General features: G+C 37.4%; 1 protein-coding gene and 2 long non-coding RNA genes across 3 annotated transcripts; 1 reads left to right on the top strand and 2 right to left on the bottom strand.

The window, feature by feature from the left end:
- Positions 1-26,314: 26,314 nt before the first annotated feature.
- LOC139128754 (uncharacterized) lies at positions 26,315-104,553 on the bottom strand. Its single transcript, XR_011551394.1, has 4 exons — positions 102,206-104,553; positions 100,935-101,626; positions 38,733-38,950; positions 26,315-26,325 (listed from the first exon to the last, which is right to left on the bottom strand). It is a non-coding gene; the product is annotated as an uncharacterized lncRNA (long non-coding RNA).
- Positions 42,089-45,562, top strand: LOC139128761 (uncharacterized). Its single transcript, XR_011551399.1, has 3 exons — positions 42,089-42,407; positions 44,406-44,479; positions 44,885-45,562. It is a non-coding gene; the product is annotated as an uncharacterized lncRNA (long non-coding RNA).
- A 4,162-nt stretch (positions 104,554-108,715) lies between the features above and the next one.
- On the bottom strand, positions 108,716-134,265 carry LOC139128753 (E3 ubiquitin-protein ligase TRIM56-like). The gene is made up of 3 exons (XM_070694481.1): positions 134,174-134,265; positions 113,124-114,221; positions 108,716-108,805 (listed from the first exon to the last, which is right to left on the bottom strand). Exons 2-3 carry the CDS (start codon positions 114,207-114,209, stop codon positions 108,716-108,718), a joined length of 1,176 nt encoding a protein of 391 aa, XP_070550582.1. The 5' UTR covers positions 114,210-114,221; positions 134,174-134,265.
- Between the last annotated feature and the right edge of the window lie 9,914 nt (positions 134,266-144,179).

Genomic DNA, 144,179 nt, shown 5'->3' with positions numbered 1-144,179 from the left:
AAGTTGGTACATGTACATTGACTTACGTCATACATATACATGTTGATTTTTTAAACAGTAAGATCAAATACGCTGCATGGCGGTGATTTTGTTACAATTTTCAAATGTACAGAGCCATAACTCAGACATATTTCCACCAGTATCATTCAAAGTTGGTACAAGGACATTGACCTATTTCATTATTGACATTGACCGTATGCTCGTCAATTTCTTCACGTCATGTAGCAGTAACATGTCAATCAGGGTTAGCGGTAGGATTTTCAAGTTAGTAGCCACACTTACTCGGTGTGGCTAATTTGGTCCTCATTTTATTAGCCACACGCAACTTTCATTAGCCACACATACTAAATGCTGGTAGAAATATGCTTCAGTCTTCAAGTTTTTGATGTAATACATTCATAAATGCATACACACATATATATATATATATATATATATATATATATATATATATATATATATATATATATATATATATATATATATATATATATATATATATACGAGATACATGAGACTATACATTTCTTTTTTCACTGCAAAGGCTACACGGACAGTAGACATGATCTTTAAGTAAACTAAACATTTGTAAAAACACATTCAGAGACACACAAGACCTTATGAACATTTTTCAAGAACAATCAAATCATCATTATGTGATTTGGGAAAATTGTTTGAACTCAGACCAAAATAAAAATTAAAAAGAGTAAAATATTGATGAACATGTTACATCCTCATCTTTATATACTCTTTTGTTGTTGATTTTGCGAAACCTATATTGTACTTTATGATCAAGATCCCCAATTGGGATAGGATTTCAATAAAGGCTTACTTCACTTTACTTTACATGCCTACCCTACTTAAACCCCGATAAAGAAAGGTGATGCGCGTATAATAGATGATTACAGTTAGTAAAATTACTTTTCCGATCAGAAAAACTATTAAAAAGGTGTTACAACAATGAGACATTGAAGTTTCCGCGACAGCATCGTTAGGAAAATGGCACGTTTTGCCAGTACCTTCATGAATCTGTGTCCCTCCGTACCCCCGGTACCTAAATAGAATAGTCCCACTCCGCACATCCGCCATTGTTATTCTCACTCAAGGCCACGATGCGACGTTGGTTTTCCTTCTCTAAATATGCAATTTCATTTGTTTTACGCTATTATCCTTTCATCAGTGAAGAGTTTTTACCGGTGACTATTACAACTTTCACTGGTCTGTCATTGTTTTCACAAGATGTAGACCGTTTGATATTGCAATGTCGACTTGCTTTTTTGTGCAGTCAATGCACATGCCATGCCAGTTAGTTTACGTTTCACACTATGCTGTTGATCGACAGCATACACGACGTCTTTGTTTCACGTTTACTTTTTTCAAGTTATGATTAATGTGGAAATGTCGCTGATCTAGGGATTGTGTAATCAATTTGATTTGATACTGCGATATGAAATACTGTGTCAATAAAGCTCGGAATCGTCACTGAGTTTTGCTGCTTTTGGCTATGGTTGTCTATCTTAGTATCAACGTGATCGGAATGCCAGTTCATGGAGATCGAGATCGCGAGAATGTAATTGTAACTGTTTTCTGTATTTTGTCTTCCTTTACAATTTCCAGTAAGTGCTTTAACTAAAGAGTTTTTTATGTTGTCTTATATCAGTGGAAAAGCATTAAGATTTGGACAGTTTAGTTTTATCAATTTCGACTATAGAAATCAGCTGTCGCCACGCTTTTGAGACGTGGCGATTGCCGATGAGTTTTTGTTCGCCACAAACGAGTTTTAGTCGCATTTTGCGACTGTGGCGACCTCTACCGCGAACCCTGGTCAATTATTGAAGTTTCGTAAGAAGGCTGATATGTCAAGAAATACGTACTGCATCAAATTCATGAAACTTTACACAGATGTTAACTGATCTTAAACTCACATTGCTTTAACATTGAAAAAGATATTTATCAGTGTCATTTTAATTAATTTGTAATTGCATAAGTAATGAACTTTTATAATTAGAGTGATATAGCCATAAATTAATACAATGTCAAATTTGATGAAACTTGATACAGATGTTGATCTCATAGTGTTGTAAATACTACATCAAATTTATGAAATATGGTACCAGTGATAATCTGTTAAGTGTTAGAATTGTATGCAAAATGTTTTGCAACATCATTTTATGAACTTTAGAAAGTTTAGGATGGTGGCCTACATTGGTTTTATGTTTCATCACCATGGAATTCATTCTTGGCCATTGAGCGCCATCTGTATCAAAGTATTTTTATCACAGACCTAATTAATGAAGAGGACTCTATCCTCTCTGAGGACATGTAATCAAAGTATCCATTAACAAGTGGGGACTGTGTCATCAATGATGACTTGTTTTCTTTTCCTTTGTCGTTTTTTACACAACTTTTGGCAGTCTCTTGATAAACACAATATTGCAGAAAAAAAGTTTTGAGTTTTAATACTCTATATGAACAAGTCATTGACAATGACACAGTCCCCCTTGCTGTGGTCTCGCTGTCGCTCGTAACGTTCGTAAATTACGAACAAAAATGAAAATTTACGAAAAAAAATACATGCCCGATCGGCCATTTACGAACAATTTTGTTATTTTTGAAGCCTGATTTTCGGTCAAGATTATAAATTCCGGGGAAATACTGTCATATCTCGTCTTTCAAAAACTACTCTGCCCCTATCATCGGCGCATCGACAATGGTATTAGCTTTGGACTTTGACCTGTGCTAACATGAGCATGCGTGAAAAGGTTTCAAGATCCCTGGGTCGTGTACTCAGATACTGGTGTGCTATGCATTCCGGTAGTTTCGAGATACCCAAACACTCACATGCTGTCAACTTTCCGAATGAACGCGGGTGAAGCGGATCGAGGGAAGCGGGCAGTTACAAATGCTTCAGATAGATAGTATCCTCAGCTGGGTAAGAAAGTTGGGCATAAATACGGCACCTGATATGAAAAAATTGGAAACAATGAAACCGCCGAGAAGAGATCAAGACAGTCAGCCAGAAAGACAGTCGAACTGCTGTCCGGACCGCGCATGGTTGAATGATGTACCGTACCGCAAAGTGTTTGTCTGTGCATGGAGGTGGAAACGAGCCGGAAATCTTAGCCGGAAATCTTAGTTTTCATAGATTTGTCATTTGACGATCTGCAGATTGAATTTTTTTCAGTGAACTTGCCAATTTTAATAGGTTTCCTTCAAAATATTTTACAAGAAACTGTCTCAGCAAATGTTATGAATACTGATAGTTTTCTTTGATGATCCAAAGACAATGCTGTGCACAGTCCCAAGACGAAAACGTTTATCCAGACAAAAAATAAATGACGATCATCTGCAGCGTTTTAAAAGTATAACTGTCTCTAAGAAAACATTAGCAGGATCACCAGTCTCAGTTTGCGTACTTAAATTTGCTGTTATAATGAGACAAAATTTGTGCGAAACCACAGACTGCAAAATGTTCTGATCAGTGGTTGTTTTACAAGAATTTTAGAGATGAACATGGCATAATGACTGCAGCTACAGAGGCACCACCTAATACCTATGGATGACATGCATACTTTCAAAGTAACAGAGCTTTCCAAATATCAAAAAACAGGGCAGATATTTTCTAGCATCTAAAACTTGTGCAAACACTGATAATATTAATGACCACTTCATATACTAATATATATATATAATCATAAAGCACAAGACTACACACACAAAGGGAGTTATGATTTGTGTCACAATATACTTGAAAATGTTATGTTGTTTAATAAAGATTGATTAATTGAATAACATTCATGGGCCGGCTGACCAAAATGACACACTTTATTGAAACAAGGAAGAAATTTCAATGTTACAAGCAATCATGACTCATGATGTACTGTGTTATTAATGGATCTTTTGAAAATATGTATCAAAATATGAGTGTTCATTGTCAAAAAAAACTAAAAACGAATTTTTCACTTTCCTTGTCTATAATGAAATCATTCATCATTTCTATACCCTTAACATCATTTATTGAGTACCAGAAGTGCTTGTTGGAAATGGGCAGGCTCAGCATTACATAATTTGTGCTTACTAATTTTTTTGAACCAAATTCGTAAATTTACTAACAATTTTGAAAGGCCAGGGAGAGCACAGCCTTGTAATTGGGAATTTGTCACTGGAAGTGACTAAAAATTGAAGTCGATATGATTTGCATGAAATAAGGATTTGCAAGTACCAAAGCCCTGTCTGTGAATGATGCCCATATAGGATTGGATTGTTGACAAGTAGTGGCATAGGGTTATGTCCTTTTACAAAGTTAGACAGAATTAGGTATGTCATGCCCTGGGTTTTTAAATGTCAAAATTCAACTTATATGCAAGAAACTGGTCAAGCATGTCTGAGTAATGGCTCTTGACATAAAAGGTCAGAACATCAGATGTGAGCTGTTACAGCTCTGGTATATCAACATCTGTACCATGTTTCAACTTTGAGTGGGTATTTCTTGACATCATCAAATATGCAAATTAGCTATTAATTGACATGATCCTGCCAAATGCCTGCCAAAAGTTAAGCTCTGGTATGTACATCTGCAAGAAGTTTCATTAAATTTGAGTCAGTATATATTGAAATATTAGCAGAATTATGAAAATCCATAATTTATGCAAATTAGCAATTAATTGACCAAATAGCTGTGTGTGACCAACATGTGTACAAAGTTTCATAAAACTTGGTGCAGTCCCTTAAGAAAAAGAGCTTTTTCAAAAATCACTAATTATGCAAATCAGAGCTCATTATGCAAGCCACACCCAAAAAAATGGACATGCATATATGTATGCCATAGTGTATTATCCTTGTACCAAGTTTGAAAGAAATTGGCTCAGACATGTCCCACATATCATCGTGGACGGATGGACGGAACCCAAACCATAAGTCTGGGGGACTAATAAAATGCATTACATGCATTCTATGCATACAAATGATTACCTGATAAAGCATGGTTCACTCTTATAAATGTTAAACATAAAGACGTCATAGAGGACTGCTGAGACTCAGCAGATACCATTATATATTAGTGCACAGGATATAGGACAAAACTGAACTGTTGTGAATTCATCCTTTATTATGACAGAAACATATATTTCATTGACTTAAGCTCAATAACCATTTTGACATTTAGTCACACCATATTATTAACAGGAATTTTATTAGAAACCAGCAGCTGGAGAAATTGTATGGCTTAGGTAAGGTCATTTCTACGGATGAAAAATCTCAAACTGGCAAATAAATAAATAGCGGATCAAGAAAAATATTGTCTCTGGCTCTTTGGTTGACAAACTTATATCATATACATAAATGTGAAATTTGCACAAGACACAATAAAATTGTAGATTTGCCATTCCTGCATATTCATTGATCTGCAATATCATGCACACTGACAACTGTTTTTTCACAGCTACAAAATGAGTTGTCATTGTTTCATTGTTTGAAACACTGATCATGCAAAAGTGTCATTAAAATATCAGTGTTGTAAATGTCATTTTCAAACAGTTTCACCTTGTGCAAAAGAAATTCAAACACCTCTCAGATATATATTGCACAATTGCACACATCAATTTCTCAAAATTTTCTATACGAGCCCTCATGCTCTCCCCTTTCGACCAGGATTGTCCTATGTCATTTTCCTAAGTTTTTAAACATATGAAAAAACAAATTGAAACACCTCTCAGATTGAACCAGACTGCACCATTGTACACATCAATTTCTCAATATTTTCAGCGCAAGACAGGGGACATGTCCCCTCTGACACTCCCCCTCAGTCTCTCTCCTACTTTCAAATTCTCTCCTGTCAGATATCCGATTGAAAACCCTACCAATATCATATGATATATGATACCATCCAAATTAAACAATACTATATGGTTGGATACCGGTTATGGTGTGAGCTTTTATCTACACTGTATATTTTGTTGTGACTTTGAATTCGGCTGAGGGCATTACTCGAAATTTTGGAGTATATCAATGAAATTCCTCCACCATGGCAGCACCACCCTCTCCCTGCCATAAATTATGACGACTCCCCAGGGCCTACCACGAATATACAGCGAAGTTGGAATATGAGCACAATCTACGCGTAGCTGCTCTGGACTTCGGACTAAAATGGAAATAGGTATGTTAGTGTTACCTGGATGTTACCTGGACACAGGACGGACAGAGAGTTAGTCAACCCGGATACAGCTGCCAAAAATTACAAGGGCAAGGCACGTACTTCAACGTAGTCCGATTTGGCTCTTGAACGATTTGATATTGAAACAGCAACCAATTACGCTTGCATTGCATTTCAGATACATTTCCAATATTTCCGATATTTCGACGTGTTGTGGGGTAAGACCACCGCGCCAATGGCCGCTAGCTGTGTCGTATACCGTCACCGGAGGAAACGGAGGCTGCGCTGAACTTGTGGATGGATGGTGCACAAGATGGTAGTCATGAGCATGCGCGTAAAATCCGATATGTCGGCTTGTGCATCATGTGCATAGGGCAGTTTACTAGTCTGTCATAACTGATATACCCTTGCTGGTGGGTTCGTTGTTGACTTTGTCAAAGTTAATCAGCCGAAAATCTGGTGACAGCGTCCTTCAGATTAATAACTTTCACCATATCAATAGAGAAAAACCGATTTTCTCGAGAGTCTATGCTTACACTTCCTTGCTTGCTTTGGCGCATTAGGCAATCAAACGCAGGAGATTATTATAATAATAATATTTTTATTGCTTGCTTGTAAATATAGGATTTACATCACATTTGTGGCAATAAAAGTGTGATACAAAAATAAGTTCAAATTTTCTTCATTAAAGATAAAGTATTACAGTATAATAATAGTAGCTAATAATAAATATAACTAGGTATTTTTTTGTTTATATAGTAAAAATATCATCTGCAAGTTGTTCATTAAAAGATAACTCTTGTTTTGTTAGTAGAGAAATAAGCTGATTTTCAGTATCGTCGTTTGGGAAATTGATTTATTATAGCACAGGGAACTCTGACTGAATAATAGTAAACAAGACGTAAATAAAAATTGGAAAAACATAGAAAAAACGGTCAAAAACAAAAAAACAACAAGTGAGAAAAAACAAACAAGTAAACAAGGAAACAAACGATGAGGACATGCCAATAGCAAGATGAATCTAGTCTGTTCCGTTGAAGTCTCACAGTTGATCCGTCAGTCGTTTGTTTATTCGCTTGTTTACTTATTTTTTTTGTTTACTTATTTGTTTTTGTTTATTCTGCCTATTTTTTCTTGACCGTTTTTAGTCTCATAATTGATCCGTCAGTCGTGTTTAGATTAGATTATACTTTATTGTCCTTTAGCGGAAATTTCCTTTCGCTTCACCTACATATATACAATAAGACACACAAATAGAATCACATAGAAAACACAATAAAGCTTACAAACGTAAACGTTAAAATTGATACAGACTTATAAAAATAAAGACATCATGTTATGTGTAATCTAAAATGGGTGGAAGCTTACAAATTACAGACTGGAATTTAGTATGCTTATTGCACTTGGTATGAAAGATTTCTTTAAAATATTCTTGCGAGTTATGGGCACTCGATAGCGTCTCCCTGAAGGCAACAGATCACACTCTGTTGCTTGTTTGTTTGGTTTGGTTTACTTTATTGTTTTTTTTTCTTTTTTTCTTTTTCATTTTATTTGTTTACTGTTATTCAGTCAGAGTTTCCTGTGATAATAGAAGCAACACAGTGACAAAACTTCGCATAAGATTGTCAACAGACAATACACGACACAGTGAACTGAGGAGAAATGAATCTTTGCAAAACTAGTGCTAAATAACATAAGACCGAAACACCAAAAGATTGGTAGTGTACATCTTTATTGGCAAGAAATTACAAAGTCATAGCAACAAAAGTCCTGTGCAGAGATCAAGACACCCCTATCCCAATCCTCAACCGTGGGGACAGGTAAACTGCCCCTATGGCTGATGTCCAGTAATGTCAACTGAGGAACGTTATCAATACTGTAAACTGACACCTATTACAGAATATTTATATTATTGTTCTAAAAACGATTATTTTCAGCCATTAGAAATTATTTTGAATTTCCAATATTTACCAAGTGTAATATAATTTATAGCCCTTTAATTTATGGACTTATTTTTATTTAGTGTCACTCAAACAATTGTTTAGATTTCGTCTGCATTTCAATAACCCCGTCTATGAGGATCTGAAAGTCCATTTATTCAGGAAGGAAGTTATGGCCCTTTCATGTGAAAATGCGATCGACGATGATAGTGTCCCACACTGTTACAAAGGCCAAGAGGCGCTGATCGATATCTGTATGATTAATGAATTTTTACGGTCTGGAGGAGGCAATCAGAGGGGTCACTTAAATTTCGGAATCGAAAAAGGAGGGTCGCCTTATTTTTAGAAACATTTAGGGGGAGGGGTCACTGTATTTTTTTAAAAAAAAAAACAGTTGAACATAAATGGTTTTCTCTAACGTGATTCATGGCAAGCCCATGTCTCAGTATCAGACACGTGGCCACACTACTCACCAAAAATTATTGCGCTGTGTAAAGGCAATCTGAATCTTTTAAAATGTATTGACAGATAGGCTTGCTTTAAATGTGCATGTATTTCAAAGTCATGTTATGACTCGTCAGATAATAGATCAGACAGACAGTGTGTAAAAGGTAAACCTGTCCTATCAACCATTTCAATATATTCAGATTGTTTTTTTATTTCACATCACAACTACGTAAATTATTTCTTTTCGATGCAAGTTTATTTTATTGCACACACGAAAGAAGTGTGCATAGTTATAACTTCTACACAGCCTTTAAAATACCAAAAACAAAATAAATAAATAAATAGGGCCTTGCCCGTGATACATGTTTAAACAATAACAAGGTTTCTCTGTCATCCTTTTAAATAACTAGAATATTAAGTATAACTATATAACTTTTTGTAAATAAAACTCTGTGTAAAAATGAAGTAATTGTAACAATACAATAAATATTTACCTGAAAATGAAACATGCCTTTGGTGATTTTTCTTGAGTTGTATCATATGGGACAGATCAAACGGCGGCATACAGGTAAATGGGGCTACAAAGGGTTTTCTTGAGTTTGTCAGTTGTATTAAGACCTGTATGACTTTTGTCAAAGATAAAAACGACTATAGAATATCATTTATATATAAAATAAAAAAGTTGCATTCATATGCATGATACACTCAAGGAACCTTAAAACGCTGTGTACTTTTAACCCGTTTGCCTTGCCTGTCACCAGCTGTGCATTGAGTCCTACGTTACATGTAAGATCTAAAGTGATAGAACGTCTTTTATCTTTGTATTTGTTCTTATTCTCATACATTTTTACTAAACATATTGTACTTCGCAAGTTTCAAATTCTAGCTACAAGTGCACATTTGTTCGCAGCAAAAAATGGGAACAAGAAAACAAAAAATTCCATGAACAGCATCATCAAATTATATAAGTAAAAGTCTCGTTCGTGTGACGAGGAGTCATAAGCGCCTTCTATCAGATACTATGGCTGTAACTGTTGTTTTATGAAAAGTTCGGCTCTGAGGCTCTCGGGCTGCCGCAGCGTCCGAGACGGCAAAGTCCCTTCAGTGTTAAAAATATAGTTGCCACATTCGGATATTAGTCGGCTGTTTTCCGAAATTATGCATCTCACGAGTGTTGGATACTTTGTATTTCATCTTTATTTATATGTAACTATTTTTGAGTATTTCATCGATAATTGCATATTCCTTCAAACCAGGTAACTTTTGAAGGTCAGAGTAGCGTTGCTGACATTCCGTGGTTATTCTCAAACGAAGTAAAATACAATTATGATGAGTATGTGTACCTTGTTAATTACAATTTACATGAATGTGCAACTTAAATACGATTTGTCTTCTTTACGGGCTGTGAAATACTTGGAAACTTAAAACCTAAATTGCGCTTTCTTATATTCATAACACGAGCTTACTTATTTTATACTCATCGGTGAGCTTCAATTATTAAGGCTAGCGCTGTAAGCTTTCTTTCACACCGGTCATTGTTCTTTAAATACTTGTGTTGCGAGAAGGGTGTAGTTGAAAGCTAACAATTACTTTATATTGAAATATATGAAAGGGGCTCCTCACCTTAGTATCCAAAAGTTTGTGTTGCATTGGTGTTTGTTTCGTTTCGGATGTGTGTGACATAGGATCCCCACATTATTATCCAATTGTTTGTGTCATAATAGTGTTTGTTTCGTCTTTGGATATGTGTAGGGAAGTTTATTACAAACAATGTTAAAAGTTTGTTTAAGAGTTTATTACTTTTCATGTTGAGTTTTCAGACATTGTCCGCATACAATCTAATGTACCTTTGTTGTCATATCTTAACATTTACGTGTTACGAATAGTTTCAAATCATCATGTTCACCTTTCAAAGCTTTCTTTTTAACACGCGCCACTATTTAAATTGAATACATTTTGATCGAATTTCATCTTCCGTTTACTCATGTCATACGACTACAGTTTTATCAGGGTCTAACTGACACGACTATCTTCTCACATTCTTCTTCGGTCGATTTTTCGCATTCGCTGAAAAATAAACGGAAGACAACAAAGGTCGAGTTGGTAGCTTGTGCAGTGGAAAATGTTAATGTAGGTAGAATTACACAAATACATTTTCCAATGCTGATTCATATTTGAGTAAAGCGAACAAAAACCTCAGAAAAAGTTCTGCTGAATTAAAGTTACTCATCCTGAAATCGTTATGAACGTATACATATCTAGGGATGCAAGTTTCAGGGCGTACCCTCAAAAACCATAAATAAATTATTTAATAAAAAAAAACATGTCATGAAAGGACAGGATACCATGAAATCTGTATACTCGAAACGTGCATTCGTGATCAAATTAGTGCAGCAATTACATCCTGAGCAAATGCAAAAAGCTCGAAGGAGTGACCTGTAACCTCCACAAATGTAATAATCTCCACAAATGTAATATCAACCACAATTGTAATAAAATCAACCACAAATGTAATAAAATAGTCAACCATTAATGTAACAACCGCAACCATAAATGTAATAAACAAATTAACCATAAATGTAATAAAAGTGTGGAGAAATGAAAGGCGTACTCGACCAATTTCTTCAATCTTCAAACGATCTTTATTAATAACCTTATAACAAAACCTTTTGTAATAAAAGTCAACCATAAATGTAATAAACTTAACTTGCATATGTGATCATTTGTTTACCAATGCCCTGAGTAAATAATAACTTTAATAAGACTAGTGTAATGTTATTGCATACTTTCCTGAAACTAGGTTTCCTTTCCGAAACAAAGAATAGAGAATACTTTGAGAACGCTATCAGAAAACGGCGAGGTACTGATCAAACCGTTAGATAATGGAAGTGGAACAGCAGTTCTAGACACTGATAATTACATATAAGGAAGCGTCAAAATAACTCGTCAACCAGTGATACCACACAAAGTTTATGACAGATGACTCAGAACAAATAACAGAGAAATATAAAACCTTATAACAGAAACTTACGACACAAAACATGTTGACGAGAACATATTTCAATCTAGTAAAAAACAATACGAACACTACCTTGAACATAGCAGAACAAAATTAGACATCCTGGCATCCCTAGTGAAGGAACAAACTTCAAGTGGGACAACATAGGAATACAGACAATCTATCGATTATTCCACACAATTTATCCACTGAAGACGAATTTGAGGCGATTGATTAAGAAAGTACGGCAATTTTCGAAAAAAACGGCGTTAAAGGATCGTAGTGTTATACAGTCTCTCCACTCTGGAGTAGAGACTGCACTGACGTTCAGATTACAGCGGTGACTAGCCATGGCCAATCAGTTCTGTACACAAAATAGGGAAACGTAAAATACACTTTCAAATATACAAAACACACTAAACGCAAACAATTAGAAATGAATAATGTGTGGAGTTGCTTTCCTTATTACATAGATCAATATTTAAGGGCTATTTCCTCAATTGCAACGACAAAATAGATTTATTACATTTATGGTTGATAAGTATTACATTTATGTGTGGTTTTTTTATTACATTTATGGTTACCATTTATTACATTTGTGGTTGGTGTTTTTATTACATTTATGGTCGATTTTTGTTACATTTATGGCGCGATATTACATTTATGGGTGCATTTTATTACGATTGCAGTTGATATTACATTTGTGGAGATTATTACATTTGTGGAGGTTACATGTGTATCCTTTGCTGCTTTGCGAGCACTCCAAGTTTGACTGCTCGGCACTATCACGACAACGGCCTCAACTCAACATTAGGATCTTGTATGTTTGGATAAAGTTTGCTTCCGTTTGCACGCTCTTTCCTCGACATCTGTCCCTGCCATCAAAACTCATTCAGTAACGGTGTAAGGTTGAGAAGACTCTACAGCATGAAGATGGAATCAGCCGAGGCGGAAATTAGGAGGCTGAAAATAAGCGGATATGCGCATAATATATGTTAGACGGCCGTGAAAAATGGGTTTCCTATCCTATAAACTGGATTGACGATGGATACTTATTTGCTTATCTTCGTGATTGATGATCAGAGTAATGCGTAGATTTTAAATTGGAAGTTAATTATCAGTGCATAGTATTTACGGTGACTCTGGTTGTTCGATCGTGGTATACCAGAAAAACTTTATTCGACATACTCATCACCTACAGGTACAAAGGCACTCATGGGTCATGCAAGTTCGATCGACCATGAACACCGTAAAATGGATATCATCGATCTAAATACTTCTAGAATACTTCTTTTTAATGGACACAATATGTTTTACAATATTAGTTTGGCTAATTTTTCAATTCAAGTACTTCATTGTACATCTCTGTGTACAGAACTTTGCCCTTAGATTCATCAAGTATTCACCAAAATCTTCTCACAATGTCGAGAGAAAATTTACAACAATTTGAAATTTAAATGAGTTTAATATGTAGACAATAATATTTAAACGCTCGAAAATGAACCGTCCAAGTGTCTTTTAGCTATGTAACGTATCCCTTAAGTTATGGGAACATGTAAACCTTTCAGTGAAGTAGATGAGTTCGATCAGTGACAATTTTCTGTGCTTTCCTTTTAATGCCTTACTTTTTTTCATTCAAAAAACTATAGCTATATGTATAAAAACTATGCTAATTTATCATTATTGCTGTACCGTATCTCCAATGGTCACATTTGTTGTAAGCGGCCATAATTGTAGCCCCGAGGCCGCGAGCTGGCTTTTTCCAGGCAATGGGCTCAAATGTGGATCTTCGAGAAAGTCTAAGACCCAAAAGGGCATATTCCTTGAATCAGAATTCGGATTAATCGAACTCATGAGCAAAATTTATAGTTATAAAGTTTGAAAGTGCTTAAACATTAAGCAAAATCAATTTTATACATGCGTTCGAAAGCTTTAAATATCTAGAAATCAAATTGAACACAAAGTGACAGACACATCTTAAACGAGCCTGCTTAAACACCTCTACGCACCTTTATAACAGACGTGGATCAAACTTGTCAGTAAAATTAGAAAGCAGGCGCTTGGTTTTGTATTTGCACAATTACGATATCAAAGCTATGGTGTGATAGTCAGTCATTATGACAGTCAATCACAAATGCAAGCAGAATTTCTCCTTGTCTGATTGTCGGATCATTACATTAATTACAAACCCTATTCGACCGCAAGGTTTTAATGTAAAATTTTACTTATTAGTTCAGTAATGTGCCGATTTGAGAGACTATGGATAGAACGACAGACATCACATCTCAAATAGATGGTCATAGTGATTAGTGTGGAGATACAATTTCTAACAGTACACTTTTTGAAACGAACTAAATAATTCCGTCCGCATTTTATTTATTGTGCTCCTCAATATACATAACTGCTGTTGCGATAGGGATCACTAAATGAAGATGAAGTGAGTCAAATCGTCTCGACCGCCCGGGGAACCGTTATGATAATAATATAGTACTGTTATTTTTTATTGCTCAATAGCACACTGAGGGGATGCAGTGACGTAATGAAATTACGAAGCTCAAAGTTACGTAGAAGTTGTATGTGCTGCTGTTAGACGGAGAAAGTAAAGTTAGAGTAAAGATGTGAATGAACTTCTCTATTTCAATCAAATCACCAAAACTAGAGTCACACGAACTTACGGAAGAAAGAAGAATTTCACGTTGGGCGCTGTATGTTGGAATTCATCTTCATCTGAGAATTTACAATACTTCCAAAGCTTTTCATTTGCAGGTGTTTTGGAATAGATGACCTTCTACCTAATTCTATTTTTATAATAAGATGTGATCAGAAATTCTACATGGAAGTTTTGTCAGCCATTTGAAAGAGTTAAAAGAGAGTGACAGTTTTGGTATCTAACAGATAATTTTCAAATTCAAAATCAGTGTTAAATAGTCCATATGTTCTGAGCTTATTCTTCTGTATTTTACAAGACTGTTTATACACTGTTTAAGATATTTCTTACATAGATTATCACGAACAGAAGTGACACTGCATTAGTTCAACATGCTATTTATTTAATCAGACCAATATGAATTAAACCGTGATTACATGTATGATTACGTTAGTAAAAATAGTCTATGCCAATTTTATGTGCCATACAAGAATTACTTGCATGGGAAATACTAGATTTACTACTTCTTCCAAGTCAGTTTCAGGTTGCATGTATTGCTCTGTATGGTAAACAAAGGATGAGGTAGGGGCAACATAATGGATGGATGAAGTTAACATGGATGAAATGCATTAAAATGATATTTTTGGAAAATTTAGACACTGCCCTTTTAGAAGTAGTTCTTCTAAAATGTAGAATGTGTGTGAACTTCTCATTTCATTCTTAAAACTGCAGCTCAGAAAACTTTCAGATTTTACAAGAAGTTACTCTGAAAGACATAACTTGGATTTGTTCAAACAACGAGGAAATTGCACATTATGCTGATTTTTGAAACTACCGGTAGTCTTCTCGGTTTTGAGAAAACATCCGATTTTATGATAGTGCTGGTCTTAAAGCTTTCAAAATTGATATGCAGCCACTTGGCTTTAATTAAATTAGCATAACATTTGCATAAGTAAATTTTATTAAGTTCTTGCCCATATTTTGCTCACTTTGACTCATTCAGTAAATTCAAATGATAATGCAATTTTCATCGAAAAGTTGGGAACTACACGCTCAATTGTGTCAAAACAGTTTCCCCTAATTGGTCTTACATCTTGGTAATGCTATACGTAACTTCTAAGGGATGACGTTATGAAGATATCACAATTCACACAATATTTGCACAAGCAGTTTTTTTGAGAATTTATTTTGTTCATTTCCTTCAAAAATCTTCTCTCAAACTGTTAGCAATCATATTTGGTTTATACTGCCTTAAAGGGATGATCTCATTCAGTTTTGCTGACATGAAAACAATTTTAAATGCACATTTTCTCAATTTTGGTCAAAAAACTCTTTTGTATGATGGATTTTGCATTTGATATTTCTACTCAGGAATACTCTTGATATTAAATGCAACGAATCAACATCAGTCATTTTTTTTGCTTATTTTCACATGACTTACCATTCCCTTTAATAAAGCAATTATTAGTATCTTGGACTACTTTTTGTCTATTGAGTCCTTGGGATATCTCCAAATTTGTTTGACTGAATGTTTGTCATTATATGATTCGTTTGGGTTGCTTTGCAGCAATTCTATTTTTCAGAGAAAGTTACAAGAAGGGGGTATGACAGCTACTTACGTCACTTGTTTCAGGTATGTGGGGGATCAGAAATCGACAGTCTGCGCCCCCAATCTGCGCTAGCGCATTTCAATCTGCGCTATTGATCTGCGCTCCCATTCTGCGCTATCAATCTGCGCTCCCATTCTGCGCTCTCGATCCATGAATGTTTTGATTTTAGTCATTACGGTGGCATTTGTGACACTGCCGCGATATAGCTGCCCGCTAGATAATAAAACATGGCATGGTTCAGTGTTGAAATAGATTTGTATTTTTGTACACCATACCGACACTTGTACTCCATACGGACTGTCAGGAAGAATGGTTGTAAGATCGAATGCAATTCCGAATCAAGTGCGACATACAGTTATAGTCTCATGGATCCTTAGGGCTATGAAGAAGACATTCGATGAATTTTCTTTCTCATATAAAAAGGTTGAGAAATGATCAAGTACATGTAGTAAAAGGGAGTGGCAGGGCTTGCTACCTGCCACTGCAGCAACCTTGCGACATTGATTGAAGAAGTTTGTAGGATGGCCTACGGAAGCGCAAGTGGATACAAACTTTTGGTTTGGGTTACCGGCACTATTTAAACCTTTTTTTACGATTTCTCTGTCGATATTGAGCATTTCTGTTCATGTTCAGAGAAACGTTTGAGCCTGACAATTCTGACGTTAACCTGTTCGCAATGTCCGTGATGATGATTGACAAGTCTACGTCAATTGATGTCAAGCTAGCTGAATACACGCGTGTGCGGCCGGTGACCTGTAGATGACGTGACACAATGGCTATCTGGCTATGTACTGATCAGGAAGGTAGGTTGGGAGTAAACTTGCCAAAGTAATTCACAGTAATTGTGCACAAAATAGCGAAAATCGTAAAGGGAAATGTAAGTCATGTCTTTCTGTTTCACATAACGCAATACAATGCCTGGCCTGTCACTATAAATATTGTTTCTCTGACTGAGTGCTGACGTGGTGAGTTTGACTCCGATTGAAGATTTCATGAATTTCTCAAATAAAGATGACATCACTGATCTGAGAGAGTGATGTCGAAGAAACTGATACTATTACGGTGACGATTAGGTAAGTTGATGCCATAACACATCGCAGAAGACAAGTAAAAACAATGATATATTTTCTCAAGATGTTTTCGATTTTTCAAGATTTGCACTTGATAACAGGAAGGCGATTTACATGTAGTCCTATCATGCAAGACGTGAATGCCTGTGAACTTGGAACGCTCTGATTTCTACCAGTCATTTCATCTTCAGTGGTTGGTTCGAACTGTAAATTGTGTTTTCAATCGTCCACAAGGACGACCCACGACTAAAACTGCATAACTTTTGTGGAACTTTCAATGCTGCTCCCTTGTTTTCATGTATATGATCGTAGATGGCATTGATCAACAAATTATGACATCCGTTCTATAGCTTTTATATCATGCGAGGAGGTCAGAAACGACAATGTACTCCCTTGTCACCGCGTCAACCTGTCCTGATATAATCAAGGCAAGGTGGTGTCACGTCTGATAATAAATTACGTACTATAATTCCATAGACACACGCTCTTATGTACTCCTTCTCTTTCGATTGTTGAAACCATGTTAATACGGAACGATTGAACTAACAAGCACAAAAATTGCGATTGAAGTTCCGCTCATGTAAACAATGGTCAGTCCGTAAATCTTTCTCTGGTCACAATCCCTCACGAGCATGTCCCTGTAATTTCTCAATAATTTCACAAGCTGAGCATCTCTATCAGCTCATTTTCAACCCAACTATCACTATTTCAGTAGCTAAACCAATAAAATAGTTAATTTGAGTGGTGAAAACTAAATAGATTCGTTCGAGATTACTGCAAACTTTTCCACAGATGTGAAGACAAAATATCCAACTCTAGCCAAAACATGACTCTGCGTTTTGGGCGGTTGCAATCGCAGTCTTTTTACCAATATTAGCTACAACTTTATAGCAAGGAAAACGGTTGTGCGACAGGGCACGTTCAATTCGAAAATAGAGAGCAACTTGAAGGCAAACTTGATCGAAACATGGAGATTTAAAAAGATCTCCTTTGACTAAGTTATGATTGGAAAAATCTCGCTGTAGTGTAGCGAAGCCCCTTCAGACAGGTTCCTGCGTAAAATATTACATATAAATGGACAATATGTGGAACTCGCGGTAGAGAAAGTCATGACCACTGTACTGTCAACAGTGCGCACGACGTAACGAGTCAATCTTACAAGGACGCTGTGTAATTTGTCTTCGCTACCGCTAGTAGAGGCCCAGTAAAATGTTTTACACCCTTGGTGTTTAGCTTTTAATTTTCAAATTGAGCCCGTTTGCGAAGTGAAACGTACATACAAGAAAACAGCTGGTATAGTCTTTGTCAAGAAGGATTTTATAAAAGAGAGATTCGTACATTCGTACATCTGATCCCCTTTTTCAACAATACTAGCAATGGAGCAAGAGAGTCAGTTACTACATGTATTAGAAACCCGATGGGAAAATCGGTCAACAGCCCAGACGTCGCATGGTCACCATGGAAACCGGCGGTTCTATTCAGAACAGAACGTACAGCAGGCAATGTTTCACCATCTCCACAAAATGGAATCATTTACGTAATGCTTATCTTTGACCCCCAAAACCTCGAATAGCTAAATTGTACCAACCACGAAACTAGTTCAGTCACGTGAATATGTATATTTCGATACATATATGAATCCTTTCACAGCGCAACGCATCAAAAATAAAGGTCGCGGTTCTTGTTCAAGGACGTCACGAGAAGACTACGTCGACTAACGTCTATCCCAACATTTTTTGACGTTCTTTATTTGGCTACGAGGTATCCCTCATGGTAATTTAGAACTGTCGTATCTCGTCATGTTTCCTGGTCAAACAAAGCCGCATATGCAGCAGTATATGCTTTAATCCATCGAAACCTGGAATCATATCTTACAAGACACGACATTATGATCAATGGTATAGACAGTAGACACTAGGATACATCGACATTGCACTTTTATGTGATATCGGATATTTTCAGGAAATTAGGATTGTTTAGTCAGATATGAGGAGAGGGGAAATCTCCAATATATCGGATATTTACCCATGATTTGACAAGTCTTTAGTATTGTCTAGTATTGTAAATAAAATCAGACTGACGACGTCGGGCTGAACCAGATCAATGAGGTGGTGAAATCTTCGGTAGCACCTACATTGGATATACTTACCTGCGTTTTGACAAGTCTTGTATCACCCAGGTAAAGCATATGACAAATGTGACTTTTCGTACAGTGCTTGTATCAAAGTTAGAGTTAGACTGACAACGCCGGGTTGAGCCAGATCTATTCATGGGTGAAATCTCTGATATTTATCGGATAGAATTACCAGCGATTTGACAAGTGTAGTCTCGGTATTAGAGTCCAAACATCGCCGATAAAAATCGGATAATCGACGATTACGCAGACCCAGCGTGCCCACATACAGGGTACCTCGTTGTGGTGACGTCTAGTATTGACATGGGACTCAACATATATTCCAAGTCTGTTATCTATAACAGAAATATATATCTATCTATAATATGGGACGTCAAACTTCGATAGTGGACAGTAAATAACCAATATTTAAAAATTGTGCAAAGTCGCTACTTCATGTGGAAATACTCGATCGGTTAGGTTGTGCAGTTGACTTTCCCGATACTTTGGTGACTTATTAGTCATTTTTTGAACTAGATTTTCAACATAATGACACGTCAACGATGACATTTAATTTAGTTTTTTGTTCCACAATGACAATTCTAGCTTTTCAGTGACCACAGTTTAGTCCCGCAGTGTTCTACCATTCTGAACACAGTTCATGCGTACGTCCGTGCGAAGATATTTTTGAAAACAGACACGACAGTCAAATTCGGTCTTCGCGTGTCTCAGCAAGATGTTGTGCCGATTCGGCAAACTCGGAAACTGTTCAGCCCGATCTTTTTTGAATGAGGTAAAGCAGATTTTAGTAAGAAAAAGAAGTTAGCCAGTGAAAACACTTGCATTCACCAATGCACTTTGGGGACATTAGGTTGACCTACTGTGCGGACACATAAGCTTATAACGCAACAAACCATCTACAACTAAGTTAACTACAGACAGTTTGAGCAAAGTCGTTCGCCGGGGAAAAAGTAATGGACAAAAATAGAAGTTTTCAAAACAATAATGTAATATGTTGTCCCTTTTACCTTGGATATTCTTTGAATTCTAATCACTACATGATCTGTACCCTGAGAGTTCGAGAGCGCGGAATGGGAGCGCAGATTGATAGCGCAGAATGGGGGCGCAGATTGATAGTGCAAAATGGGAGCGCAGATTGATAGCGCAGATTGAAATGCGCTAGCGCAGATTGGGGGCGCAGACTGTCGATTTCTGACCTCTCACATAGCTCCTGCTTTGGAATAATATCCTGCAAATTGTTGACCTTACTAGCTCATGCGGCGGGCCACTATGGGGCTCACTGATATCCCATTACATCACTGCATGATGGTAAGAATTAAATTCTTGACAGTAAAGTCACCAACATTGCAATCCAACAATGCTTGTAGGTGTGTCATGCTTGTCACAGCACAGCATTAATAATTTTTACTTTGATCTTGATTTGAAATCGATAAATTTACTAAGTTACTACGACAACTTTAAAATTTGAGCTAAAATAATAAAAACCCATTAATATATAGGATGCAACCATCATGACTTGTCTGTCAAGAGTCACCAGGTTAGCGTGACGTATGGTGGTTTCCAGGCTCAGCAAGCTGCTGTATGAGCCTGAATGTGAACCTAGAGCATGCATAAACTTATTCCTTACCAAATAATGGGGTTTTTGCTTTGCTGCACAGTTGTCCCTACTGTACGTGTAGCAAACCAGGCCATCAATGCCTCCTATGATGAAGAAGAGTATCCTAAACCAAATATTTTTATCAAATAAAAATACTATGAACATTGAACTGTCATTTTCAATCGAAATTGCATTGCCAATCTTACTCTGTGGGAGCTTATAGACCCAGCCCTATTGTGTAACCCATTTGTATTTATGAGCGAGTGCTGGAATGCTGAACTTACTAAAAGATAAGAGTTTTATGTCAATCACTTTGAATATACATGGTAGCAGAGAAAATATTTCATAAATCTGAGATAACTGCATGGCATTCTTACTATCATCTTACAAGATTAAGGTCATGGGATCAGATGCTCAGATGAAACAAGAGACACAAACACCATTTCAAAGTACACCTTAAATATTTCTATTTGGAAACAGCATCAATGTTGTTCTTTCATATTGAAAGTCAAAATTTATTTTCACTTGCCCGACATTTCTGAAATTGATAATAAAGTTCAGATGAATTTATCATCATTTGTCCTCTACACGAATCTTGTAATTACAATCTATTGTAGAGTCTGTTTAATTTTCAGGTAGGTGGAAATTTCATCACAATGAAATGAGGTCACACACCAGTGGAACATTAAAGTCATTTATTCACCAAATCATTGACACAGCTTGAAAAAAGTTGAAGAAAAACCTCTCGTAATCTAACCTCTATGAGATGTCAAATCTATGAAGCGATATTCCATTTACATATATCTTGATACAAGAAACAAGATCTTTAAATATCAGTATACGGTAGATTCCTTACAGATTCCTTACAGTGCCTACTTATGCTATTTTACTGCATTTTGCTGACTAATGAATTTCTATTAATCCAAATCAAAAGGTTCCTTTATGTTTCAATGGCAAAAAAGTAGACACACCATTTGCATTTCTATACCTAACTACTGTTTATTGTACATACACAGTTGACACACGGAATGCACTAATTAACATAACACTAACAGAGGTGGATTTCATCAAAGTTCCATACTACCTGTTTCTACTGTGACATTGAATGATTCAAAACTAGAGTAATGCAATTGCATATGATGAAATGATAAGCCTGAATATATGGAAAAACACACTAAAATAACCACTCATTTTTACAGCATGCTATCAAAACATCTTAGCTCATAGCTTGATTCATTCATTATTGCGCATGAATTTCCAAAAATAAGAAGTTAAAATATAGGTGTAAATCATTATGATTTGTACAACACTATGGAATAAAAATACATTTGCAGGCAACAGCACATTTATAAAAGTAGCACTTCATACAGTATAGAGACATCAAATCGAATTTTCAGGTAGAATGCGTCTTGGGCATAGACTCTCAATATTTTACAATTCTTTCTTGGTCTACCACATCTTGGAGCTCAGTTGAAAGCTCTTGGAATAAAGAAAATTTTCACCATGTTAGTTTTTTTAAGAGCAAAATTTTTACTTTTCTCCATAGAGCTAACATGTGTGTACTGAAGCATTCAATGTTTCCATAGGCACTCTTTGAAATACAAACTTGCAATGTTGAAGAAATATTCATGTTCATTATACAAATAAAACTAGAATGTACCTTTCAGAACAAATATTTGGATTCCTCAATTTTTACCGTACTTTGCTGATATGTTGCTCATGTAAACTTATTTTGAAGCTTGTGGAGTATATAAAATTTAACATGGTCACAGCTGATTTTTTTTTTATTTTGGAAGCAAAAGGTTTCACGTCTCTGTGTAAATTCTCAATATCAAGGTACTCAATACCTTGATGGTATTTCAAGCTGGTTTGCCCTGCCACATAATATAATGCAAAGTCTGATACCAATAATTGCTCTATAAAAGCTATGGTACTATTCTGTCAAATTAGTGAATCTGGGGATAAAATATTTCACACTACTGTGCACTTTATAGAAGTATTACACACTTTTGATGTATTTTTGTTCAATATAGTTTTCATGAATTGTATACCGGTACATGTACATATCACTAATGTACACTTACTCGTTATAGGCATTTAGAAGGCATACAGGCCTACATTTCTCCATATGCCGTACAAATATAACGAACGGGGATTGAAATGGAAGAAAATCTTGAAGAGAGCTGAATTCAACTTTGAACATAGTCAAAGCATATTGTTCACTGATTATTCCCAGTTGTGATCATATTACATGCCTTTGAGAACATTCAACAAGCTTCATACAAAAATTAATGTTACTTTCATGAAGTAGAATATCTTCTGTCCAGCCTAATTTCATTGCATATACATGTAGGTTTGCCTTAGATGTGGCTAAATTATGGTAGTTAGTCCAATTCATTTTAATTCACTGAAGGTGAAGCTTACGTACATCAATACTTGGAATAGGGCAATGATCAAGTTTCAAGTGTTTTTTTATAAATTTGTGCCTAACTACCCATCTCCATATCTTGCTTATACTTAAGTTTACATGTTTATTGCTCTATTCAACACGCGATCTATGGCGCGTAATCAAGGCCAATATTCTAACTCCCCATTTTCAACTATACAAAGCGACATTCAACATTCAAACTCCCCATTTTCAACTATACAAAGCGACATTCAACATTCAAACTCCCCATTTTCAACTATACAACTCGACATTCAACATTCAAACTCCCCATTTTCAACTATACAAAGCGACATTCAACATTCAAACTCCCCATTTTCAACTATACAAAGCGACATTCAACATTCAAACTCCCCATTTTCAACTATACAAAGCGACATTCAACATTCAAACTCCCCATTTTCAACTATACAAAGCGACATTCAACATTCAAACTCCCCATTTTCAACTATCGAAGTCATAGGTCCCCCTAGACCACTAGCCAGCGAACACAAGCCAAAATTAGCATACATATAGTCAAATACGACTTTAAAAAATCGTCGGTGTCATTTTACATGAAACTACTTATCACTTTGTTAGGGAGTCCCAAACATATGGTGACCTCGCAGTTAATTTTGGACGACACCGAGTTCGTTCGTGACCACGTCAGTGGTAGTTTGTCTAGGCTGCTACTTGACCTTGACCAGCCCGACAGACGGGGAGATGTGTCACGTAGGTGTGAGAGTCTTGTTAGACTTTTGTCACAGTTTAGTGGCATTGGAATGTGTAGTGAGCGTATTGTCCAGCTAGTGCAAGCCGCTCAACGTGAAATACATGATGTTGAACATAGTGGTCAAGGTGTAATAAAGGAAAAGTGGCTTCACACATCAGCCATCTCGTCTTGTATGTGCTTTGGTGTGTTTAGTGTTAGCTCTGCATTGCACTGGGCTGTGTGTTACCGGCGTTATACGGCCTCCCACTACATGTGGTGGGAGGCCGTATAACGCCGGTAACACACAGCCCTGCCTAGCCCTGCGTACGATGCTGTGTGTTCCGCTACAGCTAATCGCCACGCTCACCAGGCGATTAGCTGTAGCGGAACACACAGCATCGTACGCAGGGCTAAGCCCTGCCATGCAGAGCTAGTTTAGTGTTTGAGTTGTGTTTTGGCTGTAATAGTGTGGAAATTAACAAGCGAGTTTTTAATTTTAAAATAAGCCATGGCGAGCCACGCATGCATGCTCTTGATTAGACGACATGATAGCGACCGAATTAGGCCTAAGTGATGGCGGAGGTCGGCGGTAAATCTTGATAGCATCACAAGTGTTTCCGGTCCATATTTTTGGACCCTCTAGAACATCACATAGGAATAACTCTAAAACTCCGAAACGTCATGTGACGTATCTATGACGCGTTCTGACGTAGTATAGCCCAGAAGGAAAAACGTGGGTAACTACAATGAAGCAAGTTAAGGATGCCTAGGGAGAATGCGAATCCTAAATGTTGAGTTCGAGAGTTGAAAATGTGGAGTTCGAAAGTTGAAAATGGGGAATAGCAATCCCAAATGTTGAGTTCGATAGTTGAATGTTGAGTTGTAAGCTTATAGTTGAAAATGGGGAGTTTGAATGTTGAATGTCGAGTTGTATAGTTGAAAATGGGGAGTTTGAATGTTGAATGTCGCTTTGTATAGTTGAAAATGGGAGTTTGAATGTTGAATGTCGCTTTGTATAGTTGAAAATGGGGAGTTTGAATGTTGAATGTCGCTTTGTATAGTTGAAAATGGGGAGTTTGAATGTTGAATGTCGCTTTGTATAGTTGAAAATGGGGAGTTTGAATGTTGAATGTCGCTTTGTATAGTTGAAAATGGGGAGTTAGAATATTGGCCTTGATTACGCGCCATAAGCCATTTCTATCAAACATCTAATTATACCTTGATGTCAGTCTGTCTGGAATTCACCAAAGTCATGTTCAGAACACACACTGTAAAGTTATAGCACAAGATTAATATTTTTTTATACATGACAGTTTTGTTGGAGGGGTGTTTGATGTAATTGATAAATTTTACAAATAGTGCAGAATCATAAAGCCATTCCCTTTTCTTCTTTCAGTCAAAGTTGTTCTCTTTTGACCTTAATTATGCAATGAATTTGTAAAGTACAACTTATATATAATGATGACAAGAGAATAACTGCTTGGTTAACATTTCATCACAACTCCAGCAGCCAAATTTCCCTCAAGAGATATACCTTCCTCAGATAGCTGAACATGCAAAATATTGAAATTATTCAAAACTGTGTTGTTAAATGTATTGGTTAAGGTATGGACTATATTTGAAGGGAGATGAAAATAAGTTTTCTTATGAAATTTTCATAAACACACAACATATTACATTAAATGCTTAAAAGATTATCATCAAATGCTCAAAATAAAATTACCTAAAATGATCATTATCTAATGAAATATGTAATATTGAGTATTTCAAAAATGAAAGGCAAATGGTCATTGAAAAAAGTACTTTTTTACTTAACTTGATAATAATTCTTCTTTTGGCGGTCACCCATTCTATTACAATTTGGTCATGTACACTGATACACGCCAACGAGGGACCGGGATAAATAGAATCTCACTGCATTTCAGCCAATGGTTTCTGAGATTTTTTACACAACTAATAGAAATGAAAATACAATTCACCAAAATGCAAAATTGCGGATGTCGCTACATAAATGAACAAATTCATTTAAAGTATTAAAATAACAACCTAATATGTCTGAGATGTTCATGTCCATATTTTGATGCTGAAATATTCATTTGAGCAAATTCTCATCTTCACCATATCACACACAGACAATAAAACCATGATCCCTTGGGCAGGCCAAAAATTGTAATCATGCCCTTGCTATCATGTCTTGTTGATTTATTAAATTAACCAAACTCTGCTTTGTCCAATACTTTGCCTAAAAAGAAGTAACAAACAGAGTGTATACTTGATATTGGGGCTTAGTATAAAGCAAATATGAAACAAGTAAACTACAATCTGTATTTGCAGAAATTATGTGCAATATACCAGCAGTGGCAGGCTATATCTTTCAGCCGTGTTATACTTTATTTAGCTCATGTGAGCGACTCTCAACAAATCGCAATACCACTGAAACAAGTAGGAAGCTTCTTTTTCCCTATAATAAACATCTGGTAATATCATTTCAAATGCAGACTTCTGTCCTCTTCTTTCAGAAGTCATTATTTCACTCCTTTATCAGCCAATTCTTCTTTGACTCTCTTTAGGTAATTAGGATCTGGTAACCATAACTGCAATAGAAAATATTCTTTTAAGTCAAGGATTATTCACCTAAAGATAATCTTAAACTAAATGGCATTACTTGAATGTGGTCTGACAAAATACCCTACAACATTATCAAGAGTGCACACATGTATGATATCCTAAAATGACCTTAGTTTAACCAACTTATCACATACCAAAATTAATACCTGCATTCTTTACAGTTGCTGAACCTAGGAACAACTTATTACAACACATAACTGAAGTACATGAAGATATATAGTTCATTTAAAGAAACACAGCAAAATCTCTTGAATGGAAACCAATTGTGTAAATATTACTTGGGAAATGCAAGGTATATTGTCATGTTGCTCATGACTTACAGGAAGGGTGATGTTTTAGTAGTACACTGATATCAGTTTGTAAGCACACCCCGCTACACATGATATGGAGTCAAGCAAAGCAATTGCACAAATAAAGGGAATTAAACTAGCAGTGATAACCTGACTACAGATAAGCGCAATGTCAAAAACTAAGAAAGTTAACTAAATAAAGTACTACATCAAAACTAAGTAAACAAAAACAACTCAAAGATTGGGCGAGGGGTCTCCGCCAGTCTGCTTCCGGGGCAAAGGTTTGGGTTGCAAACTTGGGTTTGCAGACCTTTTGAAAGCCGAAAGTGAAAGTGGTTCCACCAGGCCAGTGGTGACCACCTTCTTGAGTGGGGGTGCATATAATGGACAGCCCACAGAGGGGAAGCAGACTGATGGAGCCAAGGAGGAGATGGGGTTAGTGGAGGGATAGCATGGCAGACGGTCTGAAGGCCTAGAATAAATGAACCTGGACAAGGGGCCTGAAAGAGGGCTGGTGAGGTTAAGTACCATGTGCAAGAAAGATGGGCAGCTAGATGACGCTTCCAAGACGTCTACATCAGCACTGCGTAAGTTGCTTGCGTGGCGGATTGTCTGAATGGCCTAGAATAAATGAACCTGGACAAGGGGCCTGAAACAAGGCTGGTGAGGTCAAGTGCCGTGTGCAAGAAAGATGGGCAGCTAGATAACGCATACCAAGACGTCTACGTCAGCATTGCATAAGTGGCTTCAGGACAGCTGTGTTCTGCAAGGCGGTCTAGCTCTGTGGACTTACAAACTAGATTTGTGTTATCACACAAATCTTTATTATTATTAGATTAACTTATCAAAATCTGGAATGAGCTTTAAAAGCTCTATTCCTGGTTCCAAAATAAAGGAACAACATCGCTCTTTTTTAGCTTTTTTCATGAATGTTTTTTTATATGAAAAGTATTTTGTGTGCAGTTTGACTTCTTGAAACATGCTGAAATACTGGTCAACTGTATACATTCTAAACTCTGCTTGCAGCAAGACATGATTAAACAGTCAGTTAAACATTTTACAGTCTGTCCCAAAAAATCAAGTTCAATTACAACTCTCACCATGCATTGCTGAACATACACTGTTACAGAAAGTTTGGACCTCATGTATAAGCTTTGTAATAAAATCCTATTTGGCAATGCATTTCATATTAGGGCTAAAAATTCATTTTTTCCCTTGGTAGTCCAAGTGGGCTACTGTGTTTTAAAGCTGGTAGCTCAGAGGTAAAGACTGGTAGCCCTTAGCCATTTTTCCATGTTTTTGTTTCCGTCTTTGCTACTATACTTTAAACATAGGGCCAAAGTCCCTGAAGCTACTATAGACATGGATACAAAATTAAGTATTTACTAACTGTATGAAATTATCTCACTAAGGTCATCCTAGGGACATGTAAACCAAATATTAAAGCTGTCTGACCAGCGGTTTTGAAAAAACAAGCGACTCAACAGTTGACAGAGCTCTGCTGTGTTATGTAGAGAATAACCTTTTGTGACACATGTATTGATGAAGAAGGTGGATATCTTTGATAGCTCATTTCAGGATGGCCTGACCAAAAATGGAAAAAAATTCCGTAAAAATACAGATTTGCATATTTCATCCGACTATATTAGTCTATAATAGCAAATAAACGAGAGTTAATTACATTCTAATTAAAGTAAACAAGACTTGCTTAAATCAAGATTTACGTCATAAAAAAACAGCATATCTGTCAGGTTTTAAAGAATCTTGAGCTGGTTATCTTTTAATATCAGTATTTTCATCCTATTAACCAAGCACATTTTAACTTTCAAATTAACATTGTAAGTAAGTTCTGTTGAATAAGTTGAGACTGTACGTGCTCAGAGAAAGCACACTGAAGAGACAAATGTTTGAAACTTAAGAAGTTCAAGGTCATCAAAAGCATTATAAGGAATCATGTTACACTTTCATTGCACTGTTTACACAGATTGCATAATTGCTATAAATAGCACATGAGGAATCTTACAGCCCAGCTTTACCATAAAAACCCTATCACTTTGACCACTCTTTTGATTGACCACTCTATTTTTTTCCTCAAAAAGTAATCTTATTTTATCCTTACCAAGTCAACCATAAATGGAAATTAGAACTTTCTCTATCTCTATTTATTTGACCACCCTATCATGACAAACTATTATGAGCAATTTCTTTTAGATAACATAAATGGTGGTTCAGAATATATCAAAGTTGGGATTCAGGAAAGTTGCCTTTACATGTTTTAATCCTCAATTCACTATGAACTGTCAAAAAAAGTTGAACTTTCTGATAATTCCACACTAAAATTATTTTGGCTTTGATGATTTCCAAATTAATTCAATTATTTAAAATCATATTAATTATTTTTTTCTGGGTGAATTGATAGGGTTTATACAGTACAAGAATTACATATAATGTAAGTCAACTTTGACCAAAAATGACAAAAAAATTCCTTAAAAATACACGTTTGCATATTTCATCACAATTTGAACAAATCTAAGTTGGGTTATCCCTAGGGACCTGTATACCAAATAACAAAGCTGTCTGACCAGCGGTTATGAAGAAGAAGATTTTTAACCAAAAACACCTTTTTGGCATTAATTTGCCAATTTTCAACAATATCAAAAATATTAAAAAAAACAGTTTCTCAAAATCATATTTTCATCTACACAACAAATATCAAATCAGTAAGTACTGCGGTTCTCAAGATATTTGAGTGGACGGACGCCTCACAAATGGACATACATACATACATACATACATACATACATACATACATACAGACTGACGACGGACGCCGGACGGATACCCATCCCAATAGCTTCTATAGACTATAGTCTATAGTAGCTAAAAACATATATCCCTATATACCAAAAATCAGACCTCTAGCTCTATTGGCTCGCTCAAAATTAGATATGCGCATAATTAATGAGGTACAATATGTGGCGTCATAAGGTGTCCCATCATACCATACATGAAGGCTGTAGCACTTGTGGTTACTGAGTTATGGACAAATATGTATATTTGAGGTCAAAGGTCACCGAGGTCACGTGACATTTTGTCAAAAAAATTGTATTGCTAAGTTATCCCTATATACCAAAATCAGACCTCTAGCTCTATTGGCTCGCTCAAAATTAGATATGTGCATAATTAATGAGGTACAATATGTGGCGTCATAAGCTGCCCATCATACCATACATGAAGGCTGTAGCACTTGTGGTTACTGAGTTATGGACAAATATGTATATTTGAGGTCAAAGGTCACCGAGGTCATGTGACATTTTGTCAAAAAAATTGTTTTGCTAAGTTATCCCTATATACCAAAAATCAGACCTCTAGCTCTATTGGCTCGCTCAAAATTAGATATGTGCATAATTAATGAGGTACAATATGTGGCGTCATAAGGTGTCCCATCATACCATGCATGAAGGCTGTAGCACTTGTGGTTCCTGAGTTATGGACAAATATGTATATTTGAGGTCAAAGGTCACCGAGGTCACGTGACATTTTGTCAAAAAAATTGTTTTGCTAAGTTATCCCTATATACCAAAAATCAGACCTCTATAGTCCAGTCAATCTACGAGATTTTGGCACCTAACCCACCACAAATTGCAACAGAATTTTTTTCTTCAGAATGCATTTCAGAGAGGTACCCAGAACAACATATTAAAAGTTTACTCGAATCCACTTTGGGGAAATATGTCTAATTGCATAAATCAAATATGGCTGCCAGCCATTCGACAAATAACATAATTGGTCATATATCACATGTTAAACAAGCTAGTATGTCAGTGATTTCAAAGTTTGACACTTGTTATTTGGCTCGAGGAATCATTTTGGAGTATAATGTTTTATGTAGGAACTTCATTAATTTGCATAATTCCAATATGGCGGCCACATTCTCATCTTGACAAATACATTTTCGGTCATATACCACGTATTAAAGTGCTATTTCAGTGATTTTAAAGTTAAAAGTATATTTCTTTGGCATGAACAAACGATTTCTGAGATGCAATGATTTGCATAGGCACTTTGTTAATTTGCATTAATCCAATATGGCGGCCAATATACCTACAAGAGACATTTTCTGTACAAGCTATTATCGAGATTTTAAAGTTAAAAGTATATTTCTTTGGCATGGACAAAGGATTTTGAGATGCAATGATTAGCGTAGGCACTTTGGTAATTTGCATTAAACCAATAAGGTGACTAACATACCACGTATTAAACAATCTATTTCAGCCATTTGTAAGTTTTCTTGAACATGAAGAAACACCTTTGACGGTTTATTGTTTTTAAAATTGGTTAGGTTCGCATCTTAGCTTAGCAAGCAGTCGTAAGTTGCATGATATAGAAGTTTTAGTGTATGCAAATGTATGCAAATCACCCGATTTTCTGTTTCCTTTTATTCCAATTTCAAGAGTAACAAAGAATTTAACTCTAGTCTTGCTGGGTCAAATTTTCTTAAATTTTCACATTATGTTTTTTTAATGCTATATAAAAAAATAGCTACTTTGTTTTGCAATGAAATTCTTACACTTTGAATAAGAGCCATATTTATTTTGCTAAGCATGATTTTAAGCACATTTTTAGTGTCCGTTTTTCAGCCCATGCCATTTTAGAATGAGGATAGATAATGAAAAATAAAACTGTCGTTTTTTTTCTACATATAATGTCATATACTCTTGTTTCAAGTGAAATATTACATTTCAGAAAATAGTTACAATGGCTTTCCTTGTCATCCTAGATGAGAAATATTGCTTTGAAAAAAAAGTGTGTCGGCAACGTGCAGCTCCATCTTAAGTCCTTGAACATTTTTTTTAAAAAGTGGAAAATATACTATAACTTTACTTATAATAACGGTCCATTTAAAAATAAAAGTTTATTTTAATATGTGTCTGTGATACCTGAATGTTGTTTAAAACACTCCATAAATATCTTGTATTTGGAAAAGAATGTCAAAGCGAATTTGATAGACTTACATATATCTTTCTTTCATGAATATGACTTTGTTTGTGTACCGTCTATTTACTGTCTGTTCTGTTCTGTGCTGTTTTGTGTCTATGTAGACACAACTATTGTCTTACGAATTCTGACCTAATGTCATTGGATTATGGATTGGTATGATTGCGATTATTTATATGACCTACGAACGGATTAAAATACGTATATGTTGATATGCGTTTACTATTGAGATGTAAGAAAGTCATGCATTTTAATTATTTTGTGATTTTTTTTTATAAGACAACCGTTAATGATTATTAGTCGTCTAATAATAATCTCTTTCTGAATATAACATTAGATTCATCTGTGTACGGCATTATTTCTGATTTTTATAGGTGTTTTATACTTTACAGTGTCAAAACATGCAATCTTCAATGTTGTTTACTGTTTTAAAAAAGTCATGTACAGAATATTTAGTTTTTAATGTTTGTTTACTGTTTTAAAAAAGTCATGTACAGAATATTTAGTTTTTAATTTAGCCTGAAGCCCCTTCTTATGGACGAGTGCATCTTAGGTACATCCCCTAGATGATAGGCAAGAAGTCATCACATATAACAGCAAAAATACAATAAACACAACAAAGTTAATAAAACAGCAGAAACAAAAAAGAATAATGTGACCAAATAACAAATGCCTCAATACACACAAATTACCAGAAATGAACTGTAAATGCTCACGTGTTTCATTATATATTGAAGTTATGTGTAAATTTGAACCTTTGCCACACGTTTGCAACTTCATTGAAAGTATTATGATCAACATAATGAACAATATTCACCACAGGTTAACTCTATAGGTCATTAAGTATTCAAATACGCAATTAGCTGAAATAGAAATAATTAATTTCTTTGACTGCTGTCACTGTATCACCTCTTTATATAGCAAGTGTAATTGCCTCTTGTCAAGTCCTTCAAACTAAATATTCCAAACTTTGAAAGCTCATTAGATATGCAAACTATAAATTAGCTGACATGAAAACTTAAGTGCGAAATGACTTCCAATATTGGTATAACCTGGTATAATCATCAATGTACATAGCATGTTATGCCAACTTTGATCAAATAAATCCAAGTATATATCCCTAATTAGGAAAGCTCATTAAATACACAAATTAGGAATTGGCTGAAGCAAAAATGCTTAATGCCTTTCAATAATGTTAGCCTACATAATGGTATCTTTAATGTACATAGCAAGTTTCATCAATTTTGGTCATGTAAATTCAAATATATATCCCTAATTTCAAAAATTCATTAAATATGCCAATTAGGAGCTGCATGAAGTAAAAATGCTTAATGACTTTCAATAACGTCGTATCATAGTATCTTTAATGTACATAGCAAGTGTCGTCAACTTTGGTCCAGTCAATACAGATAAATATCCCTGATTATGAAAATTCATTAAATATGCAAATAAGGAATAGGCTAAAGTTCAAATGCTTAATGATTTTCAATAATGTTTTTTCATAGTATCTTTAATGTACATGGCCAGTTTCGTCAACTTTGGTCTCGTCAATTCAGATAAATACCCCTAATTAGGAAAGTTCATAAAATATGGAAATTAGGAATTGGCTGAAGTAAAAATGCTTAATGACATTTAATAATGTTCTATCATTGTATCTTTAATGTACATAGCAAGTTTCATCAATTTTGGTTATGTAAATTCAAATATATATCCTTCATTTCAAAAGGTCATTAAATATGCAAATTACGATTTGGATGAAGTAAAAATGCTTAATGACTTTCAATAATGTTAAATCATAGTATCTTCAATATGGATACCAAGTTTCGTCAATTTTGATTGAGTAAATTCAGATATATACCCCTAATTAGGAAATTTCATTAAATATGCAAATTAGTAATTATCTTTCATGTCACCCCTTTAATAACTTTCACAGCTAATATATCTTTATGTGATCAACATTTGTAGCAAATCTCATCAAATTGTGTGCAGTCGTTCTCAATATATATCCGTTTTTCTAAAATCATTAATTATGCAAATGAGCAAAAAGTAAGCAAGCCACATCCACCAAAAACTAATCAGTTCTTGCCATTTGCAAACTGAATCTATGTACCAGATTTGATTCTGATCTGATGAGCCGGTTTTGAGATATTGAGCAGACAGACAGACAGACAGACAGACAGACAGACAGACAGACAGACAGACAGACAGACAGACATCGCTGCGACATATGCTCACGTGTGTCAAATGTGAGCAAAATACGTAGCGCTGTTGCAAACAAAGTCAGACTCTTAAATACCTGATCAACGCCCAAACTCACAAAAATTGAAAACTGCATGCTTAGCAAAGGCTTTAAATTAATTAAAACAACCATCAGCCCAACAGAATCCAATCTGTTACACAATACCAACATGTGCATCTGGAAAAATGACACTTTGAAAGTTGACACAAGATGTACTTGTTTGTCTTGTGTAATAGATGGATTATGTTTTTCGATTAATTGTAAGCCTTAAAAAAGTTTGCTAAAGCATGCAGTTTGTAGTTTTTGTTAGTTTCTGTGTTCATAAAGTTTTTTATGAATCTGACATTGTTCGTAATAGTGCTAAGTTTGAATTTGAGTGTACTATGTCATTTTTTATTTTGGTCATATCATTTTTTCGTTTTTTTAGCTTTGTTGTGTTTATTGTATTAATTTCTGTAATATGTGATGACTTCTGGCCTATCATCTAAGGGCTCTTATAAAGATGCACCCATCCATAAGAAGGGGGTTCAGTCTAAATTAAAAACTAAAGATTTTGCACACGTCTTTTTTTAACAGTAAACATTACAGATTACATGTTTTGACACTGTACAGTGTTAAATACCCATACAAATTACAAGTGTTTAAACACCCATACAAATTACAAAAATGCAATCCGACACAGATGAACCCAATGTTATATTCAGAAAGAGAATATATTATTCAGAAGACTAACAATCATTAAGAGTCGTCATATATACAAAAATCAAAATTTGAAAAACAAATGTCCAAGGACTTACAGTTCCTTCTTGATAGATTCCTAGTGCTAAAAACTATACCAAACCCTTATTCATGTTAAAAGCTATTAAGCAGTGTGGCATTAATATGGCAGCCATATTTAATTCTGCAAATCATCAAAGGGCCTTTGTAAAAACTGAACCGCAAAAATGCTCTCTCATACCCAAGAAAAATATTAAAACTTAAAATCACTGAAATAGCTTGTTTAATGCGTGGTATATGACCGACAATGTCCTTTGTAGGAATGTTGGCCACCATATTGGATTTATGCAAATTAACAAAGTGCCAATGCAAATCATTGCATCTCGAAAATCATTTGTCCATGCCAAAGAATATACTTTTAACTTAAAAAAATCACTGAAATAGCTTGTTTAATACGTGGTATATGACCGAAAATGTCTTTTGTAAGAATGTTGGCCGCCATATTGGAATTATGCAAATTAATGAAGTGCCTATATAAACATTATACCTCCAAAATGATTCCCCGAGCCAAATAACTAGTGTCAGACTTTGAAATCACTGAAATAGCTTGTTTAACATGTGATATATGACCAATTATGTTATTTTGTCGGATGGCTGGCAGCCATATTTGATTTATGCAAATTAGACATATTTCCCCAAGGTGGATTCGAGTAAACTTTTAATATGTTGTTCTGGGTACCTCTCTGAAATGCATTCTGAAGAAAAAAATTCTGTTGCAATTTGTGGTGGGTCTAACCCTATTTTGACTAGACTACTAGCTCTATTTGCTCGCTCAAAATTAGATATGTGCATAATTAATGAGGTACAATATGTGGCGTCATAAGCTGTCCCATCATACCATATATGAAGGGTGGTAGCACTTGTGGTTACTGAGTTATGGACAAATATGTATATTTGAGATCAAAGGTCATCAAGGTCACATGACATTTTGTCAAAATATCCGAGATATCTGCGTGAACGGATGGACTCACGGATGGACGAACAGACAGGCATGACCCAATCTATAAGCTCACTGGACTTCATCCGTGGGGACTAAAAATTGTGTCACTGCATCCTTTTTGCAATATGAATACGATGAGAAACTAAATTTTTATTTTTCGTGGCCTTATACATGGGAGTCTATGGAGATCTGCCTTATACATGGGAGTCTATGGACGTGTAAACTAAAAATATGCAAATTTCACCACGATTTGCCCAAATTTGGGAAAGGTCACTCCTATGCACTTCCATACCAAGTTTCAAATCAATCGGACTTGTGGTTTCAGAGCAGGAGATTTTTTGACCAAAAATGGGAGAAAATTACAAAAAAATTCATGAAAAATAGCAAGTCCAAGATACTGACCCAAGATGTGCACAATCATTTCATGTCAGCCCAAAGTACTTACATGCTAATTTTTCATGTAATCTGCTCAGTGGTTATTGAGTTTTTTCAATTTTGACTGTTTTACATTTTTTCACTTAATTTGCATATTTTGGCAATGACAACTTCATTTGAACAAAATCTCATCTACAGCCCATCATCCATGTACACACCAAATATCAAGATGAAATGTACAGCGGTTTTGGAGTTTTTGATGTTGACGGACAGACATACAGACATACAGACATACAGACATTTCCCTAACCTATAAGAATAGCTTCCATTGCCATATATACATATGGCTATGGGAGCTAAAAATTGCAGATATCATCGTGATTTCAAAAGATCACATTTAGTCCATCTATACCTGTATACCAAATTTGAAAGCTGTTAGACCAGTACTTTTGAGAAACACATTTTTGACCCAAAATGGAAAAAATTGCCCCGAAAATTCAAAATTGAAGATTTCATCATAATTTCAATAAATATCATTTAGTTCATCTACAGAAACCTGTATACAAAATTTCAAAGCTATCAGATGAGTAATTTTGGAAATACACATTTTTTGACCAAAATTGGCAAAAATTGCCCCAAAAATACTAAATTACAGATTTCGTCAGAAATTCAATATATATTACTTAGCTCATCTGTAGAAACCTGTAAACCAAATTTCAAAGCTATCAGACCAGCAAGTTTTTGAGAAACACATTTTTTGACCAAAATGTAAAAAATTGCCCAAAAGTTACAAAATCGCAGATTTCATCATAATTTCCATAAATATAATTTATTTTATCTGTAGGAAGCTGCACACCAAATTTCAGCGCTTTCAGATGAGTAGTTTTGGAAATACATATTTTTTGACCAAAAATGGCAAAAATTGCCCCAAAAATATAGAATTACAGATTTCATCAGAAATTCAATATATATTACTTAGCTCATCTGTAGAAACCTGTATACCACATTTCAAAGCTATCAGACCAGTACTTTTTGAGAAACACATTTTTTTGACCAAAATAGAAAAAATGCCCAAAAATTACAAAATTGCAGATTTCATCATAATTTCAATAAATAGTATTAAGGTGATCTGTAGAAACCTGTATACCAAATTGCAAAGCTATCAGATGAGTAGTTTTGGAAATACACACTTTTTGACCAAAAATGGCAAAAATTGCCCCAAAAATACAAAATTGCAGATTTCATCATAATTTCAATAAATATCATTTAGTTGATCTGTAGGAACCTTTATACCAAATTCCAAAGCTATCAGACCAGTACTTTTGGAAAAATACATTTTTTGACCAAAAATGGCAAAAATTTCCTTAAAAATGCAAATTTGCACATTTCTGCACAATTTGAACAAATCTGAAATAGATCATCCCTATGTACCAAATATCAAAGCTATCAGATGAGTAGTTTTGACGGAGAAGACATTTAAAGATTTTTTTACCAAAAATGACAAAAATTGCCTTTAAAAATACAAATATGCAAATTTCACCACGATTTGAAGAAATTGACAGAAGTCACCCTAAGTAAATTGCATATCAAATTTCAAAGCAATCGGACAAGCGCCAAAAACACCAAAAATGCCCAAAAATACAAATATGCAAATTTCACCACAATTTGAACAAACTTAAGTGAGGTTACCCCAAGTGAACTGCATATTAAATTTCAAAGCAATTGGACTTGTGGTTTCAGAGGAGTAGGCAATTGTTGACGGACGACGACGGAAAATCAACCTATTTGTTAAGCTCCGTGTCGCTGACACCGGAGCTAAAAATGCATTAAAGTCACGCTGGAGACACTGAATGATGATTTCAATTGTGTCAGTGACTATCCTACTTCAAGGCCATATATTTTTCAGTTTCACCAATATAGTGCCCAATTTATCTCAGGTAACACGCTACACTCATGGGCGGAACACTCCCATTGGCCAGGAATGTGAGAAAATAGTTTACCAGAAAAATTTTGAAGTTCTTGATTTTAAGTGAAGCAATGAGATTCCAGTAGACCAAGTACACAAATAGGCATTTCTGTTTCAATGCTCAGTGTGCTGTGTCAACATTGGGAGCTACATTGATTCTCACATGGCCGGGCATAGACGGTAAACTGTTTCATTTTCAAGATGATGATAAATATTTGCTTCATATAGTTTCTAATTCTGTAATTTTTTAAAAATTAATTGTTTTAACAACGACTCAGTGTTTTTCCCTCAGCATGTAAGTAGTAATGGAAAATATAAAATCTGACGGAAAATATATCAAATCTGACATATGTTTGATTGTCTGAATAAAGCAGTAACCACCTTGGCCACTGAGTGTGGACTTGGTTGTCCTGAGACGTCAACTAACTTCGGAAGTCTGTGGATGCTGAGCTACTGAGAATTTGAGCCCAGATATATATAAGGATAGCAGTTTTCCCTTACATAGTGGCAATATTTATTTGCCAAGGGAAAGCAAGCTGTTTAGAGGTCAAAATTGAAATCATTTGTTTGCATTCAGCAAAGGGGTAATTTTCAACACTTTTCCTGTTACGTATCATCATGAATTTTTACACATAATAACTTAAAAATTCAAGTATTCCATGTTTTCTTGATATCACCAGTAGGTAAAAAATAAGAGCAACTTTGTTCCTTTAATAATGTGTTTGAATGAATGGTATCATGATGTGAATTAGCTGAAAATAAGTAAATATTCAAAGTATAACCCTTACTTGAGTGCTCCACCAGTCATGAATGTCTTGTGATGGATATCATTCCAAGTTACAGTGTTCGATGCAGAGGTTGTCCTGGAGTCTCCAATTGTGAAAGTTAGTCGACGATCAAAGGCAATCTTCAAAAGCCTTAGTACTTCTCGACCTTCAACATTGTCAGGTAGATATGCAGTGCGACTTGTACCTGTGTATGGTCTCCCTGGGTTTGGATGTTCCTTCTGAGGCGAAGCAGACAATAGATAATTATGTATGTTGATGCTTTTTAGCCATGAGGCTGAGATAAAGGTTTTGCCATGCTTTGAATATTAAACTTGAATGAGGCACCCAAAGGATAAACAAGGGACCTAGCGGCCGATATAGCTCCGCTGTGTTTAGGTAGAGAATAACTATTTTGACACATGTTGCAGTGTTCTCCCTGAATAAGGTAACAGGGGCATGGCGCCCTCTTGTAAATTCCGAGCGCCCCCTTGCCAGAAATGAAAAAGATTCATTTTTTTGAAAAATAAAACAATAAAATGTATGGCGGAAAAAAAGTTGACAGTGATTTACAAGCAAGCAATGAACGTCGATCCTGCAGGCTGCAAACGTAATTCTCATCGATCGTGCAAATCTCGCGAGTTTGTGATGTCATCCCAGATCATAAGCCCATGTGCAACTCATTGATGGCAGCCATATTTGCATGGCACAGGCCGTAACGTTAGCCATGGTCCCTCCATAGGGACCAAGCATTAGGTAACCGACTTCGCTGAGTAAACATGCCTAGGAGCTTGAGGGTACCCAAGGACAGCAGAGTACTCCTAAGTTTTTATAGGAGGCTAGAATTTCGCTTGTGTATTCCTTCCCAAAGCAAAACGAACTATTTTAAGGCTCGGTCCGACGTGTACGTGTATCAGGCGAGAACATGTTATGGTGATAATTTCGACATCGATGAATAAATGTATGTCTGCCGCTATGTTTTCGTTTTTTAACAAGCGACCTAGCGACGATATAGCTCAGCTGTGTTTATATAGAGAATAACTATTTTTGACACATGTTGATGAAGAAGGTCGAAAATCTTTGATAGCTCAATGCAGTGGCCAGAAAAAAGTGGCTAAAATAGCTGCAAAAATACACAATTGAAGATTTCATCATACTTTGAATATATCACATCGGATCATCCCTAAGAACATGTCAACCAAAGCTATCTGATGAGTAGTTTTTGAGAATAAAATTTTTCTGACCAAAAATGGCAACAATTGCCCCCCCAAAAATGCAGATTTCATCATAATTTCAAAAGATCAAATTTAGTTCATCTATAGAAACCTGTATACCAAATTTCAAAGCTGTTAGACCAGTACTTTTGAGAAATATATGTTTTGACCAAAAATGGCTAAAATTGCCCAAAAATTCAAAATTGCAGATTTCATCATAATTTCAATAAATATCATTTGGTTCATCTATAGAAACCTGTATGCCAATTTCAAAGCTATCAGATGAGTACTTTTGAGAAACACATTTTTTGACCAAAAATGGCTAAAGTTGCCCCAAAATACAAAATTACAGATTTCATCAGAAATTCAATATATATTACTTAGCTCATCCGTAGGAACCTGTATACCAAATTTCAAAGCTTTCAGACCAATACTTTTTGAGAAACACATTTTTGACCAAAAATGGCAAAAATTGCCCAAAATTACAAAATTGCAGATTTCATCATAATTTCAATAAATATCATTAAGGTGATCTGTAGGAACCTGTATACAAATTGCAAAGCTATCAGATGAGTTTTGAATATACACATTTTTTGACCAAAAATGGCAAAAGTTGCCCAAAAAATACAAAATTACAGATTTCATCAGAAATTCAATATATATTACTTAGCTCATCTGTAGAAACCTGTATACCAGGTTTCAAAACTATCTGATCAGGACGTTTAGAGAAATACATTTTTTGACTAAAAATGGCAAAAATTGCCTTAAAAATGCAAAATTGCAGATTTCATCATAATTTCAACAAATATCATTTAATTCATCTGTAGGAACCTGTACACCAAATTTCGAAGCTATCAGATGAGTAGTTTTGGAAATACACATTTTTTGACCAAAAATGGCAAAAATTGACCCAAACATATAAAATTACAGATTTCATCAAAATTCAATACAATTAGTTAGTTCATCGATAGAAACCTGTATACCAAATTTCAAAGCTATCAAACCAGTATTTTTTGAGAAACACATTTTTTGACCAAAAATGCTTAAAATAGCGCCAATGGCACTTGATCACAACTGGCACATTGTGAAACTACTCATAATTAATGAGGTACAATATGTGGCGTCATGCGGTGTCCCATCATACCATATATGAAGGGTGCAGCACTTGTGGTTACTGAGGTATGGACAAATATGTATATTTCAGGTCAAATGTCACTGAGGTCATGTAACATTTTGTCAAAAAATTGAATTGCTAAAGTCATCCCTATATACCAAAAATCAGACCTAGCTCTATTGGCTCGCTCAAAATTAGATATGCACATAATTAATGAGGTACAATATGTGGCGTCATAAGGTGTCCCATCATACCATATATGAAGGGTGTAGCACTTGTGGTTACTGAGTTATGGACAAATATGTATATTTGAGGTCAAAGGTCACCGAGGTCACGGGAGATTTTGTCAAAATATTTGATATATCTGCGTGAACGGAGGGACATGACCCAATCTATAAGGCCCTGGACTTCATCCATGGGGACTAAAAACTGTGTCACTGAATCCTTTTTGCAATATGAATATGATGAGAAACTAAATTTTTATTTTACTTGGCCTTATACATGGGATTCTATAGACAGCTGACTTATACATGGTAGTCTATGGTGGTGTAAACTAAAAAGTCCTCGACGTGCATCTGTATCAGGTAGGGTACTATCCTTGTGTAAAGTTTGAAAGAAATTGAACCAGGCATGTCTGAGATATCTGCGTGAACTGACAGACGGATGCACACGGACGCAGGCACGCACACACGGACATGACCAAACCTATAAGTCCCCCCGGACGGTGTCCGTGGGGACTAATTAGACAGACCACGAAGTCAAATGAGCAACATACAGCTGAAAGACTATTTTTCACATTGCATTTTACGCCCATTTTTTGCTCACGTGTGAACACGTGAGCATATGTCGCAGCGATGTCTGTCTGTCTGTCTGTCTGTGTGTCTGTGTGTCTGTGTGTCTGTCTGTCTGTCTGTTGGTCCATTTTCTCAAAAACGGCGTGAACGTATTTCAGTCAAATTTGGTAGACATCTTCAGAATTCAAATGGCTAGAACTGAAAAGGTTTTGGTGGGCGTGGCTTGGATATTAATGAAGTTATGAAAGTTTTAATTTTTCTGTTACGCCGCGTATGACAAGTGAAAACAATCGACTGTTTGAGGGTGCTGTGAAATGTGCTTGTCCAGGTTGGCTACAGCTGGATACATTTTACCCACAAACCCTAGCGGCATAAAGCCAGTCTTACTGCACTTACTGTACTTGTACATTTCGTCTCCCCGCCATCGTCGCGTAAATCAAGTTATACCGTCGTATCATAACGAGCACATAGTTCTTCGCTTGTCTCCACAGCCTTTCTGTGCTGTGAGTACGCTTATCCGGCTTTTTGCTGTACAAATTCTGAAGCGTGATTTTGATGGACTGTCGGTGTGGTGTCGGTAAGTAATTCAAAGTAATTTGTGTGTGATGTGTTGATTCTATGTCGTGATTTGATGTATGCACCTTTGTTCGATACCACGATTTGACTTGGACGCTTTGAGTTTACGGTTGAGAAAGTGAATAGTACGGTACATGCATCAAAAGAATCGAGAAGGAGCGCGACTGTGACTCGATCGCGACTGGGAGCTGTAGTTCCGAACTTGACTTTTTCATGGCATAGATTTGTACGGTCGGCTCTTGCCCTGCGTACCCTGCTGTGTGTTTCGGGCGTTACACGGCCCCCGCCACTATCATCTACATCATCACATCTTTCATCTAGTCTAATGAGGTCTTCCAAATCCTTTGTATTCATTTAGACCCATATTTTTGAGCAACGGCTTTTGAGATTTTCTGGCGCACGTTTGTTGGCTCATTATAAAGTGAGTCTTGGGGTCGACTGTTCAGAGATGACAGCTGTAGTTGCTTCATTGTAAGAAGGCAGACAAGGCCCTCTGTCACAAACCTTAAAAAGTCTGTAGCATGATTGAAAGAATCCATTACTTTACGCTTCACTGTTCTGTGATTAAATGTTTTCTTGGCGTGCGCCAATGTCAGCTACGCTGGCTCCTCTGTAGAATTCATCCATTAGATGTGGTGGGGCCGTGTAACACCTGAAACACACAGCACGGTACGCAGAGCTAGCTAGGTCGGGTAGATTTCTGTGTACGCTGCACTGTCTCCAAAACCCACGTGGGTCCGGCCCGACAGCGTATCCCTTAGCGTACACGAGAGGTCCTGCACGAAGAATAACAACTTGACTGGTGTCAATGTTATTACTATTTCATAAAAATAGTCCACGTAAAGATTGTTTTGTGACAATCGACGAGAGTCATAGGCTGGTTAGGCTAATTTTGTCGTGGCACCTAATTTGTCGTGGCAAAGCCATAGATTAGGGTTAGGGATTTTAGATTGGGCAATAGTTTTCGTTCTCGTAGATGTCGCGGGGACATGGATATTCTAGGTACACTGGTAGCAATGATGAATAGTTACTATTATTGTTTGTGTATAGGGTCTGTTGTGGTGCTCCGAAAGGGTTTCAGGTAATATTTTCATGATATCGTCATAATAATATGTCTGATCATTTACATACTTTTTTAGTTTCCTATAATGTGGGACAAGCTACTGAATTTCGATGGTTGGTACTCAGTGGCAAAGACTGTGCTTGGAAAATGCGTTACCATCAAAAGCGAATAAGAATGTAAAATGCCCCCAAAAATCTTCCAGACCCCCCCCCCCCAGGATATCAAATGGTCCACCCATAGGTGGGAAGGCTTGTATAATGAAAAAATGACATTTATTCATCATATTCATAACTTCCAGACAAATATTGCTTGCAAGATCCTGTGAGTAGGCCACCACTGTAATTGTTGATAGATCAATAAAGCCTGTCGGCTGGTAGGAACTGATCAATTAGTGTGTGTGTGTAGTGTGGAGATTTCCTGACTTTCCATCCTGTAAATTTTGACAATTTTCTAAAGTACAGCTTGTAAAAATTACACAAGTTTAGTAATATGCAGATTAATTTTAGTGCCCTTTCTTATCCAGCTTTGAGTGTTCAATGAATCATTATGAGGACAAAATGGTAATGTGATGAAATGTCACAGGACAAAGTGATGATAAACCATGAATTCATTTATTATTCATGAAAAGTATACTCTATGAGTGAACTAATGAGGTTTAAATGGGTCCTAAAAGATAAACTTAATTGATGAGATTTACATCCGTGTGTTGCCCTTATATTTCATTAAAACAAAATGACATGTCATACACACATCAAAAACATTAAGATAGCTATTTGAAGAGATTGTTGGACATTGAAGTTGTGTGAGAAATGTTAACAGAGCTTTCGATAATGTTGTATCACTGTTCTAGTAAATGATATGGCACTTCATGGAGTCAACAAAATTTATGACAGTGGTCATTTTAATCCTTGGTGTTATGTTTTTTTTCATTTGCAGAAGTGGTCTATTGATGATTACATCACCACAGGGCATTCATTAGGACATTCCAATTAAATCCACATATTTTTTGTGTGAGTTCATTCACTTTTGCCATTCTTTGTTAGTCCATGCAGCTTTTCATTGTGTGTGCATTCAGGCATCTAGGTAGATATTTCAGACATGCCCAAACCGATTTCAATTTGTTCTTTGATACTATCAATGCCATCAGGCAGCCATTATGTTATATTTTGTGGCCATTCACAAGATATGTCTGACATACCTGGACCAATGTCATGCAAACTTGCCTTTGTAGGAATGGTGTCGTGTCATCAATGATGAACTTGTTGGTCAATAATTTCCATGAAAAAAATGGAATAAGTTCTTTACATGTTGTAAAACATCAAATTCATCTTTTTTGCCAATTTTTTTCACTGGTACAAATATGTATATTTAACAGGATGCAATGGATGTCTACTTTGAGTTTTGTTTCTTAACAGATTATACCAGGAGGCCATATACGTGGTGACATTCACTCGCCCATAGGAGGCACAGCAATAACTTGCCCACAGGAGGCGCAATAATAACTTGCCCATAGCAAGGGCGCAATAATAACTTGCCCATAGGAGGCGCAATAATCATTTGCCCATAGGAGGCGCAAACAATAACTTGCCCAAAGGGGTACAACACAATCACTTGCCTATAAGAGGCACAGACTGCCCAGTTGAGGCACAGTTGCCCATAGACGGTACAGACTGCCTGTAGAGGCGCGTTCAAGATCACAAATTGATAGTCAACAAGCATTGGTTACAACATTGCTGATAGTACTTTGAGCAAACACTGTTGTGGTTAATTTCGCATTTAGATCACAACTGATTTGACATTGATAATATTCAGTATTAACTTGCAGAAGAAAAAAAATAAGGCAGTAAAGTTTTGTCTTTGTCTTCCTCAGTGTACATTGTGAAATTATACCGTGAATATTTAACAGCACACAAGTTAGTGCTCTATCATTTACTTCCTGATAGGAAACAAGAGTATTGTTTACAGGCAGATTATTTGCAATCAAATAGAATTACTTCAGCGTACTGAATATATAAGGAAGACTGACATTTCTCTACAATTTCTGAAAATTGGCATTCATTTACTTCATAATAAACAAGAACAGTCATACCACATTCTATCATTGTCTACTTATTACTGACAACCCTTTTAACTGCTTTTTTCTGTCTAGGTCCAGCTTCCCCAATAAAGTTGGACCTAAATTTGTAGTGAAAGGGTTCAACGTCTAAACTGCACAATATTGACAAGCAATAACACATTCATAGTCTACAATCTCAACAAACACAATCATTCTTTCATCAATACTTCAACTTTTAAGGTTTCACTTTTCATAGCATCAGAAGAAATCAAGGAAGCAATAAGCAACATCAGTCAAATTATTAATTTTTCTTCGTATACAAGTGCTTGAATTGACTGTAAGAACTTATTATAATATTAAGCACACCCATAACACAACGTTACTATAAAAGTACAATGAGAGTAAAAAAACTGAGCATAAAAGCAAAAAATGAAAGAAGTAAATTGTACATGCAACGAAAAAGACAGTTGCAGACTCCTCACAGATGTTACACAAAGGTTAATGTCGAAGGTGATGGTAATTGCTTGTTCCGTGCTATAAGTCTAGGACTCTATGGAACACAAGATCATCATCATGCAATAAGAGTACATACTGTTGACTATGTAATTGAACATTGGGACAGATATGAGGATCCAATTAAAGGTGAATATGAAAGATGGCATATTGTCTCTCAAGATGACTATAGGCAGTATATGTCCAGATCTGAACCAGGTAATGCAACTTATGGAGGGGACATTGAAATAAATGCTGCAGCGCTTGCATATAACATTAATATTGCAGTTCATCTTGACACTTTAAGTGAACCATTAGAGACTGTTGGTAATTCTTCTGTAAGTATACATCTTTTGTATCATGCAATCCGTGTTGAAGGAGAAATTGATAGTGGTCACTATGACTTTCTGCAAAGCACAGAGCAAAATTTGTCACAAGCAATAAATGTAAACAGTTTTGGACCAGTACAAACAGAGAAATCTTCTATGCCGCAAAATGAACATTGTGTAAATTATAGAGAAATAGAGAAACAGAGAGACATGATTGCCAAGAGAGAAAAGAGAGAACAAATAGAGTTTAGGCAAAGCGAAAAGCAAAGAGATTTAACAGCCAAGCAAAATAAACGAGCTGATCCAGCATACAGGCAAACTAAAAGGCAAAGAGATATGAATGCTAAGAAAATTATGAGACTGATGAGCTGTACAGACAAACTGAAAGGCAAAGAGATGTCAATGCTAAGAAAACTAAGAGAGCTGATGATGTGTATAAACAAACTGAAAACAAGAGAAACAGGACATCAATGAAATTGAGACGGTGTGATGATGAGTACAGACAAACTGAAAGACAAAGGAATGTAATTGCTAAGAAAACAAAGAGAAGTGATGATGTATATAAACAAACTGAAAACAAGAGAAACAGGACATCAATGAAATTGAGACGGTGTGATGATGAGTACAGACAAACTGAAAGACAAAGGAATGTAATTGCTAAGAAAACAAAGAGAAGTGATGATGTATATAAACAAACTGAAAACAAGAGAAACAGGACATCAATGAAATTGAGACGGTGTGATGATGAGTACAGACAAACTGAAAGACAAAGGAATGTAATTGCTAAGAAAACAAAGAGAAGTGATGATGTATATAAACAAACTGAAAACAACAGAAATAGGGAGTCGAAGAAATTAAGACGGTGTGATGATGAGTACAGACAAAATGAAAGGGAAAGAAATGCTAATGCTAAAAAGACAAAGAGAACTGACCAGGTCTTCAGGGAAAGCGAAAAGATCAGAGATGCCAATATTAAAAGTATTAAAAGAACTGATAAATCATATAGAGAGAGAGAGCAAATGAGAGATAGATTAAACAAACTAAACAACAGAAGATGTAGTGCTGCCAAATCTATTGAAGAGCTGATACAAATTTTTCACGGTGCAGTTCAGAATGGCCCAAATTTTGTATGTGTGTGCTGCCAACAGCTGTGGTACAGAGAAAGTGTTTTGAACTACAATAATGTTAAAGAAAAGTTAAACACCTTTGCATCATCTCAGGCTACAGATAATGATATGGCACCATTATGTAAAACTTGTTATTCATATTTAAAAGAGTCAAAGTTGCCTCCTTGTTCTGTGGCCAATAACATGTCATTTCCATTAATTCCCCCGAGTTACAGTTACATCCACTAGAAGAAAGACTTGTTGCCTTACGCATTCCATTCATGCAAATAAGAGAATTGCCAAGAGGTAGACAAGTTAGTCTCAGAGGTAACATAGTCAATGTTATAGCTGATGTATCAACTACTGTCTCTACATTACCTAGAACTTTAAATGAATCGCAGACAATACCTGTCAAATTTAAAAGAAAGATTAGCTATAGTCATGCCTATCAGGTAGAGAATGTCAGACCAGTGAAAGTCTTACAAGCAGCTAATTGGTTAGTTAAAAATAGCCCCTTATATAAAGCAGAACTGATTACAATATCTACAGATTGGGTTGTTTGCAGAAAGGATGAAAACCACAATTGGCAGGAATTTTGTGAGGAAAATGACGATCATGATTATTCTCACATGTCTGACAAACAAACATGTAAACAAGATGACAGTAATGATCATGATGATCATGATGATGATGATAATTGGACTGAAGAAATAAAATTGGAAGATCATCCTGCTGGCACACTGGATACAATGCTATCACCTTTATATGATCAACACACAGACTCTGATGGCGCAGTTTGTTATGCACCAGGCGAGAACAATAAACCACTAGGAATATTTCAAGACAAATATTCTGAGGAGCTCTCATTTCCAACAATATATTGTGGTCAACCCAGACAAAAGAAACGCATAGTCCCTGTATTATATAGTACATTGTGTAAATGGGAACTTCGACACAAAGATAGGAGAGTTGCAAAGTCGATGCCTAACATTTCTTTAAACTAAAAAAATTACAAATCAAGCAGATTAAAGACAAGGCAACATTATGTTTGCGAAAATGTAATCTGAAGGGCCGCAAATTAACAGCTGGTGAGCTTCAATCACCACAAAATGTTGATAAAATTGTTCGACTTGATGAGGGATTCAGAGTGTTGAAGACACTTAGAGGTTCACCACCATACTGGGAGAGTGCAAAGAAGATATATTTGCCATGATACGTCAACTTGGTATTCCAACATTTTTCATGTCATTTTCATCAGCAGAATCTAAATGGATACATCTATTGAAAATTCTTGGAAGGACAGTTCACAACAAGGAATACACAGATGACGATGTATTGAACATGTCTTGGAATACAAAATCTGATTTGATAAAATCTGACCCTGTTACGTGTGCTCGACACTTTGACTATTCATTTCAACGATTTATGCATGATTTCCTAATGAGCTCACATCATCCAATTGGTGAAATACACGATTACTTTTACAGAGTGGAATTCCAACAAAGAGGATCACCACATATACACATGCTTGTATGGATTAAAGATGCACCACAATATGGTGAAAATAGTGATGATGACATCACACAATTCATAGATCAGTATATTACATGTTCAAATGATACCAGTAATGAATCCTTCGCTGAATTGATAAATTATCAAATGCACAGACATGCAAAAACCTGTAAGAAAAAAGGCCAATGTGTTTGCAGATTTGGATTTCCTGTGCCACCTATGCCAAGAACAATGATATTGCAGCCATTGCCAATGGATACTGATGAAAGCACAGAACAGATCCTTCAAAGCACTATGAAAATATCAAGACTGTTGTTACTGATTTACAATTTGGAGAAACTCTTTCTTTTTCTGAATTCTTAAATAAACTACAACTTGATGAACAAACCTATATTAATGCAATACAGTCATCTCTAACATCAGACAAAATATTCCTCAAGAGGTCACCAAATGAAATAAGAATTAACAGCTACAATGAAACCCTACTCAAAGCTTGGAGAGCAAACATGGACATTCAATTCATTCTTGATCCATATGCATGTGCCATGTACATCGCATCTTACATTAGTAAAGCTCAACGTGGAATGAGTAATTTGCTCAGTAGGGCTGTGGAAGAAGCAAGGGAAGGATGTCATGATATCAGAGAAAGTGTCAGGCATATAGGAAACAAATTCCTTAATCATGTTGAAGTTAGTGCTCAAGAAGCTGTTTACCTTGTTATGCAAATGAGACTAAGAAGAGCTTCACGCGGCTTCACATTTATTAACACATCACCCCCTGATGATAGAGTTATCCTATTGAAACCTCTTGATGACATACAAAACATGCGTCCAAATGCTACTGACATAGAAAGTGATAGCATCTTGAAAAATATGAGAGGCGCCCAAAAGCCCTTGAGAAATTGTGCTTGGCAGACTTGGCAGCATGGTACAGTTTTCAAAAGTTAAAAGATAACCCGCAAGATCATTATCAAGATAATGATGACTTCTACAAAACTGATGAAGAGGATGATGATGATGAAAACAACACAATATATCAGATACGTGGCCTTGTGTATAAAAAACGCACCAAAAGTAAAGTTATCAGATATGTTCGTTTCCATAGGGAAAAAGACAAAGAAAATCATTACAGAGAGTTAATAATGTTGTTTTATCCTTGGCGAAATGAAAATGAACTCCTTGCAGGGTGCAAAACATACTATGATCGTTACATGCAAGTGAAATTTGAAGTAGATTCTAAAGAAAAGGAGTACAATAAAAATGCTCAGGAATTAGATCAAGCTATTGAAGCAGTACAAAACACAGCCATTGATATGTTTGATAATGTTGCTCCAAATACACAACATCAGGAACATCAAGACATTTAGAAGGATCAAGGCCAAGTGACACATTGAGTATGTTTGCACCATGTGATGAGAGTCATTCTAAATATGACATTGGACAGGACATTGGCATCAGTACAAATAATCCCATTATTGAAGATCTTCAACAACCACGAATGGCTGATAATGAATTATATCCACTTTTACAGAAACTCAACAAGAACAAAAGAAATATTCTATCACATAGTACATTGGATGAAAACAAGGACAGAGCCGTTAAATATTTTGTAACAGGTGGCGCTGGTGTAGGGAAATCTCTTGTTCTCAAATCATTGTATCAAGTACTTTTAAAATATCTTTCAAATCTTCCTGGTGAAAATCCTGACAACATACACTTATTACTAGTTGCACCTACTGGAAAAGCTGCTTACAACATTAAGGGTACTACAATTCATTCAGCTTTTCAAATTCCTGCATCCCAAGGTTTTCATTATAGACCACTGACATCAGAAAGACTTAATACTCTACAAGCAAAATACAGGAACTTAAAAGTCATATTCATAGATGAAATCTCCATGGTTGGTAATGGTATGTTAAATTATATCAATCTCAGACTACAACAGATAATGGCCAACAAAAAAATCTTTGGTGGTGTCAGCGTTGTTAGCTTTGGCGACTTATATCAATTAAAACCTGTCTTTGATGGTTGGATATTTAACGACCTTCAACATGATTATGGGCCATTGGCTGTCAACATCTGGAAAGACCTGTTCAAAATGTTTGAATTAACAGATATTATGAGGCAAAAGGATGACCAGAATTTTGCTAAATTACTCAACCGTATACGTGAGGGAAAGCATACATCTCATGACATAAAAGTTCTGCAAACTCGAATAGTCAGTGTTGATAAAAAACTTCATCTCTTGATGAGTCGACAGTACATCTTTATTGCGAGAACAGACTTGTTGATGACCACAATGCAATAGCATATGACAGACTTACAGGAATAAAAACATGTATACCTGCTACTGATACAGTCATTGGCGATGTCTCTGAGATCATAAAACACAAAACATTAGGTATTGTTGTCATGCTTCCTGCTCAAAAAACAATGGGTTAGTTTCTAAATTATCAATTGGAACAAATCAGCGTATTGAGCTTTGCATTAATCTGTCTGTAAATGATGGATTGATAAATGGTACTCCAGGAGTAATCAAATACATCGATGGACCTGATTTGCATCATGTTACTATTCTATGGATTTATTTGATGACGATTGTGTTGGCAAAAACCTGCGACGTGAAAACGGCATTTAATACATGACAAAGTATCTCACAGATGGACGCCAGTTTTACAGATATCACGGCAATTTAGAGTGGGAAGACACAAAAATGCAGAAGTTGTGAGAAAACAATTTCCACTCAGACCAGCTAGTGCCAAAACAATACATCGTTGTCAAGGTGATACACTTAACAATGTGGTTGTGGACTTCAGTACAGCAAACAAGAGAAATCAGTGTCATGTACACTATGTTGCTTTAAGCAGAGTGACTAAACTTACAGGTCTCAACATAACCACATTACAAGAAAATCAAATATCAGTTAGCACTGATGTTACACAAGAGATGCAACGCATGAGAACCCATTCCATGCTACAACTCTGTTTCACATTACCATATATTATATCGAACAGATTCATTATTACTTATCAAATGTGAGATCTCTTCATTGCCATTTTCAAGATGTTGCTAGTGATTTCAGCTTAACTTCAGCTGATGTACTAATTTGCAGTGAATCAAGACTACAAACCGGCGATCACAATGATGACTTCAAAATAGCAGACTTCAACCTTTCAGACAGGATGATAAAACCGTCAAAACAACACCAGACCATATCATGGTATGGTTATGTACAGCAAAGAAAACACTCTTGAAGCTACCCCACAGACACTGCATTGTTTTAATACAGATTTCTTAATTGCAATACACAAAACAACATTTGGTTTAGTTCAAATTGTTGGTGTTTACAATCCACCATCATCACCTACATCAAACTTACAACATGCTCTTCTTCAGCTCATCCATACACTTGAGTACAATCTACCAACCGTAATCATTGGTGATTTCAATGTTGACTTACAAAAGCAAACACAATCTACAAGACAACTATCTGAACTTATGACAAAGCACTTCAACTACACACAAGTTATTGAGGAGTCAACAACAGACTATGGATCATGCCTTGATCACATTTACACTAACATCCATTGCATGCAAAGTGGTGTACTTGAGTCATACTATAGTGACCACAAACCAATTTGGATTGCATTGTAAAATAGAATTAAATCAAAAACTGCGGTCATACTAATTACTGCCCGTGACTACCCGTAGCTGCCTGAGAACTGCCCGAGGAAAAGTGGGACAAACAGGTCAGTTTATTTCATGCCCAGCCAACCCAAAATATCATTGATTTGACGTTAACCTGATGTTTCTCCAGCCGTTTTGAAACACTGAAGACACCGGGCTTCGAGGACGTCGCCAGCTTGACATTGAGTTCATACCATTCAGTCCGAGAGATGGTACAATAATCTCGCCAAACGCTCACAGTTTGACAGCTTACCACCCCTTGCACTGAATGGTATGATCTCACAATCAACTGTAAAGAAAAAAAATTGAAAGATTTCTGCAGTGATGTCAATTACACTTAACGATTACTCAGCAAGGGCACTTTGCAAGACCAGTACTGGTTAGCCACTTTCATACAGAGGAATTTCTCCTTACTACTCTTACACAAAAACACTCCATTATTTCTCCGTACTACTCATACTAACTCTCTATTGCTATTTAAACTATGTCCTTCTCAATGGCTCATTTTAATCTATTTTCTTGAAAGATTTATCAAAAATAGCCATGTTGTTTATCTTTTACTTGAGTTCTTAAAAATAAAAATGGTTTTCTGAAAGAATGCGTATATGGCTTTTCATTACTTTATGGTGATATCACTTTGGCCTATACAGTGTGAAGCACTGTACCAATCAATTGCACTGTTATGTAAATGCTGATACAATGCCAGAAGCCAAAGACATTCAGCATTTTTTCCACCGAATTCATATTTGTAAATAAAAGGCCGTTGTCATTGGTCTGACATGATAATGTCCATGATCTTGATCATCACAGCTTAAAAAACTTTAAAACTATTGGCAAAAGTTTAAATTTACAGACAAATGCAATATCTATGAAAACACGTGAGCATTTTCAGTTCATGTCTGGTTATGAGAAAAGGGACATGTATATGTATATGGAGAAAACAGCAGAAGACATATTTGTAAATGTTTGTTAAGTGACAATCATATATGCATCTCTTCAAATTTTGTGGTTATAAGGTATAACAGTAGTGTAAGAATAATGAGGTTAGAATAAGTTAGTAAAGCTAAGTTGACAGTAATTAAGATTACAAAATTATACACTAAGCTGAGGAAATCTGAATGAAATAATGTTGAAAAGTAGCAAAGTCATGGTCATCTTTTGTCTAATACCTTGTGTAAGTTCATGAACTTTACATAAATCTTGCTATAGATTTGTTGCTAATGGGCAATAACTGTGTTTCAGATCATTTGAGAGCAATCCATCCATGACAGGTTTAGGGACTGGTCAGTTTCTTCAGCCGGGGGGGGGGGGGGCCGGTGGATTCATGGGGGGGGTCACCCTGTTTTTGACTTTGGTGATGGGGGGGGTCACCATGTTTTTGAAATACCCAATAGGGGGGGTCAGTGTGTTTTTGAATTTTGACACAGGCTCATCATTGCCTAAAATGCTAGTGTCAGCCACAAATTTCATCATTCAGTTGTTTTTTCGGCGCGCCCTTCGGGCGCGTAACTTTAATAATCAGTCATATTTTCAGCACGCCCAACTTTAACATATCAAGCATACATACATCAGAGATATCTGTATGTTCAATATTTTTCAGCGTGCTCTTCAAGCTCATCACTTTAATATATCAGACATTTTTCAGCATGCCCTTCAGGTGCATGACTTTATATACAAGGCATATATATCAGAGATATCAGGATGTTTCATATTTTTCAGCGCGCCCTTCGGGCGCCATACTTTAATAAAATAGCGTCAATGATGACACTGTGCTCCTCAGTGCATTTAGCGGTAGGGATACAAGGAGAGAGGTTTGGGGAATGTTGCTGAGAAAGATGCAAAGAAAGGGTTGAAATGTGAAACTGTAATAAAACCTATTGGTTTTTTAGGAGTGAGCGTCCAGCTTGGTAAACATGCCATCTTGTACATGAAGGTAAAAAACATACGGTAATTTTCACATGTCCACCAAACTTGGAATTTGCATAGATGTACATAGATCATCCAAATTGATTTATCTGCAAGATTTTGTATGTTCCTTGCTACAAAATTCTGACCCTATTGAATTATAACAGGAAAACATGCACGCATGATTGGACAGTGTGGACTGTGTATTGGATGCACTACATCCGCCGTGATGATGGATTGCCAGACGACCACACTGCATCAAAGAACTGTAGTTTAAAACGAAAATATAATTCTAAACAAGTCATTGACAATGACAAAGTAATAGGAGTATTAGTCTTGATGGGGCAGGGAAATGTGGTCATTAAGAAGTATCACTGGATTGATATGTTGAGATCTATGGGCACATAGGTCTATGTCGTTGTTCCCAATTTGAAACACATGAGGCATGTCTAAGTTATTGTTCTAAATTGGGAAAAAAGATCAGACCTGTAGCTGTATTGGCCAGCCAAGAAATACATATGCGCATAATAAATGAGGTACAAGATGTGACATCTTAAGGTCTAATATCCTATCAAAATTGAAGGGTATAGAACTTACTGAGATATGCATATATATATATGTATAATCAAGGTCAAAGGTCATTGAGGTCACGTGACATTTTGAAAAAAAAATGTATTGCTAATAAATCCCTATATGCCAAAAATCAGACCTCTACCTCTATTCGCTTGCCCAGAATTAGATATGTGCATAATAAATGAGGTAAAGCGTGTGTTGTCATAAGGTCTCCCATCCTACTAAATATAAAGGACATAGCACTTGTGGGACTTATTTATTGACATAAACGTATATTTTAGGTAAATAATCAAGTTCACATGACATTTTGTCAAAACATTTCTATCCTATAGTTATCCCTATATACGAAAAAATCAGACATCCAGCTTTATTGGCTTGCTCAGAATTAGATATGCACATAATTAATGAGGTACAGTATGTGGCGTCATAATGTCTCCCATCATACCAGATATGAAGGGTGTGGTACTTGTGGTTACTGAGTTATGGACAAATATGAATATTTGAGGTCAAAGGTCATTGAGGTCACGTGACATGTTGTCAAAAAAAATGTATTGCTAAGTTATCCCTATATACCAAAAATCAGACTCTAGCTCTATTGGCTCGCTCAAAATAGATATGTGCATAATTAATGAGGTATAATATGTGGCGTCATCCATCATACCATATATGAAGGGTGTAGCACTTGTGGTTACTGAGTTATGGACAAATATGCATATTGAGGTCAAAGGTCACCAATGTCACGTGACATTTGTCAAAATGTCTGAGATATCTGTGTGAAAGGATGGACGAACGGATGGACGAACGGACACAATGACCCAGACACCATGACCCAATCTATAAGCCCCTGGACTTCATCCGTGGGGACTAAAAACTGTGTCACTGCATCCTTTTTGCACTAGAATACGATGAGAAACTAAATTTTTATTTTTCTTGGCCTTATACATGGGCGTCTATGGAGAACTGCCTTTCCATGGGAGTCTATGGAGGACTGCCTTATAACTGGGAGTCTATGGAGAACTGCCTTATACATGGGAGTCTATGGAGGTGTAAACTAAAAAGTCCTCCAAGTCTAACACGGCCAAATTTGATCGCATTGTGAAACAAATTGACGTGCATCTGTATGGGGTAGGGTACTATCCTTGTGCAAAGTTTGAAAGAAACTGACCAGGGCATGTCTCAGTCTGATGTCTGCGTGAACGGACGGACGGACGTAGGTACGCACGCACGCACGGACAGACGGACATGATCCGATCTATAAGTCCCCCCAGACTTCGTCCGTGGGGACTGACAAACTTTCTTCGTGTCATTGATGCCTTGATTTCTTTGGATATTGACTGGACACATTTATTAAAGACGTCACTTTAGCTTGTCAATGACAGTGAAATGATTTTTTGCAGAAACTTGATCGGTCCAGCCAAGTACACATGCTTACTCATAACAGCTGGACTGCGATGATCACAACATTGTTTTGTGATATCCGATACAAAATTAAAATAATTTTATTAATATGTCGCATTGACTATAAAGTTGCAAATGTTTCCTTGGGTGTTGAAACATGTTAGCATAGTGTACGTGTTACAAATCAACACACCAAACAGCAATGTTCATGTAAGAACAACCTGCTTGATTTCCATGGACTTTCTGGTCCGCCCATCTCACTGTTATGTCTGTTTCCCCTCTAGCTTCCGAAAATTCTTGGTAAATTTACAAATTCAGTCTCAAAAGTTTTAGCCCAGATATATTTTCATTTGATATTTTGATATCATCAAGAAATGTCTGGTGATATTCACTTCTAGATCATTAAACTGGTGGAATCTACAATAATATTAAAATCATTCAGAATCACATAATTTCTTGTTTAAGTTATAGCAGTTTGAAAGTAGGCCGAATGGGAGTCAATCAAGCTGAATGCCATTTAAATTGGAAGGCAGCAAAATGCCATTTAAATTGGAAGGCAGCAAAATTACCTTTCACCTATTGGACCACCCTAGGTAGTTTCTTGTGAACCATAATTGCGTAATTAGGGGGTCTTCATGCCTGACATCACATGATGAGATGACCTAGACTTGACCTTTCAGATAACCTCAGTTTTTCTCCTTTTCCTTTGTATTATGACTCCATTTGTGAAAGTCTCCTTTGAAATAATGGTTTTTACTATCAAACTGAGTAGTTGCAGGCCAAATTTTGATACAGCAAAGTAGGTAACACTTTTGATAGACTCAAGGACGACCCAGGACTCACAGAGGCAAAGCAGGCCTCAGTGTATTCATGGACGTTACGTTCATGATGTATTGTAGTATCGAACAGCAACAGTGTTTGTTTTACGTACCAGGGAATTTGTAACTTTGTAGAAAGGAGAGTAAAGTGTTTCAATACATTGCAACTTTGTAGGAAGGAGGGTAAACTGTTTCAACATCTCACAACATTTTATTGTTAGGTGTAGTTCACACACAGCATCGTACGCAGGGCTAGCGAGAGAGTTGCCGACATCGACGGTTATTTACGAGAAGTGAATAAAAGACTGGCATTTTTGGAAGCGATCGAGTAGCTGAGGTAGCCTGGGATACGACTTGGGCCCAAGAATGCTGAATTTCGGCAGTAATTTGGCTTTTTACGTCAAGTCCCAAAATGGATTTGAAGTCACCGACCCTACGTACGCTACGGGTCTTTGCAGGGCTGTGGTGAACGGGGCGATTAGCTGTAGCCACAGTCCCTCTATAGAGGGACTGTGTTGTAGCGGAACACACAGCATCGTACGCAGGGCTAGTACAACATGTGATCATGGAGGTAGTAGGAGACTGAGGTTTCTTTAGAAAGCACGGTCGCGCCGATGAAATGGGAAGCTGAAATTTTCGCTCGTAATTTTGCAAACGAAATCGTAAATCCACTCAAAACTTCGTATTTTTTTTTACATATTTGAAACCCATGAGGAACGTAATTCATTCTCCCCTGCAAAGTAAAAAGGAGATCGAAACAACATGCATGTCAGACAAAGACCAAACGCACGCAAGATGTCCATCCACATCCACCAATCTCGTAATTTACACAGACAGAACAAAAACAATTGATCGAGCATGGACGTTCTAACGTAAATGCATCATTGTCTATCGCATTTTCATGTAAGCCAATACACTCACACGTACGCTCTAAGTTCAATTATAATGTCAATCCAACACGATACTATTTTCGCTGATAGTGAGTGTGCAGCGTGAATGGTATGCTGCAGTCGTTAGATAACACTGATCACGTGGTGTGACAAAATAGTTTTACGGAAGTTGTTGATGGAAGTGACGTCAACTTTGCTTCTCCCAACTCTATAAGCTTCCTCAGTTACGTAACTTCGTCGCTAATAAATCAGAGATATCTTGATTTTTGCAAAGTGAAAGTGTACATTATGAAATCTGCATTTCATATGAAAAGGATGACAAATTCCTGATACTTTTCTGTTCTCTCCATGAGAATTCAGTATGAGAAAGCAACATGCACAAATATTTCAAAATATATATTTGATACAGTGACTTATTTTAGAGAGAGAAAAATGACAAGATATCTTTCCTTCTCATTGATGCAATTATTTTCCTTTGTGTCACAGGTTTTCTGTAGAAAGATGCTTTCAATGTTACAAGAAAAGGTCCTCTCAGACACTGTACACATCAGAATTGGCTAAAAAAGCTCTCTATGGCTCCTCAGGAGATTTAATTGGATGGTTGGCAAGTCTTAACACCCATCAAAGTTTTTGAATCACTGCTTTTTCCTCTTTGATATTAATGATTGACATCCATTTCTGTACAACAGTTCAGGACATCTGGTTAAGCATAGAAAGTGTGAAATACATTCACAGCTCATTCAAAATACAGCTCATTCAAAATGTACTGTATTCAAACTTTAAGATTGACACTTTGAAATTCCTATCTTACAACTGACATGTTAACAATTTCATTAAAACATAGAATGACTATTTAAAATATAAATATATATGTAAAATATAAAATATATATATATATATATATATATATATATATATATATATATATATATATATATATATATATATATATATATATATATATATATAAAATTTATGTCCACCTTTTGTTTTACCTATGCCGCGCGCCGGGGGGGGGGGGTCACCCTGTTTTCGAAATTTGGAATAGGGGGGGTCACCCTGTTTTCAAAATTTGGAATAGGGGGGGTCAGCCACTTTTTGATGTCGGCAAAAAATAATCCACCGCCCCCCCCCCCCCCCCAGGCCGAAGAAACTGACCAGTCCCTTAATTGTAATATACTTCTTTTTAAAAGGAGGAAACTTCTCAAATAATTTTTTCCCTGTAATTTCCTGTGAGAACACATGGACATGCGTAGGACTCTATGCTGGTGCTACCTTGATAACTAACCTACAACTTGTCATGGCATTGTCTAACCTGTTCACCCCAATTTCCTGTAGACAGGTCCACACTCACCATTGATAACAATGGGTTTGGGCCATACCATGGTAGTGAAAGACTGTAACATGTGAGGTCGTGGATACTTAATCTCAGGAATGTCAAAGTCTGTATATTGACTCAAGGATGTTTACATAACAAATGCTTAGGGTCATCTCAAAAGTGAGAATCTAAACTATGAAATATGTTTTTTTTTATTGCTTTTGATACCCAAAGAAAGAGCATAGAAATCTCTTATACTTTGAATCAGCCATCCTGCATATTTCTAACATTCATCAAAACCTCATTTCTGTTCCACAACTCATAAAACAGTCCACAATGCAGGATTGGTGTACATTCTAAAACTACATATATGAAAGACCCCTAAAATCAATTAGTTAAAAAGGGGGGTTAGAAATTTCCCAAAACTATATAACCTCCGCTCCGTTTGGCTCCATTTTTCGGAATCGGAACCTTGGAACCAGTCTATGTATCGGAACCAAATATCAACGCAGTCTGTTCAGCAGTTTTTGACTTTTGTCGTTTACAGAAATGGACGACATCAAACACCGGTTGAAACCACCTCTATATCACAACTTCCAGTTGTGATAAAAATTGCCCCAAAATTACAAAATTGCAGATTTCATCATAATTTCAATAAATATCATTTAGTTAATCTGAAGGTACCTATATTCCAAATTTCAAAGTTATCAGATGAGTAGTTTTGGAAATACACATTTTTGACCAAAAATGGCAAAATTGCCCCAAAAATACAAAATTACAGATTTCATCAGAATACATATTACTTAGTTCATCGATAGAAACCTGTATACCAAATTTTAAAACTATCAGACCAGTACTTTTTGAGAAATATATTTTTGACCAAAAATTGGCAAAAATTGCCTTAAAAATGCAAATTTGCTATTTCTGCACAATTTGAACAAATCTGAAATAGATCATCCCTAGGGACATATGTACCAAATATCAAAGCTATCTGACCGGTAGTTTTGAAGAAGAAGATTTTTAAAGATTTTTTTACCAAAAATGACAAAAATTGCCTTAAAAATACAAATATGTAAATTTCACCACAATTTGAACAAATCTGACTGAAATCACCCTAAGCAAACTGCATATCAAATTTCAAAGCAATCCACCAGCGATTTTAGAGAAAATATTTTTTTACCAAAACACCAAAAAATGCCCCAAAAATACAAATATGCAAATTTCACCACGATTTGGACAAACTGAAGTGAGGTCACCTCAAGTGAACTGCATATAAAATTTTACAGCAATTGGACTTGCGGTTTCAGAGAAGAAGGCAATTGTTGACGGATGACGACGACGACGACGGAAAATCAACCTATTTGATAAGCTCCGCGTCGCTGACAGCGGAGCTAAAAATATCAAATATCAAGGCTACTATACATGCAGCTCATGGAAAAGATTTCTCTAGTTTTTTCTCAGTGAAAAATTTAAAAAGAAGAAATCTTAATATTTGCACATATGATATAGTTTCATCCTAATTTGAACAAATCTGATTGTAGCCATCGAGGATCTGTATACAAAATATCTGTGGGGATAACATCATTAGTATTGGTATATGTGAGGAGAAGAAATCTGTCAGAACTATAGACTCACATTCATGCAAGATGTAAAGACATAACAGTGGGTACACATATTTTCAATATATCTCACAGAATGTACATACAACAGAAATGCACAGAGGTATATCCAATGAAAAAGATCCAATAACTACCTTTATATATTCTTAGGTATAGCAAATGGAAGCAAAAAAGTTGTAAAAATAGTGAAAAAATGCAATTACACTAATTTTATGATATTTTAAAACAAGCAACCTAGTGGTCGTTATAGCTCTGCCATGATATTTAAGATAATTAAGATAGTTTAGTGAGCCTGGTTAGTCAATTAAGGGAATACTGATGAACATGGGACATACTGTATGGATGGGAAGTCCAACCTATGACCATCAGGATACATCAATGCTGGCTTTGACCACTGGTTAAGTGTTTGAGTACAAACATTAAACCACCGCTCAACTGTCCAGACAAACATTTTGTTTAAAACTAGTAAAATTTCTAAAAAAACAACAAGTATGCATGTGCAGTGTTGCAGCCAGGAATTTCAAATAGGGGACACGGTGTCCCACTACCGTTTATTTTTGGGGACATTCTGCACATTTTGGGGATAACAGGCGTCAGTTGTCAATCAAATTTTGCATTATTTTATAGCAAATTAGCTTCACAAAACAAATTCAAGCTACTGGGACACCTCACTAATATGCTTAAATTTCAGGCAATTGTAGCAGTATACCATATCCCCTTCGAATCAAGCTCAGTCAGACTACAAGCAAGTTCAGCTGCAGCGTTTTAAGAAGATTTAATTACTGTGCTGAAAGTACGTAAATATAAGCTTCAAAATAATCATGCAAAGCAGAAGAGGTCATTGTCCATAACAGATATTACTTGCAGGCTACACAAACTGGACACAGTGGATATGATATGAGCTATATAGTAATCAACACACATGAGGTTTACCTAAGGTACTTGAATACAGATTTTCAAGAAAATCTAACCAACGGTAATTGAGATCTTCACAAGTTTACACATTCGCTTCTCATTAGCATATTTTAAGTAATGGTAACTTTATTGAACAAATACCAATTTACAGTTGAGCATGCATCTCACCACCAAATACACTGGTGAATATGCAGAAATTCTTAAGCTTTTGCAATTGAACCATGCAGGGACTTCAAGAATATCATAAAACATAGGGCCAAAGTCCTGAAGCTACAATAGACATGGATACTGACTGTATGAAATTATCTCACTAAGGTAATCCTGGGGACCTGTAAACCAAATATTAAAGCTGTCTGACTAGCAGTTTTGAAAAACAAGCTACCCAACAGTTGACAGAGCTCTGCTGTGTTATGTAGAGAATAACTTTTAGTGACACATGTATTGATGAAGAAGGTGAATATCTTTGATAGCTCATTACAGGATGGCCTGACCAAATATCAAAGGCATCAGACAAGTACTTTTTTACAAACACATTTTTTGACAATGGACCGTTTTTGTAATTCAATTTGAAATGGTCGACTTGGAAATGTCCTGTGAGGAAGCGGGGTGAATAGGTAGAAAAGTCTAACTCTCCCCGCACGAAAGGACTCGGTTCGTTTTAAATACCAACGAAGACAACGAACCGGGCATAATCAACGCTCTTGAGGGTCTGGCCTGTCAGCGAGTCAAGAGCTTTAATAGTAGACGGGGTGGTTTTAGCACCCAGTACTTGATTCTTAGCCAAGAAACCCGGTCTAGTACGCAAGATTGCTTCCGTCTTGGTAATAGTCAACAACCCATCTGTGGCACCAAAAGCATGAATTTCGCTCCTGCGACTGCAAGATACTAATGCTACAAGAAAAACAGTTTTAAGGTTAAGTGCCTTTAAACTGATAGATTCCAATGGTTCAAATGGCAGCCGCTGTAGGCCACTCAGAACCAAAGATAAACTCCATTGAGGGACCAAACGCCGCGAAGGGGGTCTCTCAATTTTAAAATTCTTGAGCATTGCAGTCAAGGCTGTATTGTGACTAAAATCCGTGCCCCAGACACTTCTGATTGTCGCTGCGATGGAAGTGCGAGAAAAAAAAGGCAAGGTGCTCGGGGAGAATTCTTTGTCATTAGTAATCAAAGTGAGACTTGAGTGGACACCGTGGGTCATCAGTATGTATTAGGGAGATGGTGCAGTGGCAAAGAATGTGAAATTTTCAGAAGAGTTACTTTCAGAATGTGCTTAGGAATACAATTCAGAATAACATTCAGACACTCACTATGTGAGATAATATTCTGTATAGAAGTAACAAGTCATTGACATTGACATAGTCCCCACTTGTAATAGGAGTATTAGTCTTGATGGGGCAGGGAAATGAGGTCATTAAGAAGTATCACTGGAGTGTATATGTTCAGATCTATGGACACATAGGTCGATGTCATTTTTCCCATTTTGAAACAAGAGGCATGTCTAAGTTATGGTTCTAAATCGGGAAAAAAGATCAGACCTCTAGCTGTATTGGCCAGCCAAGAAATACATATGTGCATAATAAATGAGGTACAAGATGTGACATCTTAAGGTCTACTATCCTATCAAAATTGAAGCGTGTAAAGAACTTGTGGTTACTGAGTTATGCATATATATGCATATTCAAGGTCAAAGGTCATCAAGGTCACGTGACATTTTGAAAAAAAAAACCATTGTATTGCTAATTAATCCATATATGCCAAAATTCAGACCTCTAGCTCTATTGGCTTGCCCACAATTATATATGGGCATAATTAACGAGGTAAAGCATGTGTTGTCATAAGGTCTCCCATCCTACTAAATATAAAGGACATAGCACTTGTGGTTACTTATTTATTGACATAATCGTGTATTTTACGTAAAAGGTTATCGAGGTCACATGACATTTTGTCAAAAATTTCTATCCTATAGTCTGTCCCTATATACTAAAAATCATACATTTACCTCTATTGGCTTGCTCAAAATTAGATATGCACATAATAATGAGGTACAATATGTGGCGTCATAAGGTGTCCCATCATACCAAATATGAAGGGTGTAGCACTTGTGGTTCCTGAGTTATGGACAAATATGTATATTTGAGGTCAAAGGTCATTGAGGTCACGTGACATTTTTTCAAAAAAATTGTATTGCTAAGTTATCCCTACATACCAAAAATCAGACCTCTAGCTCTATTAGCTCGCTCAAAATTAGATATGTGCATAATTAATGAGGTACAATATGTGGCGTCATAAGGTGTCCCATCATACCAAATATGAAGAGTGTAGCACTTGTGGTTACTGAGTTATGGACAAATATGTATATTTGAGGTCAAAGGTCACCGAGGTCACGTGACATTTTGTCGAAATAATTGTATTGCTAAGTTATCCCTATATACCAAAAATCAGACCTCTAGCTCTATTGGCTCGCTCAAAATTAGATATAGGCATAATTAATGAGGTACAATATGTGGCGTCATAAGGTGTCCCATCATACCAAATATGAAGGGTGTAGCACTTGTGGTTACTGAGTTATGGACAAATATGTATATTTGAGGTCAAAGGTCACCGAGGTCACGTGACATTTTGTCAAAAAAATTGTATTGCTAAGTTATCCCTATATACCAAAAATCAGACCTCTAGCTCTATTGGCTCGCTAAAAATTAGATATGTGCATAATTAATGAGGTACCATATGTGGCGTCATAAGGTGTCCCATCATACCAAATATGAAGGGTGTAGCACTTGTGGTTACTGAGTTTTGGACAAATATGTATATTTGAGGTCAAAGGTCACCGAGGTCACGTGACATTTTGTCAAAATAATTGTATTGCTAAGTTATCCCTATATACCAAAAATCAGACCTCTAGCTCTATTGGCTCGCTCAAAATTAGATATGTGCATAATTAATGAGGTACAATATGTGGCGTCATAAGGTGTCCCATCATACCAAATATGAAGGGTGTAGCATTAGTGATTACTGAGTTATGGACAAATATGTATATTTGAGGTCAAAGGTCACCAAGGTCACATGACATTTTGTCAAAAAAATTGTATTGCTAAGTTATCCATATATACCAAAAATCAGACCTCTAGCTCTATTGGCTTGCTCAAAATTAGATATGCACATAATTAATGAGGTACAATATGTGGCATCATAGGGTGTCCCATCATACCATATATGAAAGGTTTAGCACTTGTGGTTACCGAGTTATGGACAAATATGTATATTTGAGGTCAAAGGTCACGTGACATTTTGTCAAAGCGTCTGAGATATCTGCGTGAACGGATGGACTCACATGGATGGACTGACGGACTGACATGACCCAATCTATGAGCCCCCTGGACTTTATCTGTGGGGACTAAAAACTGTGTCACTGCATCCTTTTTGCAATATGAATACGATGCAGAAACTAAATTTTATTTTTCTTGGCCTTCTTATACATGGGAGTCTATGGACTGCCTTATACATGGGAGTCTATGGACTGCCTTATACATGGGAGTCTATGGACTGCCTTATACATGGGAGTCTATGGACTGCCTTATACATGGGAGTCTATGGACTGCCTTATACATGGGAGTCTATGGACTTCCTTATACATGGGAGTCTATGGACTGCCTTATACATGGGAGTCTAAGGACTGCCTTAAACATGGGAGTCTATGGATTGCCTTATACATGGGAGTCTATGGATTGCCTTATACATGGGAGTCTATGGACTTCCTTATACATGGGAGTCTATGGACTGCCTTATACATGGGAGTCTATGGACTGCCTTAAACATGGGAGTCTATGGATTGCCTTATACATGGGAGTCTATGGATTGCCTTATACATGGGAGTCTATGGATTGCCTTATACATGGGAGTCTATGGATTGCCTTATACAGGGGAGTCTATGGAGGCGAAAACTAAAAAGTCTCTAACACGGCCAAATTTGATCACATTGTGAAACAAATCAACGTGCATCTGTATGAGGTAGAGTACTATTCTTTTACCAAGTTTGAACGAAATCGCTCCAGGCGTCTCTGAGATATCTGCGTGAACGAAAAAAGTCATAAAATATGCAAATGAGCAATTAATTAATAAGCCACACCCACCAAAATCTAATCAGATCTAAGTCTCATCATGATAATACCAAATACCAAATTGCATGACATTGGACCTAAGGGTTCTTAAGTTATGAGTGGAACAAAATCTGTCTACAGACGGACGGACAGACGGACGGACAGACGGACAGACGGACGGACGGACGGACGGACGGACAGACGGACACACACACAGACATTGTGGCGACATAGGACACCTTTGGTGCTTCGCACCACGGTGTCCAAAAATAGAAAGAATTCAGCTAATTGGCTAACAGAGACTTTGAGCGGATCAACATGTTTATCACACCAATCACAGAATTTTGACCACTTGTCCTCGTAAGTTGCCAAGGTGCTGGCTCTCTGAGGTCTAGCGATGGTGGCGGCAGCTGCTCGAGAAAATCCGCTCGCAACGAGGGATTGCTCGACAACTTGAATGCGTGAAGTTTGAACACGCCTGGGTCGGGATGAACCAGTTGTGGACCCTGGAATAGTAGGTCCTCGCGGAGGGGTAGCTCCAGAGGGCGCTCTACTAACAGATCCAGCAGCATCGGATACCATGACCGTTTGGGCCATGCTGGTGCTACTAGTATCACGGTGGTTACCTCGTCTGCTATTTTCCGTAGAACTAGTGGCAAGAGAGGCAATGGAGGGAACACGTACAGGAGAAGGTTCCTCCATGACATTGACAGTGCGTCGACCGCCAAGGCTCTGTGGTCCGGGACCGGCGACACAAACAGAGGTAGTTTGCGGTTCTTGAACGTCGCAAACAAGTCTGCCATGGGTGTTCCCCAAATTGCGAAAATCCTGTTGGCAATTTCTCTGGGAATTTCCCATTCCGTGGAATCACTTTCGATCTCGAGATAGGGCGTCGGCAATGTGATTCCGCTTTGCCGGGCAGGTGACGAGCCCGAAGGCGGATGTTGTGTTCCTTGCACCACATGAATAAGTCCCATGCCAGGTAACACAGTGTTGGGGATCTGGTCCCTCCCATTTTGTTTATGTAGGCAACCACTGTAGCATTGTCTGTATTGACCAGGACATGCTGGTTGGTTACTGACAGCTGAAAGCGTTTGAGCGCCAGGAACACCGCTTGGAGTTCTAGCCAATTGATGTGGGGCTCCCGTTGGTTATCCGACCAACTGCCCGATGCTGTCAGTTCGTCCAGGTGCGCTCCCAACCGGTGGTGGAGGCGTCCGTGAACAAAAACTGAGTGGGCGGTGGTACCCGCAGGGAACGCCCTTCAGCAAATTCTCTGTGTCCAGCCACCATTCTAGGTGGGCACGGAGAGCTGGTCTCACGCGAATAACTGAGTAATCGGCTGTCGAGTGGGGCGCCAAAGTGCCAACAAATACAGTTGGATCGGTCGAAGGCGCCCCCAGGGGATGATTGCAAGCATAGAGACCATCATGCCGATAGCTTCCAGCAGGAGCTTGACCGGGATAGATGGACGTGGCAGGATAGAGTTGATAACAGCTAACAGTCTGTCCACTCGTTCCTGGGTTGGGCAAACAATCCCTGAGTGAGTAATGAGCCTCATCCCAATAAACGCCATGTCGCGGGAAGGGGTGAGAGTTGACTTCTCGACACTCGGAATGAACCCGAGGCGGAGGAGAACTGACCAGACCAGGGTGAGATGTGTTTCGAGTACGTCTCTTCGCTGATGGGGTATAACCAATCGTTGAGATACGGATGTGTTCTGACGGATTGGCGGTGGATGAAACCTATTAGCTCCAGCACTACTCTGGTAACACGCGAGGTGCTGATGCTAGGCCGAAGGGAGAACTATGTACTTGTAAACAATCCCGTTTATTGAGAACAATAGGTACTTTCGAAAGTCCTTGTGAATTGCGATATGAAAGTACGCGTCTTTGAGGTCTATGGAGACCATCCAATCGCCGGGCTGTACCGCGGCTAGAATGGACTGAGTGGTTTCCATGGAGAACGATTCTACTTGCAGAAACCGATTTAGTGGTCTTAGGTTGAGAATCGGCCGCCACCCCCCCCCCCCCCCCCGTCTTTTTTGGGACGAGGAAGAAATGGTTGTAAAACCCCGGGCCGTCTACAGAGGGGTTTACAATTCGCACCGCGTTTTTTGACATCAGCCCTTGCACTGCTTCGGCCATTGCCGACGAGTATGGGCTTGTCTGGCGGGCGAAACACGGTGGGTCCCACGCCAGAGGGGGGTCGGTCGAGAAAACTGGTTTGTACCCGTCTTGGACCACTGACAATACCCAATGGTCGTTCGTCACTTTCTGCCACTCGGTGGCGAAGTGACGAAGACGCCCTCCCACCGAAATGTCTGGCGACGGAATGGGCGGTAGTTTTATTAGGGCGTCAGGAGCGCTGACCTTTGGGGCCTGCATTTGACAAGTGGATGTTGAAAATTGCTTCTTAGCCTTATCTCTATTGTCCTTGTCATAGGGTTTGGCACGAGTACGAAATGACTTAGACTGTGCCTTACCCTTGGGCTTAGACTTCTTGGAGGACTGTTTCGGGCGTGTAGCCCCAGTGCCGTCCAACTTTCGCCCCTCCAACCAAATAGCCAAGTGTTACTCTGAACATCTTTGGTGGCCTCTTTGGCAAATTCCGCGAGCTTGCCAGCGAATAGAGCCTTAGGATCCAAGGGCACGACACGGGCCCTGGCTTTAAGCTTGTCAGTTAATTGGACCGAAGGGCGATTTAGAAACGCATCACGCTCCAATAACTGTAGCATAGCATGACTACGAACGGAAAACTCGAGTCCATGCACGAGGGTGTTTCCCACGGCTCGAGTCAAATCCGCAAATTGGTCTGGGTGATCAGTGGACTCGGTAATACGTACCAATTGAGCCACAAGCCAGTCCAAATGAGAGAGCGTCCTTACTGTCGCGTTGACAGACTGACCTACTACTTGCAATAAGGTGCGGTCAATCGTGACAGATTTAAACGAGCCAGCTTGATTATCCACCTTACCGGCATCTGCATCCAATTTAGGGAGGCCGGCTGTGAATAATGAGTCATGCGTCTTATATCGTTTATTGCGCATGAGGTTGGACGCTGCCGGTAACTTACCAATAGGTAATGGCAGGGTGTTAGCATTGTTCCCCGCAATCTCGTTCTGAACTTTCGTTAGTGCGGTTTTAAGCGCGAGAGAGTTAGGCAAAGAACGAGGTTCGGTCTGTTTCTCTGTTGGGTTGACATACGATAACACGTGAGATTCAGGCCGAGGTGGCGGAGGAGGCAGAGGACACTCCTCCCCGAAATGTCTCATATATATATCCGTAGCAGCGACGGAAATAACTGTCTGATGTCTTTTCAACGGAATCTTCGAACATAAGACTGTGATTCCTTCTGCGTCCCCTTCTCCTCGAGTTGACCTAGCATGCTGGCAACTGATTGGGGCGCTGCTGCGTCTGACTCATGACCGTCCAAATCATGATCCTCAGAGGGAGCCTGGACGGACACACTGTCAAGGTCAACGCCAATATCCCGAGAGTGCGACGTGGGCGCTAAGCCATCCTCGCTATCCTCATCACTTGACGCTGGGGTCGAGTTGCGCTTATGAGCATCATGGCATTGAGATTTTCTAGTTCTTGCAACAATTGGCACTACCTGAGAACCGGTTCGAACTGCTGAAGGCTGCCCTGTTGCGCTAGCCGGTATGCATCGACACTGTGGGCCCGTCACAAGGGGCACCAGGACGACTCATGCCAGCAGGGGACGTATGCATGCGCTTAACACCACGACGTCCCTTGCCATTGGAAACCGACTTATGAGTTGAACGAGCGACAGCCTGTTTGCCCGTCGAAGATGAGCGGCTCTGTACTGGTGTAGGCCCCGTGGGACAAATGCGTTCAGCAGGAAGCCCTGTACCAACGTTAGGACCAGGTTGTTGAAACTCCGGCTGTGTAACATTCATCCCGACTGGGTGATGGTACTGTAGCTGTTGCCCAGGGGCAACTGGGTTAAAGTAATTCCTGGAGGCTGGTAATACGTGCCCGGTTGGAAAAAGGGAGGATAATTTCCATACCGCTGAAAAGTGCCGGCTTGTTGGAAATTTCCTTGGTAAGGGCCTTGATGTGGTCCATTAGGGGCAAACATCGAACCTTGGTACTGTGTAGAATATTGGTTGATGTTAGGATGGCCAATCTGATCCCTAGGTTGGGCAGTGTATATGACTGGCTTGCCCCACCCGGCTGTGGTAAAAGTCCCTGGTTCATCTGAGTAGTGTACATATGACCAGGACCCCACCCACTGTAGCCTGGTTGAGATTAGGGAGACCTAATCGTGCTCCAGCTGGTATTATCCCGCCTTGTTGCGGGATTGGCCCTGGACAATCTGATTAGTGTGCAGAAGTCCAGGACCCCCGTACCGGCCGCAGCTTGCCCAGGGATACGTGGCGTGGTCTCGCTTGGCGCGAAACCGGGCAGATTAGAACCCGCGGTGGAAATCAATTGCGTTGTTTCACCGGGATTGACCGTCCCTTCGGTAACATTCAATGACGGATGGAAATCGCTTACCTGTTGTGGGTTGGACAAAGCCTCCGTTGTCTTAGGAGGTCGTCCACCCTGAACGGAGCTAATTTCTGTGTTGGTGTCACCAGCCGTATGAGCACGGTGCATTCCAATTAAAACTCGCGACTCAGAAACTGACGGGTCAGCCCGGGATGTCCGGGTGACGTCGTCAAGCGAGGGAGCGAAATTAGACCATTCATCCTGCGTCAAGTCAAACAAATGTCAGAAGGTTGACTCCTTGTGCATTCTCGACAACGGGAGCATAATTCATGTCCGTCCTGCAGCGAGAACTGCTGCTTACAATCACACGTTCGATAGGAAAAATCCATGACAAAAAACGAAACGAGTGATGACTCAAAGAACAATAAAGAATTTTCAAGGAACACTGAAAATAGGAACACTAGAAAATATAGACTGTATAACTACTCGGCCGTGAAATAAACGCCGATGAACAATACAGTACAGAGCGTCTAAGCTATGGAACACGTGGCGTAACACAATAGCCAAAAAGGCTGACACGTGAAAACGTTCAAGAACTCGTTGAAAAACAAAAATAGCGGAAAAAACTAATTGACAACAACGAAGAAGGTACCCAAAAGGGAAATTGCCACTTAGCTGTCGATCCTGAGCGGAATAAGGCAGCCACGGCGACGAAAAACTTGCGGGAGCCGTACGGAGCTGTCATAGACAGTCGTGCAAGAATTATAACTGAGTAACTTAGGGAGTCCGGTGACCTACGTCACAGGAAGTCTAGGCAGGAAGTTCAAGTTTTAATCTTGCATAAATGGAGCCCCAAGGGTTATTTCCCGATAGTAACTGGGTGAGTATTTCAAATAAGCAGAATCTGTATACCAAATATCAAAGACATCAGACAAGTACTTTTTTACAAACACATTTTTTGACAAAAATGGCAAAAATTGCACAAAAAAAACAAAATTGCAGATTTTGTCATATATTCAAAATATCATATTTAGTTTATCTGTAGGAACCTGTATACCAAATATCAAAGCTGTCAGATGAGTGGTTTTGATGGTATAAAGGTTTGACCAAAAATGACCAAAAAATTCCTTAAAAATACAGATTTGCATATTTTATCACAATTTGAACAAATCTAAGTTGGGTTAACCCTAGGGACCTGTATATCAAATAATGCTGTCTGACCAGCGGTTATGAAGAAGAAGATTTTTAACCAAAAACGCCTTTTTGGCAAAATTTGCATATTTTCAACAATATCAAAAAATTAAAAAAATATTTTCTCAAAATCATATTTTACATACACACAAATATCAAATCAGTAAGTACTGCGGTTCTCAAGATATTTGAGTGGACGGACGCCTCACAAACGGACATACATATCATACATACATGTACATACAGACTGATGCCAGACACCAGACGGATACCCATCCCAATAGCTTCTATAGACTATAGTCTATAGTAGCTGACTAGTATTTGGCTTTTTTACTATAACAGACAAAACTGTCCCGTAACAAGGTATGTACTCCAATACTTCTTTTAAACACAACATACAGATATGTGCATGCTAATTATTTAGTAAAAAGCGCGTGTCAGCTGCATTGGTTAAATATTTACAAGCTTCTCTCTTCTTACTTATCCAAATTTCATTATTGTTTGGATGTATGATAATCTCATGATCCTTTAGATACCTATTGGACAACTGATTCCTGATAACAAGACTTGTGACAAAAATAAAAAATAAAAATACATATATACCAATTTTATGCTATTCAACTGCTGAAATATCGCATGTGTCTACCAACATAACGGTATTCACAATTTCTCTCTCATCAATTGCAGTTTGTGAAAAATCATATATTTTTCTTATTCTGCTATCCTATCTACAAAATTCAATCTATTTTAGCCAAGTATCTAAGCATTCCACATATCAAAGCTATTCACATTTGACATGGAAATTTTTCTGTCATGAGCTCAACAAGACAATCATTCAGCAATTAAGCATATGTGTTGGCAAATATGTTATATTTTTCAGGCACCCAGCTAATCTTTCTTGATTTTTCATGAACAATAGATGACATTAACTAAAATACTTAACACTGAATCAAAGTTTACATTTTGCCCATGTACACCTGTTACATGGAGAGATTTCAACATACAACCATTAACTAAGAAACCTACAGAAAAAAGTAAGGCAGCATTCACAAAACATAGGGCCAAAGTCCCTGAAGCTACTATAGACATGGATACAAAATTAGTATTTCCCGACTGTATGAAATTATCTCACTATGGTCATCCTAGGGACCTGTAAACCAAATATTAAAGCTGTCTGACCAGCGGTTTTGAAAAACCAGATATGAACTGAAAATGCTCACGTGTTTCATTATATATTGCAATTATGTGTAAAATTGAACCTTTGCCACATGCTTGCAACTTCACTGAAATTATTATGATCAACGTAATGAACAATAATCACCGCCGATTAGGTCATGAAGTATACAAATATGTAATTAGCTGAAATAAAAATATCAAAGTTCTTTTACTGCTGTCATTGTATCACCACTTTATATAGCAAGTGTAATTACCGTTGGCCAAGTCCTTCAAGCCATATATGCCGAGCTGTGAAAGCTCATTAGACATGCAAATTATAAATTAGCTGACATGAAAATGTGAAATGACTTTTGATATTGTTTTAACCAGGTATAATCATCAATGTACATAGCATGTTTTGCCAACTTTGATCAAGTAAATCCAGTATATATCCCTAATAAGCAAAGGTCATTAAATATGCAAATTAGGAATTGGCTTAAGTAAAAATGCTTAATGATTTTCAACAATGTTGTATCATGGTATCTGTAATATATATAGCAAGTTTTGTCAACTTTGGTCAAGTTGATTCAGATATATATCTCCAATTAGGAAAGTTCATTTAATATGCAAATTAGGATTGGCTTAAGAGAAAATGCTTAATAACTTTCAATAATATTGTATTATAGTGTCTTTAATGTACATAGCAAGTTTCATCAATTTGATCAAGTCAATTCAGATAAATATCCCTAATTATAAAATTCATTTAATATGCAAATTAGGAATTGGCTGAAGTAAAAATGTTTTTTGATTTTCAATAATATTATATCACAGTATTTGATGTATATAGCAAGTTTCAACAACTACAATCAAGTTAATTCAGATATATCCCCTAATTTAGAAAGTTTATTAAATATGCAAATTCGGAATTGGCTGAAGTAAAAATGTTAATGACTTTCAAAATGTTGTATCATAGTAGCTTCAATACATGTAGCAAGTTTCATCAACTTCGGTCCAGTCAATTTAAATATATATCTCTAATTAGGAAAGTTCATTAAATATGCAAATTAGCAACTCTCTTTCATGTCACCCCTTAACGTTTCCAACTGCTGATATATCTTGGTGTGATCAACATTTGTAGCAAATCTCATCAAATTGTGTGTTGTCGTTTTTAATGAATATCGTTTTTTCTAAAATCATTAATTATGCAAATGAGCAAAAAGTATGCAAGCCACACCTACCAAAAACTAATCAGTTCTCGCCATTTGCAAACTGAATCTATGTACTAGATTTGATTCTGATCTGTCAGCCGTTTTTGAGATATCGGGCCAACAGACAGACAGACAGACACACGGACACATGGACACACAGACAGACAGACAGACAGACAGACATCGCTGCGACATATGCTCACGTGTGTTAACACGTGGAGCAAACAAGCGACCCAATAGTCGACAGAGCTCTGCTGTGTTATGTAGAGAGCAACTTTTCGTGACATGTATTGATGAAGAAGGTTGAGATCTTTGATAGCTCATTGCAGGATGGCCTGACCTAAAATGGCAAAATTAGCTGCAAAAATACACCAGATATGAACTGAATTGCCTCGCGTGCACATTTTGTAAAGTACTTCTTGGGGTATTGGCTTTTATGACATTACATTGTTTTTATTCCCGAAATTAATCCAATCTATCTAAATTTGACATTATCCCCACTGTATTACGCAATGAAAAAAAAGAAAAGAAACCATTTGAAAAATTATGATCCAACAATATCTGTCGATGCAAGTGCAAATGGCTGAGCAGGCTCTTAACTGGCAGAGGTCGCGTTTGCGTATAAATTCTGCATATTTCACATATAATTGCCATGTAGAACGAGTTGACCTACTTCACAGTATCTCAATGCGCCCAAAAACGATACAATCATCTGTGCCGCGCCGTGTAGCAGCAAAATGAGTTCGTGACCTTTGAAGTACGCGTTTCAAAAAATAAATACCCATGGGAACCTGCTCACCACGCCACGCAACTCATGTACAGCTGACTATGGTGCACTTGTCAGGCGATGGTCGATGATTCTGGTTATTGCCTATATTGTCAAGTTCAATGCCTAATTTACGGAAACACGAACTCTGTCTAGTGTATTCGAAGCTCTGCGTACAGGTTGTGCACACGGCCTCTACCACGTGCTGTCCTGTGGACAGTGTGGTACAAGCCGTCGGCCTACCACCGTACCGCCGGGAAACGCAGACCTATTGTACGCAGGAGCATGGCAGGAGCTAGCCTACTGCTCCTGATTTAACATCAATGCCAACATGGAAATCTCATGAAAAATTTGTCATTGTTGGTTCTGTAGCTAATACAATCTTGAAAAGCAACTTAAAAGACACAGACTGTCAATACGTCGCCATAATATTATGCTGATCTCAGCGGAACCATGCCGGAATATAAATTCGCTGACACACACACAAGATTGAAAAGTGTCACTCTACATCTCATTCTCAGAGAAAAATGCATTGATCAAATATTATGACGCTAACCTTCGATAATCTAGCTTTTGGTTCGCTATGTCCAGAGTAACCCACACGATTCTTAAAGTCAAACGTCGACACGACGACATCAACAGTCAAAACTCAAGATTAGCGATCAGCGCGGCCGAGTGACTGAATTCAGAAATCACTTTGTGTAAAATGTTTTAGTATAGCGCCCTCAAACATACTTATTTAGCCTCCGATAGACTTATACAGGCCACAAATTTTCTTTTACTCATAACTTGATAAATTCGCAAAGCACAACCACCAAAAACTAATCAGTTCTTGCAAATTTGAAGAACAAATTGTGTGCGAAATGTGATCGGAATCTGCCAAGCCGTTTTTGAGATATCGTGCTGCGCACGCGAGGTAAAAATGAGGTGTTAAAATGTCTGAAAAAATTAAAATCAGGTAAAGCCCCAGGTCCAGATGGCCTTCCAAATGAGTTCTACAAGTATGCCTCAGACATTATTCTACCTTTACTTGTTGAGCTTTTAATTGTATTTTTGAGTCTGGAATTTTCCCGTCAGAATGGACTATCGCTATTGTTATCCCGCTCTTTAAAAAGGGTGACAGAAAAGATGTGAACAATTATAGGGGTATTTCTCTTCTCAACGCATTAGGAAAAATATTTACTGCGATCCTGAATGACAGATTAACTAAGTGGTCTGATAACGTAAATATCATTTCAGATTGTCAGGCTGGCTTCAGAAAGAACCATTGTACTACAGATAACATCTTTGTTCTACACGCTATTATACAACCAGATATGAACTGAAAATGCTCACGTGTTTCATTATATATTGCATTTATGTGCAAGTTTGAACCTTTGCTACATGCTTGCTACATTTAAAGTGTTATGATCAACACAATGAATTTCACCACAGATCAATTCTAAAGGTCATTAAGTATTCAAATATGTAATTAGCTGAAATAAAAATAATTAATTTCTTTGAGTACTGTCATTGTATCACAATATAGCATGTGTAATTACCTTTGGTCAAGTCCTTCAAGCTCTATATGCCAAACCGTGAAAGCTTGTTAGCTATTTATGCAAATTATGAATTAGCTGACATGAAAATGCAAAATGACTTTCAATACTGTTATAACCTGGTATAATGATCAATGTACACAGCATGTTTCGCCAAATTTTATCAAGTAAATGCCAGTATATATCCCTAATTTGGAAGGTTCATTAAATATGCATATTGGGAATTGGCTGAAAAAAATGTCAAATGACTTTCAATAATCTTGTATCATAGTATCTTTAACGTACATAGCAAGTTTTGCCAACTTTGGTCAAGTCAAAACAGATAAATATCGCTAATAAATGCGGGATATCGGACCGCAGGCGGGCGAAGATTGCATTATAAGCTAGCTCTGCATGGCAGGGCTGTGTGTTACCGGCGTTACACGGCCTCCCACCTGTGGTGGGAGGCCGTGTAACGCCGGTAACACACAGCCCTGCCATGCAGAGCTACATTATAAGCGCGCCAACCAAACTCACTGCATGGACATCACATTTACGAAATCGAAGTCCAAAGTCAACTACGTCATTGTTAGAATAAGAGAGGTTTTCCATCAAACGGGACCATACCACCACAAATTTTGCACAGATGGCGTTGCACTGGCATTGAAAAAGGGTGCATGGGAGCATGGGAACGCGGGCAGTTTCCCTCGCTATGGGTAGGAAATGCATTGAGCAAGACACACTTCCGGGTTCGCAAAAAAAACGAGGATCCCATTTACGGGGCGCTCAAATATAACTATTTGCTGTGATACATAGCAGAGGCGTATATGTTTGTGATGCTGAGAATAACATCAGTAAATAAATGACGGGTTTTAAAAGTTGCGATGAAACAGACTTCTGAAGGTAGCTCGCTTGGGGAACACGTCATCCCGGCCGCTGTCCGCTTTGACCCCAGTAATTCACACTGGTTTTGGTCGGCCCCAGGTACCCAAGTCACTTCGACCCCGTCACACTTTTGCGTACATGTCCACGGAGACGATTCAACATGTTCAACAACAAAGCCAAGACAAAAATTGAAAATATCAATAAAATGGCTTCACAAAGGCTGAAATACACGATACTCGATGAAGTATGAAGTTTATGAAATGAAATCAAAATTGACAACACAAGTGTTTGTCTCGGGTAATACTATGCCTACCAGTTGAAGTTGAACTATTCTACAGACTGTTTTTTCATACAGTGCAGTATTTGTCAGTGACAAATTAATCTTTGCAATACATTTTTTGCGATGAGCTGGAAATTTGATTAATATCGAGTTAATGTACATAAATATTCCGTTATTTACTGGGACACGTTTATTTTCTCGATCCGCTATCTGCGGACTACGTGCTGAAGTACATTGACTGTTCATGTCAACGATCGTTTCTCCCTCTGCAGAGTTTCTGTATCCCGTTCAACAACGCTGTACCTCGATCACACGATAGTGACGCTATGTAGCTGTGCAGTATTGAAACTTATCATAAAATGGCCACCTCGTCTAACAGTAACACGTATTGTCAGGATTATCGTACGGAAAAAAGACTGCAAAACTAAGACTTATGAATCTTCATCAGAATTGAACACATCATGATTGTACACGAGTATCAACCGTGAATGCACGTTGAGCTCGGCAGTTACACAAGCATGGTACGCTACATGCATAGCCCTACGAGTATGGCGACAGTGTCCGGCTTTGGCTACGCCGGGGCTACGCCGCCTACCGGAGGTGGGAGGCGGCGTAGCCAAAGCCGGACACTCTCGCCATACTCGTACGGCTAGCTACATGCACTGCCGCGATGCCGATCGTATGCATTCCAAGGCCTATCCCGGAATTTGTTTCACAAACAACCTCAAAGGAGAGCAAACATACTTCTATGGACAATGACGAATACGTTTCTTGGCGAAGCAAAATCAAAACAGTGCAGCAGTACATGAAGTAGGTCATGGCCTTGGACTCTGTGCACGAACCTGATTGGACACTTCAATACCTTTGACCCAAAGTTATTATTCATCAGCACTTCCATGCCATGAGGCTAGGTAGAGAACGTATTACGTACGCAGTGTACGCTGTGTGTTAGGAACGCACACAGGGAATGCACAGCGTACACTGCGTACGTACGCAGGGCTAGCGAGAGTTGCCGACATCGACGGTTATTTACGAAAAAAGAATGAATAAAAGACTGGCATTTTTGGAAGCGATCGAGTAGCTGCGGTAGGCAGGGATACGACTTGGGCCCAAGAACGCTGAATTTCGGCAGTAATTTGGCTTTTTACGTCAAGTCCAAAATGGATTTGAAGTCACCAACTCTACGTACGGGTCTTTGCAGGGCTGTGGTGAGCGGGGCTATTAATAGCTGTAGCGGAACACACAGCATCGTACGCAGGGCTAAGAACGTATGTACTCATTTCTGGCGATCGAGCAGCGAGGGAAACAATCAATTACCAAGGATGAAGCTAATTTGCTAAACGATATTTTATCTTGAATAGTGAGTTGAATGAGTAATAAAATATCATATTTTAATGTTCAATACGAGGTTGAAACACGGAGGGACCGTGGTTGAAACCAGAGCTATCCAGCTGTAGCAACCTGGACAAGCACATTTCACAGCGCCCTCAAACAGTCGATTGTTTTCACTTGTCATACGCGGCGTAACAGAAAAATTAAAACTTTCATAACTTCATTAATATCCAAGCCACGCCCACCAAAACCTTTTCAGTTCTAGCCATTTGAATTCTGAAGATGTCTACCAAATTTGACTGAAATACGTTCAGCCGTTTTGAGAAAATGGACCAACAGACAGACAGACAGACACACAGACAGACATCGCTGCGACATAACCTCGCTGCGCGCATGCGCACGCGAGGTAAAATTGAAGATTATTTCAATATATTGCATTAAGATGAAGCCTAGGAACCTGTATACCTAATATCAAAGCTATCAGATGAGTAATTTTTGAGAAAAAAAATATTTTAACCAAAAATGGCAAAAAATGACCCAAAATACAAAAATTGAAGATTTCATCAAATTTCAATATATCACACCAAGACAACCCCCAGGAACCTGTATACTAAATACCAAAGGCATCAGACAACATTTTTTGACCAAAAATGGCAAAAATTGCACCAAAATACAAAATATTGCAGATTTTGTCACTTATGCAATACATCATATTTAGTTTATCTGTAGGAACCTGTATACCAAATATCAAAGCTGTCAGACGAGCGGTTTTGATGAAATAAAGTTTTGACCAAAACTGACCAAAAAATTCCTTAAAAATTCAGATTTGCATATTTAGTCACAATTTGAACAAATTTAAGTTGGGTTATCTCTAGGGTCCTGTATACCAAATAACAAAGCTGTCTGACCAGCGGTTATGAAGACGAAGATTTTTTACAAAAAACGCCTTTTTAGCGCTAATTTGCATATTTTCAACAACATCAAAAAAACAAAAAATACCGCAATTGTACGGTGTCGCTCAAATTTGATCAGAATTGGTACATACCAGTATGGTACCAAAGATCAAAAATAAATGTTGTTTCTATCTGTTCAGTGCAGGAAAATTCTACGTTGATGTTATGACAATGATTTCTGCACAGTACATCCAGAAAAACAACGAGAATATTTAAACAGAAAACCAAGAATGACAAAAGTAATTAAGGTCTGAAACTTTAGGTACTGGAGGTCAACTTTAGCAACATGCATAGCAGAAAGGCAGCTAGCCCCCTTACTGCCTTAGTTTGACCATAGACGGTCTTCCTCCCCTCTACTGACGGTCTTCCTCCCCTCTACTGTCTATGGTTTGAGCAGGTCTGTTAATATGTAACAGTTCACTGACAATGACAGGAAATGACTCAAGAAAGTGGAGTAAGCCTGTTTCAAGCCTGTTTCAGAATTTTGCTTTTTTCTTACCTCATTTGCACACTTTTTGACACTGATGTGTTCATTTGAACAAATTCACATCTCAACCCCTACATCTACCTGTACACCAAATACTGAGACGGTAGCTTTGGCGGTATGGGAGCCTTTGTGTGTGACGGACATACATCCGCACATACCCAAAAATATACAGACATTTAGACTCATCATATAAGCTCTTTTTCGTATTTATACCGTACTCGTCCGAGTATAAGCCCCTGCTCGTGTATAAGCCCCCCTACTGATTTTAGAGGATTTTAGAAAATGCATTACATCCGTGTATAAGCCCCTACCCTAGTGTAACTCAAATACAGGAAGGTTAGGAGAGTATATTTGGTCATTTAACTTGGTAAAATTACTTTTAGATAATAAAGAAACTATTAAAAGATGTTAAAACAATGGGAAACTGGAGTTCCCTTGACAATATCGTAAGGAAAATGACACGTTTTTCCAGTACTATCTTGATTCTTTGACCCTGCTCACCCCCGTCGCCTAAATAGAACAGTCTCACTCACGTCCGCCATTGTTTATTTTCATTCACGGCCACGATGTTTTCATGCTTGAAACATGCAGTTTCTTTTGTTTGAAGCAATTATCCTTTCATTTGTGAAGACTTTTCCTGGTGACTATTACAATTTTCACTGCTATGTTGTTGTTTTCACAAGATGTAGACGGTTTGATATTGGAATATTGAGTTGCCTTTCCGTGTGGGCAATGCATGCCTGTTCGATCAGCAGCATACATGACGTCTTTGTTTCAAGTTTGGGGTTTTTTCGACGCTGAAATTTCACCAAAATGTCACTTCTTTATTAAAAGATTGTACAATCAATTTCTTTGGATGTGCAAGTCGATTTTGAAAGCGATAGAAAGATCGAGTGGTGTTGAAAAAAATCGTGCATAAAATTAGCATAAATTAAGCGTCCATGCTAGATAATATGGGGTTGCTCGAGTATAAGCCCCTCCCGTAGTTTTACCGCTGTTTAGTGTTGCCGAACCGGGGGCTTATACTCGGACGAGTACGGTATATAAAACCAAATATGAGCTAAAAAATAGTTTTTTTAATCATATTTTGCATCTACTTAACAAATATCAAATTTGTAAGTACTGTGGTTCTCAAGATATTTGAGTGGACGGATATCCTCACAAACCGACATCCATACATACATACCGGGGGTATATACATATAGACTGACGCTGAACGGATACCCATCCCAATAGCTTCTACAGATTGTAGTCTATAGTAGCTATAAATGTTTTGACCAAAAATGACAAAATTGGCCCAAAAATACAAATACACAAATTTCACCATAATTTTGATGAATCCTACTTTGGTGACCCCTACCAACCTGCAAACTAAATTTTAAATCAATCGGACTATTGGTTTTTGAGAACAAGATTATTTTATACCGCAATTATACGGTGTCGCTCACATTTGATCATAATTAATACATACCAGTGTGGGTACCAAAGATCAACAATAAGCGTAGTTTCTATCTGTTCAGTGCAGGAAAATTCTATGTTGATGTTATGACAATGATTTCTGCACAGCACAACCAGAAAAACTACAAGAAATATTTAAACCAGAAAAACAAGAATGACAAAAGTAAATAAGGTCTGATACTTTAGGTACTGGAGGTCAACATTAGCAACATGCATAGCAGAGAATGTTTCAACACAGCTAGTCCCTTTTAATTTGAGCAGTAACAGTTCATAAACAATGACAGGAAATGACTCAAGGTCAGTGGAGTAGCCTGTTTCAGTCATTGGCATGCCACCACTCCTACACATTTGCAGGATTTTCCCTTTTTCTTACTTCATTTGCATATTTTTGACACTGACATGTTCATTTGAACAACGTCACATCTCAACCCCTGCATCTACCTGTACACCAATACTGAGATGGTAGCGTTGGCGGTATGGGAGCCTTTGTGTGTGACGGACATACATCCGCACATACATACATACACACATACATACATATGCCACCGACTCACAATATAAGCTCTTTTTGGTATTTATATACATACCAAATATGACCTAAAAATGACCCCAAAAAATAGCAAAAAAAATTGACATAAAAGGGAAGCAGCCATATTGGCATAAATCGATCAATAGGACTATATGAGAGTGCCCTAAGGTACAAAACAAGTATGACAGTGATCAGATGAGTATTAGTTCCTGGGTTCTTGATTTTTTACCATTTTCATTGACAGGTTCATTTGAACAATGGCACATCACATCATATAAGGTATTTTGGTTTGGAAGTTTTTGATATGGACGGACAAACATCCATCTATCCGATCATACATACATACAGACATTTTACACCATAACCTCCAAGTTGCCTTATATGCATGGCAAATGGGAGCTAAAAATGATTAAACCAGTCACAATGCAGATGGTAATTCCTAAAAATGTGAGAGAAAAGATTCAGTTTCGATATCTGAAGGAAGAAATGAAATTTTGAATGCCTTCCAAATGATGTTTGAAGACTCTAACTCTGGCAATATTCATAACTTTAATATACAGGACTGGACCATATACAAAACGCTTTCCAGGACCATCTATTACTCCAATAAGAGAATACTGTTTCTTGCTTGTTCATTACATGTCTCTTATCATGTTGTATGTTATGTATGTGCATATGTTAAGGTACATATTGGCAATTTAGTGATAAATCAGTATGCTTTGTTAGTTGTGCTCAGCAGGGGACAAGATCACTCAAGCGGCAGTCTGAATTTGAATAATCATGCATAACGGCATACATTAACATTCTGAACTGACATCAAATGGACATTCTAGAGCCATGCTTTGTGAAAATCTGCATTCTCTGAATTAAATAGCAATTTTTTTTCAACATTAACGCACTTGCTATACATTCACAGATGTTATATATGAGATTGAATAGAAATTAACACTATTCATGTATTGATTTTCTTAAAATCCAGGAGCACATCAACATAAATGTCTTACCAGCAGCCTGTCTTTTTCACATCTGCATAGTCTTACCATAATCTGCTTACTATAGGGGACTTTGTCAATCAAAAAGAGTGGTGGGAAATGAATTTCGTCCGTTATCTACAACTTTAGTAATTGTCTGTGAAAAGTTGATGCAGTAATCTGTATGTCTGTGTAAATCGGAGTTCTTGTTGTATTTTGCACTGGTTTCCATTTACACTACGGTGTTTTTGCCCCTCAAACAAAGTCTGGAAGACTTACGGATTGGGCTCCCTCCGTCTGTCCATCCATTCGTCTGTCCATTCAGATATCTCAGACATGTTGAGACAATACCTTCAAATCTTGGTACAATTATAATACACTATAGAGCATATACATGCAGGTCCATTTTTGAGTGTGGCATGCATAATTAGTGCTAATTTTCATAATTAGTGACTTAAAAAAAAGTTGTTTCCAGAGAGACCGCAAAATTTGAAGAAACTTTGTACAGATGTTGGTAGCATAGAGCTCTAATAGCTCACAAACAATTGCTAATTTGCATACTCATTGAATTGCATAATTCGGGAGATATGTAGAAAAATACTGACTCAATTTTAATGAAACTTGGTACAGATGTTTACATGCCAGTGCTGAAATAGAATGCAATGACTTTTAGCGCTTTTGCTTCAATTAAGCATATTTAAAGGAAAATCTAAGTCCAGTGAAATTTTCACCATTTATCCCTTCTAAAATCACCCTTAAAGGTCGGGTGAAATCAACCTGTACTACTGAGCTCTTTAACTTTGGGTGGCAATATTGTCACACTCGCGACAGAATTTCTACATAAAAGTATGCATAAGTGCTAATTTTTTATATTTCTATACGCGGGGTCAATTTCGGGTCAATTCGCTAAACTTAGGCCACACCCTCAGTTTGGTCATGGTTGGCACACTCTGGATTTATTTACATCGAATAGCGGTCCCCCTGCCATCCCTTACCTCTGCCCCATATCCGCTAACAACATATTATCAACATGTGTCATCCACTGGGCAACCCATGCTGGCCGTCCATTTCTCACAGCAGACTTTCCTGCTAGTGCTACGTCTGTTGGAGAATTACTCGACCAAAAGAATACTGCAAGCGCCATCTGATTTGTTAAACGAAATCCATGGTCAAGGAAGGTTGGCTTTGCTCGTTCACATAAATCATATCAGTAATGACTCTGTATCGGCAATGTGTACGATGCACACATGCATAAGAATAGCATGGGCATGGTCAGTATCGACTTGTTTGCTCTCCCAGACAGACCATGTTTAGGCGCAAATTTATGACTAGAAACAAGATAAAACAACCAGACGTACTTCTCTGTGCTTCGATTATTTTTTGAACCCAAAAAATAATTTAGTGTCGGTAATTATCCCTTGTTAAAACCCGGATCGACGCTGGTATGAACTTAACGACGCCTTTGTTAAAAGGCTAATGGCAATTGACTGCATTTTTTAGCAAATCAGAGCAGCTGATACATGTCAGGGATGTAAACGAACGAATCACAGAATATAATACATAGATTGTACATCTCATGATTGGATATATGGAGGACAAGAATGAGACCTCGATTGAGACCCGGAAGTAACTTAGCGAGAATAGAATTTGTCATCTATTTGCACTGTTCATCGCATTTGTTACGTTTTCTTTTCAATTTAGAAAGTTATTGCCTTATCGTCTATTAAAAAGGGTTAAAGAAGATATCTGTGCATATTTCACCCGGTGATTGTCCTGCTTATAGGCCGCGATTTTCTGCCGCCTGATGGCTAACCACTTCAATCAATCGGCAAAACTTGTAGCTTTGGCTGGCGAAACCGAATTTCACGTCAAATATATATTCGCAAGCGTGGAGAATCGTTTTGATAGAATTTTCGCCGCATTCAATTATTCATTTATCGCATTTTGCAAGTGTTGCGAGTGTTAGCGCAAACACTTAGAGTATGATACTAATTATGCAAGCTGAAACCCTAGAAGTCTAAGCTTACTCCCCGTCACTATAGGAAAAAATTGCAAGACTAGAGCGAGAAAATGATGCTTTCTCGCAATGGCCGATTTGCATAAAGATGGCGATGACGTCATAGGCACAATGCATTGTTGTCCTCAGGGGTACAAGGGTCAGTTTCCAGAACATAAATATTCATGTAAAAGTATGTCAGCGATTCCTGGGGCACAGTTGCGAGGTCAGAAACCGGAAGAGTTGTCCTTAGTAGAGCTTAAGAGATGGCTGAGATGCAGGAAAGGTGCCAGTCTACGAGGGAACAAGCGAGAACTTGTTGAAAGGTATTTTTTCCAACTCGTATGTTGACTTTTTTACCATGAGGGAAAATGCCAAGACGATTTGACCGGTTAAGAAGGGCTTGACTACGCAGTTTCTGCGTAGTGAAGCTTCATTACGTATTCATGGTGACCCCTGGGGCTTTTGTCTTTGGCCTGCTTTGCATATGCGTCGTTGGACACGACCTACCAATCACCCAGGTAGTCAATTAAACTATTAATTGACTGTTTACCGACCCAATTAACACTATCCAGCAGTATCAGTCATATTTTAATCGCGTGGCCCGGGTGGGCACAACGTAGGAAGGCGTGTATTTCTATGTGTACGTTTCACTTGTGGTGTTGTTTGTATCATCGTGTGTTTGAAGTCCTTGTTTCACCTACAGTATTACCTTAAAGGTGACAGGCTTACTATTAATGTTCAGTATCATTGCACTGAGTTCTGCCCACGGTGAAAACCACCTGTTTTGCCTACTAATTACTGCCCGTAGCTGCCCGTCCTGAATGTAGCCTATCTATAGCTACAGTAATCAGTCAATATATAATACCCCGCGCCTTATACTTTTTATATAAACCACAGTCCCTCTATCCACGAGGGACTGTGTATAAACTTATAAAATCATAGTCCGAGCCTTAAAATTGTTGACGTTCGACCCTATATACAGGCTGATCGTTGAATCGCACCGGTGCATCCATGTTTACTTGCCCCATAAGCTTAGTACTCTGCAAAGGGTGGGCCCGGTGGGTAGATGGAATTCCTGGGCCAAAAATGAACACCGGGGCGAAACTTTTTGTGAACCCATGTGAAAACATAAATCGTTTATCAGTTTTGATATATACTCCTAAATTGTAAGTTTGATTGTAAAATCGAGACCACATTCAAGGGCTATGCAGACCGTCCATGTACGCACACACAGTGACAAGAAGGCGGCAAACACCTACTCACCAAGCACATCGAATCGGCGAAAAGAAGCATAAAAAAGCTAGGCTTATCGCCAAAACAAACGCGCCAAGCGCTAACAAAAACCCATACCAAGCGGCCCTTTTCAGGGCCACCAAATACTCCAAAAAGAGAACTACCAAAAAACCCCATAAAATTACATAGAACACACAAACACTTAAAAGAAATAACAAAAATCGTACACATAACAAACAACTGTAACACAACATTAAATACAAAATAAACAATCACCGTAACGTAACAGAAAAAATGGCCGTGGAAATAAATCAGCTATTTCCAAAGAAAAGCCGACAGCAACATGAAATTCAACAACAACCTATCATCGCTCATGCTCAAACTATGAAACTCCGTAAAATAGTACTGGCAAAAGCCTTAAAATTAATAAAATAAATAAATAATATAAAATAAATAATATAATAAAACCACCTCAGGATTTCAACAAATAAAGTCGTAAAATGTGACTACGCTACATCGTGAGACACAAACAATCGCAACAACACCAATTCAAAGAAAAGTCAAATGGGCTCCACGAACCAACAAAAACAAAAACTTGAAAGCTATCTGAAGCTGCTAAACTCGCACTTCTAGAGATACCCTTTCAAACAAGGAAACAAAACATGTCGCGCGCTAAAAGAATCGCGATAAACCAGCTTGCAAACAATAGACAAATTTCGGGGGAAAAAACCCTTCGACAAGGGTCGGGTTTTCGTCATTGTCAACACAAACGATTACGTACTCGAATGCGAAAGGCAATTACGCAACACTCAGTATTATACACAACAAGCCAGAACAAACAGTAAACAAAGTAAACGAACTATTAATCAAAATGTACGAGAACAAGCACATCAACCAGGATACTTGTATCTAAACATAAAATCCGTACCTCGCAGTGGTACTTATTGCCAAAAAGTTCAAAAACCTCCGCAAAAATCTAAAAGACACACCAGTCAAAACAAAATTTACCGAAGTAAAGAAACATAGAACAAACAAACCGAACCACCAAACGGACTCACAACGTGACAAAAAATTAATATACTTGCCTCGCTAATCGAAAAGCAAGACCACTAAAATGCATTAAAATAAATTTTCACAAACACAAACTAAGGAATGAATCTACACTGCGACTGATGAGAAACCACACTGGGTTTCGAAACGCGAGCGTCAAAGGGCGACTCTATCAACTTTTGTAACAACATAGGTCCGGCTGCGTCTCGCCATATATATATATATATATATATATATATATATATATATATATATATATATATATATATATATATATATATAATATATATATATATATATATATATATATATATATATATATATATATATATATAACAAATAAACATGTATACACATACACAAACAATATATATATATAAATAAACATGTATATATATATATATACAATATATATATATGTATATATATATATATATATATTGTTAGTATATGTGTATACATGTTTATGTTAGTATGTTTGTTATTTATTCAACATTCTATGATATTGTTTGTGTTGTTTATGTATTTGTTTGTTTGTGTGATTATTATTTATTTATTTATTTGTATGTTTGTTTATATTTTGTTTGTTTATTTGTTTGTTTATTTTTTCTTGGCCATCTGTAGTCAAACTAGGTTACACTGACAGCGTCTGAATGGTGTTTTCTCAAAAATAGTTTCTCAATCCTCAAAAGAAGTTCAAACGTGTGTGTGTATGATATAAAATTTGACTATCCTTTCAATTAAATTTCTAAAATGCTGTATTGAGATACAGGTCTATGTCTAGATAACTGATGAAGTATCCTTGTTTTTGTTCTCATAGAGTGTACCTGTATATTGGTCATGGATGGAATGAGCAGTACCTGTTTGACCCTGATGGAGTCAACAAAACTGGAGTTTGTAATGTTCCAGTTTCCATGAACACTGTGGAGTCATGCTCACATACCCTCCTGCAGGTGGATGGATGAGAAATTTGACTAGTCTCCTGATCTTACAGATAGCACTGTCTTTGACTATTTCATTTCAAAGTGTGACAACTGCCTGAGTACAGCAAGAAAACACAGAGACAGTGGTTGGAATTTCTATAAAAGTAACCATGTAAAGGATATTTAACTTCATGACAGTGAACACCAGTCATTATTACTTATAAAATCAATGGTTGTAAAGTCATATTCCAAAGCTGACAATACAGTACCCAAAGTAAACTGTATTCCACCCTAATTCTTTTAAATTTGATTTCTGGTAAAATACTTGGTGGGAAATGTGTTTGTAAAGCAGGGTTGGGTGGGTATTGCAAACATTTAGCAGCCACTGTGTTTGCTGTAATGGATTTCCAGAGATGTGGATTAACTGAAATACCAGAAACTACAACCAGCGCCCAGAAACTACAAACACACCACCATCCTAGTGTATATGGAAACACAGCTGTTAAATTTGACTCAATTGACTGGATAAAACATGACTATGAACGTGACTGTACTTCGGATAGAGTCTGTCGTCCAAGAAAACGGAAAGATAATTATAATGCTTGTCCAACAGAAGAAAAGACTGTCACAAAGGAGAAAGTAAAGCAGCTTGCAGACTTTCTGGATGCCTGTTCTAGATCATCTCATCTTGTTGAGCTTCTTAATTCTAATGATTGTGAACCAGTAAGCAGAAATGTTACACATCAAGGACAGATTGACAAGTCATTGTGTAGCATGACTGAAGTAAATGTAGTTCCATCTTCTAGTATTTCTTGTACGCACTCAGAGGTAGTTAGCCCATGTAGCTGTAATTTAATTTATAATGTTGATAAAAATGCTTATGATTTTTATGCATCGAAAGTAAATATTACAAGTGATGAGTCATCGCGCAGGATAGAAATGTCAACTAGGGGTCAATACAGAAATCCAAATTGGCATTCCCACCGAAAATTAAGAATTACAGCCAGTAAGTTCAAAGATGTTTTCTGTAGACAAAAGTATCCCCCTGATAATTTGGTTGACAGAATAATTAATCCAAAGTCATTTTCAAATAAACATACTACATGGGGCCTTCAGAGTGAACATATAGCTGTAGCCCAGTATGTAGAAGATATGGAAAGAAATGGCTACACAGTATCAACAAGAGATATGGGATTGGTTGTTAATCCCAGTTATCCTTTCTTGGGTGCCTCTGTAGATAAGTTTGTGACAATTAAACCACCATGTATTCCTGCTGATAAAAGCCCTCAACATGGTTGTGTTGAAGTGAAATCTCTATCAAAGTATGCAAAGTATACACCAGAAGAAGCTTCTAAAATGCCTGATACTTTTTTGAATTTGTTGATAATAAGCTTTCACTAAATCATAATCATAATTATCATATACCCATGCCCATATTGCTACATCCTAGTGACGTTCAACGTAAAATATCAGCCGTGATATTTCACGGTAAACGTCGAGATATGCACGATGAACGTCATCAGTTTTAGAGTTTTCCCGAACTACATTAGCAGTTTGTTGGTAAACAACGTAAACAACAAAATGGCTGCCGCTCCCCGCCTGCGAAGCGATGTCGCCGACGTAAAAACTTGAAGGGCTTCGAGGAACACGGGTATTTCTGGTCGCAAAATACGGGAATATCACGTTGAGTCTTGAAATGTTTTACCATGGTATTTTTTTGGTCAAGTTCTAGCAAACATACTGCCGTTCGCACGGCGCCGGCACTGTGCACGGTCTCCACCGAACATGTAGTGCGGTGGCGTGACAGCGATGTCGCGCGCGACAACTGTTGACATGGCAACTCTAAAGGTAAACTAACAAAATGGCGTCCCCTCTCCGCGCGAGCTCCGTGCTGTACGACGATCGAAATCAGGATAGATTTAAAGCTGAGCAGTTTTTGATCGGTTACAGTTGTAATAGCATATTGCACCTTAAAATGTTCCTTCTGTATGACGATTTTTGTATCCCGGTATCTTTCTTCTTGGGTTTCATTGAGATATGGACGACTTGCAGCGATGTCGCGCGTGATGTTGACATCTTCGTCGTATACTTTATGAATGAAGCCTGTTCACATAAACATTCTGATATTTATGCGCAAGGCGTAATAAAGTAAAGCCTCAAAATTAAAGGTTTTTCGTTCTATTAGTAAAAATTCCCTAAAATTATGGGCATGGGTATATGATAAATCGGTTATTACCCAATATCGCCTGTTCCGTGTGTCGTATCAGCATTCGTGTCATTTGTGCTGCGTCAGACACTCGACTTCGTCTCGTGTCTGACGCAGCACAAATGACACTCATGCTGATACGACACAGGAACAGGCGATATTGGGTAATAACCTCTAAGTATTATTTTCAGATACAAGGTCAACTGTTCGTGTGTGGCTTAGATTGGTGTGATTTAGTTGTATGGTCCCCATGTGGTTTTGCTGTTGAGAGGATACATAAAGACATAGCTTTGTGGAAGGAAATGTTGCCAGTAAGTGGGAATTTTATTTTATCTATGTTTTGCCTGAGTTGACAAGACGCAGTGTAAGTAATTAAAAACCTGTGTCGGATATTCTAAATTATTTGAAGCCATACAGCAATATGTAATAGATGAATCAAACAATTTAATCTGATGTTGATATTTTATCATTATATTTATTGTCTTTATACATACCAGGTATTTAATATGCAAATGCTGATTTATCACAGTGAAAAATATTTTATTATACATACTGTATATACTGTAGAATATGTCTGAATATGCAAATACTGATTAATACACGATGACAAATAATTTATTTTACATAATGTATATCTGAATATTGAATACATTAATACTGATCTATACACAGTGACAAATAATTTTTGATATATACTGTACATATTAGAGAATGTATGTGAATATTTAATATACAAATACTGATTTATACACTGTGACAAATAATTTTATATAAATACTGTATATACTGATAAATATACATGAATATAAATTAAGCAATAAATAATCACATAATCTGTCAATTTATATTTCTGAGACTATTTTATATTTAGAATTAATTAATTTATATAAGTAGGCATTACAGAAACTCAATATGATAAAAGTGAAGTATTTATTCACTCCCATCATCAATAAGAGGGGGAAGAAAATTTGTTAAATGACAAAAACATGCCAGATCTCATTTAATTGTCTACACAAGGTAATTGGAATAGTCATTTGTAATATTCTGAAATTCTTTACTCTCTCAATTGCCCTTTCAACATGTATTCTCAGACGAGCAATTCTACGAGTTTCAGTTTCCTGTTTTAGTGTCATCTGATTATTTCCTTTTAGAAAAGGAGGATGGTTCACACGAACACCAACAGCATCAAACAGTTCTTGCACTTCAAAACCTTTATCTGCCATAACATGTACACCAGATAATGTAGTAAACTTCTCAACCAGCCCACATTTCTTTGTTAGCTCTTTGTCTGATACAGAACCAGCATAAAGGTCAGAGATGAAAGCAACTGGCCCATGTGGTAATATACCAACAAGACCTTTGGCAGTGTTATGATTTTTGTACCTTGAAAATGTAATGCTCTGCAATGCTAAACTACTAGGATGCTCAATGAAAATTTCTGTGCAATCAACAATTAAAAATGTGTCTTCATATCCGATAGAACTAAAAACAATGGGGAGTTTAGAATGAACAAAATTTTTTGATGGCCAAATAGGAAGTTGAGAAAATTTATTATACATGATATTTATCCAGGTTGAAAATATTCTACTTACAGTTGATTCAGAGATGTGAAATCTATGGGCGAGATCTTTTTCTAAATAAGCTTGACGTAGCCTATTAAGTGTAAGAAGGAGTTCATCAGCTGGTGACAAACTCCTCTCTTTTCCCCTTTGTGTAACATAAGATGGATCATTCCCCTTAGTTGTTTATTTTCCCATCTGTATTTAAAAAATCAAAAATGGCAAGAAAACAAAAATAATCTGGTAATCCAGTAGAAAACGTAAAATTCTCATTACTGCACATAAATCGCCTCAAACCAAAACGTTCCATTTCAAACTGTTGTTCAAGTCTCCTAGTTTTCTCCTTTTCTTCCATCAATTTCCTCTCCATTCAGCTAATTTGTCACTTGTATGAAATTCCTTTTCCGTAACATTACCAGGTATTTCTGGTATATACCTGCACAAAAATCAAATAACACGATCTATTGTTATCCACAGTATACTTCATAATTCATAGACAACACCAATATGACACAACAAATCTCAATGCAAATCCCATTGGCACATCATTCAGTGAGCAACAGGAGATCAAAAATAACAACATGATTCAGAAAGACAATTGACATCTTGTGAGACAAAGAAGAGACTGCATGTGCCAACATACTAGTGACTGTAATCACGATCACTCCACAAAAGTGACTGTAGTAAGTACTATAAATCGACCACCACACTGAATACAAATCATGTTTAATGACTGGAGACTTTTATGATATGATTTTTTTACATTATGAAAATACTCTGATAGAGTCATACGACTGAAGATATTCTTACCCCATATGGTTCTGAGTCTTGTTTAGCTTGTAGACTTCTCAATTTGACAGATAACATGGGTGATTTCTCTCTCCTTATCAATGTCATGGCACTCAGGCTGAAAGAAAGGATTGAAAGTCGGTCAATATCACAGCTGACAGAATGTGAACAAAGCTCATTGGACTAAAAATAGCAGGAAACTTTGATTCATAGACAAAGTTTCAATGTTCAATCCCACAGAGGAATCCCTATCCAAAAGTTACACTTTGGACACAATGTTTCGACAGGGGATTCCCAAATAACATAAAAAGTTTCAGTGGGGGATTCCCCTTTGTGAGTCTCAGGTCAAACAAGGATTTCACTGCCGTGATTCCTACTGCTCTTTCCTCCGACTTTGGTTATTGGCGCCCAGATGAGAGCATACAAATAACGAGGCCGCACTCATTTTCATTCAAAATCTCATTTAAAAAGACGTGGGATTGATTGTCATCGCGCCACTGGAGTATGGCCCCTATGGCCCAATGACACAGAAAAGGGATCCATGAGCTATGTGTTTCAAATTCAAAGTCTATGGTGCCAGGTTTTCCTGATACAGTTCATACCGTAGCGGTAATACATTTTCGCGAAATCTACACAAGTTGATGCCGTAACGAGGTGAAAATGATAACGGTCTGACGGGTTGAAAAGAAAAAGTAACCACGGTCCCTCAAGGGACCGTAAGTAGTTGTTTTTATTGCATTCCTTTCGTTTCAGATCCTCTAATTTTTCCGACAACGTACCGCCGCTATCGTCGTTGTTGTTATTATTGTTTAACGAAAGAGGTGTTTGGTTTGGAAGTCCTCTTCATGATGACCTACGGGGAATATTTGAGTGTGATTTTGAGGCCATGTGATGCTATCATTGTCTCATTTCTTGGCAAAATTGAATTTTACAAATTTTCGTTTTTGCACCACCCTGAAAGTTTTGGCTGCAAATGCAGAAATTGACAGTTTGCTTTGCTTTTTAATGTCCCTTCTCATCGATAATATTCTTCTTTTCAATATCTTCTGTATATGTTAAGGTTGGTATTTGAGTTTGTGAAACTTTACACCCGATGATCACTCATACGACTTTTAAGGACAGTGAGTGGTAGCACAAACGTAACGCCCCATAATTTACATGTCAATCGTAACCAACAAAATGGCGGTCTATAGCAACCTAACAACTTGTACCCCTGAGGACAACAATGCATTGCGCCTATGACGTCATCGCCATCTTTATGCAAATCGGCCATTGGTGAGATTCTCTTGTCATTCTCACTGCTACCGGTGAGAATTTTGAATTCTCACCGGTGAGCAGTGAGAAATGCACTCCTTGGTGAGTAAAAAGATTTTCACCAGTGAGAATAGAAATTATCACCAAGCACTGTGAGAATGGTAATTTTTATGATGGGAATCAACCAGACTCGTTGTTCATTGTGAGAATTAAAGGGACATTAGCTATAACTTATGACTATTTTTCACTACTCTGTTTCAATGTATCAACTACAGAATTTTACTATACCGGTAATCAGATCATCATGACCAATGCCCAGTGTCCTGCTTGCCAGTGCAGCCTGTAAACGTGAAGTGACCATTGTTATTGTTGATAAATATACTAGTTTTCTAGTCCGGACCTGAATACAAAATTTGAACAATAACAATCCAGATTATACTCATATAGGGTATATTTATGAGCTATATATTAGGAATTTCTCCATGTTTCAGAGGATTCACCAACAAACTGTCAAATATAGACCAAAGTCCCTGAAGCTAGTATAGACATGAATACAAAATAAGTATTTCCTGACTGTATGAAATTATCTCACTAAGGTCATCCTAGGCACCTGTATACCAAATATTAAAGCTGTCTGACCAGTGGTTTTCAAAAAAAAGCGACCAAACAGTTGACAGAGCTCTACTGTGTTATGTAGAGAATAACTTTTTGTGACACATGTATTGATGAAGAAGGTGGATATCTTTGACAGTTCATTTCAGGATGGTCTGACCAAAAATGGCAAAATTATTATATATAATCCCATGGTATTTTCTCTGTTTGACGTCATCGTATACGAGTGTTTTTCGTGGAGCTGTACAACTTCGAGCCAAAGGTGAGAAGTTGTGCAGCTCCGTGAAAAACAAAAGTATACGATGACGTCAAACAGAGAAAAATACCATGGGATTATATATTTATCACATGAACAGTCTTCTTATTTTTCTTTTGACATGAATGGATCAAAGTTATCGTAACAAATTGCATGAATTTCGTCGCGATATGTGTTTTACTTACGCAGATTACTTTCATTTAAAGAGTAAAGCGGTCCGTCACCCAGGAGATACTTTCATTCATAAATCCCATCAAGCTGAAATTGTGATACATTGAATGGTATCTCCACCAACCGAACGTACGGATTCGTTCACGTGAACGTGTCAATCATTGTCTCACGCTGTACCGATGCCAAGGCAAGTCAGCCATCGGTGAACATAACTAAAGTTGAAGCCATGTATTCGTAGCTTGGCTTCGATAAAGTTTGTATGTGCAATGTGTGATAGTCAGCCTGCGTGCGTGAGTGCTTCACAAACTCTACAACGTGTGGAGCGGTCTCAGTCAGAAAAATGTAACAACTTAGCCGGCTATTGAACCACTCTTTTTTGGGAGTGGAGATTAAGCCAAGCGGTTCTCTCTGTGGCCTCTCCGCTAGGCGACTGATGCCGTATGTTGTGGGTTCGAACCCGATTGAAAACTAGCCGTATTTTCTACTCTGGGTTGGTAGCTCTGCTGGTGGACAGAATTGTCCCCGAGGTTATCATTCGCCCGGTTAAAGCGATGTATTCGTTGCTTCGCTTCGATAAAGTTTGTATGTGCGATGTGTGATAGTGAGCATGCGTGCGTGAGTGCTTCACGAACTCTACAAGGTGTGGAGCGGTCTCAGTCAGAAAAATGTAACAACTTAGCCGGCTATTGAACCACTCTTGTTTAGCCAAGCGGTTCTCTCTGTGGCGTGAGTGCTTCACGAACTCTACAACGTGTGGAACGGTCTCAGTCAGAAAAATGTAACAACTTAGCCGGCTATTGAACCACCGTTTTTTGGAAGTGGAGATTAAGCCAAGCGGTTCTTTCTGTGGCCTCTCCGCCAGGCGACTGATGCCGTATGTTGTGGGTTCGAACCCGATTGAAAACTAGCCGTATTTTCTACCCTGGGTTGGTCAGAAAAATGTAACAACTTAGCCGGCTATTGAACCACCGTTTTTGGAAGTGGAGATTAAGCCAAGCGGTTCTCTCTGTGGCCTCTCCGCCAGGCGACTGATGCCGTATGTTGTGGGTTCGAACCCGATTGAAAACATAGCCGTATTTTCTACCCTGGGTTGGTAGCTCTGCTGGTGGACAGAATTGTCCCCGAGTTATCGTTCGCCAGTTAAAGCGATGTATTCGTTTCTTCGCTTCGCTAAAGTTTGTATGTGAGATGTGTAATAGTCAGCCTGCGTGCGTGAGTGCTTCATGAACTCGACAACGTAGGGAGCGGTCTCAGTCAGAAAAATGTAACAACTTAGCCGGCTATTGAACCACTCTTGTTTAGCCAAGCGGTTCTCTCTGTGGCCTCTCCGCTAGGCGACTGATGCCGTATGTTGTGAGTTCGAACCCGATTGAAAACTAGCCGTATTTTCTACGCTGGGTTGGTAGGTCTGCTGGTGGACAGAATTGTCCCCGAGGTTATCGTTCGACTAGCCGTATTTTCTACACTGGGTTTGTAGCTCTGCTGGTGGACAGAATTGTCCCTGAGGTTATCGTTCCACCAGTTAAAGCGATGTATTCGTTTCTTCGCTTCGCTAAAGTTTGTATGTGCGATGTGTGATAGTTAGCCTGCGTGCGTGAGTGCTTCACGAACTCTACAATGTGTGGAAAGGTCTCAGTCAGAAAAATGTAACAACTTAGCCGGCTATTGAACACTGTTTTTTGGGAGTGGAGATTTAGCCAAGCAGTTCTCTCTGTGGCCTCGCCGCTAGGCAACTGATGCCGTATGTTGGGATTTGAACCCGATTGAAAACTAGCCTTATTTTCATTGTGCTAGCGATGGATAGATATAGTATTCAGAGTTATTTAGAATATTTACAAATGGATTTATGAAATGCAACGACACGATCGAAACAGTAATTCTCATTCTCAGAGTCTGTGGCTTTTCAAAATATCACACAAGTTTACGTCCGTGGCGAGCGCGAAAGATTCCGTTCGATGACACACAGAGTGTACCTCATCATTGCATGTTTATGCCCACAACGCTGCCGTCACCGGTCTCTGCCATGCCGGTGTCAACTCGTTAATCCCGATCATGGTCGTCAATGTTTTCGTCTTAAGGACTTTGATGTTTGCTGTGACATATATCTCACCCATAGATACATCCTAATTTTACTTGACATAAACTCTGTTTGAGTGTTGTCTGAGTCAACTTTCGAAGTACATCGGATTCCACAGCGCTGCACTGCATAAACCGTACAGCTCAACAGCAGATGTACCGGTACAGCCTTACGCCGTGCTACAGGTTGATTCCGAGCAAGAAATTACAGAACTTTTGTATGATGAAGGAAATTTATCGTTGTTAGTCGAATGACTTTATGCTTGTGCCTCCTATGTTGCTTTCCCGAAGATTATACTGTACTCATTTATTTAGTTGAACTTCTGTTGAGGTGTGGATTTCAGGTTTATCACCAACCGGGATCACCAGGTATGACGTCCTTATATGACGCGACTCGACTGGTGCGGCGACGTGACTAAGCTAAGCCATTAAAATAAAATGATCGGCGGTATCCCCATTTGATTCTCGGGAACAGCTATAGTTTTAGCAACTCGAGAAATTTCGCTGGACATGCCTTCTATGTTTCCATGTGTGGATTTATTGGGCCACCTTTTTGTAAAAATGTCATAAAAGCACGGCATCGATCATGACAAATCGGTCTATATTCATGTTGCGACCCGCATGTATCTGTGTATGAACGGTACCATGCAAGAAAAAAGTTCCGGTTGATGATGGTAATACAGGGGTAATTCGGATTTCTACGTCACACACGTGGGAATTCGGGCCAGCTAATGAGATAAGCTGCAAAAATACAAAATTGATGATGCCATCATTATTTCAATATATTACATTGAGATAAAGCCTTGGAAACCTGTATACCAAATATCAAAGCTATCAATGAGTAACTGTTGAGAAACAAATATTTTGACCAAAAATGGCAAAAATTGACCAAAAATACGAAAATTGAAGATTTCATCAAATTTCGATATATCACATTGAGACAAGCCCTAGGAACCTGTATCCCAAATATCAAAGGCATCAGACAAGTAGTTTTTGAGATCATATTTTTCATCTACACAACAAATATCAAATCAGTAAGTGCTGCGGTTCTCAAGATATTTGAGCGGACGGACGCCTCACAAACGGACATACATACATACATACCTACATACATACATACATACACACACACTGACAACGGATGCCGGATGGATACCCATCCCAATAGCTTCTATAGTCTATAGTAGCTGAAATGACCAAAGTTACAGCTAATGGATCTTTAACCAAACTCATTGTTCACTGGTGAGAATTAACCAGATTGATTCACACCGTAAAAATTACCATTCTCACAGTGCTTTGGAGAATTTCCATTCTTACCGATGAGAATTCAAAAATTCTCACTGGTGAGCAGTGAGAAATGCACTCCTTGGTGTAAAAATAGATTCTCACATTCCTGGCCACTGGGAGTGCGGGATAGATGGTGTGGGAAAAATCGATCCCACCTCTGCAGTAAATATTACACTAGCTCTGATTGGATGATAAACAGTCTTTTTCAGTTCCACACGCAAAATGGTTATCCAATGGCACGACAAGTAACACAGACCGGAACTACAAAGCAAGCAGGTCAGAGTACAATGGCAGATGACAGAGTTGTCACGATTTTAGATAACGTTGTACGTGTCCAATGTAAATTTCACGCTTTTTTTGGTCATGTGAGAAAAAGAATCTCACACATCGAGGACCTGGGATCAGATTTCTCACACTCGTTGGGGATATTTTGTTTCACACTTGCCTGCGGCTCGCGTGATACAAAATATCCCCAACTCATGTGAGAAATCTGATCCCAGGTCCTCGGGGTGTGAGATTCTATTATTCTCACCGGTACCAGTGAGAATGACGAGATTCTCACCAATTGCAAGAAAGCGTCACTTTCTCGCTATAGTCTCGCAATTTTTTCCTATAGTGCGTGGGGAGTTTACGAAGGTATGAAATACTTACTTCCGTTATAAGTGTAATAAGATACGATGTCTGGCAAACTTCGGAAAGCCGAAAAAAGTCGACTGGAGAGGGTTTGGGGACACACCACATTGAATTTTCCTTTTGCCATATTTAATAATCGAGCGTGCTAAACGAAAAAAGAAATAAACATAACTGTTCTATAGACCATCGACTGTGTTTCTGTGATTTTGCAACATGGGTGTTTCACCAGACCGTTTATAACAAAATGCAGCTCAAATTTGCCACATACTTGCACACGCCGATGACTACGGCGCGACGAAAAGAGACGCATTGAAGTAGACGACATTTATGAAAATGAACTCAGAATCTCACATCCCAAGGACTAGCTCATTTCAGGACGGCCTGATCAAATATGGCAAAATTAGCTGCAAAAAAACAAAATTGAAGATTTTCATCATTTCAATATATCATGTTAAAGGGACAAAGTTGGCCAATTTTCATGAAGTTTGTTTGATATGAGACACTATTTATATTGTTTGACATGTTGAAAGATACTGAATGAATGGGTGACCATGCATATATTCAATCCAGGTTTTAGACATGATACATGGAACCAACGCGAGAAAGAATAAATGGAACCATTTATTCTTTCTTGCCATGGTTTCGTTTAATTTGTCTAAAACCGGGGTCGAATATATGCATGGATTGGCTTTACGTTTTCACCCCCATGGTTGGCTGACCCTATTGTTTTCTGTAGTAAAGTTAGTCCTCTACACACCAAATGTAATTGTCATTACCAACATACATCCTGAATGACTGCACAAAATGTAATGACACTGTTGCAGATGTTGATCATACAAAGATTTAACAGTCAAGAAAGGCATTAGCAGTATCAATAGCAAATTATAGTAAGTCTATTCTGTAATGAAAATGGGAGGCATGCATATTTGGTTCATATCTGGCATTCACATTTTAATGTAAGCCATAACTCATGCTGACATGCCCAATGACCAGTTTCTTGCAGATCGGTTGAATTTGGATATTTCAAGAGCCATGGCATATTCTTTCAGACTTGGTAAAAGAACATTACCCTATGCCATCTATATACTAATGTCACCTTGTTTCAATACAATCCAATTTAGGCATTAGTCACAGACAGTTCTTGTCCTTGTGTTTTGTAAAAGTTAGAACTGTGACAGAGACACATACCGGTATACGGACACATAGATATGCATACACAAAACATGTCTAACAGCCATGTCATTCATATTCTACCAACTAATGGTATATGGCAACACTCATACTTGAGCTAAAAATAAGGGAAAGCAGGTACATGCTGTCAGGAGAACACAGAAGATCACCATATTGCAACAACCTCTTTGAAGAGCAAAAATTGGTGATGTGGGAATGCAAATTGTGATATTTGCAATTAAAGTGTTCACAATTTTATTTATCAAAATGTAAGTTTTAGAGGCTTCTGAGTTAAAGAAATGTTTGATGTAATATTCTGCAGTAAACAGCTTATGACTCACCCCTTGTATACCATGTCTGAAATTGTAAGAGATAACGATGGTGCCACACTGTGAATATCCTGATAAACTATAGCGGTCAACTCTATGTGACATAGTACCATTTGGCATATTTCCAGTGATAATACCATATGCTACTTTGCAGACAGGACAGGTTGGTCCAATCTTTTTCTCCGCTTCTTCTTTACATTTCTTGCAAAATTTGTGTTTACATGGTAGTGCTTTTGGCTTTTTCATATCATCAAGGCATATGGGACATTTATTGTCATTATCATCATCAACACCATGACTAGCACCAGAAGTAGCCCTCCCTTTAACTTGGTTTTGGGCTTCTCTTGACTGTAATGATGTTGTTGGCACTTGCACTTTGAGGAGCTGCAACCTTGGCATATGTAGCACTTTGTGTCATTCCAGGTTGTGAGAGTGGATGAGTTGTAGGTAATGCTACCTGCATGTGCATTGTTGAAGGTGGGTCAACACTACTTCCCAACGCATGATTACTGGGCTCTCTATCCTGTGTTCTTTGCACTGATGAGCTCCTTCGAAAAACATCTTCAAGGTTTTCACTGTCTCCCAATCAATGTCAATAAAGATAATTCTTCTGAGTCTGTCGTTGTAGACCTGCTGGTCTGTAAAGTCTTTGACTGCTTTAAACATCATTTGTGCACATACAGGTTTTGGAACTCTATAAATTCCTGTAATAACAAATTAAAGTAAAATTACAATTAATAATACATAGACAAAGCTGCTATCTTTTCAATAAAATTTTTTTGTTTTCTGAAACATGTTGACTTGTCAATTATTGGTCAGGAGTTCTACTCATTCCATGCATATGCTGTTGACATAACATCTGATGACTGACAATTTGGAATGTTCTAAAAACACAAAAGTTGCTCAAATGAAATAAAAATAAACAATATAAACATCAAATGATAGTCATATTGTCAATCTAATATGGTTGTATATTGACAAAATCAATTACAACATAGAAAAAATGTGGTAGAAAAGACAAAACAATGACACATCTTGACAAAATGATGTAACAAAGGCATGAAAGGTTTTGATATATGGCAAACTGTAGTGTTATCATGTGCTGCATTTGCTTAATGTGGATGTAATTATTGCTTGTAGATACACGAGCGTATGACAAAAGCACCTAAAAGCTGCTTCCCTAGAAAAGAGTTGGTTCCAAATATAATTGTTCTCACTAACGATAACTTCTAGGAAACATCCCACCAGCTATGCAAAGCAAAAACATTGATTAGGGTCATTACCTGTTCCTATTGCTGGTATGGCAACAGATTTGTAGTCCCAGTTTGATGCCTGCGTCAAAAGATTCCAACAACAATCGTATAGGTATGCTGTCACTGTATCAGCATCGTATGGGTTCCAGTATGGGCCAACAACATGAAGAACAGCTTTACATGGTAGAGAACCTGCTTTCGTACAGACTACTTCACCAACATTCAGAGTTCTCTTGTCTGTTATTTTGTCACTCTCTGTTTGTATGGAATACCCACCAGCATTGACAATGGCTGCTGCAACACCTCCACTATGTTGCAATTTATCATTGGCAGCATTGACAATTGCGTCTACCTTTTCTTTGTAATATCTCCATATTTTATGCTTACTTTTGTTCCAGTTGATGATGTTAATTCAAAAAGAGTTGAACCTATTGCTTCAGTGCTGCTGCTTCCACTATGTTGACGCTGATAAGAGGGAGCTCCAGAACTGGCACTGGTACTTGTGTCCGTTTGTTTCCTTTGCCATGCCGACTACCTGGTACTGGCAAGCCAAGACGTCTACAGAGCATTTCACTGGCAAGTTTGGCACTATCTCCCTCACCATAGATTCTGATGCATGTTGGTGATATGTCTTTAATATAGACATTCTTATGAACAATTTTTGTGTGTTTTTTTGCTTCATTAATTGTCATATTTTTGACAGCTGCCTCATCCTTAAAATTAACATCTTTACATGTTAGTTTGGTGTGTAATGATTGTACCAAATCCACTAGATCATTGTATGTAGATTCCACTCTTTCTTTTTTACCTTTTCTCCAAGCTTTATTGGAGCTTATTTCTAGTAGAAAATCTTTTTCTCTTTTGAAATCGACATTGTACCTCTGCCTCAAGTCATTTAGAGCATCTTCTTTAGCATTGAAAATATAATCTAACAAGTCAGATTCTAAGGGCACTTGCATTGTACCATTTTCTACATCTAAATTTTCCTGGTAAGCCCGAGCTTTGCTTTGACCAGATTCATGTTTTGCAGATGAACAAACTTCATCACCACCTGTTGCTTCTTCTGGCACCTCAATGTAGCTACATAATTTGGGTGGTTCTTAACACCTAAAAAATCACAACATTCTTTAAGTGACTTTCTGAGTGCTTCATCATCCTCACTAAGTAACTTAAATTTATACTTCTCTTCATCTAACATGATTACTTTTTCATTGTACTTTTTTAATTTCTGCTTTGCTGTTTGCCACATTGTGTCAGACAGCATTTCTCTACTAGAATTAACATCAACAATGCAATATTTAAGATTGGCCTTTACTCTATGCACTAATTTTGAATATTTCCTGACAGCTCTTTCTAGATTTCCCTCAGTATAATCAGAACTAGCCTTGATGAAGTGAATTTTTTGTGTTCCTTGTTTCCACTGGATGCCAACTTTGAATAGCCGAGTAATATCAAAAATTTCATCAAAGTGAATCATCTCCATGTAAACTAATATATGACTATCTTCAACAACAATGGTTTTGTCAGAACACTTTGATGCACGTTTGTTTTCTATTTTGGACATGGCTGTGGATTTCAAAGGCTTTTTCAGAATTGCTGTCTCTCGCATTTCTTTAACATCATTAAATTTCATATTATTATCCCCTTTTGCAACTCTTACCTCTGGCCCATACCTTGCATCTTCTAATCGATCCCTTTCACTTTTCCCTGCTTTTGACTGTTTAATTTGATCCTCTCTATTATGCACAGTTGGCTTAACCTTACCATGAGGTGGAATTTCATCATTATCTGAAGCCCCTGAAGTAGGCTGCCCTGAAGGTTTCAATTCCCTTGCCTCTTCTAAATGATCCTTTTCACTTTCCCTGCTTTTGACTGTTGAATTAGCTTTTCACTATCATGCATAGTGTGCGAACCTTGCCATTATGATGAGGAATTTCATCATTATCTAATATCCCTGAAGTAGGCTGCCCTGAAGGTTTAGATTCCTTTGCCTCTTCTAATCGATCCCTTTCACTTTTCCCTGCTTTTGACTGTTTAATTTGATTCTCTCTATTATGCACAGTTGGCTTACCTTACCATGAGGTGAAATTTCATCATTATCTGAAGCCCCTGAAGTAGGCTGCCCTGAAGGTTTAGATTCCTTTGCCTCTTCTAATTGATCCCTTTCACTTTTCTCTGCTTTTGACTGTTGAATTTGCTTCTCTCTATTATGCACAGTTGGCTTAACCTTACCATGAGGCGGAATTTCCCTGAAGTAGGCTGCCCTGATTGTTTAGATTCTAGAGGTGCATCTTTGCTCCCTTCTACTTTTGTCTTTGAATTTTCTGCATCCTTCTGTGAATCATGATCTTGTGTACTTCGCGATTTTATTTTTCTCCTTGCTGTTTTTATTTTTCTCTTGCTGTTTCATTTCCCTCACTTTCTTTCAGTTTATTTTCATTTTTATGACTGGCACTGATGATGCCTAAATTACTCTCTTCTTCAACATTATCTGATTCACATCGAGTCTTGCAATTCTCTTCAGGTATTACTTGTTTGTTAGTCTCTTTTAAAATCTCATCTTGTTTTCTTACAATGTCCTGACCATTACCTTCATCTCTTTTTTTCAGTTGCCATTTTATCTTTTGGCCCTACAGCTTTGTCACCTTGTTTCAAATTTTGCTTTTGACATTTATCATAAGGATCTATGATAACTTCATAGCCTAATCCAGCAGCCATTTCTGTCTCATCTACTCTTGTTTTATCTTTGTTTTGATCTAAGTTACATACTACTTCATTGCCTGCACTCTGTGCAAATTTACCAGTAGGATTACTTATGGCATCTTCTTGTTTTTTGAAACTTTCAGCAGTCACTTTTGTTTTATTATCTATTGCACTATTTTGGAATTTACTAATATTGGCAGATTGGCCAGAACTTGCCATTTCCCTTTGCATTGTCTTGGCTTCTTTCATCAGTCTCAGTCTCTCTTCTACCATAGCTATTTGAACAAGACTTCCTCTGACCACAACACTTCCGTCTGAATTGCATGTACCTCCAACTCCAGTTTCATTTGCAACTTCTTCCAAGACATACTGCGCTTCCTTCTCTGTTAACTGGGCATGATTTAAATGGAATTCGGCCGAAACTTCACTAAAAAATGACTGCAAATAAACAAGAAATTAAATGAATTGTACACATCATCATTTAATTAATAAACATTCTCCTTTACTTTTCTGCATGCATGTATTTGGCATTCTTGCACTTCTTCAAACAACAATCTTTTCACTCTGTGATACATAATCATGAGTACATTGTAAGGTTGGCAATCGCTTTTCAGAATTTTATGTATATGAACTTTAAAGCGCAGTGGTCGTCGCGCTGCGCATCCTCCTGAGGGGGTCCCCCTCTGTTGTAAACAAATCCAAGAACGCCGCACATGTTACGGGTTGATTGTAATGTTTGCGATATTGCCGCTTGTTAAAATGGCGGCTGATCTGTCACAAGCATACCAACTAACCAAATGTAACACGCAATAAAAGGTCAATTAATCTAAGTTAAATATCTGCTGAATATTGAACAATAATTGCACGCTGGATTGAGATCACATTTGCTCATGATTTTCTTGAATCAGTTGAATGGGGCTCGGCTACTGTTATCGCTCGAGCCATAGAGCTAGACGTACGCATGTACGCATGTATACGCCAACAGACTATCAACGACCGGGCTCTAGTTTTCGACATCGCTAGCAAGGACGAGAGCTTTCATTTCAAGAGGCCCGACAGGAGTACAACAAGTTGTACAAAGACAACAACTCAAACTACAGAAATCTACAGCTCGCAGAGCAATGCCCGCTGCAGCAAGAAGCATCTCTGCATCTGTTCCGTTCCGTGGTCTGTATGAACGTCCGTGTCAAACCGGGTATATGGCGCGCTACACTCGGCTGTGGAGAATCCAACTCAACTACAACAAAGTTTACCCCGTTTTGGGGTGCAAACGAGAATTCTGAGTACAGGTATCAAGTCAAGCGAAGGACCTTTCATAGGTCTTCTTGTTATGCGGGGGTTATCTCTTTTAAAAGAGGATTCAGACCTACCCGGCAATCAGGAGGTACAACAACGAAGTTTGCCCAGCACCTGTAGGCCTACACCATGCAGCTAGCGGTTGGATCACTGCCATGACCGTGCACAGGCCCGGGGCACAGGATCTCTCGATACGTCTATGCACGGTGTAGCCGTGCAATTTTCCTGCCAAATGCCGCGAAAGACCCGCTCGTTTTGTCTATTGTTTCCTGACATTTACTATTCTTACCACGTAATACTAGGAGTAGTAAGACATGGTGATCAACAGTTGGTTGTGGGCCAAGTCGTCGCGGGCCGGCCGGTACGTTGTGGGACCGGATTCTCTATATCCGTGTACGTCAACGCGGTGCGCGGTGACCGTCTCCCAACAACATCTCCCGTGTCCTGCTCAGGCTAGCCGATCATGGTCTTGAGTGTAATTTTTGTGTTAGGCATTGTGCTTGTTGCTGGTCTACATATATAGGCAATGTTGATCATTTTAGTTATGTATTTTCACTGTACTGTACATAGCATTGTGTATAACTAGCGTGATCGCGCGCGATCAAAGCTTTTGTTCACTGTGTCTGCGTACAGTGAACTCAGCGACATAATGTGCTGAGTGTAGTGTCCCAATGTTCGTAGCTCTACACAAGTTTATACCACTGAAGTTCGTTTCCAATCTTAATATTTTACTATTGCATAATGTTGAGTCTTACAAAGGCTGCTCCCATCTCACTCCTATTGAAGTTGAGAAGACTTATGTTTACAAAAATTTATGTTTATCAACAAAAAAACCACGCAAGCGCGGCGCGACGACCACTGCGCTTTAATTAATTCATGCTTCACAAAGTATGCATATACCGGTACATTAGAACAAGGAATAGTAATCAAGTGAGAAAACTCCTTGAACTTTTTTGCATTTTGAGAAGATTCTATGATAAGTATGCCATGTGGATGAAGGTAGAGGTTAAACAAAATGCAACCAATAGTTTTTTTTATAACACACCACATGCTTATTCCATGTCGCGATTCGCCAGAATACGTCACGTGACGAGAAAATAGATACATCTAGTCCCCATCTGATCGACAAAAGTGACGTCAGAGGGTATTTTTTGAAAAGCTATTTCCCTAGGGAAATAGTTCTGACCAAATTTGGAAAAGTGCCGGTCACGTGACCGTAGTGTTGTCTGCAGCTTTGCAACAATGACGGGTGACTAAAACGTGATGTGCGTCAGGGATAGGTGACGACACATTCTCTGAAACAGATTTTCCAACGTTTTCCAACATTCCAACAGCGTAGGAACTTGAACAGCTCATCGACGGAAAAGATTAAAGTGCAACTAACACTATAGGAAAAAGTGCGTGACTAGAGCGAGAAACTGACGCTTTCTCGCAATCGGTGAGAATCTGTTCTTATTCTCACCGCTGTCGGTGAGAAAATGTTAATCTCAACTGGAGATTGGTGAGAAATGCACTCCTTGCGAGAATCATGTGTGAGAACAAATTCTCACCGGTGAGAATGGAAATTCTCACTAAGTACAGCGAGAATTGAAATTCACTGGCGAGAATCATTAAGACTCGCCTTTCGGAGTCTTTATGATTCTCGCCAATGAACGGCGAGTCTTGATGATTCTCGCCAGTGAATTTCAATTCTCCATGTACTTGGTGAGAATTTCCATTCTCACCGGTGAGAATTTGTTCTCACACTTGATTCTCGCCAAGGAGTGCATTTCTCACCAATCTCCAGTGGAGATTAACATTTTCTCTCTGACAGCGGTGTGAATAAGAACAGATTCTCACCGATTGCAAGAGAGCGTCAGTTTCTCGCTCTAGTCACGCACTTTTTCCCTATAGTGTAAGGATGTCGCTAGGTATGCTTAGAATATTTTTTGAAAGATAGTGGTACCACGTATGTACAACTGAAACGGCTGTGGAAACATCGCCCAGTAAACTTGTCACAATGGATTGTTGCGGTGCAAAATATCAAAACGCATTAAAAACTATATAACAATACAACATGAGCATGTGGTGTGTTATAAAACACCTATAGCCTGGTCTTTATTCGGGCTATAGCGCTCGTCTATTACCCCTCGTGGCCGTGTGTTACCAGAAACACATCGCTATACCCCTCGGCCTACGGCCTCGGGGAATAGCGATGTGTTTCTGGTAACACACGGCCCCCGGGGTAATAGACGGGCGCTATAGCCCTCATGACCAGGCAATAGGTGTTTAATGCTATTTGAAATGTTCATTTCAATTGAACTAACAGGAAAACTTGAAGGACATTTTGTACTTTGGAACAACCATGGCAATAAAACAAACACTTGTAATACTTTGAATTGTAATTATTTCAATATTCATAGATTTCATGATAAATTTACCTATCTACAAGCTTATGGTGCAGCAGCATGTTTTAAATGAAGTGTTTGTGATTATGACTGAAAGATGTTGGTTGAAACCTGAAATGATTTTTAACATCTTTCTTACAAGAACATACCTCATTCACATTTCAGAGTGAGATGATGAGTTGGCTACAATAGCTTTAACAGCCTTGTCTTTGTCCAACAAATCACATTGTGATGAAGCGTTCACCTGTAATTATAATTTGTAACAATCTGTATGAGGATCAATTCCTGTTTTGGTGTATTAATAACTCAGTTTAGGAGATGTGAGATTGTTCTTTTCCTTTTTTGCCTCCCCCTCCCCCGAAAAAAAGATAAATGTTTGACAGAATTTATGAATAAGGCCAATCTAATTTGATTGAAGACATCAAGCCGACTCTGCCCAAAAAATAGCATCAAAGACATTTTGCTCACATTCTGTTAGATGTGGCCGGCCACGATGAGTGCAGTTATTTAATTGCTTCTATGGACGTTAACTATTTCTATGTCAATATGGTACGTTTGACCACATTTTGATGCACGTCATCATTTTGATGCACGTAATGGTTGGCGACTGCACCAGTACTGTTGTAATGTACACTCACATATTTCTTTAACCTGCCAAATTCGTATTTCATCATCAAGTCAAGTTGGTTAAAGCTAGTGAAGCAAAACATGTCCCATATGGTCCATTTTAACAAAGACTTAAGTTTATGATTTGAAGGTCCAGCCTGACAACAGAGACACTGTAATATGATTTTTATAGACTAAAGCTGCTATAAAATACCAAGCAAAGTGGGTGAAAATACAAATTTTTTGGGTTTAATACCACATTTTACTGCCTTGACAGATGGGGAAGTGATTCTGTCTGGTAAGTAAAGGGATATAAAACCATGCAGCCTGTTATGGCCCTGTCACACCTTGACGATTTAGCCAGCATATGCAAACATATGAAAAATTTGGCGAATTCATTATGGGTAAGTTTTGTATAAGTTAAGAGCACGCTGAAGCATGCTGGAGTACGTCTTAGTACATGGAAGTCATCGATCCGTCCCGCACATGACGGCCATAAGTTGTAGGTAGGTTATGTGCTCATTCACACATGTTCACACACGTTACTTGTAAGTTACTCATAAGTTGAAATGTATTGAGATAATTGTCTAGTGTACCACAAAAACGTATAGTTACGTATTTTTAACCTATGAGTACTCTATGAATACGCTTATGCATATGCCCAAAATTGAAAAATACATCGTTAGTCTGGCAAGCCAGTATTTTAGAGAATTTTTGATATGTCAGCATGCGCTGGCTAAATCATTAAGGTGTGACAGCTAGAGCCCTTACATCAAAATTAGTGATAAAATCTACCACACCAAAGAAAAGGTACATAATCCCTCTTGTAATATTGTATTGCATGGAATTAAATTTGTAGACAATATTTGGCAATTTATGAAGCAGTGCGTAATACATGTATAAGAAAACAAGCTATACTGGCTAGGAGATCCTTGGTTGTTTTAATCTCTGTACAAATCATCACCAACATGTAAAATTCTGACCAGCGTTACTATAAGTATATATCACAACAAAACCATAATTGAAGTAGTGAGCTCAGTCATGTGACAAATCTGTTCGGAACACAGTGGATTACATGTATCATTTTTATTTGTCCGTATTTTGAGTATGATCGAATAAAATAATAAAGAAATAAATACCCCATGGCTTTCTATAGTAAGTAAACTCTAACCTGTGAAAAGTTTAGTCCAATACATCTAGCCAAGAATTAGTAATGACTTCACAAAGTTTGAAAACGCGCCTGAAATCCACTCACTCGCTCAGCGTTGACCGTGGCTGCCATTTTGTTAATTAGCCGCGCCAAAGACAAACATGCCAGCGTGTCTCCTGGGGCGGGTTCGGAATATTCCATTATGAAAGTCATACAGTTAGAGGGGACAGGATGTAAGCTTCACGGCTGACTTGCAGCGTGTTTGCAAGGTTATATCTGATTGGTCGATTGTCATTATTCACAGCAACTTAGGGAGTTTATTTGCATTATTCAATTATTACGGTGAGATTCTGCCAACCAATTGGATAACAGCTTTCAAATCGCTGCAAGTCGCCCCAAACTTCAAAATGAGGGGTCACAATCGACACTCGGCCGAAAAATGTGGAAAAGGCATCAAAAATGAGACTTTTGACACAAAATTTTACCACAATTAACCTTTTGATCCATGATTGTGGCCCCTACATATAACGACCAACTATCATTTGTTCATTTAAAACTAATTTTTGATGTTTGGAGCGAACGCAAAAGTTGGAACCGCCCTGTTTTGAAATCATATATATAGAACAGTCCACATCCGGGTACTTAGACAAGCGGCTGGACCCAAGCCTGACTGTGTACACTGCATTAATGTAGCCCTGCGTACAGGTCTGTGTGTTCCCGGCGTTACACGGCCTGTGGTGGAGGCCGTGTAACGCCGGGAACACACAGACCTGTACGCAGGGCTAGCTGCATTTGCTACTTTCTCCGAAACGGTAAGGATTTTTACAGCACAAATTCAGTAGAATTTTGGCTAAAATGGATTGATAATGTGTTCCGATAGCCTAATATTCAACAATTTACTACATTTCAATCAATTCTTTGTCAGAAATTTGGCATTGAAAAAGTCGATCGAGACATGAGCTGTATAGCAATTAGTATGGCCGATGAGGGCGTTTTCCCTGTGCATTTCTATGGGCTTACATAAAACAAAGAAATTCTGTTTCATATTATCATATGGGGATGGTTTTTCAATGTATTACTTTGGTTAACGCTGGTAAAATCAAACTGCGATATGTTTTTTTAATCTTGAGAGAATATTTTAGCGTGAAAGAGTATTTTTTTGTTTGAGTTACCAATATTTAGTATAGTTTTAAATTGTGTTATTTTCAATGATGGATGGATTACTTTTATTATCTCATCATTCCTGTGATTGCTAATGGTGTTGGTTAATTTGAATGATTAATAATAATGCCCATTTTTTATACTTTTTTAATATTGCAGATATCCATGACAGACTGTGTTACCAAGGGTGACATCATTGCACTTGTGGTGAAGGCCCAGGAGGAAAATACTTCATTAAATCATTGAATCATTGAATAATCTGAGTATTAAGTCTTATAAAAATTGGTTAATTACTCTGATAAAACAATGATATTGAATTTCAGTTGTTGCCATAGCAACCGCTTCTTTTATATTTTGGTTACTAATTTAGAATTTATGAATTGCACCCACTATTTGAAATGTTTTAAGAGCATTTGGTATCCTTAATTTGAAATCTGAGTCAAATTATAGTACTATCTCTGAAGAAACTGATGGAAACCAGTGATATTAACCCTTTCACCCCAGTTCCCTGTATACAGGTCCAACTTTACCATAGAAAACAATGGATTTGGGACAAACCATGGTGGTGAAAGGGTTAAAGCAAAGCAATGTAATATTGACTGTTTCTGTTTCCTTAGCAACAGTTGAGTTTGCAGTTGTATTCACTGTATACTTCAGTAGCTGTGACAAGTAAAATTGAATCGTACAAGTAAAATGTAGACGAAATATATTGAAAGACAAGAAAAACTACCATTGGTAACAATGGGTAATTTATTCATGTTTTGTTTCCATGGTAACAGTGCATTTTGAACAGTTTCATCCCAGATAACCTGTAGAACAGTTAACTACCCTTCATGTCCATGGTCAGAAACATTTATCATCAATTACTTACCAAATGCTTGGAAATTATGGCAGTGTTAATTAATTATTCATAATTTTAATAAAATATTATGTTTCCATGGAAACGTGTAAGTGGATATGCAAAAGTATACTTTATACAATTGGTCTAACTTAGAAATATATTCCCTGAAGATTTGGTGCAAATCGGTCGTGAAATGGCAAAGTTACAAGCATTTAACCAATTTCTTGGTCTAAATTTCATCAAATTTGGTTCCATTGTCTTTCCTATGCAGCAATGCTTAAGATGACAAAGACCCTTCCAAATTAATTCCGAAAATTTAATTCTTTAAAAATCCATATCTTTGAAATGGATAATCTGATTTTCATCAAATAAAGTGCATTCTTCTTCTTTTTCAGAGTTCTATCCTGATACAACATTTCTGATGCTGTGAAAAACATGATTAATTTTCACCTGAACTCATTAAAATTTGAAGAAAACATGACTCAAGACACAAAGTTGGCAGAAAAATGCAGTCATACATGTATGATTACATGTGATATCAAAACCAAAAGGTGGGCGTACCAGGAGCCACTGAATTTCTCTTTGAGTTATAATTTCAGATGCTCTTGCAGGATCTAGAGATTTCTACAAGAATTCAGACTTTTCTGATATGTTGTTGACGTTCATATATGATAAAGTATATTTAAACCCTGTCAGGTGTCTGTATGCACAGGACTCCAGTTGTGTATAAAATATGAGTTTTGGTACAGGCATGAAATTGAGACCCTGTACTCTACACCTGAGTGTACACCATTGTGTACTCACCTGGTTTATATAGCCAAGATCTACCAGTCTGCATCGTGGATTTTCAGTGAAACCAAGAACGCTATCAATGCTGTCAAAATTTTCTTCTGTCAGACCATCTTGTCCTAGTCGTTGACATATTTCAGCCTTTGCTGCCATTACGTCCACTGCACCACCATACCTCAACAAATGATTCAGATGTGAATGCATGCTTTCTGCACCAACAAGTCTATGTTCCAATTGTTCCACTTTGGAATCAATTTGTTTGCGCTTTGGTGAATATGTATCAGCAATTACAGCAAGCAATCTGTTTTCCTGCTTCTTGATTTCAACAATCACAGTTTTTGACAGGTCTTTGACTTGTGATTCAGCTGTTGTTTTGTTCTTCTCCAAGCGTTTCCCCACATCATGAACTCCATCTCTTGCCTGTTTTAAATCATTCACTTTCTGAGAAGCTTTCCCTTCATACTCTTTCATGGTTGGCATGTACTTCTCAAGAGCTGCTTCTACTGATAAAGTTTTGTGTTCTGGTGGTGTATGTTCAACCAAGGTACATTTCACACATGTTGGGATTTGACAAGAGTCACAATACAATTCCAGTTGTGCACTGGGATGCTTATCACAGAACCTTGGTTGAATAAGTCTTGAGTGCTCAGAAGACATTTTCTCTGTATATTCATCAACAGTCATTGGTTTATGATTTTTGCTAAATCTCATTCTTTTGTGTGCTTTTACGCAATCATCGCAATAGAATTCACCGCAGTCTTGACACCAAAATTTTGCTTCTTTTTCACAGATGTCACACAGTGATTTCTCAGAATCAGGATTGACATCACCTAAAAATTGCTGCAAATCATTTATGAATCGATTATTATCAATAGCTGATACTCCTCCAGAGGGCAAAGGGAACAATTCTTTGCATGTTGGACAGATCAGCTTATCATTGTTGGTTTTAACCCATTCTGTCAGGCAGGGTTCACAGTACGTGTGATAACATGGCAATATTTTAGGAGACTTGAATCTTTCCATGCAAACTGCACACAGCAGTATCTGTTCATTGATGTCTGTCAAAACTTTCTCACTGGAAACTGATGATGCCATGGCCATGTTGACTGTCACCTGGAAAAGTGAAACACAGTGATTTAGCAGTAAAATTACAAAATCTAAAAACTTTTCTTGGCCATTTTCCATGTATGACTAAATATAGTATGACACTTTCATAGCTTTTGAACAAGATTCAAGATATCAAAAGAGAAAGCATCATGCTTGAAAACACATGGATATCACATGTACATATGCTAAAAAGTGCATGTCCAGCATGTGGTAGCATTACATTTTATGCTTTTTCACATCAGAATATAGTGTGGGCATCTGTAGTATGATGATGATCTCCTATGGATGTGTTTTGATGGGAATGCAATTATAAACTTTTTAAGAAAGAAATGTTTGCTTGGATTATTTCATTGCAATTTTAATGCAGTTTTTCTCTAAAGGGACAAGAAATTTAAAAATAGAAAAATATTTCTCAACAAGAAAGTTTACATGTCATGATACACCTGGATGAAATATTTTGAACACCCTGCGTCCAATATTTTAATCAAAATGCCAGAATCTTTTGTTGACAGCAGCATAATATCGTATTTTCAGCTCAAAACTGAGAACACACAGGCAAAAGATTGCTAGTTGTAGGCAAAAAAAAATTATTTGTTTCTGGTCACCGAGCGTATCACTTCAAAATGTGCACATAAATTCTTTTTTTGTCCCTTGTTTCATTTGTCCCATAACAAAAAAGGAAAAAATTGTATCAAATTCCACCAAAAATAAAAAAATAGAAAAAAAATCGCGTCGCCACATCATTTTTGCCACATGTCAATGACCAGAAACAAACATATTTTGGGGAGCCTTAGAGGGCACTTTATATTCCACTGGCATAGTGTGCTGCTGTGTTAAAGATGATTCATATTAGCGCTATACCATAACTCTTTTGCCCTTGATTGTAGTTGACATGAAAATATTCCTTCCTATTCCTTCCTATTATAAGAAATGCGACTTTCATTTCATGCATAAATTTCTCTGAAACAAATAATTGCCAAAGACCATGACAAACACAACATCACTGTCATTGAAAAGGGCAGAAAGCACTGACATGAAACATCAGTACCGGTATACGTCTAACTATTGATCTAGCCGAATGGTTAACATTGGTGACTGCGATATCTTTGTGAGGTGATTGGGTGCAGCACATTTTGATTTTAGGGAGTCGTCATTATTTACGGCCGGGGGGGGGGGGGGAGAATTGCTTTAGAAACTCCAAAATTTCGAGTAACCCCCTGCTACCCATGACGTGTTTGAGTAACCCCCCTCTCTGCTACAGAAATTTTGAGTGACCCCCCCCCCAAAAAAAAAAAAAAAAATTGGGAAAGTTAAATATCTAATTGTAAAATGGATTGCTGCTGCAACAGGCCCTGTACAGACCCTGATTAAACCCTGTGGTACAGGTCTGTGTCGGAAAGAGGTTCCATTGCTGTGACAGGGGTTGATGTACAGGTCTGTATCCAGTGCTCTGATGACATGCAGTGTTCTCCGTAGGATTTTTTTACAAGAGGGTGAAGATGTGGTGCAAAAACAAGCAACTGCGCAACGGGGTGAGGTCAGGAAGGGGTGTCCCCCCTCCTGCCGTTGGAGCTTTTGAAAATAGAGATTAAAATGGTGTCATTTGGTGGCACTTGGGGAGTATTTTTTTCAGATTTTTTTGTATAAAAAAACTCAAAGGAACAGAAATCTGAGACAGTATTCCAAACCTTATATTCCAGTTCACTGATTTCAATGAAGATTACATTTTTGAAAATGAAAAAATAGCGACAGACATACATTTATTCACAATTATTATTATTATTATTTTCCTGCAATAAAAGATGGGTTTGTTGTCAAGGCATTCCACTGGTTTTAAACTTTATAGAATCAGAATTAGCTTGCTTTACACATTTTCACCTATCGGTAACCTATACAATGTAGAATATAGAAAGCAGTCTTCAAGTTTCTCATGAATGATCAGGCAAGTATATCAATCTTTAATCAGGAAATACTGAAAAAATGTACTCAGTACTAGAAAGCATTTGCAAGCAAAAGCGAAGTTCTCAGAGACCAGAGCAGCGGAAGAAAAGAGAATGTGTGACGAAGATTGGTGCAGAATGAAAGAGTGCTTGGGATTTTAATATGCAAGCACATACTTATAGTGAGGGCTGATAGCAGTAACAACAGAATACAACTAAAAGCAAGGCAGTCCAGGGAATTACAGTACACAGATTACAAATGCCTTCATGTACAGTAAAAACGCAACAGATACATAGGGGGGGGGGGCGACAACGCACACAAATGTATATCGGACGAGAGGAGACATCGGACCTAGGCCGATGAACTTGAAAACCGAGGCCACATGCATTTTCATTTGATTACTAGAAAAGCAATTAACGCTTCATCTGTTAAGAGTTTTTACCACTGACTAAAACAATTTTCATTGCTATGTCGCTGTTTTCACAAGATACTGACTGTCTGATCTTGGAAAGTTGAGTTGCTTTATGTGCAGCCAACGCATGCTGGTGCGGTGACAGACAGTTCACTATGCTATGCCTAGATCTGCATGGCAGGGCTGTGTGTTACTGGCATTAAACGGCCTCCCACCACAGCCCTGCAGACTGGTATAGAAAAAATAAAAAAATTGCCAGTTTCAACATACCTTCAATACATTATATTGAGATTAATCTTAGATACTGTATACCAAATATCAAAGCTATCAAATCAGTAGTTTTTGGATAAAAAAAAAAATTATCAAAAATTGGGAAAATTGCCCCAAAATTACAAATATGAAAATATCAATACAATTTGTACCAGCATGACTGAGTTCATCCTGAGGAACATGAATATCAAGTTTCATAGCAATCAGACGAGTGATTTCAGAGAACAAGATTTTTTGACCAAAAAATGGAAAAAATACCCTAAAAATAAAAACATGCAAATTTCACCCAATTTTTGCACACATAATTAGAATATCTAAAGAAATCTGCATACCAAGTTTCAACCAAATCTGACCAATGCTACTGAGTTTTAGCCATTTGCAGGATTTTTCCTTTTTTTCCCCTCATTTGCATATTTTTGGCACTGACATGTTCATTTGAACAAATTCATATCTCCACCCCCCCTAGGTGCACCTGTACACCAAATACTAAGACAGCAGGTGCTACGGTTTAGGAGTTTTTGACGTGGACGGACATACATACATACATACAATGTACATACATACATACGTACATACATACATACATACATACAGACGACATTTTTCCACCTTATAAGAATACCTCCCATTTGCATATATGCATATGCATATATGGGAGCTAAAAACCGTTGGTGGCTCCTCAGAAATACGGCGGGCAGTTTCTCCGCCGAAAACAGCCGATTTTGAATCCAAAACTTGCATTGATCTTCATTTTCGAGCACACCCACCTCGCCTAGGTACACGATGTGCCCAGCCGCGCTTGTTAACTTACGCAAAGCCTACTTTTCTCTCTCTATGCGAGGGAAGCGTTCATATCCGCAGCCATGTTAATCTCATTCAACCCATGAGCCCTCGGGCGAAAACCAGCATGAGTCTAAACATTATGGAAAGCATATGTCGTAACAGTATAGCGCCACGTATGGAGAGTATTTAGAGAAAAATAAAAAGCAACAAGTCATCGTTGATGACACAGTCCCCGCTTGTCCATTTTGTTATAATCTTTGGTGTCTAGGTAGCTGTGGTCTAGGTAGCTGTGGAATGACATTGATGCAACGGGTGCATCAGGCCTGTGACTTGCATAATAAAGTGATCTGAGGAATGTTTTATAAATGACTCATCTCTGCCAGTAATGACCACTGAAGGAACTTTTGATTACATCACACACAATGATGCCCTCAGTGCCTGTAGTGTCATGACGGCACATACTATACACATGGTTTGGTGGAATTTTCAAAATGGTATGGGATCAGCATGTTGTTGTAATCAGCCATTTCGGATCATATAATGAAACAAATTAATGTACAAAGAATGCAGCCATAGTATTTTATCTTCGTATCACATTTGAACAAAAGCAGTCCATCGAGGGACCAGTGTTCTCCCCAGAGGGTTTTAGGTCACTGTCACTGTCCCGGACAGTGACCTATGTTTATGTTTCAAAGACATAAAAAATCACACCAAAATTGAAATCAAATGGCTGTCTATTGACCATATAGATCATAGCACAAAATTAGTAGACATGCTTATGTATGCCATAGTACTTTATCTTTGTACCAAGTCTCAACAACATTGGTTAAGGAATATTTGCATATGATTAAGCCTCAAAGACATGAAAAAATCCAAAAATGACCATTACGAAGTAAATTGACATGTATATGTATGCCATAGTGCTTGATCTTTGTGCCAAGTTTGGACAAAATGGGTGTAATGACCTTTGAATTACGCTTTAAAGACATGCAAAATTCCAACAAAATGGCAGTTCTGCAGCCATATTGGATCCTATCACAAGGTTAATTGATACATGCATATGTATGCCATAGTGCTTTGCCTTTGTGCCAAGTTTGAACAAAATCGGTTCAAGGATGTTTATGGTTCAAAGACACGAAAAATCGCAAACAAAATGGCCGCCTCGCAGCCATATTGGATCGTATCGCAAAATAATTTGACATGCATATGTAGGCCATAGTGTTATGCCTTTGTGCCAAGTTTGAACAGAATCTGTTCAAGGATGTCTGAGTTATGGTCCAAAGACATGAAAAATCGCAACAAAATGGCCGCCTCGCGCCCATATTGGATCGTATCGCAAAATAATTTGACAAGGATATGAAAGCCATAGTGTTATGCCTTTGTGCCAAGTTTGAACAGAATCTGCTCAAGGATGTCTGAGTTATGGTCCAAAGACATGAAAAATCGCAACAAAATGGCCGCCTCGTGTACCATAAATTGTTGCATCTGTAGGTCATAGTGCTATGCCTTTGTGCCAAGTTTGAGCAAAATTAGTTCTGCAGTGTCTGAGAAAACTGTTGATGACGGACGGACGGACGGACGGACGGACACACGGACGGGACCCAATCTATAAGTCCCCGCTGGACTTCGTCCGCGGGGACTAAAAAGCAACAAAAAACAAAGCGAAAGAAAGCTAGATTATTAATAGCTGAACGCAATATGATAGTTGTGCAATGCAAAATAAAAAATAAATAATAAATAAATAAACAAACAAGAAATGCCGTGAAACCTGTCCGAGCTAACCGATGACGTCATAAGCATGTCGCAATGCATTCTGGGTAATGAAGGAAAAATTTGTGTATAGCATGTTCTATGGTAGTAATACCGGACATAGAGAGAGAAAGAAAGAAAGAAAGAAGGAAAGTGAGCAAAAAGTAACAGTTCAAGAGCTGGTCTCTGGAACTAACTAGCCTCTAACATAAGGCTTGACACGTCGAATAGCTGATCATCCTCGTCTGAAGATCACAATAACGTGAAAACACATAGTGTAATGAGATTTTAGTTTCTACTTGAAACCACCTGTATTATGATTCAGTACATGTCAACAAAACCACCTGTATTATTAATATATATATATATATATATGTGTGTGTGTGTGTGTGTGTGACATATACCGGATATGAACATCTCAAGAATACATATTGCTGTTCTTTACTATTATTGTTGTATTAATTCATAACTTCACTAAATGCTTCAGTACATGTCAACAAATTGAGTAGCCCCCCTTCTTGTTCTCCACTTTTGAGCAACCCCCCTCTGTGATAATTTTTAAGACAATCAATCTGCAAGGCAGTTTACGTATTGACAAATATGTTATTTTATACAAGCACACAGCAAACTGTTCTTGATTTTTCATTTTATGGGACCTAAAAACTTTACCAAAACACAAAATTTTAGATATATCTCTGAAAATTGTAAATAAGCAACCTAGCAGTTGATAGAGATTGATTTATGTTATGTACAGAATAACTTTTTGTGACGCATGTGTTGATGAAGGAGGAATCTTTGCAAGTCCACTTAAGGTCGGCCTGACCAAAATGGCAAAAATAGCTGCAAAAATACCTATGGTAATTAAAGATTTTATCATAATTTGAGCACATTTAATTAACATCATTTTTGAGAACATGTCTACTAAACATCAAAGCTATCAGACAAGTGGTTTTTGAGAAACAATTTTTGACCATAAATGGCAAAAAGTGCCCCAAAATTCAAAATTCTAGATTTCAACCTAATTTTGATATACCATATTGACATAAACCCTATGAACCTGTTACTAAATATCAAAGCAATCAGATTGGTAAATTTTGAGATACAATTTTTTGACCAAAAATGAGAAAAATTGGCCCCCCAATACAAAATTGCAGATTTCATCCCAATTTCAATATATCTTATTAACATAAACCCTAGGAACCTGTACACCAATATCAAAGCTACCAGATCAGTAGTTTTAGGAGAAAAATTTTTTTGACCAAAATGGCAAAAATTGCCCCAAAAATAAAAAAATTACAAAAAAATTCATGAAAAATAGCAAGTCCAAGATACTGACCCAAGATGTGCACAATCATTTCAGGTCAGCCCAAAGTACTTACATGCTAATTTTTCATGTAATCTGCTCAGTGGCATTGAGTTTTTCAATTTTGACTGTTTTTACATTTTTTCACTTAATTTGCATATTTTTGGCAATGACAACTTCATTTGAACAAAATCTCATCTACAGCCCATCATCCATGTACACACCAAATATCAAGATGAAATGTGCAGCAGTTTTGGAGTTTTTGATGTTGACGGACAGACATACAGACATACAGACAGTTCCCTAGCCTATAAGAATAGCTTCCATTGCCATATATACATATGGCTATGGGAGCTAAAAACATAGTACAATTTAATACCAAGTATATGGACTATCATTACTAAATGAGTAATTTTTCAGCATTTCCTGATGAAAAATTGGTACACTTAATGCCTGGTCAAATATGATAAACATCTACTTTCCGTTCCATAGGTACAGATTATTTGGGAGAAAGTGTAAAGAAAGCAGATCCTACAAAGTATACAAAACAGTGAGTGCCTTGATAACAAACACATCTTTTATTGCCAGAACATAATTTGTCATAATCAACAGATATCTGAGCAATAAAGAATCTTTGTATCTTTCAACAAATGTAAATTTAATCTCTGCATTTGATTAACATAATCTTTGTCTTGTTTTTTTTCCTCTGTCGTCTTTTACACAACTTTTGGCAGTCTCTTGATAAACACTATATTGCGGAAAAAAGTTTTGAGTTTTAATACTCTATATGAACAAGTCATTGACAATGACACAGTCCCCCTTGTAATTGGGAATTTGTCACTGGAAGTGACTAAAAATTAAAGTCAATATGATGCGCATGAAAAAAGGAATGCAGGTACCAAAGCCCTGTCTGTGACTGATGCCCATATAGAATTGGATTGTAAACAAGTAGTGGCATAGGGTTATGTCCTTTTACAAAGTTAGACAGAATTAGGTATGTCATGCCCTGGGTTTTTAAATTCCAAAATTCAACTTATATGCAAGAAACTGGTCAAGCATGTCTGAGTAATGGCTCTTGACATAAAAAGGTCAGAACACCAGATGTGAACCCAAAATGTCCTCATGTTCAGTACAGAAAAGACTTCCTATAATTAGCTATTGATACTGTTAAAATTAAACGCCTTTCTTGACTGGTAAATCTTTGTATGATCAACATCTGCAGTAAGTATCATCAGATTAGTGTGCAGTCATTCAGAATAATCACAATCATACCAATCCATAATCCAATAACACGAGGTCAAAATTTGTAAGACAATAGTTGTAAACATAGACACAAAACAGCACAGAACAGACAATAAATAGACGGTACACAAAACAGAGTCAAATTCATGAAAGACAGATATATGGACCTCTCATAAAAATAAAATAGATATTTTTAGCAGAGAATTATGAAAATCCATAATTTATCCAAATTAGCAATTAATTGACCAAATACTGACAAATGTCTTTATGTGTTATTAGAGCTGTGTGACCAACGTGTACAAAGTTTCATAAAACTTGCTGCAGTCCCTTAAAGTGTCACTCCCACTTGGTAACATTTTAAAAACATTTTTTTAATTCCAACGGTCGATATTGACAAGGTGACTCCGCGCGGATCGCGAGATATTGATAAAAACAGATCATTTCCCGAGCGTATTTTTCACATCCCAAAGTTTTACAATCGTTTCTGGTTATGACCCGAAATCCCCCCGAAAGTGTGTTGTTGTGCTGATTGACGATATTCTAGGAGTCCAAAAACGTTCGAATGACGCAACTAATTTACCCTCCTACTGCGATGACTTTTATACATCATTATCAGTGCCTTTACTTCTGGTAATTCTTTTTTAAAACTTCTCCTTAGTTTTTGTCGTATCCATTATTCTCAATCAGTTTGTATTAAATTTTTAAACAATACCACGTAGATATCAGTTTTTACGTGTAAAATATTAGTTGCCTCTGATCACTACATTTTGTCGTCTGCCACACAGTTACGCGTGGTTCGACAACATAGCGGCCGCCGCGTGGTATGCGCGCATATCACGCGGCGGCCGCTATGCATACTATGTATCAACCGCACCAATCTGTGCTAGTCAAATATGCGAATTCTGGTGGAATCAGCAAGCTTTTTTTTCATTTTTTTGCCGAGTCAGTAGGACTCGGCTTTCTCCCATGGGACATGACCGCTCACCAACGCGAGTGGTACTGCTGTGGCGTACAGCAGCGTCAGCGTAGACTCGTACTCCATAGCTTCGTTGACAATGGTCCCAGTGCCGAACGTTCTATGTTCGGAAGCTGAATTCAGGTGGGCCACCGGAATTCAAACTTTAACTATTTTGAGGACATTTTTTCAAAAATCACTAATTATGAAATCAGCGCTTATTATGCATGCCACACCCAAAAAAATGGACGTGCATATATGTATGCCATAGTGTATTATCCTTGTACCAAGTTTGAAAGAAATTGGCTAAGACGTGTCCCAGATATCTGCGTGGATGGACGGACGGATGGACGGAACCCAAACCATAAGTCTGGGGGACTAACAAAATGCATTACATGCATTCTATGCATACAAATGATTACCAGATAAAGCATGGTTCACTCTAAATTTATAAATGTTAAATATAAAGACATCATAGAGGACTGCTCTCAGCAGATACCATTATAAGTGCACAGGACCTAGGACAAAACTGAACTGTTGTGAATTCATCCTTTATTATGACAGAAACATATATTTTAATTACTTAAGCTCAATTACCATTTTGACATTTAGTCATAACATATTATTAACAGGAATTTCATTAGAAACCAGCAGCTGGAGAAATTGTATGGCTTAGGTAAGGTCATTTCTACGGATGTAAAATTTCAAACTGGCAAACAAATAAATAGTGGATTAAGAAAAATATTGTCTCTGGCTCTTTGGTCAACTTATATCATATACATAAATGTGAAATTTTGCACAAAACACAATAAAATTGTAGATTTGCCATTTCTGCTTATTCATTGATCTGCAATATCATGCACACTGAGAACTGTATTTTCGCAGAATGAGTTGTCATTGTTTCATTGTTTGAAACACTGATCATGCAAAACGTGTCATTAAAATATCAGTGTTTCATGTCATCTTCAAACAGTTTTACCTTGTGCAAAAGAAAATCAAACACCTCTCAGATATTGCACAATTGCACACATCAATTTCTCAAAATGTGCTATATGAGCCTTCTTATGCTCTCCACCCTTCGGACCAGGAGTGTCCTATGTCATTTTCCTAACAGTCTTACATAGCAAAAAAATTTGAAACATTTCTCAGATTGCACTAGACTGCACCATTGTGTATACACATTAATTTCTCAAAATTTTCAGCGCAAGACAGGTGATACCCCTCTGGCACACTTCCCTTCAGCCTCTCGCGCACTTTCAAATTCTTCCCTGTCAGATATCCTAGTGAAAACCCTACCAATATTATAGAAATAACGGGCGACGCGCTGACCACTAACGTTCATTTATGGGCAAGGGCGAGAGGAAAGCCAAACATTAACGGGCGAGGCTTGCCGAGCCCGTTAATTTGGCTTTCCTTGAGCCCGCGCCCATAAATAAACATAAATGGTCAGTGCGGAGTCTGTTATTTCCATGATATTATCAATGAACCGGAGAAAACCGTCAAAATTTGCGAAAATTTTTGGAGCGAACGACAACTGGGCCCCAAAACTGAGCAATATGCCACACACAGTCACACGCGCTGTAAAATATTGGCAAATCTGGAAATATTTTCAGAAAAAAGTAATACAACTTGGCCCACAAGTGCTCCATTTTATTTTGAGATTGATTATGATTTACGTTTGAGCTGTAAAGTTACGATACTTTGAGTTGTTAATCTTATTATTAATATTCACTGGCATATAAACAGACCATTACTGTGTATTTGTGGTCAGTCATGTGGTTCAGCTGACCAATCAAAATGCGACAGGCAGGGCATGGTAATAGTCGCGCCAGCGGCTTACTGACTACGCATTATTCATAATATACTATGCGAGTAACCGGAAGTGTACCTTCTTTCTCTTCTTGGGCGCCGCCATGTTTTTTTTTTGAGTACTCGTAAATAAACAAATACGAAACAAATTACTATGATATAACATGCCTTTTATAAATATACCTCTTTTATTAGCCAGTAAATGTTATTATACACCTTGTCGCTGATACAAAGTATCGTTGATATAGATAAAAGGAGAAAACTGTCGTGCATATGAACGGGGGCATCGCAAAGAATGCTGGGATTGATTATAGAAGAGCGCCCCCTGTGTCAATAATTAGATTTAAAAATTGCAAGTTTTTAGACGGAACGCTATAGTTTTCAGCTTGCAAGCTGGAAGGTGGGCAGTGCGGTTACTATTGCAATGATAATTATTGCATAATACGTCCCTTGTTTAAAGCAATAGGCTGTTATCATTGTAAAAATTGCCAATTTTTGTTCAAAATTTTTACATGCTACAAAACATCTATACCTGCCCTGCTGCAGGGTTTGACGTCGTGTAAGTACGTGAACTGCTTTCATCAGAGGGAAACTGGGCATAGTTGTCATATAAACGTTTATGAAGTAACAATTACAGTTTATCATGAATCAATACAAATAACATTGCCAATCTTAACCCCTGGCGCGACACCAAGGGCTGAGCCCTATATAATATTAGTCGCGCCAGCGGCTTACTGACTACGCATGCGCTTATTCATAATATACTATGCGAGTAACCGGAAGTGTACCCTTCTTTCATGGGCGCCGCCATGTTTTTTTTTTTGAGTACTCGTAAATAAACAAATACGAAACAAATTACGATGATATAACATGCCTTTTATAAAATATACCTCTTTTATTAGCCAGTAAATGTTATTATACACCTTGTCGCTGATACAAAGTATCGTTGATATAGATAAACGGAGAAAACTGTCGTGCATATGAACGGGGGCATACCGCAAAGAATGCTGGGATTGGATTATAGAAGAGCGCCCCTGTGTCAATAATTAGATTAAAAATTGCAGTTTTTAGACGGAACGCTATACAGCTTGAGCAGAGATACCCCTATTTGCATATTTATATTAGAATTTCGTTCAAATGGAAGTGATGAGGGCGCTGTTCTACTTGACCGTTAGTGTGATTTTTCCTGTTTTTTGGGGGGCAATTTCAGCCCATTTTTCCCAACAAACGATGTCAGAGACGTTTCTATGGTAGCAGTTAAGTTTGTGCCTATGAATTTTTATCAACTTCTACGGCTTACTTTTGGTGCTATGTGTGTATTGTCGATCTATGGCTCGCTAAACATAGGCCTACTTTTGGGCTGCCGCAACTACATGCACAGCTGATTCTTGTGAATATTTTTACATAGTTAGACGTCTAATCATTATTTAAGCCCCCTAACTTAGTTTTATTCTTGTTCATGCCCTGCAAATCACTGCTTTGGCCTCGTAGGTCGTACACCGTCCCGCCATCAGAAGACAAGATGGCCGCTTAAAGTGAGGAACGTGTTGCACTCCGCTGACGCCTTGCTCACGTTTACAAATTGTTTAGGCCCAAAGATTGCACATACATATTTTACTGTTGTCAATCCAACTTATGTTTATTTATATTTGATGCTTGGGTTACAATTTCGCGGTAGTCCTCGTAGGCATTGGCTACCAATATTCCATTGGGTAACCGGAGAAGTCGGGCAGTTGCGAACTCGGCCATCGCCAGCGCCGATGGTGCCGACCAACTCGGCCAGTGCAGTGGGACTCGGCCAGGAGAAGTCTGCCACTCGCAACAAAGCAATATGATTGCATACGCATTCTCTTCACAGTTGAATATGCCAAACAATTTTAACTTTTACTACCATAGTTTTTGTTATTTTGTCGGTTTAATACTACCGGGTACTACGAACATTCAGAAAACAACTCAAAGTCGAAGAGCTCCCACGTCCACCCTGCAAAACATGTACGGTCTGCCTCCGTGTTTCTGCAGATCGCGCGCGTACCGTATTAAAGTTCAGGCAAACATTATGCCATTTCTTCAGTAAAATTCATGGCTTGATGACTCTTAACTAAGTTGCTTCGCCATCTCCTATGACTTTTTAACGAACTTCAAGTGTAAACTCGCTACCACGATCGCGATACACCGCCATCTTTAATTTTACCCAATGTGTGTATATCATACGTGCGTTGAACTGTAATCTGTGAAGTTTGCAAACATTACGCTCATCTTATGAATGACATTTAGATCGCTTTCGTATATAACTTAAGTGAGACTTCAAAAAAAGAAACACTAATATGGAGCATATATTCTAATAGGGTGCATACTGTACTGGCCGACTTCTCTTGTATTCGGTCATTGTCAACTGTCAGTGTCTGTCTGTTTGGAGTCGATGCAGGATGTGGTGGTCGGACATTCCCACGCCTGATTTTACTGACCCCTCAGCCTTTCAAGATAATAATATCGTTGTAAGAGTGGATTTGAGTGACCGTGATTTGTCACAGTTTTCCTTTTCACTGGTAACGGGTAGTATATCACTGTTCAGTTACCATGTTTCAACTCGTCAATGTTGACTGAAGTCCGATAGCATAAAGGCGAGTTTCAGTGCCATAGCGTTGTACGCTGTACACGCGTACACTGGGCTGTACGATCGGCCTTGTATGGTAACACTAACAGCGCATACATGGCATCATGAAATCATGCCGCAAATATAGGCGCACTGTCAGAAATTCACGAAACTTGTCACAAGCGTTGTTCAATAGCAAGTGGTTTGACACAACAAGTATTATTTTTGTTCAAGACCTGTATCAGTGTGTTTCGGGTCACAGTCTAAAATAGCACACAGCTGAGAGGTAAAGTAAAGTAAAGTAAGCCTTTATTGAAATCGTATCCCAGTTGGGATCTTGATCATAAAGTACAATAAAGGTTTTGCAAAAACAACAATGAAAGAGTATATATATATATATAAATATAAAATATTCTATACATGAGGTCAACATATTAAAGGTTCATAAATAGTTTACTTTGTCTTTTTCATTTTGTCTTGTCTGAGTTTAAAACATGTATGTATGTATTTTCCCAATTCACATAGTGATGCTTTATCTGTCCTTGAAAAGATGCTTACAAGGTCTTGTGTGCCTCTGAATGCGTTTTTACAAATGTTTAGTTTACTGAAAAAATCATGTCTAATGTCTGTGTATCCTTTGCAATGAAAAAGAAAATGTATCTCATCTTCTACTTGTTTGTTTTGGCAAATTGGGCATGCTCTGTCTATGACATCAAGGTTTCTATATCTACCTGTTTCTATGTGTAGTATGTGTGCACTAATGCGTAACTTGCACAGGGCTGATCTGTGATCTGTTTTTTTTAACATGAAGGTAGCTTTCGAGAGAGAAATCTTTTTCAACTCTCTGTATGTGCGAAGTTTATTTTTATGGTGCCCTTGTCTGGTATCATCATGAATCAATTCAAATGCACATTTTTCAAATAGCTGTTTAACTTTTACATTGAAATTAGTTTTAAAGTGTTTGTCATTTTCTATCTTTACATTCATGGCATCTCCAATATTTACGAGCAGCAACGATTGTTTAATTCCTGACACCCAATTATCTGTATGTGCATTGTCCAGTTGACAACCCAGATCATAAGCCTCACGAGTCAGTGTTGTATCAGATTTCTTACTTATTTTAACCAATATTTGACCATTTGTGTTATGCTTGAAACAATTAGAGGATATCTACCCAGTTCCATTAGACATGCTATGTTGGATGCTTTGTTATTCACTTTAAGTATGTGCTTGCAAAATTTAATGTGCACACTTTTCAATTGTGTTTGTTAAGTTTGTGAGTATGGTTTTGCATTTGTGCATATGTCTGCAGTCCATACTTCTGTACAGTATAGCAGAATAGGTTTTATCATGGCATCAAACATTTGTAAATGGACCTTAATTGGAATATTTAACTCTGCAAAGAGTAACTGTCTCAATTTAAAACATGCCTTCATAGCTCTGTTTTTCAAATCAATTTGTGCTCTGTTTAGTTTTCCTGTAATATTTAACTTTATGCCAAGGTAAGTGTATGTTGACACATTTTCCAACTCATTACCATGTATAGTAAATTTAAATTTGTTGAAAATTTTCCCCGATTTGTTGAAAACCATGATAGAATGTTTATGCCTAAATGCCATTTTTCACAATAATGCCCTATTGAATTTATAGCATTCTGTAGCCCCGTAGGTGTCTCAGATAGTAGAAGTAAGTCATCTGCATAAAGTAGACATGATAAAGTACTCCGTAATAAAGTTGGTGGGTCATTGCTGACACAATTAAGCGAATCTTTTATGTCATTAATGTATAGGTTTAAAAAGCAGTGGGCTTAAGCCGTCACCTTGCCTTATTCCTCTCTCCATGGGAAACTGTTCAGTGAGTCCCTCTTTCACCCTAATGCAACCCTTCGAATTTAAATAAATTGACTTAATGATGTTATAAAATTTCCTGTGATACCATACTTTATTAGTTTGTGTAGAAGCCCCACATGCCAAATTGAATCAAAGGCTTTCTGAAAGTCTATGAAACAGCCAAAAATATATTTCCCCTTACTCAGATACTTTGTAAGTAATTGTTTTAAAACAAATATATGATCACATGTACTAAACTCTGGCATAAAGCCAATTTGTTCCCTAATTATAAGGTTTTCATTTTTAATATGAGTAATTAGTCTTTGTTTTAGAACTGAAGTAAAAAGTTTACTAATTGTACTTAGCAATGTTATCCCTCTGTAATTTCTCGGGTCATTTTGTCTCCTTTTTTATATATCGGTACAATAATGCCTGTGTTCCATGCATCAGGAAAGTGACCGCTAGCTAAGATTACGTTGAAAAGAGTTTTGATTTGTTTAATTAATACATGTCTACTTGCTTTTATCATTTCATTTGTTATTTTATCCATACCTGGGGCTTTCCTGTTCTTTAAAGTACTGATGGCTTTTTGAATTTCTAATCAGAAATGGGTTTGTCCAAAGCTGATATCTGTGTTCCCAGCCTCTGTTGATCTATCATAACATTCTCATCTATTAATGGCAAATCTACCTTTGTATTAAGTGCCTTAAAATGACTGTACCACCTTTCTTTTTCAATTGGTGTGTGTTCACTGCTATTATTTTGTGAATCTGATTTCAACTCATTAATCAGCTCCCAGTACTTATTTGGTTTGATTTCCCCAAGCTGTCTAATTTGTTTAAAATCTGACTTTTAAATTCTCTTCTCTTTGTTTTAACTAGACGTTTATATGTTTCTTTAAATTGTAGCACGAGCTCCGTAATTCAGTATTATATGGGTCTCTGCTCAACTTAGTTGATAATTTGTAAACATCATTTTTTAAATTACCAAGATCATTGGTATACCACTTTGGTTTCCTAGAGGTGCTTAACTTCTTGCCCTTTTGTTCCTTTTTTTCCTTATAATGCGTTTATGGAGACTAGCTCCTGCTGTTTGTAGGAATATGTTTGATAACATTGCACAAGCTGTATTAACTGACTGTATTGTGGCATCAAAATTTGTTTTGTTAAAATTATTAATGAGTGATGCAATGTGTGGATTATGTAATGCTTCATAAAAGTAATACCTAGAGTCGCTAGTCCCATACAAAAGTAAAATCATTGCTACGTCTATCTTGATTAATTTTTATATTAGTATCTACATTATTTAAGTAGGCGTTAGTTTGTAACTGAAATTCAGTTTGGCAATGATCTGATATAGAAATGTTCAGTGGGTGAACCTTAAAAAAAAGAATTTTGCTAAATAAGTTAGTACTGACGATACTATAGTCCACAGTACTGCTGCCATGCCTTTGGTGACAGGTGAATTTTCCAATACTGTCTCCAATACATCTCCCATTAAGAATTACCATATCGGTGGCCATGCACAGATCTAAAAGTTGGTCACCATAATAATTTTTCATTGAAATATCCTGTGAATTTCGTTTTTTGAAAGCAATGTCTGCATTTGATAAATGATAGTCGTCTTGTTCATAAATTGCAACCTCCTGTATATTCTTAGTACGTGCATTGAAATCTCCAGTGAGAATAATTGCCCCCTTTTTTGAAAATTTTGCAATATCTTTTCCAACAGCTGAAACTGGTTTGACTCTTTCCAGCTAAAATACTTGACCCTTGTGGACTAAAATATAGGGTACAAATAAAGATATCATCATCTAAGTTAAAAAAGTTACTATCTAAACGAACCCAAATAAAATCTTCAGAACTACTTTCCATCTGCGTAATACCAGCAGTAAAAATATCTCTAAAATAAAATGCAACTCCTCCAGAGGGTGAGCGTGCTTTTCTATGTTGTTTGGTTCTAGCCGAATGAAAATAACTATATTTTGAAATATTAATATTTGAGTCAACTCTTGTTTTTGTCTCTACTAGACTTAAAAAATCAAACCTTTCTAAACTACATAAAAAAACTGCTATCTCTAACTTTCTGTTCTAAATTTCCATAAATATTCCATGTAGTAAATTTCAGTGTACTTCTCGCTATTGAGGAACACACCATGTCAAGAGTTCAAAAGTAGTGACAGTGAAGTTAAGTATTGTGACATAAAGATACCTGATTCAAGGTCCTCACATATCTAAAGGACGGATGTCAATGATGTATTCAATTGTTGATAAAATTCAATATGTTCGTCAAAAACTCCCTCACGAGGTGCTTTCCTTTATCGTTATTGCTGTTGCTGTTGTGATTGTTGTTTGCATTGTATTTGTAATTCCAGGAGCCATTAGTGTTATACTCTCTCCCTCGATTAGTGTATTTCTTTGGAATGTGCTCTTCTCCAATCCTTGGATTTGGCTGATTGTTACCCATCTGTGTCAGAATAACTTTGTAGATGCTTCTCTTCATGTTTGCCACTAGGAAAGCAGTGCCTTTGTAATTTGGATGTACTTCATCTTCAAACAACTCCAATCTAATATTATTCACTCTGTCTTGGAAATTGTTTTGTATGAAGTGTAGGTTTTGTGAATTGTCACTCATGAAATGGAGAGTGTCATTAAATTCACTGCTGGCGTGATTGAAGGTATCATTGCCTAACCTCGGTAAAATGCTTGATATAAACACTTTACTTTTTGGATAGGTTGCTCTAGTTGTGTCGATTAGATCTTTATACTTCTTTTGGCACATGTCAAGTGGTGTCCCGTTTGCAATGTTATTTGATCCAATGTGCAGCACAATGTTTTGTGGGTCTTTTAGTTTGGCAGCCTTGATGAAAGCATGGGCGTCATCTATTCCTTTTCCATGAAGTGTTTTCACAAACGTCTTTCTGATTGTTGAAAATTTCTGTGGGTCAATGTATTTAATGGTCGAATCACCTATAATTACCGTGTTGAAGCTCCCTTTCCTGGAATAAGCCAAAGAGTCTGAATGGGCTGGCCCAATTGATGTGTACTGTGTTGTGTTTGTACTTCCTCCGTTTACAGCTGAGGATGGTGTGGATATGTCTTTCATTACACTCTGCTCTGTGGACAATGATGATGAACTATCTGAGTGTTCACTGGAGCCAGAAGGGTTCTCAGAATCATTTAAGATGTCATAGTAATTACTGACTGGAATATTAGCAGTAATTCTATCATCTGTGTCATCTGATGGAGTTCGGATCTCAAGCTCCATATTTTGCAAGTGTCTTTTCTCTTCACCACAATTCAGTTTTATTGTTTGAGTTGAGACATCAACATTGTCTCTTTTCTTCTGTATATTTTCATTGACAGTGGCCTTCAAGATGTCAAGAATAGTATTCTGGGTCTCCTGTATTTTCATAATGTTCTTTTTAACAAATGCGACGTCTTTGTTGGTATTATTAATAGATGTCTGCAGTTTTCCCAGAGCTGCTGTCACATCACTCATTTCTCGCTGACATGCTGCTGTTAATTTATTCTGAGACACCCACTTTGTTTGTAGATCAAGCTTGTCTTGTTGAATGGAATCTAGTCTATGTGAGGTATAAACCATCATTGCAACGAACGAATTCAGTTGTCAATTATCATTAGTATTTATTTCTATCATGCATAGATACGATGAAATTACTCTCAAAAGTGTACATTACCTCATAGCATGTTCAATTTCGCATTAAATAATCATATTTGTGAGCTTTCGAGCCCATTTTCACGACCAAGTCGCTCGAACGACGTGTATTCCGACATATTGCTTGTTTACATTCAGAACGAGGCTCTGCAGCCTATTGAATTATGCAAATTTATATACGTCCGCTCAAGCTGATAGTTTTCAGCTTGCAAGCTGGAAGGGGGCAGTGCGGTTACTATTGCAATGATAATTATTGCATAATACGTCCCTTGTTTAAAGCAATAGGCTGTTATCATTGTAAAAATTGCCAATTTTTGTTCAAAATTTTTACACGCTACAAAAAATCTATACCTGCCCTGCTGCAGGGTTTGACGTCGTGTAAGTACGTGAACTGCTTTCATCAGAGGGAAACTGGGCATAGTTGTCATATAAACGTTATGAAGTAACAATTACAGTTTATCATGAATAAATACAATAACATTGCCAATCTTAACCCCTGGCGCGACACCAAGGGCTGAGCCCTATATAATATTATAAGATATGATATATGATACCCTCCAAATTAAACAATACTATATGGTTGGATACCGGTTACAGTGTGAGCAGCTGTATCTATATTTTGTTGTGACTTTGAATTCGGCTGAGGGCATAACTCGAAATTTTTGAGTATATCAATGAAATTCCTCCACCATGGCAGCACCACCCTCTCCCTCTCCATGCCGTAAATTATGACGACTCCCCAGGGCCTACCACGAATATACAGCGAAGTTGGAATATGAGTACAATCTACGCGTAGCTGCATGCTCTGGACTTCGGACTAAAATGGTAAGAGGCAGATCGTCTATGTTGCCGACACGAACACGAACTGTCTGATACCGGCTATCAAATACTATGAAAAATAGTAAAGAATGAGCGACAAAATCACTATCAGTTTTAGTAGAGGAGCTAGGAGTTACACAACGCATATCATTAGCATCTCATTGTCGGCTACATGGACTGTGTGCCCTAAAATGGACATACCGGTAGGAATGTTAGTGTTACCTGGATGTTACCTGGACACAGGACGGACAGAGAGTTAGTCAACCCGGATACAGCTGCCAAAAATTACAAGGGCAAGGCACGTACTTCAACGTAGTCCGATTTGGCTCTTGAACGATTTGATATTGAAACAGCAGTCAATTACTCTTACATTGCATTTCAGATACATTTCCAATATTTCCGATATTTCGACGTGTTGTGGGGTAAGACGTAAAATCGCCCTGAATCGCACTTTGGCCTCTATTTGTTTCCATGCACGTCCATCAATACTTTTTGTTTTCTCTGTAGGATTTTTATATAAAACATGGCTTAATGTAAAAAAAAGATTATTGAACTGATTCTCAGAGTAAACTAACCTTCACTATCTCTTTGGTTGGAGTCTTTCACCACCGCACCGATGGCCGCTGTGTCGTATACCGTAACGGAGGCTGCGCTGAACTTTGATGGATGGTGCGCGGATTTACGTGCACAAGATGGTAGTCATGAGCATGCGCGTAAAATCCGAAATGTCGGCTTGTGCATAGGGCAGTTTACTTGTCTGTCATAACTCAGTGTTATACCCTTGCTGGTGGGTTCGTTGTTGACTTTGTCAAAGTTAATCCGGCGATAATCTTGTGACAGCGTCCTTCAGATTAATAACTTACACCATAGACCCTCGAGAGAAACCGATTTTCTCGAGAGTCTATGCTCACTTCCTTGCTTGCTTTGGCGCATTAGGCAATCAAACGCAGGAGATAATGAGCACAGGGAACTGACTGAATAACAGTATACAAGACGTAAATGAAAAATTGGAAAAAAAATAGAAAAGACGGTCAAAAAGAAAAACCAAGTGAGGAAAAACAAACAAGTAAACAAGGAAACAAACGATGAGGACATGCCAATAGCAAGGTGAATCTAGTCTGTTCCGTTGAAGTCTCACAGTTGATCCGTCAGTCGTTTGTGTATTGGCTTGTTTACTTATTTGTTTTTGTTTACTTATTTGTTTTTGTTTATTCTGCCTATTTTTCTTGACCGTTTTAGTCTCACAATTGATCCGTCAGTTTGTATGTTTGCTTGTTTGTTTGGTTTTGTTTACTTTATTGTTTTTTTTTCTGTTTTTCTTTTTCATTTTATTTGTTTACTGTTATTAAATCAGAGTTTCCTGTGATATAGAAGCAACACAGTGATAAAACTTCACATAAGATTGTCAACAGACAATACACGACACACAGTGAAGTGAGGAGAAAATGAATCTTTGCAAAACTAGGGCTATAACATATGACCGAGACACCATCTTTATTGGCAAGAAATTACAAAGTCATAGCAACAAAAGTCCTGTGCAGAGATCAAGACACCCCTATCCCAATCCTCAACCGTGGGGACAGGTAAACTGCCCCTATGGCTGATGTCCAGTAATGTCAACTGAGGAACGTTATCAATACTGTAAACTGACACCTATTACAGAATATTTATATTATTGTTCTAAAAACGATTATTTTCAGCCATTCGAAATTATTTTGAATTTCAAATATTTACCAAGTGTAAATATGTAAATATAATCTATAGCCCTTTAATTTATGGACTTATTTTTATTTAGCTCACTCAAACAATTGTTTAGATTTCCTAACTCAAGTTTTCGTCCGCATTTCAGATTCTTTGACCCCGTCTATTGATGATCTAAAAGTCCAATTATTCAGGAAGGAAGTTATGGCACTTGCATGTGAAAATGCGATCGACGATGACAGTGTCCCACACTGTCTTCATTGATATCTGTATGATTAATGAACTAAGGGACCGTTCAGTTTTACGGCCTGGGGGTGGCAATCAGAGGGGTCACTTAAATTTCTGAATCGAAAAGGGGGGGGGCACCTTAGCTTATTTTTAGAAACATTTAGTGGGAGGGGTCACTGCATTTTTTAAAAAGTAAACAGTTGACCAAAATGGTTATGTGATTCATGGCAAGCTCACGTTTCAGTATCAGACACGTGGCCACACTACTAACCAAGAATTATTTGCGCCGAATGTGTAAAGGCAATCTGAATCTTTAAAATGTAGTGACAGACAGGTTTGCTTTAATGTGCATGTATTTCAAAGTCATGTTATGACTCGTCAGATAATAAATCAGACAGACAGTGTGTAAAAGGTAAACCTGTCCTATCAACCATTTCAATATATTCAGATTGTTTTTTTATTTCACATCACAACTACGTAAATTTATTTCTTTTCGATGCAAGTTTATTTTATTGCACATACGAAAGAAATGCGCATAGTAATGACTTCTACATAGTATTTAAAATACCAAAAAATAAATAAATAAATAGGGCCTTGCCCGTGATACATGTTTTAACAATAACAAGTTTTCTCCGTCATCCTTTTAAATAACTAGAATATTGAGTATAACTATAGAATTCTATGTAAATAAAACTCTGTGTAAAAATGTTGATAATTGTAACAATACAAGTAAATATTTACCTGAAAATGAAACATGCCTTTTGGTGATTTTTTTGAGTTGTACTCATATGGGACAGATCAAACGGGTGGCATACAGGTAAATGGGGCTACAAAGGTTTTCCATCGTAGTAAACCACGTGCCTCTTTACGGCAACAGCTTAGCGCTATCGCTACCCGATAAGAGATTTTTGCGTAGGTCAGCGAAGCGGAAATTATTGCTCTGGCTCGCGAGAATGAGGTTTTCTTGAGTCTGTAAGCTGTATGAAGACCTGTATGACTTTTGTCAAAGATAAAAACAGACTATAGAATATCATTTATATATAAAATAAAAGGAAGTTGCATACATATGCATGATACACTCAAGGAACCTAAAAGGGCTGTGTACTTTTAACCCGTTTTGTTGTGATAAAAAATGAAACGAAAAATGTACATACTGAAACAAAACTAGAAAGTATAAACACTAGGGTATCAGACAAGTTTTCAAAAAATAACCTTTAAGTATCTTTCTTCTTTGTATCTAATACAGTTTCTTGACCAATCTGATTAGAATCAGATGTAGGGAACGGCAACGTGTATTCTGAGGTGTTGTCAGAATACACATCACCATTCCCTACATCAGATTTACTTTTCAACATTCAACCCTACCAACTTATCACTTGTAATCGTGAATATTCACAAGGTGGGGGAGTTGCATTATACATTCACAAGTCTTTGTCCTTTTCACACATTAACAACTTAGAAATTGCTAATTGTGAGTCGCTGTTCATAGAAACATTCACCAATGGTAAACAGATGGTTGTTGGTGTTGTGTATAGAAAACCGAACACTCCACTACAGGAATTTCTCGATAGTTTCGACAAATGTCTTGCATATTTGTCTTCAAAAAACAAAAGTTGCGTTATTCTAGGAGACATCAACATTGACGTCAGTATGAATACTAGCCCTGTTGCTGACTACAACTCTATGTTAAACACATACAACTTTGTTCAGACAATTGACCATCCAACTAGAGATTCTACGAATTCAGCGACCGTAATTGATCATGTGATAACTAACATAACAGACAATTTTATTGACTGTGGCTGTATTCACACTGACATCAGTGACCATTTTCCAATCTTTGCAGCTATTGAAAATTTCAAGCATAGCTTTTCTAATGATGCCTCTTTCTTCAAATCTGACTTTTCTCACTATGATCGGGAAGCTTTTCTCTCCGATTTGAATAGTACTAGTTGGCAACCAGTTTATGAGTGTGCCGATCCCAATGATGCCTATAAGGCATTTTGCGATCTCTTTTGCAGCATTTCGTCAAACCATGCCCCTGTCCGTCAGTACAAAATCAAGCATAAACCAATGTCTAAACCTTGGTTGACAAAGGGTTTGTCTATTTCAATAAAGACAAAGCACAAGCTATTCACTAAATTGAAAAGATCACCTAAGAATGTTGACATCAACAATAACTACAGAGTTTATCGCAACATGCTTACAAAGTTACTAAAGATAGCAAAAAAGCGTTATTACTGTACCAAATTTCTTCTTGATTCCAGTAACACGAACAAAACATGGAAGACTATTAATGAAATTCTTAACAAGAATAGTAATAAACTTTCCTCCCCTAAACATTTAAAGGGTGACGATGACACGCTCCTGACAGGTAAAGCCAATATAGCAGAGAAATTTAATCAGTTTTTCACTGAAATTGGTCCTAGTCTTGCGGCAAACATTCCTTCGGCCGGTAATTTCCACCACTATCTCAGAGCAAATTATTCCCACTCCTTTTTCTTCCGTCCTGTTGTTGAAAATGACATTCTTAAACACATCCAAAATATCGATCCCTGCAAAGCTATGGGACATGATCACATACACCCTAAGCTAATAAAGGATGCCGCATCCCTTATATCCAGCCCATTGGCCCATATTGTCAACTGCTCTCTCACAAAAGGTTGTTTCCCTAGTTCACTTAAGACGGCTAAAATCACCCCAATCTACAAAAAAGGTTCACCCCTTGATGTTAATAATTATAGACCGATTTCAATTTTACCAGTTCTCAGCAAAGTGATAGAATCTGTCGTCAAGGACCAGTTATTGACTTTCCTTGACAAATTCGAGATACTTATAAACACACAGTATGGCTTTCGTAAACACTACAATACTAAACTTGCTCTCGCTGATCTGGTGTCAGATATTACCGATAACATGGATCAGGGTCTCATCACCTTTGGTATTTTTATAGATCTTAAAAAAGCGTTCGATACAATAGACCATGGTATTATGTTACAAAAATTGTCGCATTATGGTGTTCGAGGACTACCCCTGCAGTGGTTCCAAAGCTACCTCAATAACCGTCAACAAGCAGTCAGCATCGATGGTACCTTATCAAATCCAAGACGAGTTTTATGTGGTGTTCCTCAGGGATCCATACTCGGACCCATCCTTTTCTTCTCTATATCAACGACATTACCAATTCTACTGATGTATTTGATTTCCGCCTCTTTGCAGATGATACGAACCTTTTCAAATCCGTTAACACTAATAATATAAACCTTGATAACTTACATGACGACTTTGAAAAAGTATGTCATTGGTGTAATGCTAACAAACTTACAATTAGCGTAGAGAAAACTAATTATATGATAATTAAAAACTCCCCAAAGATCTGTTACTGTTGATGGCAGATTGGGTGTCGGTAGCACACCTATAGAGGCAGTGTCTTCTGCTATTTATCTTGGGGTTGCTATTGACCCTTCTATGCAAAAAGATTAGCCCATTGATTGGCATCATCTCGCGGCTATGACACTATGTGCCAAAATGTGTTCTCCTTTTGCTCTACAATACTTTAATTCTCCCTCATTTGAGCTATTGCATTGAAATTTGGGGCAGCACCTATTACACTATTCTTGAACCCCTTCTTCGTCTACAAAAGAAAATTGTCCGACTTATTTCTTTTTCAAACTTATAATGCTTCCTCATCCCCTCTCTTCAAGCAATTCAACATCTTAAATGTTCTCAAACTATGTAAATATCAAATGTGCATTTTTTTCTATGATCTTAAAAATAACCGTTTTGCTCGTACTTTAAATAATTATATTGAAGATCAGGTACCCCATAGCTATCATACCCGCTCTAAGATTAAGGAAAATCTCCCTATACCCAAGTGAAGCTTACCATTAGTCAACATAATATCAAGTATGCTGCAGTAAAACATTGGAATTCCCTTCCACATACCATCAAAAACTTAACAAATCGGCATTCCTTCAAGACGCAACTCAAGAATATCTACTAGACATGAATTGACAATACATAGTCTCACTTATTTTCGACTCTGTACTCCCTTTACCTTGACTTTTATTTCCATGCAATTTTTTTTTCTCCCTGCCACTCGATGTATTTCTGTTGTGTGCTTGTTTCATTTATTTATCTTAAATGCTTCGTCACTTTAAAGTCATGTTGTATTATTCCTCATTATCAGTATATTTGGGCCATGGACTTGACTAGTTTGTAAGAACTATTTCCATGGTCCTCACCAGGGATGTTAAAACATTTTGATGACAAACACTGTTGTAACTTGCTATTACCATTTTTTATTTATATTCTTTCACTGTATGATGTGTCTTGTAACCTTTCCCCTGGTGAAATAAAACAAATTCAAAAACAAATTCAAATTGTTTCTTGACCTACCTATTTTGTTCATCAATACAGCCTATATAAAGGCAATGACCATAGGTTACCAGATATGAACTGAAAATGAAAATGCTCACGAGTTTCGTTATATATTGCAGTTGTTTGATCCTTTGCCACATGTTTGCAACTTGATTGAAAGTGTTATGATAAACATAATGAACAATATTCACCAAATATTAATTCTAAAGGTCATTAAGTATTCAAATATATTATCAGCTGAAATAAAATAATTTCTTTTACTGCTGTCATTGTATCACATTTATATAGCAAGTGTAATTCCCTTTGGTCAAGTCCTTCAAGCTATATATGCCAAACTGTAAAAGCTCATTAGAGATATGCAAATTATAAATTAGCTGACATGAAAATGCAATATGAATTTCAATATTGTTCATAACCTGGTATAATCATCAATGTACATAGCATGTTTTACCAACTTCGATCAAGTAAATCCAAGTATATGTATCCCTAATTAGGAAAGTTCATTAAATATGCAAATTAGGAATTGGTTGATGTAAAAATGTTAAATGACTTTCACTAATGGTGTATTATTATATCTTTAATGCACATAGCAAGTTTGTCAACTTTGGTCTTGTCAATTCAGGTAAAATATCCCAATTAGAAAAGTTCATTAAATATACAAACAGAATTGGCTGAAGTAAAAATGCTTAATGACTTTCAATAATGTTAAATCATAGTATCCTCAATATACATACAAGTTTAGTCAATTTTGATCGAGTCAATTCAGATATATATCTCCCTGATTAGAAAAATTCATTAAATATGTAAATTAGCAATTGTCTTTCATGATACCCCTTAATATCTTTCCAAGGCTGATATATCTTGGTGTGATCAACATTTGTAGCAAATCTCATCCAATTGGTGTGCAGTCGTTCTCAATGTATATCAATTTTTCTCAACTCATTAATTATGCAAATGGGCAAAAAGTGAGCAAGCCAACCCACAGAAAACTAACCAATTCTTGCCATTTGCAAAGTGAATCTGTGTATCAGATTTGACTCTGATCTGATGAGCCGTTTTTGAGACATCGAGCACACAGACAGACACACAGACACACAGACATCGCTGCGACATTAGCCCATGGTGCGGAAACGTGAGCTAAAAATGGATTTCTACACTTGAAACTTAATTTTCAAGCATAAGATAACAACAACAATGCTAAGTATACCCATATAGGTTGTATTGATAGCTAAACAATCCCTCCATCTTACTCATTGAAAACAGCTTTATATATATATATATATATATATATATATATATATATATATATATATATATATATATATATATATATATATATATATATATATAAAATCATCAAGAAATCGTTTTGAAATACTACTTCGCATATGACCAAACAATTTCAATCACAGCAGAGAGGGAGTCACTAGCTCTTGAATACCTGCCTTGCCTGTGACCAGCTGTGCATTGAGTACTGCTTTGCATGTAAGATCTAAGGTGATAGAACGTCTTTCATCTTTGTATTTGTTCTTATGCTCATACATTTTATACTAAAACATATTGTGCTTCCTAAGTTTCAAATTCTAGGTACAAGTGCACATTCGTTCGCAGCCAAAATGGGAACACGAAACAGAAAAAAATTCCATGAACAGCCACCATCAAAATAAATAAGTAAAAGTCTCGTTCGTGTGACGAGGAGTCATAAGCGCCTTCTATCAGATACTATGGCTGTAACTGTTGTTTTATGAAAAGTTCGGCTCTGAGGCTCTCGGGCTGCCGCAGCGTCCGAGACGGCAAAGTCCCTTCAGTGTTAAAAATATAGTTGCTACACTCGGACATTAGTCGGCTGTTTTCCGAAATCATGCATTGTATGAGCGTTGGACACTTTGTATTTTATCTTTATTTAGGGACGATTCAGAATTTACTTCCAGGGGGGGGGGGAGGATTTTCAGGGGGGGGGCACCCATTTTTCCCACGAAAATTTAGGGGGGGGGCCAGACAAAAATACCACAATCTTTTAGGGGGGGCCAAGGAAAAAAAACATCAATATTTGCCCAGAATTTCTGATCTCTACAAAAGAGAACCATAGACGCTACCTGGGTGACAGATAAACTCAACATGTTTAGTTAAACTCCTTTAGCTGCCAAATTCGGTAATATTCACAGTGGTTTTGTTTTATGCATCTACTGCAGTATCTTGTTCTCCTCCCTGAAGCGTCATGAAATGTCCAGTATTTAGCATGTCAACACAAACCATACAGTAAACAGTCGGGTTGTCTTTGTTGAAAAGAGATCTCGGATCAAGTCCAGACTAGAATTCATTTATCAACAATAACAATGGTCATTTATGTTCACACTGGTATGTTGCTAAATACAGCATTGGGTGTTCTATGTAGTGATAGAATAACAAACAAATGCTGATACACAGAGATGAACATTGAACAAATGCTAAAAATTACAGCAAATGTCTTTTTAAGGTTGGGTTTACCTTGTAGCTTGTAAAGCAGTTGAAAGTTGTATGATAAAGAAGTGTTGATTTATGCAAATGTATGCAAATCACCCGATTTCTTGGCTTCTTTTGCCTCCCAATTTCAAAATTTCCAAAGAATTTAACTCCACTCCGGCTGGGTCAAATTTTCTGAAATTTCACATTATGTTTTTTACATGCTATATAACACAACGACTATCAATTGGTTTTGTTTGGCAATAAAGCTCTTACATTTTGAATAAGAGGCATTTTAATTTTGCTGATCATGATTTTAATCAATTATTAGTGTGTCAGTCTTTAAACCCCTACAATTTTAAAATGAGGATGGATAATGCCAAATAAAATAGTTGTTTTTTTCTACATATACTCTCCTTTCAAGTGAAATATTACATTTCAGAAAATACTGTCTAGTTTTTGACTTACATTAATTTTTATCATTAATACCAAAATTGAGGTTTTTTATCCCAAATATACACCCTCTTCATCCTTTGAGTAAACTACTGCTACCATACTAAACTTTAGAGTCTCTGCTTGTTGAAAATATATGGTATGAGGGGTTTCCTTGTCATCTTTGATGAGAAATATTGCTTTGAAAAAAACTGTATTGGCAACATGCAGCTCCACCTTAATTCAAAACAAAACGACTTGCTACTCTGCCACTTCTTAAAGTAACATGGTCACGTTGGTTCTCTGGGATTTTGTCAGTGTCAGTGTCTGTGTCACTATCATATTCAGAACCAACACCATCATCATCACTCTCAATGACTCCATTGACAGAGGTTTCCAATTCAGAGTCACTGCTATCTGACTCTGACTCATCTGTGACATAAGTTGTTACAATATCTTTCCCTGACAGCTTTCTTAAATTGAATGAAGGTTGTGCATGTATATGTGCGGTTATAATTTGAACTTTTCAGCTTTCAATTTTGTTTTGTTTTGGTAATTTATGTTTATCAAGGTATTTTTTTAATTCTTTTACGTTTAAATTTTGAAGGTTCCCACTCAAGAGCAACTTTAACCAGTCATAGTCCTCGTATTTTTTATCCTCTCTCCTTTTCTGCTCCTTTTTTCTATGTTTCATTCTCATCAATTTCTTTCTAAATTTTTTAAATGTTCTACACAACTTTTTACAGTGCTTACATCTACTGTAAACTTTTTTGAAAATAAATTTATGGCCGTCTCATCTTCAAGTTGCTTTTCTGCGAATAGTTTTTTAATGTTAAAATAAAAATATTATGTATTACTGTCAAAAATATATGGTGAAAATTTACAAAAGGGTTAGGTTGATTTTCCAATTATCCTGTATGGGCATCCAGAAGATCATGTGGCACTGCATCAATGCTATGGTGTCGGATTGTTGAAATATTGTGTACACAAGAAATTTGCTGTAGTCCAAGAAGTGATCTCAGTGTGTATGAGGCTAGGAGAAATGTGGATAGGCTTACACATTGTGTATTGATGCTAATACTTTTGTGTCCCATTCATTCTGATATGTATAATCAAAGATTTCACAGTGGCGGCTGGCAGAAAAGGCAAAAAAAACAAATTAACATGTATTGTTTCGTGTCATCTGAAAACATGTGCATCATGACTATTTTAAATTAAAGTTTGTTAAAAAAATTTGAAATATGAATGCTCTGTCAATTTTGAAAAATACTGCTGACAAAATGTGAACTTTGACTTACACAGGGTAATCTGCATTTTAATATGAACATTGGATTGTGAATGGAATGAGCAGAATAACATGTGAATTCATTCTTTTGGATAAGGTGTTTTGTTCAAGAA

This window comes from Ptychodera flava, unplaced genomic scaffold (genome assembly GCF_041260155.1).
Source record: "Ptychodera flava strain L36383 unplaced genomic scaffold, AS_Pfla_20210202 Scaffold_67__1_contigs__length_642179_pilon, whole genome shotgun sequence".
In the NCBI taxonomy this organism is placed as follows: domain Eukaryota; kingdom Metazoa; phylum Hemichordata; class Enteropneusta; family Ptychoderidae; genus Ptychodera; species Ptychodera flava.
Note: the sequence above shows the minus strand (reverse complement) of the source record. Positions and strands in the feature narration are given on the sequence as shown.

Coding starts and splice junctions, on each gene's coding strand:
- LOC139128753 (XM_070694481.1), bottom strand. CDS start 114,209: ATGGCCATGGCATCATCAGTTTCCAGTGAGAAAGTTTTGACAGACATC. Junction 108,806..113,123: donor ATCTTGGCTATATAAACCAG/GTGAGTACACAA, acceptor TTATAATTACAG/GTGAACGCTTCATCACAATG.